Here is a 103925-nt window from a genome sequence, read left to right on the forward strand (position 1 = left end):
TGGGGCAATGTTTTCTGATTCTTCAATCCCTGGAAATTGATGCACTTAGGTTTAACTTCTTGCCTGAATTGATATAAATGTCGTCCATTCTCACTGATATCCCATCTTCTTTGCCATTTAATACGTATCAGTTCTCTAGCAGATAACAGATATCTGCTTGATTTGTAACTATCTCATCATCTGTCATGCTTTCTGCCTCTGTAGCTGCCTCTTTGGCCAGTCTGTCTGCTGTCTCATTCCCACTGATACCAGCATGTCCTGGGGTCCAATCAAGGCGGGTGTCTACTCCAGCCATTTCTAGATCTTTCCACAGTTGGAGTATTTCTGATGACAAGAATTTGTGTGTTTTATTCTCCCATCCAAGATTAACAATGCCTTTAGCAGACTGACTGTCACTTAATACTTTTAACTTGTTGATTTGTAATCTCTTACAATCTTCTAGGATTGTTTTAAGTGTTATCTTGATAGCCACCATTTCACCTACAAGGATGGATGATAGTTTTGATACCGGTTGTTTCAGTCCAACTAACTCTGTGTTTGGAAGAAGAATGCAAGTTCCAGCACCACATGGGCCTGGATTTCCTCTGCAGGAACCATCTGTAAAAGCCACTGCTGTTCTGTTGTCTACATCTGATAGTATATTTGTGAAAATTTGCTTTGCATCCTCCACTTGTTTATTGGTTCTTGATTTGGAACAACCAAGATTATTCCAGTAATCAGGTCTGGTTCGGGATGGCTGTAGATATTCAAGGTAGGAAAAATCTGGTTCTATACTATTCATTGTCAAGTTGGTCAGTAACTTCATATCTTCTATCTGTGTTAACATGCAGCCAAAAAGAGATCTGAATTTTTCAATTAAATTTGTGTGTTTTCCCAAGTAACTTTCTAGGCATTTCGCAATGTTTTCCTTTTTGTTTTTTTTTGCAAATATTTTCCCACACTCTGTAATGCTCAGTTCCTCCCTTCTAAAGTCAAGTGGACCCCAGTACTTCAGCAGCATCTTTACTGGAAGAAGTAGGTAATCCTGAGCAGACAGCTAATCCTTTCCTCTGAATTTTTTTCAAGGGGTTGGCAGTTAGCAATTTGCCAAACTGGCGCTGCCTATTCAAGCTGTGGTAGCACTAAGCTAGTGTAAAGGTTAACCGTGTTTTTAACACTTATTTTCTCTGTTTTTGCTACTGTTATCAATGTAGACAATGTCCTTAATCCTTCCCTCTCCACATATTCAATGTGATCTTTGAAAGAAAGTTCCTTGTCAAGTATAACTCCTAATATTTTTCGTTTATCTGTTTTTAGTAGTGTTTTCTTGTTCATTGTAATCTGTATTTGGTCTATGTCATCCTTTATTCGGGTAAATATTGAGTATTCAGTTTTCTCTGTATTGAGCTTTATTCGCCATTTCTGGGTCCATGAATGCACTGCCTCTAAATCAGTATTTAATGATGTTTCTAATTGGTGTATATCATTTCCAGTTTTCCAAATAATACCATCGTCTGTAAATGTTACTTTGTTACTTTTTACATGTGTGAATATGTCTGTCAGGTAGAGATTAAACAGTAAAGGGGACAGCACAGATCCTTGCGGTAACCCCATATTTAATGAAAAAACTTCTCCCATTTCATCTCCTACACTACATCTTGCTTTCCTGCCTGTTAAAAAATTTGATAGCCAATTCTATATCTTCCCTCTGATTCCAAATCTGTACATTTTGACTAACAAACCGTCCCTCCACACTGTATCAAAGGCCTTTTCCATGTCTAGAAATACAGCTAGTGTGTAGTTGTTTTAATTGAAACCATCAAATATATTTTGCACCAATCGTAACAGTGCTTGTGTGGTACTATGATTTTTCCTGAAGCCTTCTTGTTGTGCATCTATGATGTCTTTGTGTTCTGAGTATGCATATATTCTAGAGTAGACTATCTTTTCCATACATTTACCAAGGGCGCTGGTTAAACTTATTGGTCGGTAGGACCTGGTTTGTGGTAAGAATATTTCCCGTGTTTCTTTAGAAACTTTTCCAAGTATCTGGAAGTACACCCTTCTTCCAGGACTGTTGAAATATGTAGGTTATCACCTCAATGAGTTGTTGATTTGACTGTAAAAGTAGATCAGTGTATATATCATCAGGACCTGGTGCTTTGTTCTTTTTTAAGGTTTGTAGTACTGCCTCAACCTCTTCATATGTAATATGTCTATTTAGGAAATCTTCACCCCATTTGTCATTCTTTCCAGTTTGATATGTGCCAACTCATCTTCAACCTCTGCTCTTAACTTCTCATCATCTAAGTGTTTCCCACCAAAGGAATTTTGTTCAAGAACTTTGGCTTTTTGTTTTTTGTTGAAAATCACTTCATCATTGCTGTCTACAAGAGGAAGAATGCTGGATAAATCCTAAACCTGATATGATGTTAATTATTTGAATGATCTCCTTCTCTCCTTGGGATTAGAACATAGATCAATATTACTGCACATATTGTTCACCCATTCATCCTTAGCATTTTTTACTTCTTCTTCATATCTTTCTTCTTTTATTCTTTGAAGATTCTTTGGAGTTTTCCTCTGTTTGAATACTTTCTTTGACTTGTTTAGTTCTGTTTTTATTGTTTTGACTTTGTCATTTATCCAAGGTTGGTGTATTCTTCCGTTGCCTGATTTTACCTTTTTTCTTGGTACAGCTTCTGACATGCATTTATGAAATTTTTCTAGAAAACATGAACTTCAATTTTGTACTTTTTGTCTTGTAGGACTGACAAATATTTCTTGATGGTTAGAATATTTTCAATCATTTGAGTAGGGACCTCTTTACAAAAAAAAAAACAACAAAAAAACTGAGATTATTGTAGCCTGACAGTCTGTGAAGATGTGAAAATTTTTGATATAGATGTTTTTACCTCAGTAAGAAATTCCTGTTCAATTTCAATACCTACGATTTCTAAATTTGCTTACTGGCTTCTTCAAGAGGACTGCAGATGATTCATATCCATTTAGATCAACTGCTGCTCCAGCTCCTCTCAATCAAGGGTTCCCTTATTGCCGATTCATCTGTGAAAACTAAGATACAATTGTACTTCTTTTATATTGGCCACCTGCATTTCCTTTGAGTCATGATATGTTTCTGTGTGTATATATTCTTTGGTTCTGGACAGTCCAAAATGTTCTCTACTGTATTCAATATGCTCTAATCTCACATCCTCTCTAACCTCATTAAATCTACTGACTAGTAACTGGAATGTTTTTGGTCTTCTTCTGTGGTTCTGACATTCTGCCATCCATGCATTAAATTCTTCCTTCAAAGGATCTGTCTCTCGTTTCTCAGCTATTCTAATCAACTCTTGACACTGCTTAAATTTCATATGGAGTTCAATAGGGGTGCAATTAGTCAGGATTTCTAGTATGTCTGTACTGGTACTTGATACACATCCAGTTGCTTTCAGCATTGCGCTTCTCTGGATTCCATTAAACAGTCTGTAATAACTGTCAGTTGCTGTAACAAGTAAAGGTGCTCGATAGTCTATTACTGGCAATACCAAAGATTTGCACAATCTTATATAGTTAGACTGTGAACAACCTGTATTTTGATTAACAAAGATGTCAATATTTCTCAGTGCTGCATATCCTGATTTTGTTTTTTCATCTATATGTTCTTGGAAATTCAGTTTATCATCTAAGGTAACTCCAAGTAGTTTGCTGCTGCGTTTAATACCTATTTTTGTTGTTGTCTAGTTTGATGTTAATTTCTGTACATGTATCCTGTAATTCATCTCTATTTTTGCAAAAGATCATTGCATGCGTTTTTCTGGAGCGACTTTCATATTCCATTTACTACATCATTTAGAAATTCTGTCTAGATCCTCATTTGTTTCCTGTATAACATCTTTTATCTCTGAGGCTTGATTCAGTAAGCTTGCATCATCAGCATATTCCACATGTTTTCCTTCCATAGCATTAAGAGAGTCATTTGTATATAAGTTGCATAATGTGGACTTAAAACAGATCCCTGTGGTATTCCAACCTTTGATGTCAGCTCTTCAGAAATGTAACTGTTAGCCTTTAGGTAGTATTGTCTGTCTGTTAAACCAAATGTAGTCTGTCCTTAATTCCTAAAGCTGCAGCTTTCTTCATGAGACCTGCCCCCACACTCTTTCAAAGCACGACTCGTGGTCATCATTACTAATGCTGACTTTTCATTTTTGCTGTACGCATCTTCTACAAGGTTGATGACTCTAAGCACTGCTTGTGTACAGGACTTGTTTTTTCTGTATGGATATTGTGTCTTTGCTATTCCTCCCTCCACTTCTAGTCTCCAGATAAGTCTATTCTTTATATATCCTCTCCATCATTTTACCAATTACACTAGAAAGTGTAATTGGACGATATGCTCGGGTCACACTGTAGTTCTCTTTACCTGGTTTCGGAAGTATCACCTTGTGGTCTGTCTTAAATACTTTTGGTATTGTTCCTGTACTCCAGCATTTTTGGAAGATATTGTAATGGAATTCTCCCTTACAAAATGAACGTCATGAAATTATGTGACAAATAAACATTTAGCATACAAGTAACTGCTGAACTAGAGTAATTTAACTTAATACAAGGACTGTTTTCAATATTTAAAGTGTTTATATACGTCATACCTAAGTAACTTTCCTTCAAATGGACTGTTTCCTACAAAGATTCTTCATAAAAATTAGAATGTCATCATTGTTGACATTTCTCCTTGTGAGAGAGTACTCTACATTAGGATACGTAACTCTTGTCATAATTAGTACAGGAGGCAGATGGTTCTTCTAACGAATAAATTAATTACTCCCCGACACGTACAGGAAGAGATTTTTACCACATCAGACTATCTACAGACGTATTGGAACATTTCTGACGATGCTGCCTTGTGCCATTTACGGTATTTAAAAATGGCGGACACGGAACTTTGGACTACTTCTACCTTTTTAGGGTCCGGCTTTTCGTGAATGTATCTTTGTTATGAATGAAACTTTTAGGGATTCATATTTATGCTTAAATAACTCAAAGCCTGATGTAAGCCAGATATTTCACATCAATTCTAACATTTTACTATGTATGTACTATATATTGTTAGCGTAACAAATTTCGTCTACATGTATCACTACGCTCAGCGTATAATGCTCCGGCTTTTTGTCGATATGTTATTTCATAATGTATATCATGTATAATTATGTGGCTTTTCTTTTAAGCCGTGCTTGTAGTACTCGAGCCTGAAATGTAATGAACTTTTATTGTTCTCATTGTTAATTGTTGCTTTGGGCGTATCACATTACCTAGTCTTAAGCCGGGATTTTCATTGGTCAAAGCCGTTGCCATTGGCACTCCAAAGGCTATAAATACGGGTGTCTGCGTTCAGTCGGTATCTTCTTCTCAACCGTAAAACCTTGAGAAGTAAAACTCACAGACGAGACATTTCTATTCAGAAATACATTTTCTATTAAGAAATACATAAAAAGCTCTTTAGCAAGGTAAAAGAAACACTTATTAGGCAGTCTTAACTTTATTTTAAAGAGCAGAAAGTCAAATTCATAGAATAGGCACTTTTAGCCTTACAGAACAACAACAACAACAACAATATTATGAAGTAAATACAAAACCATGTAAAACCGAACCTTGCAGTATGCCTAGTCTGAACTACCACGTTATGGCAGAACCAAAGAGATGCATTGGTCTCCGTAATTCTACTTATATTCACACATTATAATGCTTTGTACTGATGTAGATTCTATATATAACTGCTTTGACTGAAGAAGATCCCATTGCATAGGCCTAGGTCCTTCATTGTTAATCTATGACGATGTATTTATTTCTCCGGTGTAATATCATTTCTACGATGCCATATTGTCAACTTCTGGAACGTACTTTTGTGTTATGTTTACAAGCGTTACACGATTATTATGATGTCGCAATATTAAAGAGCTATTTTTAACCGTTCATCCGAGTTCCTGTGGTAATTTGAAGGTATTGATGTAAACCAGAAAGGAGTACCTGTATATATGCACTTCATCTAAACTGATGGTGATGTATGTATACTGGTTATCATTATGGTCCGATATCCTGACTAGATAGGACCTAAAAGGTATTCCCAAGGTATATGATATATATATTGACGCATCTACAGAGATTGTCCAATATCGACGCATCCAAAGAGGTTGTCCCAGGTATATATTTCAACGCATCTGGTGTTAATCGCAACATACACTTGTATTTGCATGCTTTATCAAGGGTAGATGTTGATGTGCAAATACCAGTTATTACTAAATAGATCGGTATCCTGATTAATAAGGATGTGCAACTACCCAGGGGGTAGGTCCTTACAATATAATGCAATCCTTGTTCTAATAAGATACCTCATTTTTAAACATGATCGTTTCCCTTGATTTCGAAGGCTTCCGGCCGCAATAACTCATCGCTGTCGTCCCCGGTAAATATGTCTTACAATGTAAATGTCTCTCAGGTAGTGTTTTGAAAGTTATAACTTTTACATTTAAGCATTTATGTGGAGTCCGGTTGTGTTATCGACCAGAACTGACTTAACAAATCTCTTTGACCTATCAATATATTGACGCACACTCATAGCTCACCAAGAATGAGCTGATTATAACGGGTCTTATGTCTTTCTATGAGTCATTTTCTCCTGAACTAAGTAACATTTTCAGATCCAGGCCACGTATACCAGTTCTGAGATGCAAATTTGTTCTCATTATCTTTCTGTGATTCTCGATAATTGGGCATTCCAGCAAATAATGTTCTATGATTCTGGGTCACCACATTCACAGTGAGGATTACTGTCAAGTCCAACCTTGTGTCTGTGCTCTTTTAAATTGCAATGGCCACTCTGTAATTGTATGAGAATTCTTTGGTTTGTGCTGTAATTCAGTTGTTTCAGTTTTATTCACCTCATACAATGGCTTTCCCTTTCCCCTTGAGTGATTGGTTCTTGTGACTCTCCTTTCATTTCTTCAGCCTGTAGCGCAGCTTCCTTAGCTAGTCGGTCTGCATTTTCATTTCCAGCAATTGCGGCATGACCTGGTGACCAATTAATTTGTGTAGTGGTTCCACCCTTTTCAATATTGCTTTCCAGATACTTTTAACTTCTTGAACAGCTCTGATATGTAACTTGTTGTCCCATCCTAAAGTCAAAATCCCAATTACTGACTGGCTGTCTGAAAATATTTGTAGGAGAGGTATTTTGTATTTGTTTGTTCCTTTACGATGAATTCTAATGTAATCTTTATAGCTATAAGCTCACCAAGGAGAATTGAAGCCATTTTAGAAACTGACTGCTTTAACTCCATCCGTTCACCACTTGGTAAAAAAAACACAAGATCCTGCACCACATGGACCAGAATTTCCTCTGCATGATCCGTCAGTAAATGCTATAGTAGCATTTGGGTATATGTCTTGTAATAGCTGGTTGATAACTTATCTAGCTTAGACCTGTTATTCAGCTGTTCTGTTTTTTTTTATTAACTTAGTTTGTTCCAGTAGGCTGGACGGCGTCTACTTGGTTGGAGGAATTCTAAGTAGGATAGCTCTGGCTCTATGCATCTCGTATCAGTTTCTGTGAGTGATTCCATTTCAGCTACTTGTTGTAACATTCTTCCTACAGGTGTTGCCGAAATGTCGGTGATCTTTTTCTCTTCTCTACATTTATCCAAACATTGTTTCAAAGGCTTGTTTATGCCCATTAGTTTAGTGCACTCTCTTATTGCTCATTCTGTTCCTCGCAGTTCTAATGGTGGTACTCCGGACTGTATTTCTAGGCTTTCATAGCTGCTTGTACCCATTGCTCACTTATATAGTATCAGACCCTTTCGCTGGACTTTTTCTAATGTTTGCACTGAATTACTTGTTTGCCAGACCGAAGACGCATACTCTAGGTAAGGAACAATTAGACTTTGATAAAGTTTAATCATATTCTGTGGATATACTTTTTCTGATTTTGCTACACATGGCAGTAATCCAAATGATCTTAGTGCTTTTCGTTTCATCAAATGGCCGTGTTGTCTCTCCGGTATATACCGTACGTTGTAGGGAGACAATAGTAATCTATTTCAAGTGTCCCCTCATGTTATAGTATTGGATATAAGAAAACTGTGAGCTTTCTTAAAATGTTAGAGGGAAAGGAGAAAGATACAATAACAATGTGTTATCAACACATGCACTGACATATTTCTATTTCTTTCTTTCTTTTTTTTAAAGAAAAAAAATATATATATATCCAAAACTTCAACATAGGCTGGATAGCTACTTTACATCTAGGCTACGCTCATGAACATCTGACTTCATCATGCATGTCCAGTAAACCACTGACCAAGTGGCTTATCATAATCGGGGCACATAGAGGGCACTTGAAATAGTCTGTTCCACTGATCTGTCTTAGAAATACAGGCGCGTGGAAGAGTCTAAGGTTACAACACACTAAATAGCTGTTCTTCTGTATTCTATATAAAGTTGAAATATTTCTGGACCAATGGCTGCAGCACACATTAGGACCCATTTTAAATGACCGTTAAACATTTACTTGAAGAATATTGTCAGTGCTGAATAAAAATCAAAAGAAAAGTGGGGGTCATGTTTGATGCAAGAAAACTATTTTCAGTCAAACATACGAACTGTATAATCAGCTAAAACAAATGAGACCCCAAATTGTAGCGGTGGTGTATGATCCAAGTATCCATGACAAATTCTGTCATGTTACTATTTCATTATGAAAATGCTGCCTACATGTCAAGCATATATAGCTGTCGTGTGATTTCAGCAAAAAATTAAATGCAAAGAAAATGAGGAAAATAGCTCTCTAATATTCATTAAGGCAAAAAAAAAAAAAAAAAAAAAAAACACTCTGCAGCTTGAGCAATGTCTTCTGAATTTTCCCTAGAAATTGATGTGTTTAGGTTTAACTTCTTGCCTGAACTGATATATTTTTCTTGATTTTGATTTCGAAATAACTCAACGTCTTACTTATAAGGAAGTGTTTTGAAACATATGTGGAGTCCGGTCATATCATCGGCCAGAACTGACTTAAAAAATATTTTTGACCTATCCGTATATTGGCTAAGTTCGTCTGGTATAACTGGTCTTATGTCTTTCCATGGGTCATTTTCTCCAGAAGCTAGCAACGTTTTCAGATCAAGGTCTCGTACATCATTTCTGAGTTGCCTTTGTTCTCATTTTTTTTTCTCTGTGGTTCCCGGTAATTTGGTATTCCAGTAGCTAACGCTCTACTGATTCTGCGTCACCACACCCACAGTGGGGGTTACTGTCAAGTCAAACCTTGTATCTGTGCTCTTTTAAATTGTATGTGATTTGCCGGTTAGTACTTGTGCTGTGATCCAGTTGTTTAAGATTTACTCTTTGTTTCATCTCATACAACGTATTTCCCTTCCTGATGTGTCCCATCATTTCTGCCACAAAATTGTAACTGTTTCATTGACTGCATTCTTTATATCCGCTTTAGTGATGGGTTCTTGTGACTCCCATTTCATTTCTTCAGCCTGTAGTGCAGCTTCTTTAGCTAATCGGTCTGCAATTTCATTCCGAGTAATTGCGGCTTGGCCTGGTGACCATTCAAGTTTTATCGCGGTTCCAACCTTTTCAACAGCATTCCACTGATTATGTAACTTGTTGTCCCATCCTAAAGTCAGAATCCTAATTACTAATTGGCTGTCTGAAAATATGTGTTGTCCAGTGTTCTTTCTATAGCTATAAGCTCACCAAGGAGAATTGAAGCCAGTTTAGAAACTGGCTGCTTTTAGATTTAATTCCATCTGTTCTCCACTTGGTAAAATTACACAAGATCCTGCACCATACGGACCGGGATATCCTCTGCATGACTCGTCAATAAAAGCTATAGCAGTATCTATGCCCATGTCTTGTAATAACTGGTTGATAGTCTGTCTAGCTTAGGCTTGTTGTTCAGGAGTTCTGTTCTTTTATGAACCTTGGTTGTTCCAGTTGGTTGGATGGCGACTACTTGGTTGGATGAATTCAAGGACGTTTTTATGCCCTTTACACAAATGAATCAAAGGACGTCCTTGCTATAAATAGTAACAAGAAGGAAGCAAGACATTTCGACCCAATTAAACCACTTAATTCAGGCACGTCATTGTCATATATGAAGTGTTTAATGACTTAATCATGTAACGATTTAATCATATATTAAAATGAGTGTGTAATAATAAACAACTCATTAAAAAACTATGAGTGGCTCGGTTTCCGTGGTTATTGTGACTTCAACGCTTACATTTATTAGTGCTTTGGCTACGGTCTCGTGCAATATAGGTTTAGCCGTGCTAGTAACCACTTCATGCACGCCTTTGCCGTTTAATAAGTGTTAAATTTATTATTTTTATTCTTTATTTACGTTCATTATTGTACACCAAACAAAATATATATATTATAAGTTAATTATATAAACCAAACATTTATACAAATTGTTTATGGTAAAGTGAAAAACAAATTGAAATTATACTATTTCCTTGAAGACACACTATCTTTCAAATCGGAAACAGTAATTGTGTAAGTGGCTAATTCACAAGAGTTTATACTTAGTCAAATCGGGAGTTCCTCAAGGGTTTATTCGATGGCCTTTTCCTGGTTTAAATATATACCAGTGTCATATCAGTGTTTGTTTGTATTTCTCGTACATTTATCTATAGCTGCCAACGGAAACCTATATGGACGACTCGTACAGAAAAAGTAATATGAGGGAGTTGGGAGTAGGTAGATTAGTGAAAGATACAGAAGAAGCTCCGCTTCTATTTCTAAAATATCCATACACGGCACTTGTCTTCAAGTATTGTAGCATCAGGGTATCGAGCTTCAGATCCCTGGGTTCGTGCTTCTTAGTCAGACAAGTTTACCAATGGACCGCTGCGTATGCTCTGACATAGCAGTGCCACATCATTACCTTGATATAGACCGACGGCTCTTGGTTTTCAATTACGGAAGCCTCAAAGGGCCATATTAGTTGCGAGAAAACGGAAAATCAAGGCAAGTTGCCTAATTTGTTTATGGTTTTGTCCCATTTGAAATTTTCGCTTTGGTTTGAACTTTCCAAACAACTTGGTTCAAAGTCTTGGCAGAAAGATAGAAACAGTTTACATTTCGTATTATCATCGCCGAGAAGTTGATTATTTTGTGTGTAACATATTTCTGGAGGTAGTCTGGAAAAAATGATGGCCCTTAAATGCATTCAAGCAGGAGCATTTTTTTAAATAGAGAGGTCAATGGAAGGAACCACCTAGCCAAACTCGGTGAAGATTTACCAAAATTCGTGAGAAGAAAACATTTGAAGTAAAATGTTGACGACGGTCATTAGATGCCGAACCAGCCAGATACGCACACTCATAGCTCACCAAGGATGAGCTGATAAAAACAATATAGAGACTGGTAAATGGGGAAAGTTTATCATTAAAATGATTGTCAAGCTGATGAAGACAATGAAGTACGCCAACATAATCATCGTCTACTTCAGTATCGTCATCATCATCTGTTTTATTATCATCATCACCATGAGTTAAATTGTCTAAACATAGGTTTCGTCACTATCATCAAAGTCATTATCATCAACATCACCATCCTAATGTACATATTTTGAAGCGATGTCAAGTTAAAAAACATGAAATAGTGGTGATTAAGGGGAGGGAGGATTCAGGTGATCACTGCGATTGTGACAAAAATGATGAAGAAACTGAAAGTAAGGGTGATGACAAAGGTGGTGATGACGCTGATATGATGAATGATTGTTGTCCATAGTTATGATGATGTCGACAATAGTACCAAAGTGCGTTCCATTCCATGATCCATTGCAAAGCAATTTCCTTTACCAAAATTTGGCATAACAGCCGATTTGTTTCTTAAATTTCACATACCTATTAAGGAATCTAGCCCGTTAAGTCCTTTAATGGTGCTAAAGACTTATAGTTTGAAAGCGTTTAGCTGAGACTGTGATACTAATAAATGCGAAGGTAACTAATGACAAAGAAGTCACGAATAAATTTATAAACATATATTGTACTGCATACATATGAAACAAAAAGGCAATGAAATTTTCTTCCATACAATGGTAATGTATATATATATATATATATATATATATATATATATATATATATATATATATATATATATATATAAAATCATTCCAATTTCATTTTTCAAAGATTTATTTAAACTAGCAAACAACAAAAATAAATGTTTATGTCATTATTCAACGTACAAGTCGAGTTGCACGCGTTGGAAAGAATCCATATTGTTTGATTCTTCCAAATTGTCTGGTCCACCCGAATGCTAGATTTCCGTCGGCTGAACAAAACTTCTGTTTGATTTTTGTGTCTGAAAGAAAGTTCAAGTTGTCACATATATCAACTTGTTAAAGGGTAATATGGTTTAAAGCAAATTTCACACTTGGGGTCAGGACCTCCCGCACTCCCCCCCTCCCCCCGCCTCCCTGTCCCCATCTCCTCCGCCTCTGGTTAAATTAAGCGAATATGTTTTAGCATTTTAGCATTTTAACATGTATTGAGCATAGGTGACAATCATTATGCATTTTGCAACAATTGTAGTGTTTTTCAAAAATGCATTTTTACCATCAATGCTCTTAATATCAGAAAATGTGAAACAGTGAAACTGACACTAGAAAACAATAGTGGATTTAGCTTTTGAAATAGCACATACCTATGAATCCCTGGTATCAATCGACGATTCTATAACCATTCTGTCAAATGACACTAATCCTGACAACTGACGAGAAATCAATAATTATCATAAAGTAATCTTACTTATATGGCACACTTCCATGCGAACTGATCCCTGCTTTGCACTGCGCATGTTGTACGCAGGTACCAAACCCGGTATAATATAGTCATAAGCGTATTAATTTTTGTACCCGGTTTATGATACGCACAGTACAAAGCGGGGCTTCAAGGGCAAGCAAGTTTTCCAAGTGTCAGTTTTACTGTTTCAAATCTTCTAATATTAAGAGCATTGATGGCAAAAAAATGCATTTTTGAAAAACGCTTAAATTGTTACAAATGCGTTTTATGATCGTCACCTATGCTCAATACATTTGTACATGTTAAAATGCAAAAAATATTCGCGAAACTTAACCAGGGGCGAAGGAGAGTGGTGTATGTGTGTGTGTTGGGGGGGGGGGGGGGGGGTCCTGACCCCAAGTGTCTGTGCAGAAAGCACGTCAATGCAGATTACTTGCAATTTAAGAAACAATAATGAACTTGTAGAAGATGTGTTGCAGCATTCCATGTGGTTTTCACACAATTTTCAAAATACACGTGTTAAGATATTAAGTTACTTGTTTTCCTTTATTTTCAGCAATTATACTCAAGCAAAGTTACCCATTTTGAATTTGAGCTGAGATTGTTCGTCTGTCTCATGTAAACCTGTATTTGCCCATACATACAGCTCCTCTTGTCTGCTTTCTATAACGAAAAATCAGGGTCAGCTATTATAAAACCGGGTTTGGAGAACAGTCTAAAATCTACAGCATCTGAATGGTTAGTTCTGAGCACAAATTTGAAATTAACCAATGGTATGGGTGCAGACTGGTCTCCAAACACGTTTCTTGGTCAAACAGTATTTTAGGAGTATACTACGGTCAGTTCAGTTCCTGGACACGTAAGCAGTATTAACTTTAAGCAAAGGATAATATTCCGACAAGAATAAGGGACGAGAAGAATGACCTTAGATTTAATTAATTGTTGTCAAGTGATAGTCTGTTATAACTGACAAAATATCTCGCCCAGTATTCGTACCTACGACCTCCCATTCGGTGTCACTTGTACTCAATCTATTAAGCTAATCGGGCAATTCCTAAAATCTAGAGACACGATGAAACAAGATTAACTTTGTTTTATATCATATGACTAACTTTGATATTTCAATCAACTATAGAAGCTATTACACTTAAATGCCAACTATGTTTTCTAACCATATTCAAACATTTTGCGTTTAGTAGAAAGCAAAAGTATGATCAATAATTGAGACAAGTGTTTAGTTTATGCTAGTTTATTTTAGCTCGATTGTGATGAAAGCTTTAAGTTTATTTGAACCACTCTCGAGTCCGCTTCCTGGAAAACCCAGTACTGATGTCATATAAGAAATCATGGTCGTGACCCCAATGGACCTCGAGCCCACGACCACTGGGTTGAGCAGACGACAACTTAACCACTAGACCACCGCTCCCCTTTGAAGGCACTAAAAGGAGTTATGTACAGAGGTAACAAATATCTTAAGTCGTAATTGCAAACTAGATTGTGGGTCTCAAATTGCTTTGAAACTCTCATGTTAATACTGATTTCATCTATACTTAAAATTAAAAAAAATCTTTGAGTTGGGATAGACTTATAGTTAGTTTAAAGCAAAATCTTATCCCTGTTAAATCAAATTTCCATATTTACCATGTACTGCTCCCTCCAGTACAGAAATGTAGCTTCCATCTGACCGAAACCTCTGCTCTTCCTTGTCCATAACATAAACGTCATCATATGTGAACGATGCTCTTCCAAGCAGCATATCCGGACGGGACTGTTGAAACAAAGAAATATTCAAGGTATGCTGAAATTGTGCCAGTGTTTATAATGATCATACATCGTGCAATTGTGTATGGCAATTCTAACGTAAAATACTGTTGGATCTTAAAAGATATACATCGTTTGAAATACATTTTTTATAATTATCGTTAGCAAGCGAAAAGTTTGAAAAATGTCCCTTCAAAATAAATATACATCAAGTAAAATTCTAAGGTTGAATTATGCGCACATATGCACATGTTGCCAATAACTGTTGCATATTGAAAAGCGAATATCTAAACAATGTTACTATGAAGAAGTGAGAGATACACTGAAATAGTCCCTATTAAAGTGATGCAATAAGTATATTGGTTAAAAGTTAGTGACAGTATTTCCACGGAAGACCTACCTGATCAACGACAGGGTGGATGTAATTTACTGATAAGTCTTTATAAAGTTTGGCTGCTGCTTTATTACAATCAAAGCTCTCTAACATCTCCGTGAGTTTCCTGAAAACAGATTGTTTTAAACCTACAGAAGAAATTAAGGCTTTGAAACGCATGTTTTAAGTTCACTTGAATATTCAAAAATGTGTTTTTGTCCAATGGAAATTCAATGTGTATTTAAATTTAGGGAATTACCGCGGTATGCGTTTCCAAAGATATTCCAGGTTTAAACCGGTGAAAGTTCATACTTGTGGCCAGCGGTGTGGATTTTGACAAGCCTTTATCAAAATCAAGGTGTCCGCATTTTTATCACAAACATACGAATTTCTGACAAACTGGATGTCCCACAGTTGTTATAATGCTAATGATGACTTACTTAGGGAATCGTGCAGCATTGGCAACTTTCCTTAAGATTTTCAGTCCTTCCGAAAGTGTATCTTTCATTTTTGTTTGAATCACTGAGCGAAGTTCCTCTTCTAACTGAAAAAGCATACAAAAGAAATGCACACTGTCAATGACAACGAATTCCTAAGAAATCAGCTCCTTTTTATATTCAAGTATTAGGATTATACGGATCACAACTTTGCGCATGCTCTAAATAACAAAAACTACACTTCCGGAATGTGAGGATCGGTGACAAAATTAATAGTCACGTGATAAATGGTGGCTATATTTGTAGAATAGCAGCAATGTTTTGTTTCCTATGCTGTTTAATGGTAATATGAGTCTGTCGATAATAACAAAAATATGTTTTACGTCTCTGCATGCATTGAAGAAAAAAGCCCACAGTCTTAACTACTACAAGCGACTTCTTACCTTATTTAGTTTTTCTTCTCTGATCTTTTTCTCGGTTTTGTAAAGTGATTCAAGTTTCTCTTGTGCCTTTTTAGTTTTTTCTTTGCACTTTATATATTCCTTTGAAAGCTGAGCGCATTTCTGGTGGACATGTAAGCTTTCCTGTCCCAAAGCTGTCGGGTGCTCTGTGTTGTTAGTATAGGCGTAGAATTCGTTCGTCGAACTTTGTAGATTTCTACAGGCCTCAATGCACTTTCTTTTAAGATCTTCGTAGGTCTGAAAAATGTTGAGAATACAAATAGTCATTAAAGTTCTTAAACAGATATAAAAATTATGGAACGAAAGTATTAATATTATTATTTTATGTGGCATCAGCCTAAATATTATTCCTATATATTCTATATAACACTGACAGTTTTTAAAGGCCTGCCAGACATAGCCAATCCCATTTCAGAGAACAAATCCTTGCCTCATTTTAAAGACTTATGATAAATCTGATATAAAATAAAGAGCAGGGTAGGGTTTATGTATCTGCTAAGAGAGATTTCTCTTGTCACATTTACTTACTGTAAATCCGTACTTAAACTGACTTTCACTTCGATAAATACAACCTCTTCTCCCATTTTTGCTCCCAGAATGTCAAAAGTACACACGCAATGCAATTTAAACAAAAACAAGCTCTAATTTAAACCTGTGTAGCCATACCAAGTGAAAAATTAGTGTTCAATAACCTGAACCCCATTATGCAACTCCCACGTTGGATCCCATATTACACCACACTTCGAGCACAACTCATACTTTTGATCGCCGAGGCACATAAAACAAAATCAAAAAGTTGGAAATACGCAGAGACGAGATGTACAAATGGTACGAAACTTGCAAGAATTGTCCTACCGTCAACGATAATCGACTATGCCTGATTTCGAGTTCCGGAAACGGTCGGATATGGCACAAAGTTGAAACTATGGACCGACAATTTATATAAGGAGTCATGTAAAAATGTTTTTTATCCTCAAACGAGTTCAAAAAAATCACGCATTAAAATTATCATGCAAAATGGTGGCATTTACCTTGACAGCGCCCTGTAAGCGTTGTACTGCGGCTTTGTGGTCGTAACACGTCTGTTTCAATTCCCAAAATGTTTTTCTGCAGACAGCTAATGTCTTCTTCGGCAAGAACCTGTCAAAACAAGTAAAATAAAACTGCACCTTGAAACAGCAACCGATAAAACTGTATCATTGGTATCTTTCATGAAAAAGTGTACTAAGATACGTCGCCTTAGTTCTAGCTATAGAGTGTATTGCAACAATGATTGTATAAAAATGTACTGATTAAGAAACAGCAATATTAATACCAAAAATAAAGAAAAGAAAACAACATTGGATAAACTAATATGTCTAGTACATGTAATATTAATTCCACTCACAAGTCATATTTTTTCCTTTCTCCACTGACGTCACAAGGCACGAAATTTTGGCCGACATAGTCACCTGACTGGTGAACTTTTATTCCAAGTTCAAAGTAGTCTCTCACACTCGCCATATGATATGCAAATGCTGAGTCTTTCAATAGATCGAATGCTCTGTTCATTTCAGGTACATCTGTAGAAGTTTCAAAATAAATTGTGATTAAAGACACTTAACGGAATTGATTGAAAAAATATTGCTAAATAATTCTTTCTCTAAATTCGTTTTCAACCCCCGGCTCCGAAATCATGGCCAAATGATGTAGTTATTGTATACCAATTAACTTTCTGTAAAAACATGGCTTGTATCACAAATAAGTATGTACGAACTGCCGGTTGTTCTTTTTGTAGCACTATTCTTTATTTGAAATAATAAATATTATAAGTAGTTATTTAATAAAAATTACCTAGTTGGAATGTTCAAAATTGATAAATGTGATTTAAAAATACAGTAATTCTATTATCAATACAACATGTACATTTAATTCAGCAACAAGGAATTGCGATGATTTCATGCACTGCAGCAGGCATTTTATTCCAAACGAGTTAAGCGGATAAAACAGATAAATACCTCTAAGGGGAGGGAATTTGGTGAGTTTAGTCAGTATCTTTGCAGAAGGATCTCGTCCTTCAATGATCTCATCGGCGAAAAATGTACAATATTTCCCGAATTCCACAAACCGGCTGGTTCTGAAGAAAAACAAAGTTTGCAAAATAAGTTTTATTTTAAGTTGGCAAGAGCTAACAAACGCAACATATTCGCTCTAAATGAGCTTTTATCCGTCTATGAACAGATAAAACAAATGTAAAAGAGATACTAATAAAATAAATGATAAACATAAACGAAAGTTTACTGCATAAAGCAATCTGTATAATTCTATACATAAAGTATTATTCTTATTTTAAAGCAACCGGATACCATGGCAATGCAACAACAAAATATATTAAGCCTGGTGATCCTGACATATATAACTGACTTAGTAAATAGTGAAGTAACACATTCCGGTTAGTCAGAAAATGGCGGGAAAAAAAGAGAAAAGAGAAAAGAGAGAAGTGTTAAAATGGCACTTTTCATGTTTTATAGAAGCTTCTGAGTTTTTTTTTTTTTCGTTTCATTGTCGTCTTTTTGTCGATCTATGCTTGACTTTTTGATAGCAGTTTCAAAGGAGATTTTTAATTTTGAAGGTAACAATTGCTAATACAAAATGTCTCAAACATTTTTAGCTTGGAGAGTGTTCCATGGCGATGACAAGTCAAAAAGTTTTCTTTGCAGTATATGACCCGCTACCTTCTTGTGTTGTGTATAAGATTTATATGTGTGACAGCTCTCAAAGATTTCATGTTGTCTTTAACGGAAACATATATGCAAATTTATTCAACTAAATGTAAATGTTAGTATACATTCGATCTCCTCCATTTTTATTTTATTACAAAGGTTGTAAAATTATGACAAATTTTTTGACACCAACAATATTTCGTTCTATGCAAAGAAAAGCCGCAACAAACAGCCTTCACTCAGTGGATTATGAATATGTTTATTTTGCTTTAAAATGGTTTGGGCGATCTTACATTACACTCCTACTCCACGCGCCATTGCGGACAAAAACACGCTTTCACCACAACCCTACTCCCTGCGACACTCCAAACGCATCATGAAAACAAACTTTCTTACGCTAATGATAATATTACGACTGATTGACAAATGAATGTATGAATGATTAAGACTTACATCATCGATCCATTGCTCGACAGAAAAAAAGCTGGGATAAATGTCGTATCCATTTGTTTTCTATTAATATTTTTTCTTCAACAAAGTATGTTCTAACTTGACGGTAGTCTATCGTAACTGTTTGCAGTGAGCCAATCTAAACGATACTACACTCAATACGTATTTTAAAGCTCAATTTACGTAACGCGTAAATACCGATTCGTAAGCTCTGTTACAACCATTTGTAATAAAACAGATTGTAATATTACAAATTCTCGTTTTTATTACAAAAGTGGTTGCAAAGGTTCAACCACATTTGTAATAGCCAGATTTGTAATAAAAAATCGCAAACTTTTTTTTCGGGAGATGTGTTTCCCACGTGATATTCAAGCTTATGCATGCGTTATTAAGCACGTGCAGGTCGATTAACTGTCATGGGCCATTTAAGACTCCAAATGTTTCACCCGAAATCCTTGTTCATGGACATATTTTAATTTAGAAAATTATTACATTTCTCGTTCTTATTACAAAAATGGTTGCAAAGGTTCAACCACATTTGTAATATAACCAGATTTATAATAAAAATCGCAAACACTTTTTTTCGGGAGATTGTTTTCCCACGTGATATTCAACTTAGGCATGTGTTATTAGGCCGTGCAGGCGAATTAAACTGTCCTGGGTCATTTAAGACTCCAATTGTTTTACCGAAATCCTTGTTCATGGATATATTTTACTTTAAAAATTATTACATTTCTCGTTTTTATTACAAAGTAGGTTGCAAAGGTTCAACCACATTTGTAATAACTAGATTTGTAATAAAAATCGCAAACACTTTTTTTCGGGAGATCTGTTTTCCCACGTAATATTCAAACTTAGGCATGCGTTATTAAGCACGGGCAGGACGAATTAAACTGTCATGGGTCATTTAAGACTCCAAATGTTTTACTCGAAATCCTTGTTCACGGACATATTTTACTTTAGAAAATTACATTTCTCGTTTTTATTACAAAAGTGGTTGCAAAGGTTCAACCACATTTGTAATAACCAGAATTGTAATAAAAATCGCAAACATTTTTTTTCGGGAGATGTGTTTTCCCACGTGATATTCAAGTTTAGGCATGCGTTATTAGGCACGTGCAGGTCGAATTAAACTGTCCTGGGTCATTTAAGACTCCAGTTGTTTTACCCGAAATCCTTGTTCATGGACATATTTTACTTTAAAAAGTTATGACATTTCTCGTTTTTATTACAAAAGTGGTTGCAAAGGTTTAACCACATTTGTAATAACCAGATTTGTAATAAAAATAGCAAACACTTTTTTTCGGGAGATGTGTTTTCCCACGTGATATTCAAGCTTAGGCATGCGTTATTAGGCACGTGCAGGTCGAATTCAGCTGTCCTGGGTCATTTTAGACTCCAGTTGTTTTACCCGAAATCCTTGTTCATGGATATATTTACTTTAAAAAGTTATTACATTTCTCGTCTTATTACAAAAGTAGGTTCAAAGTTTAACCACATTTGTAATAACCAGAATTGTAATAAAAAAATTCGCAAAAACTTCTATTTTTCGTTGGTAATGGTATTATTCCCACTGTCATATGTTCAAGCTTAGGCATGCGTTAATTAGGCACGTGCAGGCCGAATTAAATTTTCCTGGGTCATTAAACTCCAAATGTTTACCCGAAATCACTTGTTAGGATATAATTACTTTAAAAGTTATACATTTCTGTTTTATTACAAAAGTTGGTTGCAAAGGTTAACCACATTTGAATAACAGATTTGTAATAAAAATCAAAAACAAACTATTTTCAGGAGATGTGTTTCCCAGTGATATTCAAGTAGCAAGCGTTATTAGGCTCGTGCAGGTCGACTCTGATTTAACTGTCCTGGGTCATTTAAGACTCCAAATATTTTACCCGAAATCCTTGTTCAGAGAGCCTGCATTTAAACAGTATACCTACCTCATGAGCCCGCCATATGAGTTAACAGGCTTTCTTTATATAATCCCGCCGTGAAAACGGAGTTTGTGGTTCGTGCAGTTATATATACAGAAAGTTTTGTCCTGTTAACTTGCCCATGCATAGTCAGAAATTTCAAATTATTTGGTACAAATAACCAGCATGGATAGAAGGTGTGTTGCGATCATGATCCTTGTTGCTATCTCCAAGATCATGGTCACGGCTTTGAACATAGATTTGTTTTGTTATTTTGTGTAATACATAATGTTTGTGCCCGAATCATAACTCGCTTTAGTCAGATTTCCAAATACTTTGGTACAAATAACCACCATTTATTGTCAATCTGTAGTGGTCATATTACACCTATTGCTGCAAACGTCTCGAATTTTGGCAATCTGTATAATGGTTTTGATGAATAATATATTTGTTTGTTGGATTCAGAGAGCCTGCTTTCAACAGTATTTAGGTAATACAGTTTAGGGCAATTAATCTTACCATTGATCCTAGAACGGACCAGCCCAAGATGATGAAGATTATTATTATTACTATTATTATTATGATAATGTTTATAATGATGATAAAAATGTCAATGATATTAAAATCAGTACAACAGTATCTTTATGTTAGTAACCGACGAGAAATGTAATACCTTTTTAAAGTACAATATGTCCATGAACAAGGATTTCAGGTAAAACATTTGGAGTCTTAAATGACCCAGGACAGTTTAATTCGACCTGCACGTGCTTAATATCGCATGCATTAGCTTGAATATCACGTGGGAAAACACATCTCTCAGATAAACAATTTGCGATTTTTATTACAAATCTGGTTATTACAAATGTGGTTGAACCTTTGCAACCACTTTTGTAATAAAAACGAGAAATGTAATAATTTTCTAAAGTAAAATATGTCCGTGATCAAGGATTTCGGGTAAAACATTTGGAGTCTTAAATGACCCAGGACAGTTCAATTCGACCTGCACGTGCTTAATAACGCATGCATAAGCTTGAATATCACGTGGGAAAACACATCTACCGAAAAAAAAGTGTTTGCGATTTTTATTACAAATCTAATTATTACAAATGTGGTTGAACCTTTGCAACCAATTTTGTAATAAAAACGAGAAATGTAATAATTTTCTAAAGTAAAATATGTCCATGAATAAGGATTTCGGATAAAAAATTTGGAGTCCTAAATGACCCATGACAGTTTAATTCGACCTGCACGTGCTTAATAACGCATGCATAAGCTTGAATATCACGTGGGAAAACACATCTACCGAAAAAAGTGTTTGCGATTTTTATTACAAATTTGGTTATTACAAATGTGGTTGAACCTTTGCAACCACTTTTGTAATAAAAACGAGAAATGTAATAACTTTTTAAAGTAAATTATATCCATGAACAAGGATTTCGGGTAAAACATTGGGAGTCTTAAATGACCCAGGAAAATTTAATTCGGCCTGCACGTGCCTAATAACGCATGCCTAAGCTTGAATATCACGTGGGAAAACACATCTCCCGAAAAAAAAGTGTTTGCGATTTTTATTACAAATCTGGTTATTACAAATGTGGTTGAACCTTTGCAACCACTTTTGTAATAAAAACGAGAAATGTAATAATTTTCTGAAGTAAAATATATCCATGAACAAGGATTTCGGGAAAAACATTTGGAGTCTTAAATGACCCATGACAGTTTAATTCGACCTGCACGTGCTTTATAACGCATGCATAAGCTTGAATAACACGTGGGAAAACACATCTCCCGAAAAAAGTGTTTGCGAATTTTATTACAAATCTGGTTATTACAAATGTGGTTGAACCTTTGCAACCACTTTTGTAATAAAAACGAGAAATGTAATAATTTTCTAAAGTATAATATGTCCATGAACAAGGATTTCAGGTAAAACATTTGGAGTCTTAAATGACCCAGGACAGTTCAATTCGACCTGCACGTGCTTAATAACGCATGCATAAGCTTGAATATCACGTGGGAAAACACATCTCCCGAAAAAAAAGTGTTTGCGATTTTTATTACAAATCTGGTTATTACAAATGTGGTTGAACCTTTGCAACCACTTTTGTAATAAAAACGAGAATTGTTATGATTATTACAAATCTGGTTTTTATTACAAATGTGGTTGTAACAAAGCTCCGTCATGTCATGTTTCACTCATATTATTTAATACATGACTTATCAAAATACATTTTTTTATTTAGAAAACAAATCTATGAAATGTGAAGACGCCGTGTCATGAAATTACAATCTCAGGAGTGAGATTTCGCTAACACAACTGTTGTTTATTTCCTTGCAAACGTGGCTCATAACAAAGTCCACCATATATTTATTTTAACCCATATTTTCATAAAATAGCCTTCTCTAAACACATTTTGACATCAGAATTTTTGCAAAGTAATGTCGTAATTGTTATTGTATCATATTTCGAAATAAGTAAAAAAAAAAAAAACGTCTAACACGCTTTTAAGGACGTATGCTAGAATTTGGTGCGAAAATTTTCCCAATGACAGAATTCCTTCAAACTTTGGATATTGAAGGACAATCATCTAAGAAACAAAAAAAAAAAATGCAATAAAAATCATAGGTCACCGGTATCGAAAAAGAGTTATCTGCCCTTGAAAACAGCATTTCCCCCCAAAATGACGTTTTCAAGGGCAGATAACCCTTTTTCGAATCCGGTGACCTATGATTTTTATTGCATTTTTTTTGTTTCTTAGATGATTGTCCTTTAATATCCAAAGTTTAAAGAAATTCTGTTATTGGGAAAATTTTCGCCCATCTCATATACAGGGAATTCTAGCGTACGCCTTGAAAGTGAATATTCTACTTTGCGTTTTGAAAGAATAATTATACTGTTACTGTTTTACTTTTTTTTCCTGAGATTTAAATATGGATTTGAACAATCAACCGCTAGAGCATTGGCACGGCCTGCATAACTATCATTCAGTATAAATGGTCTACCTCCTTGTTCGGAGTATTATCTTTAGACCCATTCACCAACACGCCATGTACCCGGATAATCCTAACTCTGTTCAGCGACCCTAACTCAGTGCCAACATGGCTGACAGAAAGACGATGTATGTAGTTAATTTCCTTGTCTTTTTTCGTGTTTTTATGTGAGTATGCAATGTTGGCGTAAAACTTTTGATAGTCATAATATCCTGTATTGATAGCATGTTTTGTGTACTAAATATTTCAATCGAAATGTCACATTATGTGGCTGGAATTCATTAAAATGTACTCAAAAAGTCTTCAAAATGAACATGTTTTATGTTTCTAACTGTTTTAAAGTACCAGAAATTGCAGTAAGACCTTACTTATTAAATGTATTAGTTCCATAAATATCTCTTTGACAATGTTTAACAGTATAAAAGTTTGAAATCGATTTTTATAGCTTAAAAAGTGTATTGATTATGAGGTGGGTTTAAATTTGCGGATAATTCCTAACTAGTATAGGAAACAGTGCTGGATAAATACGAACTTAGAATGGATAAACACCTAACCAAACGAAAACTGCTTTTCGTCTGTGCTTTTTTATGGACTGCTGATGCTCGAAGTTCTTTGATCTACCCACCCCTGCAGGGATGTGGGATTCCTATGTCCAACTTATCCGACTCGTGATTTTTTGCCGGCGGACAAGTGCATTTTTCATTCTGTGTGTCCACGGACAAGCATACTTTTTCAGGTATAAAATGAGAAAACATAAAATATCATTTAGATTGTGTGTTGCTTCAAGTGTATGGAGGTGAGAAATGGGTTCTTTGACTAGGTCTCGCGCACACTATGACAAAATATCAGAGAAGATTTAGATACAAGAAGATTAATTTAACGTCGGAAAAGTATAAGCATATAACACTAGCTTAAAGCTATTTTCCGACAAACACATGTAAGTAAGCTCGACATAAGTAAAACAGCTGTAATAAAATGCAAATGTGTTAAAGCACATTAAAGCAAATAAAGCATCTGGCTCTAAGTAGATAAGAAAAAAATCACAAATTATCACATACATGTTACAGCACATTAAAACAAAATAGCACATATGTACTAGCAAATAAAACGAAATAGTAATTTACCACATACAGATTTAGCACATTTAAAGCAACATAAAAAAATAGCTGACACTACACAAAAATAAGAAGAGTCACATTTTACAACATACATTAAAAAAAAACCATAAAAGAAGAAACCATATACATGCTAAAGGGAACATAAGAACTACTTAAAGTAGCTAAAGAAAAATATTTGCATCATCAGCATATAGCATTCTGTAACTAAAACTAAAAAAGGAAAACAAGGGTTACACACAGAGAACTAAAAGGACATTTAAATACATCAGAAACGTAAACAACTTTAAAAAAGTATTATGACAAGTTTGTAAGTACAATTCCAACTGCTGAGACAATAAGTCACTGTCAAAGGAAATATTTGACCCAGTAGTCAGCCAAATTAAAATCACAGAGATCGCAAGCATGACTAAAACAAGTCGGAACGTTTTAAGAGTCTTTCTCTGAATTCATCTGGCTTTGCACCATTGCGTTGGCAGTGTTTCGGGCATGACCTCAAAAGATCCCGAACACTGCTTACGCGATTTCAGACTTTTATAAACGTTAAAAGGCAAATATTTCAACAGCTTATATTTTACCACAGTTACTGTGATATGCTTTTCTTTTCATTGTCCTAAAAAAAGAACTCGATCTCCAGTCTATTTGCGCTTTCATGAAGGTTTAATATTATAAATCAGAGCAAGTGAAATTTGACTATGGACAAGTGGATTTTAAGTGTCCGTGGACAAGTGAAAAATGTAAGGATACCCACACCCCTGTCCCGTCAGTCCATGCATCACTCCCCTACCCCACCACACCACACACACACACACACACATTTTTCTTCCCTATTTACCGTCTGAAAAACTGAAAAATATCATATTTAATAATTAATCATAAATCTAATCCCATTTAAACAATATCAAAAATATTCCATTAACACCTCTATAAAAATCTCTTACACTATACGATATACAAGATTTGAAACAAACACAATTCTTCTGAAACAGTGTGTGTGTGTGTGTGTGTGCGTGCGTGCGTGCGTGCGTGCGTGCGTGCGTGCGTGTACGTGTATGTGTATGAGAGAGAGAGGGAGAGAGGGTTGGGGACTACAGAACTTCGAACATCGGTTGTATTAAATAATTTCTTATGTAAATATAATAATTTTGACTTTTATACTGAGTTATTTTTTAGGATTTATCCAGATTTTTACAAACATTGCTATTTGCATAATATTAAAATTATGAAAAATTATTTGACTGTAGTGGGCATACATATAACATCTTAAAATTAATGACAAAGTTTGAAGACAATACTGCTTATAAAGTAATGTTTACAATAATCAGACCATGTACATGTCAACTCATTCATTTCTATAGAATACTAATCAGTTAGGTGTTTATCCGTCACACAATTTCGTGTAAGTTAGGTTTTTATCCATTCCTCATGTAAACTGAGTTCGGTTTTTATCAAATCAAAGTTACGTTTTTATCCCCTTTCTCGCTGTCAGTACATTTGAACATGCATTGTGTCAACATGTAGTGGGTTAACAACATAGTGTAAAGGGGCCTATAAAGCAGTATATCTTTGCTTTCAAACAACAAAATAGTCGAGGCATCAAAAGCATAGAAGTATTTTTAAAGATTTTTTGTAAAAGTTTCATTGAAAAAGTTGCCTTGTTCGTCGTTTTTCCGCCTGAATATACAAAGGGTGGTATATTTAACATAATACATTTTGAAATAAATATACACTTCACTTGATCAATGGAGATAGATATAACAACAGAAACATTCCTTTATACATCGTAATTACACACAAAGTTGTATCGGCTTTACATCCGCCATGTTGGCACTGAGTTAGGGTCGCTGAACAGAGTTAAGATTATCCGGGTACATGGCGTGACCAAGGTTGGGTACAGCAGTGTATGTATACCGTGGTACATACCGCAATACTAGTATATATTTCAGATAAAATTCTGCTGGACTATAGCTTACTATAAAAGAAAAATAGTCATCAGGTGTTTTTGCTTGATGTTTGCAGCAAAGTATTACAAGGGCATATTTCTGCCACCGGATATGTAGTAAGCTATCTATCGACAAAACTATTGTATTTCGAAAACTTTGAAATAAACGCGATGAAGCTCGTACATACGGTCCGGGAGTACGGTCATTTCCCGGCATGTTTAATTTAGTATACTAAATTCTAAAGCAACATTTTCAGTTTTGATAAATGTACCTAAACTACACTATATTTGTTTGGCCTAAACTGCACCATGTATTTTCCCGGAGATGCGCGTTTTCACAATCACTGCAATTACTGACAAATGGATTTATCATTGTGTGTTCTAATAATGAAGTGCATGGTTTTAACTAGGCCAGTTTTTATAACAAGGTATCGAGTATCATTTCTATGTACGTAAGTGCATGGCAGTTTATAGTTTAAAATCTTATATATAGTGTCAAGGTTAGAAAACATAAACACACGTATGCATTTATCTTGAGGAATTATAAAAGACATTAAAGTGAGCACGCTTAAGGGTGAGTTAAAACTTCTGTATAATACTGTGAGATATAAGTCTAGATTAAACTTTTTAAGATTTCAAAATTTCAAGATTCTTATTTTCGCCATTTGAGGTGCGATCGCACTTTTCTTTTGTCGCTTTTCTTCAAGTGTTCTTAACTCACTTTACATAGGTAAAGTAAGTAAATGGTGTAGTTTAGATACAAGTTGTTATCGACCATTCTGAAATACAAAGTAAACCAAAACAAGACAAGTAATCGTATTATCTCAAGTGCATCGACATTCTTTTGTTGCGTATATTAAATTGATATTTATCAGTAAGTGTATCGAAGGACGAGAAAGAAGAACTGTTTCTTTATTTACATGCTCTCTAACCCGTTATCTCTTATAAGTGTTCTTTTATTTACATGCTTTCTGACCTCTTATAACTGTATTTTATTTACATGCTCTCTGACCTCGTTATCTCTTGGAAGTGTTTCTTTATTTACATGCTATCTGACCTCGTTATCTCTTATAAATGTATTTTTATTTACATGATCTCTGACCTCGTTATCTCTTATAAATGTATTTTCATTTAAATGATCTATGACCTCGTTATCTCTGTAGCGGTTCTCGTATCGGGTGGCCTCGGTAGCTCAATGGTAGAGCGTTGGCACGGTAAGCCAAAGGTCCGAGGTTCGAGTCCTGGTCGAGGCTGCACATTTTTCCTGAGACTGTTACATTTGGGGGCTCGTCCGGGATGCTTACCTTTGGAGCCCATGCGGGCGAAGCAGTTTAGCTGGGGTGTGCATCTGAATTCGGTTAACAGTCTACGGCAGACATTGGCCAAGAGTTCCAATGTCTCGCAATAAGAGGGAAGGTGTGTAGCGGTTCTCGTATCGGGTGGCCTCGGTAGCTCAGTTGGTAGAGCGTTGGCACGGTAAGCCAAAGGTCCGAGGTTCGAGTCCTGGTCGAGGCTGCACATTTTTCCTGAGACTGTTACATCACTTTTGAGCGTATTTTTATTTACATGCTCTCTCATTTCATTATCCCTCAAAAGTGTTTCTTTATTTACATGCTCTCTGATCTCTTTATCTCTCATCCACCGATATGCATGTACCTTACATGGATCAAGATGTGCTAAGTGCTTATCAGATCTCTCTCGTTCTAACAATAATTGTTTTCAGACAATAAACTTATTTTTTCTTCTGTTTTTTCCTTTATCAGTTAAATTGAATCATATCTTATTTACTCTTTACCTTTTTACAATATATCATCAATTACGAAACAGAAGCAAAAAGAGTTGTGCAGTAAGTTCTTTCTACACTAACCCTAAGCCCTCCGCTAAAGGAAAACGCATCAATTTTAATTGGCTGACAAATAATATAAATGGAGGATATTACATGAGTGTCTTTTCATTTTGAATTTGTTGAACGAGTTGAATAAGAATGATAATAATTCAGAATGTAATATTCTTTTGAAATTTAAATGAGAATAATTGCGTTTTGGTTGTTTCAAGACATTTTAAGGAAAGACAATATAGCTTGAAGAGGTTGAAGAAGTTGATGCCAGTGTCCAGAAGGATGAAGAACAAAATAAGAATCACGGGGAATGTAATTGATGATTATTGATGATAGACTTGTAAATTACTGTTCAAAACGATTACTGTGTTTTATATAATTTTAAATTTCAATAAATCGTTCTTATGGTAAAACTCATTATTTTGGAATTAATAAACTGTCCAAGTTTAAATGACAAAAATGCAAAGTCAATCTAAATACATTTATGCGTTGTTCGTTAGAAGTCGGACATTGGAGAAATAAAGGACAGCATCTTCGCATACGGCTCCATACATAGTGTACGTAGATGATTTAGTAAAAGCTCAATGTTTATGTTACTGCAAATAGACCTTTCTAACGTAAACGTAAATCGGAAACGGAATACTGAATTCGTAAATATTATTTTCAAATAATGGTGTAAGGGAGATACTATTGCATTACTATTGAATGAAATTGTCTCCCCTAGACCACAAATTAGCCTAAAATTTTACAAATTCAGTATTCCGTTTCGTAATTACGTTTACGTTAGAAAGGTCTATTATTTCCTGTTCTTGAATGATATAATGAATAACGTCTTTCAACAACAATATAAGATAAAAAGAAGGAACTAGCTGTGGTTGAATTCTTTTCTTTAACCTACTTTTGAAAATACTTAAGTTAGTGATGGCGGAATCCGAATATCAAGTTTAAGATTGTCCCATATGGAAATTGAAGGTGAGAAAAATGAATTTTAACACTGAGTTCTCCAAGCAATGGCAATAAAGCAATGACAATATTACGTAGATTGTACATTACATTTTCTGTGACAATGTTTTTAAAAATTCTATTCAATTAATATGGTAATAGACCAGTGTGCCCTTTGAATTGTGACTCGTTTTGGATTTTTCTCCACCAACCCTATTTCAATAAGAAACTGATTTGGTTTAACCTGTAATTCAGTCTCGCAGTTTTTTTAATGACAGTTTTTCACATTCTGTAATGCCATGTTTAACGACAGATGCATAATTTAAAATAGACAGGTAGATTTTGGTTTTACTTTAAAATGTCTTCATCGAACTAAGTACCTTCAAAATTGATGCAGAAATATCATTTATATGTTACTTATGTTTTTTCTCTCAAAGGTTGCTACTACTCATAAGTAATACTCTTTCTTGGAGGACGTTATCGCATAAATGTCTGTCTTTGTGCTTTACTAAACCATGATAAACAATTATTCACTTAAGCAGGTATGAAGTAAAAAAATTTCTATACCATGCCAGTAGTTTTAATTTATGTCAAACCTCATTGATATTCAGTTATTATTCATTATTAATCTAATATCCTTTTGCTTTGGAAAGCTGCCAAGTCTTGTTCACCACTGGTAGCTGTCTGGTGGGTCTTATCTTGTTATTTGAAACACATTTTAAACATGATCTGTTCAGTACAATAATTTAGTTTAAATTTTACTAAAATCCCCAGATTTCAACCGAACAATAAAGGCGAAACGAAACGTGATATTTTATCTTTTCTATTTTTCGCAGCAGACAATTTTGAATTCAGTTGTGTTTGATTTGTTTGTGGAGTTGTAAATCAGGTGCTTATGGCAATATCATAGCTTCATTATCGAGGGAAGTCCCCATGTTTCATTCTAGATATTATTTTAGGCAAGGGCGGACACCCGATTCCTTCCGTAATCCAGATAGATGACTCTTTCACATAAAACTCTACACCCAAAGGTGGGGAACATGTGATTCAAAGTCAGCTACCATAACCATTTAATAAAGGAGGCCTGTATCATATTAGTTGTTAATTTGCATACCTGCACTTTCCTTGCAGCCATGTTCATTTCAAACTGAAGAATATGCCCCGTTAAAGCGATTAAGTAAATTTAACTTAAGATACCCTGAACTATGGTGGCTGATTCTGGCGTTTGAAGAGTGCTAACATGGCAACACGCCAAAATGACAAGTTAGTTCACCAATACGACAAATACGGCTTTTGTCGTTCTGGTGCGCTAGTTTGTCGTTTAGCGTGTTTTCAAGTTGGCGCTCTTCAAAAGCGCTTCCACACCAGACGCCACCTTACTGAACAAATGCTCAGTATTGACTCAAGGAAAAAGTTCACTGATAGGGATTTCGTTTTAAAAACAACGATAACATTATTTTAACCACCATCAGTGTCCATATTGATTAATGTTACAAAACCGAAATTTTTAATTTGCCATTAAAATTTTAAAATATTAAAATTAAAGTCTCGTCTAAATTCTAAAAATTTAAAAGTGGTGATGAATATGGTCAGCATAAGAAAAACATATTTCGGCAACTAGTTTCGTTTTATTCTGTTAGAATCCTAATTAAAATATCAGTAAATAGTAGTAAAACACTACATTACGATTAATTATTTCAGCCGGCAGCATCAAACTGAAACTAAAAATTACAAAATGTCTTTTTTTTTTCGCTTATATACATATTGTATTGTCTACTTGTAAGTGATTATGATTCTGTTTCAGACAGAAGCCAACCCTCGTTCTGATATATACACAACTATGTAAGTTGTCACTTTCTTCAAAGGAGTCATGCCAAAATCTAAGCTGAAAAGTAATACTAATATAGAGCAAGATCAAGATGACGAATCCAGTGCTGTTAAAAGGGCAAGGGTAGAGGGGACGGACACGCTACAAATGGGAGTGCCAACAGGTACTCAATCATATGGAAATGAAGCCTCAGGTACGCAAGTACTAGTAAATAACGACGTTGTGCATTAATAACTACTGCTGTTTATCTACTTAATCCTTACCAGTGTTGTTTTGGAAGATACAGACAGAAACTATAAATTATTCAAAGTTCTCCGAGGATGGTAGTAGGATATTTTTAAAATAGTATTTTAAACAAAGTTGATTGTATGGTAAAAATGTTTTCCCCATTGTAAATGTCGACTAGAATCACAATTTCTATCTATCTATTCAGCTGAGCAAGCGGGTTTTAATATGTTGCATTGTAATAATATAAGAAATCTCTGCCAAGTAACCGCTGAAATAGTTATCCGGGAGCCGAATATTCCCAGCAACTACAGAATGATATATTCTTTTTCTTACATACTGTATTATACAAATAATACGAGTGTTAAACCAAAGGAAATGACTTTCCTTTTGACTTAAAAGATTATTTTCTCACAGTAGCGTAAGAATTTACACATTAATTCGTAAAATGCAGCAAGAAGGTCAGCCTCATCCAGAGTATAAGACGAGCTTCGCAAACACCAGTAAAATACCGCAGACTCCCGTCCGGCATGCACGAAAATTATTCGAAGTGACACATGTTTTTTACCTATTTATATACAAATTCTTAGCATTCTTTCATAATATTTTTTTTTAACATTTACAGACATCAAAAGCCAAACAAGTCGGCTCTTCCATGAAGAACTTGCCATTGGCAGCTGTGTACGTCCAATTAATACCAAATATTGTGGAACTGTTGGTCCATTTCTGAAGATAAAAGAAACAGGCGAGTTGTGTTTCTTGACTGTCCGGCACATTTTTGGACCCTTCCGATCACCAAAAATATTCTTTGGGACGAAAGTTTTTCAAATAATTTCATTGAAAGAGGAGAAGAAAGAATGGGAATGTGGATGTGTGGTAGCGGCAGAATACAGTGAAAGTCTAGATGTTGCTCTTGTAAAAGTTTCTGAAACCTGTGTCTCCCCTAGGATCAAATTTGTGCACGTTACTGATGAACATCTCAGAGATTCCGGTATGTATACTATTGTTATAGCTTGAAAACAAATCAATTTGCGATTTAATTTATTTCTATTTGTCTGTTTCTTTACATTGCCCTATTTCAAAGCTAAAATACACTAATACATAACCGGGTTTTATTGCCAAAGATATTAGATAACCTAAAAACTTGTAAAATGATATGCTAGACATTTTTCGGTATATAGTGTCATGTTTATGCAAAGAATTGCACCTATCTTTGTACTATCTTTCGATCATTGTTGTCCGTCAAGGAGTTTACGTATCAATGTAATATATTTATACTAATTTTTGATGAAAGATAAGATAACGAAATTTAATTGTTTCCAATTTAGAAACACTGATATCAATTATAATTTTGGTCAAAGTTGTCGTTAAAACAGAACAGTTCTAAATGTAAACGAATGGGCTGTATCAATTATATGTTTAGTTTAATAGTTTCACAAGTAAGGTGAATGGTGATTCTTGTAGGTTCCAAACGCCGACAGCTAACGCAGCTAGTGTTAAAAAGTCATGATCTGCCTTATTTCGAGTTCGATTTTAAAATGGCTTAAATGTTATTAGAACGCTTGGCCTATCAAAAGCCAGTCAGAAGGTTTCACATACAACATATTTCACACTCGACAAGCTAGAACAAACTGCATTGATATGCAAATGACTAATAACACAGCACTTCTTTATTCTACTGATGAGGGGTAAAGCAATTACCAGAGCCGTCGTATTTTACTATTTCTTATTCTTACCAAGTCATAGAAATCATAAAGATGCCTGTAATACTTGCTGTAAATGAATTATATACATGCTCCTTTAAATAAGTTAATATCTTTATCTGAATTCTTTCATTGTAGGGTTATATTCGGCAAACTTTCCGCCATATAATAATACTCATACAACAGTTGATGCAAGGAAGCTAACTCCGAACGAGATAGAAACACACCAATTGATTAAATTTAGCAAAGTTACAGGATTAACAGTTGGAAAGTTTCATTTGTGTGATGGACGAGTGAAAACTGATACATACACAGTTCGGAGGGATGAGCCAAACTATACACTGACTGAAATTTTGACATACAAAAATCAGTTTCGAGTTATTTCCGTTGGAAATGGAACCTTTGCTAAAGACACTGACGTCGGAGCAGCGGTTTATCTAGTTGGTGAGACAAAATGCTTACGCTGTGTTGGCATTGTATCTAGAATCATGGAAGACAAAAGAGAAGTTCTTGTGACTCCCATAGACGATATATTAACGGGGCTACAACAACAGTTAGGACAGACACTGGAAGTTGTAACGAGTCATTCGAACAACCAAAAGGTGAAACACATTCATTTGATTGTTTGTTTGTTTTGGGTTTAACGCCGTTTTTCAACAGTATTTCAGTCAGTTAACGGCGGACAGTTAACCTTACCAATGTTCCTGGATTCTATACCAGTACTAACCTGTTCTCCGCAAGTAACTGCCAACTTCCCCACATGAATTATCAGAGGTGGAGGACTAATGATTTCAGACACAATGTCGTTTATCAAATAGTCACGGAGAACATACGCCCCGCCCGAGGATGGAACTCACGACCCCGCGATCCGTAGACCGACGCTCTACCTACTGAGCTAAGCGGGCAGGCTTACACACCTTGGTACAAATAATCATCTTAAACAAACAACTTCACCAGAACTATTCGATATAGTTAAACCACATTACGCAGCAGTATCATCTTATGATAAAAGTGTTGTTCATGTCCCCTTAGGCCCTTTAATTCCATCCAGTAAATGCCATAGTTAAAACTCAGTTGATAAATTTGCTTCAATGGGATATGCTTCAAGATTTATGTACGTTTATCAAACTTAAATGCTATTGTAAATAAATATAACTTCGAAACAGTTTTAATAGTTTTTATAAAATGCTCGTGTGTTTTGTAAATTATTTATATATATATGAATTATATATAAATAAAAAATTGTACAGTATTTTGCAGTGTCGCACAAGAGTCGGGCCTCATACACCACTTAATTTTGATAATTGATATACGTACTTATTTCAGATCTCTAGTGATAATGAAGACCATTTCCTGTATTCTCGTGCTTTGAGTGAAGGTCAGGAGCATGACAGACACTTACGTGTAAATATTATTGGGTTTTATGCGCAGGGTAAAACCACTCTGACGCGAAGACTGCTGAATGAACCGGTAAAAGAAGTTGAAAGCACTGATGGGATAGACGTTCATATACGGCGATGTAAGATAAAAGAAAAGAATTGGGAGAGATTTGATACAAAGCAAGAGTTTGACGAACTCTCATGTCGTCTTGTTTCTATAGCAAAGTCCGTTGCAGAGAATTCAGACAGTATACAAGATACTGAAGATAATGAAGAATTAGATTTAACAACGGGATTTAAAGAGCAAGTCTTGATAGAAGATGGCGAAAGAAGACTTCGAACAACGACTAGTTACAACAGAAAAACTGTACAAACAGACGCACCAGCTGAGCCCAGTACATCTGTGAAATGTGTTCCGCTTTTCAGACATTTTTCAGATGATTTATCTGAAAATAAAACAATATCAGACAATGAGCTTATTGCAACTATTTGGGACTTTGGGGGACAATTTGTGTATTATGCTACTCATCAGATATTTCACTCAAGAGACGCTGTGTACCTTTTGGTTTTTGACTTAAGGAAAGGGCTTGACAATGTATTAGAAGACTACGATTTCCCGGATAGACAAGAAAAGATGAAAACAAGCTTGATGTTTTGGGTGAACTCCATTAATGCATTTGTTGGGTCGGATGATGGAACCAAGCCTAAAATCATTCTAGTTGGAACACACAAAGACAAGTTTACAGGGGATATTGAGGCAAAGTTCAAAGAAGTGAAGGAATTATTTGCAGGGACAGATGTCAGAAACCACATTTTTGACCATACATTTGCCGTCGCTAATACGGATATGTCCGATGACGTGATCGATGAACTCCGTGAAACGATCTATCAGATTGGGGTGGAAACTGCATCTTGTAGATTGATACCTGCAAAGTGGATACCGCTAGAACTATCTTTGCTTGAGGTGAGACACAAAAATATCATAACGTTTAATGAAGTGATAGAGATGGATGCAGAGAATGATCATCCTATCAGAGACGAAAACCAGATAAAGGAATTTCTTAAATACCATCACGAAAAAGGCACACTCGTATTCTTTGACGAAGAAGAATTGAACAAGCACGTGATCTTAAACCCCCAGTTTCTAATAGATGCATTTAGATGCATCATTACATCAAAAACCATTTGTGACGGAAGCTCAAAACTCTTTCTGCTTTGGAAAAAGATGACAAACATGGCGGTTTTAGAAAACGAAATTCTAGATGCGGTCTGGAGCAAAGAAAGAAACATTGACTTCTTTAGGTGTTCAAGCATTTTGTTGAACTTCTTGAAAAGGCACAGAATTCTAGCAGAACTTCAAACGGATGACAGCTCGGACAAATTAGTCGGTATGGGTAAATATATGATACCAAGTTTTCTCAAAAGCAATTGTAGCAACGAAACTTCCGACGAATTTCTTTGCAAGAAAACCTATTCCAGTGTTTTACTGGGAATTTGCCTTGAAAACATCACAGTGCTGGCTACTGTTTACGAGCGGATTACTGCGGCTGCCCTTGGACGATGGCCACCGATCAAATTTGAAGATCAGTACCTAGTTTTTCAAAACGTTGGTTACTACAGACTTGACCGGCAACACGCAGGAAGAATCACACAGAAGGAGGGTAAAGGTATAGAATTAATGGTCATCGTCTTGTGCCCGTCTGGAGAGGACATAAACGTTGTGTCCGATCGTTTCCGTAGATACGTTGAGATGGTGATATCGCAAGAGTTTAAGAAACTTCACAACAATACCAGAGAGAAAGTGTACAGTCATTACATAAAATGCAATCATGCAGATCATTGTGGCAGAGGGAGTAAGGAATCCCATAGTCTGGATAATATTAAGAAAGAAATCAAAGTGTGTTGTCCTGATTACAGGGATCACCCTATCGATGTCCGGAGAACAATTGAAGAATGGTTTCAAGAAAAGAAAATACCTGATGAACAGGCAAGTTCAGTTCGACCTGTAACAGAAATGGACTTGAACAAGATTGCACAAGCCATTGGCACAAATTGGGAACTTTTGGGCATTGCGCTGGGTTTAAGCGCTGATAAAGTAGATCGCATCAAACAAAGAAGTCGTGACTGTGGCATAGCAACAATAATATTTTATATGTTGAAGGAGTGGAAAAATCAGAATCAACACAATGCAGACATGAACGTCCTCATACAAACGATGAAAGACACAGATGTATTATCCGTAAACTGGGATAAAATCAGGAACTTTCTTGATAATTTTTGATCCCGAACTTGTTTGGAGTTTACCCGGGCCGTTTATGCTCTCAGTCTGTTACTTAGTATAAAAGTGCATGCCAGTATATAACATCATTGTCGGTAAGACTGATTTTTGTCGGATAATATTGTAGGATATCTGATATATGGACCATTCGCATATCACGCCAACAGAGGGACTACAGCGGTAACCCGACAGTATCAGTGTATTTGAGTTATTCCTAAACTCCGGAAAGTCTTTACAACTGAGGTAATTGAACTGTCATACAGGTTAATGTAGCAGAGAGGGTTAGAGTCATGTTATGCCTCAAATATCAGGGAGGTTTTGAATAATTAAACATTTTGTGAGAAAGATATATCAATAAAAGTAACACGTTTTTGTAAATTATTTTGTTATTCTCTCATGATCACGCAGTGTAATGAAGCTAGCTTCATGAAAAGTTTAGTTGACAAACAAAACCTTTTAAGTGACTGAATCGAAATAATATTTCCTACGAATAAATAACTAGTATATAGAATTCCACTTTGCTTTTATGGGATATCAGCGGTAGCTTTGATATATTTCACGACCTTGCGAAAAAATTAGTACTATGATTTAGACGGACACGGCTTAAATTTTGCAGAAACCTATTGTAAATTCTACATGTCCCATGGATTTCAATTGCATCTATCATGTCAGGAAATAGAATGAACGAAATAGTAAGTATACAATAACAGAATAATAACGACTCGATTAATTTTTGCTATTAGATACACTGTGATTTGGTCTAATAAATCGTTTGAGACACAACTAGTATAACAGAGTGCGTTTACGAGTAAAATTAAGGTTCTGAGACTGTGGCCAGCAGATTGCAGTTCTTTTCTATTGAATGAAAACGGACCAATCGTCGCAAATTGATTTATTGTTCTTGCGGTTTTCTGACAGAAAATAAGAAATACGGATGATATCTACCGAGGCACTCGAACTGCTACTGCTACTGCTACTGCTACTGCTCTCTGCTACTGCTATTTTCCTATATATAACTGTGCTTACAATCGCCATTCGTGTGTGGTAACCGGAGGTTGACATTAAATTTTTTTTTTCAAAAGTAAGCAAATAATGCCATGCACTTCATTCGATCATGTGACATGTAAAAGCTGTTAGCAGTTACAACTGACACACACAGCTGAATTTTAATTTTTCAACACGCGAAATAAAATCGAAGTTGCGATCTTCCATTTCATTGTGAATTATGTTGCATGTTCAGATCATTAGTTCTTTACTGATAGAAAACCAGTTTCGCTGATTTTCGCTGACAGAACGTTTACGTATCGACCGTTATTTCGTCAGACCTTCCCATTTGTTACCGGACCATATACCTGCTCCACCCATAAAGCAATAATACCACGTGGTAAAATGTTTCCCAAATCGATATGGCGTTTCGCATGCAAGAACAATACCTGTACATCAAAAGTGAACGTCACACTTGCAGGTATCTATTTCGTGTCCGGCCAATTACTTGTCACCCATCAAGAGATTTTGATAGTACGTGGCATAAATGCTCCCCAAAACACGAATGCATGCAAGTACATATGGTCAGTTTGTGTTTCAAACACACATATATTTTAATATCCCCTTTGATTGGAGACGGGCATAGAAAGCAGGTTGTTCGTCTGTCTGCTACATTGTTTTTGTCCGTACGACGTTTTTAATACTATCGAAAGGAATGCAATGACACTTGATTAGTGATTAGTGATAGGAGATCATGAGACAAATGCCGTGCTTAAGGTCCGTAATTCTATCTTGAATGGTTTTTAAGTTCTCTCTAGTTTTGGTTACTTTCTCGAGTCCTTTTGGAATTTTCTCCCTTCCTGAACTTAAGTTTTCAAAATTGTGAAATAATTTTGACACTAATGAAGGGATATAAAAGTTAATTACGTACTAATAGATGGTAGAAAGAGGAAGTGTAAATACCGTTATCAGTATAACTTTTTTTACATTTTTTAAAAAAGTAAGTAAGTAATAATACAAAACAGTTTCCTTTTATTAGCTCACCTTAGCACAAAATGCTCGGGGTGAGCTATTGTGATCGGTCACCGTCCGGCGTCCGGTGTCTGTCCGTCCACACTTTCATTTAAACAACATCTCCTCTGAAACCATTTGGTGGAAGTTAATAAAACTTGGCCTGGATGTTCTTTTGGTGGTCCCCTTTCAAAGTTGTTCAAAGATTTGAATTCCACACAGAACTCTGGTTGCCATGGCAACCGAAAGGGGGAGGGGGGAAGGGGGCTTAACGTCGCACCGACACAATTGTAGGTCATATGGCGTCTTTCCAGCTTTTGAGGTGGAGGAAGACCCCAGGTGCCCCTCCGTGCATTATTTCATCACGGGCGGGCACCTGGGTAGAACCACCGACCTTCCGTAAGCCAGCTCACATGAAGAGTTGAACGCCTCAAGTGAGGCTAGAACCCACATCGATGAGGGCAAGTGGCATAGAGCCTCGATATTTGGCATGTGACATCATCTAATGGTCCTCTATGAAGGTTGTTCAAATTATGCCTCTGTGTTGAAGAGGCCTAGCCCCGGGGTTCCCAAGTTTCACATGGACTTATATAGGAAAAAACTTTAAAAATATTCTTGTCTAAAGCCTTTGATATTTGGTATGTAGCAATACCTTTTGGTCCTCAACCAAGATTATTCAAATTATTACCCTGGGATGAAAAGAGGCCCCGCCCCGGGTCTCTCAAGTTTTACATATACTTGTATAGGATTTTTTTTAAATCTTCTTGTCTGAAACTGCAAGGCCTAGGCTTTTGATATTCGGTATGTTTAAATGCCTAGTGGTCCTCTACCAAGAATATTCTAATTATGCCCCTGAGGTGAAAAGAGGCCCCACCCAGGGGGTCCCAAGTTTACATAGACTTATATATAAAAAAACATTTAAAATCTTCTTGCCTGAAACTGCAAGGCCTAGGCTTTTGATATTTGGTATGTTGCATTTCCTGGTGGTCCTCTACCACAGTTGTTCAAATTATGCCCCTGGGGTGAAAAGAGGCCCTGCCCTGGGAGTCCCAAATTTTACATAGACTAATATAGGAAAAAAACTTTTAAAATCTTCTTGCCAGAAACTGCAAGGCCTAGGCTTTTGATATTTAGTATGTTGCATTGCCTGGTGGTCCTCTACAAAAATTGTTTAAATTATACCCCTGGAGTGAAGAGGCCTTGCCCTGGGGGTCCCAAATTTTACATAAACTTATATAGGAAAAAATATTTTAAAATCTTCTTGTCTAAAATTTCAATTTGTCTAAAATCGTCACGAAAAATATTTTCCATGCCTGAGGACCTTCCGATGATTCTTAGTCTTGTGTTCTACTTGAGCTGACAGGACGGGCTAATGCAGTCCTACAAGCACTCATCAATACCCGCGTGGCGGCAATAAAAAGTCACCTCGTACTTTGACTCTGTGTTGTTATTATTTTGGCGTTTCTGGATCATAGACAATACTTAATGTACTTTTACGATACAGTTCCTCAAGACAGTGCTAGGGGATATTATTAACTCTCATGAACACAAATAGTCAAACCAAATCTGCTTGGTTGCGTTCTATGCTTCCTTCCTAAGGGTATTCTTATATGAGCCGCACCATGGGAAAACCAACATAGTGACTTTGTGACCAGCATGAATCCAGACCAGCCTGCGCATCCGCGCAGTCTGGTTAGGATCCATGCTTTTCACTAACGGTTTCTCTAATTGCAGTAGGCTTTTAAAGCGAACAGCATGGATCCTGACCAGACTGCGCGGGTGCGCAGGCTTGTCTGGATCCATGCTGGTTGCAAACCCATGTTGGTTTTCTCATGGCACGGCTCATTTAAATTTTTAATATTGCCTTAAGGGGCCGTAAAACGTTATTTCTGGTCCTTTGTAACCATGGAGTCTATTCATTTAATGTTTCAGTATTACAGAGTGCTATGGGCGTGAGATGTGTTGCATTTTTCATTACCTCTCATGAACAGACCCAGTTAAAATCAAGACGGCTATTATATTTCTTGGAAACGCTCTATGCTTCCAAAGGACATTCTTATAGAATTTATTTATTTACCATCCCGATAATTTAGACAATTAAGTAATTCCGCTATGTAATTGAAAGTATGTTGCACCACTAAACGTCATAAACTCCTTAAATGAAAGCATGTTATTGCCGCTATACATATCAGAAGCGCCAATAAACTTTGAAAACGTATGAATATATAATGTAGGGATAATACACGTTTTTTTGTGTATAAACGTCTGCAGAAGCCCGCGGGATTGTTTGTGACCGAGACCGAAGGTCGAGGTCACAAACATATCCCAAGGGTTTCTGCAGACGTTAATACACAAAACAAACGTGTATTGTCGCTATTCTTGCATAAAAAAATATTTCACGACGATTTATGTATTGTTTTCATATGTGATGACTTGACGATTCCGGTACATTTTTTATTTACCATTCCTGTTGTTCTTGGAAACGGTAAACATGTTTTAAATATCCGTATCCAGGGCCCGGAAATAAACAACACAATCAAAAGCACATCCTGAAGGTTTTTAAGCGATCTTTTTATCTCTCATTATTACAAACATAAAATTACCAATAATTGTTCATATCATTTCACAATTTGGTGGACTCGATCACAATTTCAAGAACAGTAACTTTGCATTCGAGTTATATTGAGTACGGACACGCAGTTGGAGTACGGATGAGTACGAACGTAGTGTCAAGTTTCCAAGCTGTTAATATAAATTCTTCGAGAAATTAGATAAAAACATACCGACTGATACTTATCAAAATCATAAATATAATACCTAAAAAGGAACAATAGCACAAGTTACACGCGATACTTATTTATTCACAGTTATTTACAATAACTGAACAGACGCTTTTTAAAGGGAGTGAACTCTAAGAGAAGCTAGTGCGTACATTGATGGGGGCAGTACGTTTGGGGTTGGAAACAGATACAGCTAAACATACTATGGATTACATTGTATCTATAATGCTACAAGAAGAGGTTGATAAGGAAGAAACAAGACGCAGATGCCAAATATCAGTGTGCGCAAAAATACATACATATAGCCCTGGCAAAGCATTTCAAAAATAAAAATCATGTATTAACAGCACGTGAATTGCCTTGTTTGCACACGATTTTTCTCCCGCTTATACATGGGCGGATCCAGTGAAAAAAGTAGTTTTTATGCAAGAATATATATTTTTTGTGCAGAAACGTTTACAAAAAATAAATTGCAGAGACCATTTTTCATTTCCATGGATTCTGTTTGGTTTATTACTTATTTAGTTATTTTTATAACAAAATCACCATCGTGGTATTTGAAGAATTGTAAAGGTGTACACATCGTGAAATACTTCGAATCTAGTTATTTTCTTTTTGGTAAATGAAGATTTTCGGTTTATATATTTTTTTTATTTGACCACTATCAACAGTACCTGTAAGGATCGTTCGTTTGTTTGTCCAGTTATCATACGTTATTCTGCTTTTTTGTCGTAAGTTCGTTGATATAATTTGCTATGTATACGATATCGTTGCCAGTTGTAGAGGCGGAGGAAGACCCAGACTGGATAAAACCAAATAGGTAGTACCACACTTCCGTAAGCAACTGGTAATTTCATTGGCCCTATCCTAGTGAAAATTGAACCAACAGTGGTTTAGGACAAATGATTAGAACTGATATTCGCTTTAATCACACAGCCACGAACACCTCCTCCAACTGCAATATGTTTCCAAGTTCAACAACGGTTTTATCATTATTATTGCGAAGTAAGTTCGCGTTAGAAGCTCACACTTTGAAGTGGACTCTTCAGAAAAATGTAAGCACCCGTGCCAGTACACGCCTTCACGACAAAGGATGAGACAACCCTTACAGAAAAGAGTGATAAAGTTGTTTATCTACACGGCTCACTGTATCAAACTATTAGCTAGTGACTATTTCGAAACACACCTTATGTTTGGTGTCCATCCTTTTTACAGTCTGACGCTGCACTTTTCTGACGAAACATGTGGTAGTCTCCATGATGAGCAGTTCTCAAAGTCTACTGAAGTCTACTGGAACTGAGCTGCTTTAATAATATATGTTTTTGTCTTGTCTCGTGAGACCCTAAATGGTGTTTATCTTGTTGTTATGCCTTCTGCAAAGTCAGTGAGTACATGCGTAAATAGTTTTCTTATATATAATTATGTGCGCATTTCTTTTTTGAATGTAAACAATGTCTTTCTAAAATTTGACCTAGTGACATAGATTTTGACCTAGATAATCAAATTTGAAAGTTATACTAGATTGAATAGGGACGAAAATTTTGACAATTTTTTATGAAAATCAAGTAGAAAATGTAACCTCTAAAGTGTCAACAATGTTTTTCTATGATTTTATCAAGTGAAAAGGTAACCTGGTTTGAACTTGATTTCATGAGGCTAACCTGTTATAACAACAAATGGAAAACAAGGTTTTTATTCTATGATTTGATATTGTGATCTTATTTTAATTTGATCGGAGTTCCATAACTCTAGTTCTTATGCGTATGAAGATAAGGCCTTCGTGATATATTTCTACGCATAATAACTACAAACGAGGGTTATTCTACGATAAACCTTATTTAGATACTTATTATTGTAACGTGCACCGAGGAATAGATATGATATTATAGAATTTTCCTTCAGACTTCTTTGTCTTATGATTATTTGATTATGGACAAATGATTTTTAAATGATTATGTTGTTGAAATAATTATGTTTAATTAATGTAAATGAAGCATGCATCCCTCGCAAATGTATAAATAATTTTTCTCCAAGCTTTCTAGCTTTTGATTAGACCCTATATAGTATAAAGGATCAATGTAGGTTTCTGTCCTCTATGACTTATATCACAGGTTTCGGTCCCTATATAACACTAACAGACTATCTAAACTTCTACCTGTACCTTAACTATTTGTCTGCAAACCTCGTTTTCTGTCTACTATTATTGACACAACCTTCCTACGGCACAATGCACCAATAGAAAACACGGTTGAGCCAATGTATAGTAGGTATAACGTTATGAGAATGCAGCCGAAACGTCCTCTTCGAAATTCAACACAACAATGAATTAATATTCAGTGATACTCACTTTATAACGACTATCCGTAGCGCCTCTGGTGGTTACAACGACTGTCTGTAGCGCCCTCTAGTGTTTTATTCTGATAGGCTAATATCTTACCATTTCAAGTAATGAGCGTCTGTTATTCTTACGTTATATAGCGTCTAGCTATTTGAACCTGTATCACCAGAAATACAATGTATATACAAATTCTAACCTGACTTAAGTTACATGTTGTCATTTCTGATATAAATAAAACCAATATTTATAGGAATGATTATATATTTTGGCCACAAAACGTGAAACTACCCACCTGAATTGGATTGTCGTAATTTAGTACAAATGGCGTTGCAGAATTAAAGGGAAACAACTATGCAACTACCTAAGCTAATTATTATACTACTCCTGGACTGAACTACCGTAATATATTCGTTACATTACCCATGCCTCCGAAGGTCATGCGTCCCGCATGGATAAAACAAAACACCTTTCAAAAACAAAATATTTTTATTACGTTTCTCGTAATAAAATATGCAAGCTTATTGCTTGTCGAAAGCACACAAAGAAATGTAAACACTTATTAAGACTGTCTTATACAGTATCAATACACACAGTTCTCTTATATTCTAGATGCTAAGTCTGTTATCTTATCTAAAAGGCTCTTCTTGTACTCGAACTTTGCTATTTCTAGATCTAGTTTACGTTTCTCAATCTCGAGTTTCTCTTTTTCTAAGTCATATTTTACACTGCAGCCTTCTTCGACTTTGTTACTATGTTGTACGGTTACACTATCATCTTGACCCCCATCCTTTTCTTTCTTTACTGAACTATCTTCTGTACCCTGGTTTTCTGGAAGTTCATTTCTATCTTCTCTGTCAGACAGCTCTATGTTGTCATTATCTGACAAGTCTCCGGACATTTCGTTCTGATCTACACTTTGTGTATTTACTACAGCTTTTTCTTCTGTCACTTTCATTACTTTTACAGGAGCAATAACTGGATTTGGATTCGTCCTCTTTCTGTATATCCTACCAACTCTTATGTCATTTACAAGTCTAGAATCTTTATTCTCGCCGGCCTTATCATTCTTTGCAGTGTTTTGACTTTGTTCCTGTTTCTCGCATGTTTCAACGTCTATTTCAATATCTGGGTCTTGATCCCAGTCGGAATTACTACTGCTGTCATCGTCTTGTTTATCCTCTGGCACAATGTTTCTGGAAACATTACATCTCTTATCCCCACTCTCTTGTTCAAGACCACTTTTATTGTCTTGCATATTCTTTGGCACAGTGTCTGTGAGAATATCACAACTCTTACCTCCACTTTCTTGTTCAATATTGCTACCTCCAGGAAAAGCATCACTGGTTGACCCATGTACTCTTTTCTTGTGTTTGTTCAGATAGGTTTCTTTCTTGAAGAACAATTTACACAGCACACAGCAGAAGCTTTTCTTCTTGCACAACAATAGGTGTTCTACAAACTTATCTTCATCTATCATGTGCTTGCATAAGGGACAAAGGGTTTCAATTTTCTTTCTTTTTGTCTGTTTTGTGTTTGCCATTCTGAAAGTAGAAAATACATATTCGTTTAAATAAGATGGTTTCTTAATTTTTCTACCAAATCTTGTTCTTGTGTCTACTTCTTCAATATCTGGCCCTGAAACAAATTCAGTGTTCAAGTTTTCAGTATTTTCGTTTCGGGCATTCGTCCCTTGAACTTCGTTTTCAATGTCTGGACCTGAAACAAATTCAAAATTCACATTTTCAGCATTTTGGCCATGCGTATTGGTCTCTTGAGCTTCTTTTTCGACCTCTGTCCCTTGCCCAGAAAGAATCTGATCTTTAATCTTTCGTATTCGGTTTACATGAATTACCTGTAATGAATTTTTGAAACCACAGTTTATTTTATACAAGACATCTGAAATTTTCTCTTTTACTAGAAAGGGACCTTTCCAATATGATGTAAATTTGGAAGAACATCCTACCTTTTTTACCGGAAAATACACTAGTACCTTGTCTCCAGGATTAAACCTATTGAAAGAGAGCTTAACATCATGAAACATTTTCTGTCTTCTGATTGAATTACCTGTATACTGTCGTACCAAATTATGAGCCATTTCTAGTTTTTCTTGAAGCTCCCAAACCCAGTGTGACCTAGGAATTGATTTCATAAAAGATGGCATTTCGAAAGCCAAATCTAGTGGTGTAGAAGTTTCTCTACCCAGCATAAGAAAGTTTGGAGACATACCTGTTGTTTCATTGTCTGTTGCTCGATAAGCCATCATCACATAAGGTAAATACTCATCCCAATCTCTGTGGTTATCTTTTACAAACATACTAAGCATAGTAGTTAAGGTTTTATTAAAAACTTCTACCATTCCATCTGACTGTGGGTGATAAGGTGTTGTTCTTGTCTTTTGAACTTGCAATAGTTCACACATTTCTTGAAAAAGCATACTTTCAAATTGCCTACCTTGATCAGAATGAATAATATTCGGTACTCCAAACCTAGCTACAATTTCTTCTACCATAATCTTAGCTACTGTTTTAGCCTCCATATTAGGCATTGCAAAAGCTTCTGTCCACTTTGTAAAATAGTCTGCTACTACTAAAATATACTTATTACAATTTTCTGTCTGAGGTAATTCACCTAAAATATCTACTGCTATTCTTTCCATCGGATAACCTCTTCTTACTACTTTCATTGGGGCTTTATTATTTGGTATCGGACCTTTGCGTTTTAAACACTGTTCACAGCTTGAAACATAATTTCTTACATCGTTTTGCAGACCTGGCCAATAGTAGCGCTGTCTAATTTTACTTAATGTTTTTCTTATGCCAAGATGCCCCGAAGCCTTTATATTATGTGAGAATCTCAATACTTCAAGTCTATAGTTAATTGGTACTATAGCTTGCAACCTGATGATATCAGTACCCAATACTTCCCACTTCCTTACTAATAACCCTTCATGTATACTTAATCTTGTCCATTGTGCCCATAATGATTTAAATAGAAACTCTCAGAGCTTATATCTTTGTAATCTGGTTTGACATTTTCTGTTAGCCATTTTACTACAGTCTGTATATCTTTATCTTCCGTCTGTGCCTTTTGTAAGGTCATATCAGTATCTTCATCATCTTTATCCTTCGTGGTACGGAGTGCCAATACTTGGTGTTCTTTTCTTTCATTTATTGGATGTCCTGTTATTCCACACTGTTTGCATGGTATCCTACTCAAAGCATCGGCATTTCTATGCATTTTTCCGGGTCTGTGTTCTATTTTCATGTCATATGTGGCAAGAATTTCAAGCCATCTAGCAACTTGTCCTTCAGGATTTTTAAACTGCATAAGCCAACGAAGGGATCCATGATCTGTTCTTAACGTAAAAGGTTTACCATAAAGATAATGTCTGAAATATTTAACAAAATGGACAAGAGCTAACAACTCTTTCCTTGTCACACAGTATTTACGCTCAGACTTTGTAAGTGACCGACTTGCGTATGCAATTACTCGTTCATTTCCATCTATTTTCTGTGATAAGACTGCTCCTATCGCTATATTACTGCCGTCTGTGTCCAATATGAATGGCTGAGTAAAATCTGGATGTGCAAGTATAGGAGTTTCTGTCAATTTTTGTTTAAGGCAATTGAAGGCTTCTGTGCATTCCTCACTCCAGTTAAATTTCTGAGACTTCTCTGTTAACTTATGAAGTGGTTTTGCGATATCAGCGTGACCTGGAATAAACTTTCTGTAATAGCTACAGAGCCCTAGAAATGAACGAAGGTCATGTACATTTCTTGGTATAGGCCATGACTGTATACAACTAATCTTTTTCGGATCAGTCTTAATTCCTTCAGCAGAGACTATGTGCCCTAAAAATTCTACTTCTTTTGAAAATAAGGAGCACTTTCTGGCTTTCAATTTAAGGTCTGCTTCCTCTAACCTTTTGAATACAGATTCTAAATTATCAAGCATATTCTGAAAGGTTTTGCCAACTACAATTATGTCATCGAGATAAATCAAGCATATATCCCATTGTAATCCAGCCAATATTGTTTCCATGAGCCTCTGAAACGTCGCAGGGGCATTACATAGCCCAAAAGGCATTACATGAAACTCAAATAAACCTTGTCTTGTCATGAATGCTGTTTTCCTTTTATCCTCTGGATCAAGTTCAACCTGCCAATAGCCTGAACTCAAATCAAGGCAAGAAAACCATTTTGCTCCAGACAACTGATCTAACGATTCGTCAATCCTTGGAATCGGGTATGCATCCTTCATTGTGACGTCATTTAGTTTTCGGTAATCGATACAAAATCGACGTGTCCCATCCTTCTTTTGCACTAATACAACTCCACTAGCCCATGGACTTGAAGATCTTTGTATAATTCCTTTTTCTAACATGTCAGTTATATGAGTTTTTACTTCTGTATTCATGTGCTCAGGAAGTCTTCGTAGCGACTGCTTGATTGGACGGGCATCTCCTGTTGGAATTTTATGGCGCACTATACCTGTGCGTCCTAGATCTGAATCTGTTTCGGAGAATATATGGGAATATTTAGTAAGTAACTTTAAAATTTCTTTGCTTTGCTTTTTATCAAGGCCATTTGAGGCTCTTTCATAGAGATCATGCATGTGGGCTGGCAACTTTATACAACCTTTAGCTTTAGAAGGTTTTATAGTATTTATATTCACAACTGGACTCATCGAAGCTACGTGAGTACCTGCATACATTACACGAGGTTCCTCAGACAAGTTCATAACTCTAATAGGTATTTTATTTTCTGCTTTGACAAGTGATCTAGCTATCAGACCATTGTTCTCCAAAATGGGCGTTTCAAAGGTTCTATTAAATATAAATCTTTATCAGGTTTTAATGTTCCATGAACTTTCCCCTCAATAAGTATTTCTGAATTGCCAGGAATTTCGGTTCGTTCTACAACAACAACTCTATAACAACCAATTGGTCCTGAACAATTCAACTGATATCGCTCACCATTCAATATCAAAACCTCTCCTTTTATATCGATGCTAGCATTTTGTGATTTCAGAAAATCAAGCCCTAAAATTGCTTCTCCTTCTATCTCAGAAACAATAACATCAATCGAATATGTATGGCCTTTAATATCAATGTTAACTTTCGTGCGTCCCCTAATATCGAGAGAAGTGCCTGCAGCCGTAATAATATCAGATTTGTATGACTCTAAATTTGTTGGAGCACCTATCCTATCCATAAATTTACTTGAAACAATACTCAAGGTAGCCCTGTATCTATCAAGCATGTAGCATCAAAACCATTGATTTTAACTTCAATAAACAAACCAGATCCATTATTACTAGTATTATTTGCATAATGTTTACCTTGACTATTTCGAGAAGGGGTCTGGGTCTGTCTTTTTGGGCACTGATATTTAAAGTGACCTATTTCTCCACACTCATGACATTTGTAACCTACACCAGTTTTATTTGATGTCTTATCATTATGAATATTTGAATTAGGATAACCTGAATTTGTATATGTTTTACTTGCATTATTTTTTTGTTGTGACCTAAAATTTTGACCTGTATGCGGGAGGTTAGATCCTTTGTTTTGTTGCAATATTTTTTTTAATTCATACATTGATTTCTGTAATTGTTCAACATCATGTTTTAACTTGGCATGTGAACTGTCTGTTTGACCGACAGCACGCATGAAGTTTTGTCCATCAACTATTTTCCTTTCAGCCCTGTTAAAAGCTTCCAACTCTACCGCATGTCTAACGGCATCATTGAGACTTACTGGTCGAGCCTGTTTTATTCTAAGTCTCATATCTGAATTGTTTAGGGAATCGATAAACTGTTCTTTGGCTAATGTCTCCTTAACATCGTTTGGAGCTGATGGATAAGCTAAGTTTGTTAACCTTCTAATATCCTGACCCATCTCTGATAAAGATTCTGTAGCCCTTTGTCTTCTGTCTCTGAGCTGTGTCCTGTATAATTCAGTTTGATTAGGCGGTGCGAAACGCTCTTCCAAAGCTATAATAAGGTCCTTGTAGCTACGTCTACATCCGCCGAGGTTTCCAAACACGCCCTGGGCTTGTCCACGTAACAAAACAGCCAAATAAAGCCCTTTCTGTTCCTCTGTCCATTTATTAATCTCACAGCATGCTTCGAAATGAGCTTTATAATCGAGCCATGAACCTGTTCCATCAAAAGTTGCAGGTTTCATGTAAAACTTTGGTTCAATAACCCTGTTTGAACTTTGTTGTTTTTCAACGGTTGGCTCTTGACTGGGTTTCTGTAACTGGTCTTTTGAATTTTGTAAGTCTCCGTCCTCCTTATGCTGGATGCCTAAATTTAAGCCTTGAGACTTTGTTCTTTTTGTTACGAATTTATCCCAAGAATTATTTTGGTCATCATTATTTTCTGTATCTGCATGGGTAACCAAAGGTTCAGTACTTCGTCCCATACTTTTTATGCCAAGTAATGGTGTCTGTGTCCCTTGAGTTACAGATGGCCTTTCAGTCTTGACAGAATTTATATCCGTTACCGTGGCCCTGTTTTGGTCATTAGATACCACAGGCTTCCTTTCATAGAGCACTGTGTTAGTTATGTTCGGGGTACTATGCTCCTGACTAAATGTCTCGTAACCATCAGGTTTGTCAAAAAATTCTGTTGAATTCAGAGGGGTCTTGGAGATATGTAACTTATTTTCTAGTATCTGTTTTCCTAGAGTTTGTATCTCTAACTGTACCCGCAAGCTTTCATTTTCCATTTCAAGTAGCCTAAGCTTACTCATTATAGTCTCGTGTCCCTCGTCACTTTGATTATCCATGTTTAAAACTCAAAATATTCAAATGTCTATTGCAGGGATGCGTCCTTAATTATATGTCTATGCGACTATGGTTTGTGTGCCTTGATCTAAACTAAGTACCTATCTATTCCTATCTAGATATCATCCCACCGCTGCCACCAATTTTCTGTAACGTGCACCGAGGAATAGATATGATATTATAGAATTTCCTTCAGACTTCTTTGTCTTATGATTATTTGATTATGGACAAATGATTTTTAAATGATTATGTTGTTGAAATAATTATGTTTAATTAATGTAAATGAAGCATGCATCCCTCGCAAATGTATAAATAATTTTTCTCCAAGCTTTCTAGCTTTTGATTAGACCCTATATAGTATAAAGGATCAATGTAGGTTTCTGTCCTCTATGACTTATATCACAGGTTTCGGTCCCTATATAACACTAACAGACTATCTAAACTTCTACCTGTACCTTAACTATTTGTCTGCAAACCTCGTTTTCTGTCTACTATTATTGACACAACCTTCCTACGGCACAATGCACCAATAGAAAACACGGTTGAGCCAATGTATAGTAGGTATAACGTTATGAGAATGCAGCCGAAACGTCCTCTTCGAAATTCAACACAACAATGAATTAATATTCAGTGATACTCACTTTATAACGACTATCCGTAGCGCCCTCTGGTGGTTACAACGACTGTCTGTAGCGCCCTCTAGTGTTTTATTCTGATAGGCTAATATCTTACCATTTCAAGTAATGAGCGTCTGTTATTCTTACGTTATATAGCGTCTAGCTATTTGAACCTGTATCACCAGAAATACAATGTATATACAAATTCTAACCTGACTTAAGTTACATGTTGTCATTTCTGATATAAATAAAACCAATATTTATAGGAATGATTATATATTTTGGCCACAAAACGTGAAACTACCCACCTGAATTGGATTGTCGTAATTTAGTACAAATGGCGTTGCAGAATTAAAGGGAAACAACTATGCAACTACCTAAGCTAATTATTATACTACTCCTGGACTGAACTACCGTAATATATTCGTTACATTATTGTTATTCTAACACGACTTACTTCAAATATAACAACTGCGTGCTACGTCGCAGCATAGCCAAAACACGGTGCGCGCGCAGTATAGTTCAAGGTCGGTTTATTGCAGAATAACCCGAGACAGATTTTGCTTTACAAGAAGTATCAACAAATTATTACACATCTTAACTTTAGTTTAATGCGTAATTTAGCTACACGGAAGTAAATGTCGCTTTTGGAAGAAAACCGCAACAAATAGAGGGGATCTTTTCTTTACTGAATATCGATTAAACAATTAAAAGAAAATAAAATTACAATAGTTTTACCCAAACTTGCTAACCGTTTATTTTTTCAAAAACAAATTGTACATGTACGCATGTAGAAAGTAAAAAGGAGTCTGGCAATATCGTTTGATAAATAAATAAACGAAATAACAAGTAAATACTTAAGAAAAAAAAGTAAATATATAAGCAACAGAGACATACGAAATAATAATAAATATCGTTAAAACCATTCACAAAAATAAAATGATGTATAGTAATCTACATATGAGCCGCGCCATGAGAAAATCAACATAGTGGCTTTGCGACCAGCATGGATCCAGACCAGCCTGCGCATCCGCGCAGTCTGGTCAGGATCCATGCTGTTCGCTAACAGTTTCTCTAATTCCAATAGGCTTTGAAAGCGAACAGCATGGATCCTGACCAGACTGCGCATCCGCGCAGTCTGGTCTGGATCCATGCTGGTCGCAAACCCACTATGTTGGTTTTCTCATGGCACGGCTCATGTGTTTTCTTATTCAAAATCAAACTTCAGAAGAACTCTTCAAAGGCAACGGTAAAATGATATTGAAATCATATACGTACGGCGTGGCTTAAATTCGATAATGATATTTCTAGACCTTTTGTAGTGCAGGCCAAATGCTTATAGCGTATTTATTGTTTTATTTGAACATTGATTATCGAACCGTTTTTTGTATTCCGAACGGGTTGTTTTATACAGACATTGATTTATCGAACCAACTGCTGTATTGTTTCTGTCCTGTATCCGTCTCTGGATAGTGAGATATGAAACATTTAAGAAATGAAATATTTTTTTTCGGAGATCATGCGAAAAATTAACGACAGAAAAAGATCGGCAAATCAGTCAATCGCGCTAGCGATTCGTGTTTAATTTGAACGACTGAATAGGATCGGCAAATTAAACACGAATATGGATTTGCCGATCCTTTTCTGTCGTTAATTTCGCATGAACTCCGAAAAAAAAATTCTTTTCTTATATTTGCATTATATTTCTTTTGCATTTGTAAACAATGTTGTTTTGTTTTGTTGCATTCAACATTAAAATCAGCTTCCCGGCCATTCTCTTCGCTAGACGGAACAACTTCGACGTCATCTAAAGAACGTTCTCCTTGGCTATACGCGGACGTCGGCTAAACAGCAGCCCATTATCACTAAGCAGCGATGACATAACTTTCGCGCATTTTCTTTTGCTGTTCATACAAAATGAATGTCATGATTTTCAATGTAAAAGAATAGGGCGAATGTAAATATTAAAATATTGCTGGTTCGTTTTGAACTAATATGCATTGTTTGAATGTCAGTAGTATTCAAACTTATTTAGAAAGCACCTCATTAAAAAGTCATACTTTTTCAAATACGGAAGAGGTAAATATGGGTTTCCCTCGCGAAAAAAATTTACAGTTTGGGAAAATAAATACTTACCATTTCTAAAGTTACGTAGTTAACCCGAGCGCTGTCGGCTTTTAATAAGGCCCTTTTCAAAGGTAGCATAAAATCAAAACAATAATGGCGAATACTTTGCTTTTATAGTACTAAATAAACGTACCGTTACGATATGGGTAATTGAAAATGTACTGTTTTTCGTAGACTCCTCGCTGCATTCAAGCCAGATGTGTATCTCTTATAATATAATATACATAACAATATATTTAATTTACAGGGTAACTGCAGTAAGAGATGTGAGTATATATAGTGAATTATATAGAGTTACATATCTGGCTGGAATACAGTTATGGAACTAAGTATACATATTGTATTACAGAGTTTCACAACTGGGACTAAGTATATAAATTGTATTACAGAGTAACTCATCTGGTTCGAATACAGTTATGGGACTAAGTATACATATTGTATTACAGAGTTACACAACTGGAACTAAGTACATGTATATATATTGTATTACAGAGTAACTCATCTGGTTCGAATGCAGCTATGTGACTAAGTATACATATTTTATTACAGAGATACACAACTGGAACTAAGTATTATTATATTGTATTACAGAGTAACACAACTGGCTCAAATGCAGTTATGGGACTATGTATACATACTGTATTACAGAGTTACACAACTGGAACTAAGTACATGTATATATATTGTATTACAGAGTAACTCATCTGGTTCGAATGCAGCTATGGGACTAAGTATACATATTTTATTACAGAGTAATACAACTAGGACTTAGTATGTATATTGTACTACAGAGTAACACAACTGGCTCAAATGCAGCTATGGGCCTAAGTATACATATTGTATTACAGAGTTACACAACTGGGACTAAGTACATATATATTGTATTACTGAGTAACACATTTGGTTCGAATGCAGCTAGGGGACTAAGTATACATATTTTATTACATAGTAATACAAATGGGACTTAGTATATATATTGTATTACAGAGTAACACAACTGGGACTTAGAATATATATATTGTATTACAGAGTAACACAACTGGCTCAAATGCAGTTATGGGACTAAGTTGTTGAGGCATTTCAAGTAACAGATAGGCATATATAATATTCCTGTAAAAATGACGTACCAATATGTTTACACTCTCATGTATATGTAAATGTATATGAATTAATATTTTTCATTCATTTTCTTCTGCATGCCTTTTGTAAATATGTTATGGAGGCAGATGATAAGCTGTTATGTTTAAATCTAAATAAGTAACACAATTAGCACGAATGCATTGACTAAGTATTTACAATCATGTATATTGAATTATAGAGTAACACAATTGACTAAAATGCAGTGAATGGCCTATGAAAAATGGTTTGTGCTTTAATTACTGCAACTGATAACTACATTACCATGTAGATGCCAATGTGTCCTACTAACAACAGTCGTGCAAAGTGAATGAAAGTTAAATTAGTTTCATTATTATCACCATCACTTATTTCATCATTTGTGTAGTTCTGTTACGTATTTGGATTTTTTTTTAAATCTAGCATTTGAACAAGTCACATTATTTCATAAACATCAATGTCATACTCGACACTAATTCTGACAATAAGTGTAGTATCCCTGTCAGTTTGCTTGTATTTTTTCGCCTGCAACTTTAGATGACAGTGCGTATCTTTTGACCATCTGTGGCCATAGCTCTTCTGGTTCTCCTTTCGCGCCTGCCCCAGCAACTAAAAACGGACAAGTCTCCGTTGCATTTCTGTAACATCTTAAAGCATCTTGCCCACCCAACTGGTGCCAATTTCCAGTCAAACCAATGTATTTCAAACCAGGAACGTTGCCGGGAACCAGACCATACAAGTAAACATCATCTACCCAGAAAAATGGAGTTACTCTAGATGACTGATATAAAGCTGGTATTAAATCGTTAGTAAATATTACAAGAAAACCTGAGCAGTAATCTGTAGGATATGCATCAAGTCCTTTAAAGTGATTATTGCTCACATACCACTTGCTGTCATTCTGTCTTAATATACCCATTGTTTGTGCTAAGATATGGTTACAAATAATTGACATTTTTTCTGAACGATATTTTGGATAATACTCGGTAAAGAGCTTAAACATGTCTACTGATATATCATCGTCAACTTTAAGAATAAGTTCCGCATTCCTACACCGTTCTGTAAGCCACTTATACGCCATTACCCCTTTCAATGTGAGATTATGGTAATCATCTATAAAATCCCCTTGAAGAAGATCTCCATAACGTTTAAATTCTTTTTCAATGTTACTCTGCAAATATTGGAATTTCGTTTTCCCTAATAAGAAAATAGTTCTCACATTTCCAAGATGGAGATAAAATGCGTCATTTGCCCAAGTATTGCGGATGGATAATCGCCTGTCAATATGATCGGGTGATGTATGAACTATAACAACAATAGACAAGTTACGGACAGACGAACATAAAGTTGGATTTTCAAGAGTGTACGTGGCATTTACTGTAGTAACAATTTGTGAAGCATTTATCAGACGAGTAAAATTCGGCTTTAGTGTAATACGTTGCAAATCATCAGGAATTTTTAAAGTTCTTTGAGATAAACTAATTTCAGAATCTTTTTTCTTCGTGTCAAGTGTTTGAAGTTCCTCCTTCGGATTTATAACAGTATTCTGCTTATTAATGTCACTTTTTTGTTTGAATGAGTCAACGCTTTCTAGATGATATGGTTGGCTTATTTCCTGCTTCATATTGTCTCGTCGCTGCAAAGTCGGTCCGGATTCTGAAAGTTTTTTACTTTTGTCTTCGCCTTCCAAGTCCTGCGTTTTCTTAGGGACTGCAACAGTAACTAAGCAGTGACATTCGTGCACGTGACGTATCTCTGAAGCGACTGTGTTTGCATGATTTATTTGTTTTGTATACCTTTTGTTCGTAAATCCAACACTCATGAATAGAATTGAAAATACAAAAAGAATACAAAACATAGGAAGAATATGTTGCTTCCTTCTAAACACAAGCGTTAAACAGTCAGACATTCTTCCCAATGATAATGATTTTTGGCCCGAGTGCATGGTTAAGTTGACCAGTACATGTCACCTTTATAATGCAATTGCATAATTCATTTGTTCGAAAATATTCTTTACTTAACACGTAGGCCCTTGATTTCCTATGGTTCAACATCTGTTAGTTTTGTGTTTTCATAGTTAAGATATCATCAAGCAATAAACCATAGTAAAAGCGTTTGCAGATCCCAAACAAATATACGCTTAATCATAAATAGATCATAGAATCTTTCTGAACAGCGTAATATCAAACTGAAGACTTTTTCTATAAAGAAGTCATTCTGTTTATATCGTTATGTGGTCAAATGAAATCGTTGCAAGTCACAAGTTGTCAACTTGTCGCAAAATATGGCGCAACAATGAGACGTTTTAAGTTCGTTATATATTATACAGTATTAGAAATGACGTCGCACGAGTTCCTTATTGCTTTCAGCAAATTTTGAAGAAAGAACGTCACAGAAAGTCGCTATAAGTAAACGACGTATCATCAAAAATGAAGTAGACATAACATCATACAGGTCTTATAAAATGTTATGTAAAACGTTGTCATATTTCGTTTCTAAGAACTTGCAGAGAAATGGTTCGTGAAGCTTTTCATGTTGTATAGAAATACCATCACATAAAGTTAACGTCTCTGGTCGACATTCTTCTACTGCTTGTAAAAATTGCAGATCTCTTCATGCTTTTCTGAAATAAAAGAAAAAAAATAGATATTTCAGCTGGTTATTCTTGCATAAAACCTTTGCTTTTTGCCAATTTCTGGCAAACAGGGAAAAAACGTGTACAAACAAGGAGATTCTACTCTTGAGCACACGCTGTTGGTGAACGTTTTGGATATGTTGTTAGTTTTCAGTCGAAGACGAAAGGTGTTTATCTGCTTTTTCATTAAAATAAAAATCACTTTTTCAATTACTTTACTTTCATCATGCAATAAATGCTTCCTTTCTTGATACGCGACTGCACTGACGTTCCATATTATTGTATTATTGTGCGCGTTTGTCTCAAAGTCGCGATGTAATCCCTGAAAATGATAGACAAAAACATTTAGAAAAAAAAAATCACTTTTTGAAATTTATCTGAATCGAGAAAGTTGACATGCTTTCTTTATATCTTACACTAAACATTTATAAATGTTTCTGTCTACTTTACACATCTATGCAGCCTACTGATGATATAAAATGTAAAGCATAAACATGACGAAGCTGTAAAGGTATGAGCTGCAAACTTTTGAAGGAATTTTTCATAATTATTGAACAATTAAGGAATACGTGTAGAAGATATTTATTTTTTCACTTTTTAAATTTTTATCCACTTTTTAAATTTTTATCTGTATATGTCACCAATATGTTTAGGTTTATAAATCCAATCTGAGCTGAAATAAAAAAAACAGTCACAGGGACACAGGTCAGGTGAATAAGGTGGGTGGATTACAACTTCCACCTTATCAGAAGCAAAAAAAGACTTAACAATCTCGCACTTGTGAGAGGAGGCGTTGTCGTGTATAAGATGAACTCTTGACCATCATTTGCTTGAACGTTTCTTATTGTAAAACTTTTCCAGTTTCTTCAGTACAGAGTTCTTGTTGAATCGTCCAGTGACTGTATGACCAGACGGACAAGGCACTTGAACGACAGGCCCACTAGAATTGAAGAAAATTGCGTACAACATCTCTTCCGAACTTACAGTTCTCTTGGCAATAGAGGGGCGTTTTTGATCTTTTCGCTTCCATTGCCTATTATCAACCCTTCTCTGTGGCAAAAACATGTGCATCCAGGTTTGTATCTTTTCAAAAGTTCCTTGACACATTTCCTTGGCATTGTTTCTTTTGCTCCTCAGTGAGCAAATGAGGTACCCACTTAGCGCAAACCTTTCTCAGGTCCAAACGCTTTTTCAGAATGGTTTGCACATTGCCTTCTGTTACGCCATACAACTGAGACAATCGCGCATCCTGTTCGACCAGCGATGTTAGCCTCGGTCATTTGAAAGGCAATTTGCACGAAATAAACGGATATCGTTCGCTTTTGGACACACCTTTCAAGTTCAATGAAGTGTTTTAAAAATATCTTGGATAAAACCATGGAAGCCCATTAGTGACAGAACTTTTGCAGGTCCCTCGTACGATGTACAAAAACAAAGGTCATTGAACCTTTCAAATACATGGCTTATCATTCTTATTTTTAATTGATTGATTTACAATGTATCTGGAAGCAATGGAACGTGCTCAATAATGATTAATGGCTACTTGCCCAACTGATCGCGTTAAATCAAGAATGTAGCACCAAAACTGACTTTTGCTTTGGACTCCAAACATGCCAAAAATCAGTGAGAGAGCACAGAAGTGCACACATTATAGATTTTAGTATCTTAAAGAGCCTCATCAATGTAATGTTGGCTCATCCAAATAAAATCACTGACAATGGGCGTAAAAGTCTCGTGTGTGCTTTACATCTTGGACGCTAAGGAACCAGGGAAGCTTCGGGTATTGGAGCGTCTTCTGTAACGTGAACTATCCTCTTTCTAACTCTACTAACAATCCCAATATCATATGGGTTACCGATCGCGACTATAAACACTACTAACAATCTACTGTACAAGTTGCCAATATCATAATTATGGGTTTCCAATCTCGACTATAAATAAACGTAACCAATATTAAATCATTATAAATGCGATTATATGCTATGCACCTTTTCTTTTAATTAAGAATGCGAACAAAAAGCTGTTATAGTAACATCCACGACTGTGACTACATTTATATAGTTATACAAATAATACAAATTTGAATAATTAATGTTTATAACAATTAATAGCGAATTTTTCTTTCGTGTAAGCAATCTTCTTATCTCACTTATGTTCGAAAAGTTTAGAATTATGTAATTTTTGAAAGGAATTGTTGATAAGCATGTGATAAAACATCGTACATTGAAGTTGAACATACTATATTGTACATACATGCATTAGAAAATTGATAGAATGTAATAGTTTCTCTTACTATCAAAGTGTAAATAGCTATGTAAAATATTATATATGATATTCCATTTATATTGTGCATGGATTAGATCTACATATCAAATACTTCTTAAACATTTCTTCGAGATAGCCGGCATTTTGAGATAAGCGAGATTCAAATGTATAATATTTCACTGCAAAGAGGCCTGTCAGTAAAAGAGAATGTCTGTAACGCCCGTGCTTGTAATGTGTCTGCTCTTCTTTATTCCAAGATTGTAAACGATTGTCACGGTAAAAGCAGTTGATGGAAAAAGTAAGTTTTATCTATTATAACAACTATTTCGTTTTATAACCTAGCATTTCAAGAACAACACTTCCTGAAACGACCGGGGAACTTCAACTATTCTTCATGCAAGTTTCCTCATGTAATATATGTAAACGTCCTTAAGGTCGTGCTCACGTCTGAATTTATTTTATACGTCTGTTTAGAGAAAACGGACGTTTTATGTGATGGGCGTTCGTCTGTCCGTCTGGCCGTCATAATTCGTGTCCGAAGAATAACCTCATAACCATTAAAGGTATTGACTTTATACTTGGCATATAGGTGGATGGTGATGTATTTTTGTTTCTTTTTTGTAGTGGAAAACATAAAAGTTGAAACGCACGAGCACTCACTTAAACCGGCTCTGTATTTCAAAGGTCAAGGTCACAGATTGAGCCGGAACATAACTTAGTAACCATTGAAGGTATTGGCTTCAAACTTGGCATGTAGGTAGGTAGTGGTGAGACAGTATGTACTGAACATGAATCTGGTGTTAGGTTTAAGGTCAAGGTCATAATATGAGCTCAAAGGGCAAATCTGTCTGTCATATTTAGTGTCCTGAGCATAACTTGTTTAACCATTCAAGGTATTGACTTCAAACTTGGGTAGTAGGTAAGTGGTGATGTGATTATGTGCAGTGGAGAGTGCATAGACCAGGTGGTAGGTCAAAGGTCAAGGTCAAATCTGCCCATAATAATTTGTGTCCAGAGCATAACCTAAAAATGTTAAAGGTATTGACTTGAAATTTGGAAAATAGGCAGGTGGTGATGAGACGATTGCAGACTGCAACAATTTACATTACATTCCCCATTACCCCCACCCACTAGGACCGAAATAAAATCATTTATTTTCTTCCCTATCTTGCCTTTTAGTATCCTGTCACTGCCACCGCACACACATCCTGCTTTTCCCCAACGTCCACCCCTGCACACTTTTTCTTTACATTTTGCTTCCGTCCTCCTCTGATACAACCCTTCGGGCGTATATTGCCCCGCTTGGCGGAACTTATGTTAATCATAGAATAACACCGATACAATTTATATTACTAGTATTTGGCGACCTTATAACATCGGCTAGACACTAGATTCCCCTTCCTCTTCGTGCATTGTTTAAAACATTGGCAGTATCCAGGTAAAACCACCGACCTTTCATATGTCGTCTGAATGGATTCCTTACATGAAGAATTCTACACACTAAGCGGGTTTTCGAGCCCACATCGATGAGGTGCACGTAATCTGAGGTCAATGACCTTAACCACTCGGCCGCGGCGTAAGCCTAAGGGTCCGTTTTGATGTATATACTAGACAACAGGGCCAAGATGACCCTAGATCGCTCACCTGAGAAACACACAATAACAGTATAAGCATGTTTGACCTAGTGATTTCATGGACACAAATATTCTGACCAGTCTTCCTTAAGATTGGACAAAAAATCTGGAGGGTAAACAAGTATTTTCTTTGATTTGACTTAGTGACCTAGCTTTTCAGCCAAGATAACCTACATTCCAACTTTACCTTGACTTGATCAAGGCAATCATTCTGACCAATTTTCATGAACCTCAATTGAAAATTACAGCCTCTATCGCATACAAAACGTTATTCTTTAATTTGTCCTAGCGACCTAGTGTTTGACCCCAGATGACCCATATTCAAACTTGACCTTAATTTCATCAATACTATCATTCTGACCAAATTTCATGAAGGTCAATTGAAAAATACAGTCTCTATCGCATACACAAGGTTTTTCTTTAATTTGACCTAGTGACCTAGTTTTTGACCATAGATAACCCATATTCTAACTTGACCTAGATTTCATCAAGGCAATTATTCTGACTAAATTTTATGAATATCCAGTGTAAAATGTAGCCCCTATTGCGTACACAAGTTTTTTTTTAATTTGACCGGATGACCTAGGTTTTAACCATTGATGATGCATATTCAAACCCGACCAAGATTTTATACAGACAAACATTCTGATCAAATTTCATGAAGATCCGATGTAAAATGCAGCCCCTATTGCATACACAAGGTTTATCTTTGATTTAACCTAGTGACCTAGTTTTTGACCCTAGATAACCTATATTCAAACTTGACCTAGATTTTATCAAGACAATTATTCTGACTAAATAAATAGATCAATTAAAAAATACAGCCTCTATTGCATACACAAGGTTTTTTTCTTTTATTTGACCTAGTGACCTAGTTTTTGACCCCAGATAATCCATTTTAAAACTTGGCCTAGACTTTATCAAGGTTATCATTCTGATATAATTTCATGAAGAACAGTTGAAAAATACAGCCTCTATCGTATACACAAGATTTTTCTTTGATTTAACCTAACCTAGTTTTTGACCCCAGATAACCCATATTCAAACTTGGCCTAGACTTTATCAAGGTTATTTTTCTGACCAAAATTCATAAAGAGCATTGCTCAGGTGAGCTAAAAAACGAGAGCAAGGGCAATGACCTGACAGAAATATCCGCGCTCAGGAGTGAATGTATAGATGAGTAGTTGATTGCCATTTACACAAAAATACATTGAAAAAAAAAGAAAGAAAAAAACAACAACAAAAATTAAAGGGGACATTGGGTTCCGTTTCGAAACGGTCAGTGGAAAAGCATGACTTTAAAGTTTATTTCTGTGATACCAAATTTCACAGTCAACTGTTCATCTGTTAGCACAGGCCCCATATCTTATTCTCTGATCCAAGAATGTTTCATACATCTGCCAAATCCGGTTTTCTTTTACTAAGGAACATATAAAGGTTTTTAAATGGCAATTTGGACAGTATAAAGATTTTTTTATTAAGGAAGAAAAATAATAGAGTTTTGCGTTAGTCTTATACTCTTACTCTAATGTTATAACATCGTTTTAAAGCAACTTTTAACCATAAATTGTGTGCCATTATTAACACTGGCGGCTGGATGCGCTTTGTTAATTTCGAATCATAAAATACAACAAAGGGCCGCTTTAAACGGTGATATCTATTTTGATAAACAGATAAAAAAATGAAAGTATTCAAATGTAATACTATGGGTTGAATTACAAAGAAAATATTTGTTCTGTTTAAATAAAAAAATATTTACGTAAAAAACACCAAATTGTTCCACAGTAAGTAATACTGACAATTTTGACGTTTTTATGGAACTTGAAACTGCCTTTGAAAAGTATCATAACATAACATAACATAACATAACATCGCTTTATTTAACTCTGGTTACATGTTACAGTAACATAAGAGTATACATATACAAAGTTCAAATGAATATAATAGTATCAGTTGTATGGAAATGTTTTGGTTTTGGTGATCTAAACGGTCAAACCTCGAACCTATAAGATATTGTAAAGGGTGTGACAATTATATTGATAAGTAATAGTTATAGTATGTGTGAGAGTGTGTTACCAGGATATATCAGAGCTAGGGGTACATCGAGGGTATTTTTCTCTGCACATATCGTCGAGGCCGGTAGGCCGAGACAGATATGTGAAGAGAAAAATAACGAGAAATCATTATAAATGCGATTATATGCTATGCACCTTTTCTTTTAATTAAGAATGCGAACAAAAAGCTGTTATAGTAACATCCACGACTGTGACTACATTTATATAGTTATACAAATAATACAAATTTGAATAATTAATGTTTATAACAATTAATAGCGAATTTTTCTTTCGTGTAAGCAATCTTCTTATCTCACTTATGTTCGAAAAGTTTAGAATTATGTAATTTTTGAAAGGAATTGTTGATAAGCATGTGATAAAACATCGTACATTGAAGTTGAACATACTATATTGTACATACATGCATTAGAAAATTGATAGAATGTAATAGTTTCTCTTACTATCAAAGTGTAAATAGCTATGTAAAATATTATATATGATATTCCATTTATATTGTGCATGGATTAGATCTACATATCAAATACTTCTTAAACATTTCTTCGAGATAGCCGGCATTTTGAGATAAGCGAGATTCAAATGTATAATATTTCACTGCAAAGAGGCCTGTCAGTAAAAGAGAATGTCTGTAACGCCCGTGCTTGTAATGTGTCTGCTCTTCTTTATTCCAAGATTGTAAACGATTGTCACGGTAAAAGCAGTTGATGGAAAAAGTAAGTTTTATCTATTATAACAACTATTTCGTTTTATAACCTAGCATTTCAAGAACAACACTTCCTGAAACGACCGGGAACTTCAACTATTCTTCATGCAAGTTTCCTCATGTAATATATGTAAACGTCCTTAAGGTCGTGCTCACGTCTGAATTTATTTTATACGTCTGTTTAGAGAAAACGGACGTTTTATGTGATGGGCGTTCGTCTGTCCGTCTGGCCGTCATAATTCGTGTCCGAAGAATAACCTCATAACCATTAAAGGTATTGACTTTATACTTGGCATATAGGTGGATGGTGATGTATTTTTGTTTCTTTTTTGTAGTGGAAAACATAAAAGTTGAAACGCACGAGCACTCACTTAAACCGGCTCTGTATTTCAAAGGTCAAGGTCACAGATTGAGCCGGAACATAACTTAGTAACCATTGAAGGTATTGGCTTCAAACTTGGCATGTAGGTAGGTAGTGGTGAGACAGTATGTACTGAACATGAATCTGGTGTTAGGTTTAAGGTCAAGGTCATAATATGAGCTCAAAGGGCAAATCTGTCTGTCATATTTAGTGTCCTGAGCATAACTTGTTTAACCATTCAAGGTATTGACTTCAAACTTGGGTAGTAGGTAAGTGGTGATGTGATTATGTGCAGTGGAGAGTGCATAGACCAGGTGGTAGGTCAAAGGTCAAGGTCAAATCTGCCCATAATAATTTGTGTCCAGAGCATAACCTAAAAATGTTAAAGGTATTGACTTGAAATTTGGAAATAGGCAGGTGGTGATGAGACGATTGCAGACTGCAACAATTTACATTACATTCCCCATTACCCCCACCCACTAGGACCGAAATAAAATCATTTATTTTCTTCCCTATCTTGCCTTTTAGTATCCTGTCACTGCCACCGCACACACATCCTGCTTTTCCCCAACGTCCACCCCTGCACACTTTTTCTTTACATTTTGCTTCCGTCCTCCTCTGATACAACCCTTCGGCGTATATTGCCCCGCTTGGCGGAACTTATGTTAATCATAGAATAACACCGATACAATTTATATTACTAGTATTTGGCGACCTTATAACATCGGCTAGACACTAGATTCCCCTTCCTCTTCGTGCATTGTTTAAAACATTGGCAGTATCCAGGTAAAACCACCGACCTTTCATATGTCGTCTGAATGGATTCCTTACATGAAGAATTCTACACACTAAGCGGGTTTTCGAGCCCACATCGATGAGGTGCACGTAATCTGAGGTCAATGACCTTAACCACTCGGCCGCGGCGTAAGCCTAAGGGTCCGTTTTGATGTATATACTAGACAACAGGGCCAAGATGACCCTAGATCGCTCACCTGAGAAACACACAATAACAGTATAAGCATGTTTGACCTAGTGATTTCATGGACACAAATATTCTGACCAGTCTTCCTTAAGATTGGACAAAAAATCTGGAGGGTAAACAAGTATTTTCTTTGATTTGACTTAGTGACCTAGCTTTTCAGCCAAGATAACCTACATTCCAACTTTACCTTGACTTGATCAAGGCAATCATTCTGACCAATTTTCATGAACCTCAATTGAAAATTACAGCCTCTATCGCATACAAAACGTTATTCTTTAATTTGTCCTAGCGACCTAGTGTTTGACCCCAGATGACCCATATTCAAACTTGACCTTAATTTCATCAATACTATCATTCTGACCAAATTTCATGAAGGTCAATTGAAAAATACAGTCTCTATCGCATACACAAGGTTTTTCTTTAATTTGACCTAGTGACCTAGTTTTTTGACCATAGATAACCCATATTCTAACTTGACCTAGATTTCATCAAGGCAATTATTCTGACTAAATTTTATGAATATCCAGTGTAAAATGTAGCCCTATTGCGTACACAAGTTTTTTTTTAATTTGACCGGATGACCTAGGTTTTAACCATTGATGATGCATATTCAAACCCGACCAAGATTTTATACAGACAAACATTCTGATCAAATTTCATGAAGATCCGATGTAAAATGCAGCCCCTATTGCATACACAAGGTTTATCTTGATTTAACCTAGTGACCTAGTTTTTGACCCTAGATAACCTATATTCAAACTTGACCTAGATTTTATCAAGACAATTATTCTGACTAAATAAATAGATCAATTAAAAAATACAGCCTCTATTGCATACACAAGGTTTTTTTCTTTATTTGACCTAGTGACCTAGTTTTGACCCCAGATAATCCATTTTAAAACTTGGCCTAGACTTTATCAAGGTTATCATTCTGATATAATTTCATGAAGAACAGTTGAAAAATACAGCCTCTATCGTATACACAAGATTTTTCTTTGATTTAACCTAACCTAGTTTTTGACCCCAGATAACCCATATTCAAACTTGGCCTAGACTTTATCAAGGTTATTTTTCTGACCAAAATTCATAAAGAGCATTGCTCAGGTGAGCTAAAAAACGAGAGCAAGGGCAATGACCTGACAGAAATATCCGCGCTCAGGAGTGAATGTATAGATGAGTAGTTGATTGCCATTTACACAAAAATACATTGAAAAAAAAAGAAAGAAAAAAACAACAACAAAAATTAAAGGGGACATTGGGTTCCGTTTCGAAACGGTCAGTGGAAAAGCATGATTTTAAAGTTTATTTCTGTGATCCCAAATTTCACAGTCAACTGTTCATCTGTTAGCACAGGCCCCATATCTTATTCTCTGATCCAAGAATGTTTCATACATCTGCCAAATCCGGTTTTCTTTTACTAAGGAACATATAAAGGTTTTTAAATGGCAATTTGGACAGTATAAAGATTTTTTTATTAAGGAAGAAAAATAATAGAGTTTTGCGTTAGTCTTATACTCTTACTCTAATGTTATAACATCGTTTTAAAGCAACTTTTAACCATAAATTGTGTGCCATTATTAACACTGGCGGCTGGATGCGCTTTGTTAATTTCGAATCATAAAATACAACAAAGGGCCGCTTTAAACGGTGATATCTATTTTGATAAACAGATAAAAAAATGAAAGTATTCAAATGTAATACTATGGGTTGAATTACAAAGAAAATATTTGTTCTGTTTAAATAAAAAAATATTTACGTAAAAAACACCAAATTGTTCCACAGTAAGTAATACTGACAATTTTGACGTTTTTATGGAACTTGAAACTGCCTTTGAAAAGTATCATAACATAACATAACATAACATAACATCGCTTTATTTAACTCTGGTTACATGTTACAGTAACATAAGAGTATACATATACAAAGTTCAAATGAATATAATAGTATCAGTTGTATGGAAATGTTTTGGTTTTGGTGATCTAAACGGTCAAACCTCGAACCTATAAGATATTGTAAAGGGTGTGACAATTATATTGATAAGTAATAGTTATAGTATGTGTGAGAGTGTGTTACCAGGATATATCAGAGCTAGGGGTACATCGAGGGTATTTTTCTCTGCACATATCGTCGAGGCCGGTAGGCCGAGACAGATATGTGAAGAGAAAAATAACGAGATGTACCCCTAGCTCTGATATATCCTGGTAACACACGAGCATTACATATTATAACTGTTTTATCGCATAGTTTATCATTAAAATTTATATATTATTTTCATTTAAATTTGTTTATTATTATTTTTACCTATTTTGATTCCCTTTCTGCGCCTCGCTGACTGAAACACTAAAACTTCTGTTTTAGAAAATGTGTTCCCCAGATAAAAGTACCCAACAAATTTCTGCATTGGTTTTAAATCTTTGCATTTCATTGGCCAGACATATTATAAAACTTGTTGTTTTGTTTGTAAAAAAAAATCAAAGAAAAAGAAACATTTGAGAAATCTCAGAATTTCATATATTTCATGTAGTTCTGAATTTGGCAATAACTATCAAGTTTTTGAAATATTCTAGTTTATTTATTCTTTTACTTTATAAATGTAGGTGTTTGTGACAATTCTTTCTCTGTGAACTGTAAATTGGAGCTAAAATCATCTTTTCTTTGAAAGGAAAAAATTATACTCCCTTGATAAGACCTCAAAAGAGAAAAAGTGTTCCGATATATATCGGAACAGTTTTACTGTGCTGATATATATCGGAACACTTTTTTTCTTATGAAACTCCATAGAGATTTCCGTGTTGATATATATCGCAACAGTTTTGTAAGATATCAGCACAGTTTTGTAGTAATAATGTGTGTTACTATGTATAACATGCTGCAAAGATCAAAGGAAAATTGCCGCACTATGCGATAATGACAATGAAACAGCAAGTAATGTTCACATTCCTACATGTACATCTAAAAATACAATAATTGATAGACAAGGCAGACTCTTGATTGAAATCTGTCAATCAACGTCTTATATTGTATGTAATGGCTAGGTCAATTCCAAAAAGATGCAAATGTTAGTGCAAGTACGGACCATTCACCAAACGGTTCCAGCGTCCTATGATTATTTACGTATAAACATTTATGATTTTAGTTGTATATCTAACTTTGTTATCGATGATCCGAACGAATTGATTAGGTTTTAAAATACCTTGTAAAAACGTAATGTTAATTCTTGTCATCTTAAACATTTAAATGAAGTGAAAAGAGTAAAGATTTTTGCAACTTTCTTTTTCGAAAAGAAACGTATTAAATGATAAAAATGAGCAAATACGGTAAATACCTGATAAACAATGTTGATTTAAGTGCAGAAAACTTTAAAAAAAGTGATACATTATTCATATTCAAGTATTGAAGAAATGACTTTATATAGGCGGCGGGTTAGAAATGGCCCCAAGTGGGCCAAGGGGATAATTATAAAAGTGAGCAATGATTACGTACTAATTGATTATTATGTAAGGTTTGGTCATTCTACTTAAAATACTTTTTTGAATTTACTTAAAATACTTTTTTTTAATTATAAACACTTTCATTTTCTTCACCAAATTAAAGGGAAAACTGCCTTTACTGGGTCAAGGGAGATAATACTGTATGTGAGCAAAATTCATGTGCTTATTGATAATTATGTGAGGTTTGGTCATTCTAGCTAAGATACACTTTTTGAATTATAAGTATTTTCGATATCGGACGAACGGACGGACGGACCGACGAATAGCCGGACTGACAATGCCAATACAATATCCCTGCGACACATTTGGCGGGGGACCAAAACAACAAAAGCTGGACATAATTAACGTGCAAAGAAACAGAAAAAAATGTTTCCCCCGACGAAAAGTCACAACACCTAATTTGTATATTAAAACACGATTACTACCGTCGTAAAATTGTGAAGCTTATACCAAAAGGGTATTCTGCAAGATGCCATAAGAAAAACTTAATGATATACCCCAAGCTACAAAAGCATAACAAGATATTTAATACCACGTGAATAAATTATCCATCTGTATAGTGTCCAACACCCTATGTATCCTTTCAACAAACTGCTTCAGACATGAATAATTCACGTGAATTTGTTTTAAACTCCTCAAATATTCCGCAACGATGCACAACGCTAATCATTAATGTAGTATATTTTCAATTTATTGATATTTTTACATTAACATTTGAACATTAATAAAAGTTCGTTCATATGATAAAGGTAATAAACCGTGCATCCGCGTCTTGATATCTAACGTGTAAAAAAAGTGCAACTTTTTTGTAGGTTTATATGTTTATTATGGTGGATTAATTTTGAAACTTTAGGTGCGTTCTAAACATTGCGATTTTTTATAATTTTCACATAACTAGGAAGTTGAAAAGCTTTGAAGCGCGGAAGCATAAAATGGATATGATATACATGATTTCTGTTTGGGTGTACGTCATTATACCCTGAACAGTGATCTGGATCATTATACAATGGTCCTAAAAATGTAGAAAATCGAAAACAATATAAACCTTCAAAAATATATGCCGTATCAAAATACAAATATTTAATCTCTGACCGGCACTCAAACTCAGGACATCTTTCATCTAAGACAGAGACACTTTACCACTTCGCTATAACAGCGGAATTTTATAATTGCTATGCAGTGTAATTGCGCCTTTATTCTGTACCCGACTGCATAACGTAAACTGGAACATTTGTGACAAAGACATATTCGGTGTATATTCTGGATTATCGTCGTTTTTGACTTTGTCAGTTAACGACAGTTTTCGTATTTAGAAAAAAAAACCCACATAGTCTAAGTTTTCGAACACTTTTTTAATCGGTCAAAACTGCCCATATTTCCTCGACATGTTTTGTCGAGTATAGAACCTGGTAGTACCAGTGAAATATAGCTTACAAATGGCCCTTTTAGCAGCAAACGAACGGCGAAAACTAGATTTCAGCAATAACTTTACAAGTTTCGAGAGAACTTCATTCGTTATAAACTAAATACCTTATTATACGAAAGACCCGTGGTGACATTTCAACTTCATTATTTCACGATTTCTGTTTCCTGATTTCACGATTTCCACTTCATGAATTCACGAATTCACGATTTCTGCTTCCTGATTTCACGATTTCCACTTCATGAATTCACGATTTCACGATTTCCACTTCACGATTTCACGATTTCCACTTCACGAATTCTCGATTTCACAATTTCCACTTCATGAATTCACGATTTCACGATTTCCACTTCACGAATTCACGATTTCACAATGTGAAGAAAGAAGTGGAAATCGTGAAATCGTGAATTCATGAAGTGGAAATCGTGAAATCAAGAAATCGTGAAGTTTTTTTCGCGAAATCGTGAATTCGTGAAATCGTGAATTCATGAAGTGGAAATCGTGAAATCGTGAATTCATGAAGTGGAAATCGTGAATTCAGGAAGTAGAAATCGTGAAATCAGGAAGCAGAAATCGTGAATTCGTGAATTCATGAAGTGGAAATCGTGAAATCAGGAAGCAGAAATCGTGAAATAATGAAGTTGAAATGTCACCACGGGTCTTTCGTAATAGGAAGGCACCTAATTTTCTCTACTGCAGTATAACATGAACTGATATCTGTCAATGATGTATAAACAATATTGTACTATATATACAATTTGTTATAACAACACACTTGGATTAAAATGTGCATATATAAAAACCCACAGTTGTTTTCATATTGATTTTTTTTGGCTGATTATAAAAAAGTTATTTATAGTAAGAACAAAGGGAAATTAATTTTAAAAAAATCTATATAAGTCCACAAGAAACTCTTTACCAGGTAGAGATAGGTCAAAATACACCTAAGAATTGGATGCAACATGCATGCTGTACCATAGAAAAGTGGTCTCGATTTTTCTCTACCGCCAGTAATAAAAAAGTTACAATAAAATCTATTTATAATAACAAAGGGATGTAATCTAAAAACAAGGTTGCCTCATGGTGGTGAACATTTGGTCCAAGTTACATCAAAATCCCTCCATGCATGAAGAAGAAATGTTCCGTACAAAGTCATACTTGAATTTGACCTTTGGCCTCTAAATATGACCTTGACCTTAGACCTAGGGAATGGTTCTTGAGCACGACATGCTATCTCATCCAGGGGAATATTTGTGCCAACTGATATCTAAATCCTGCTTTGCATGACAAAGTTATAGACCGGACAGGAACAAAATCCTCTTGACCTTTGATCTCAAAGTGTGACCTTGACCTTTAGCTAGGGTACTAGGTGTTGCGCATGACACGTCGTCTCATCATGGGGAACATTTATGCCAAGTAACATTGTAATCCCTTGATGGATGACAGAGTTCTGGATCGGACAGGAAAAAAACCTTCTTCATCTGTCTTGTACTGCACATACCACGAATAACACTTTCAAATCCATACTTGTACTGATCTTTGACCTCCAACTGTGACGTTGACCTTTGAGCTAAGGGTCTGGGCTTTACGCATGACATGTTGTCTCATCATGGGGAACATTTGTGCCAAGTAATATTAAAATCCCTTCATGGATGGCAGAGTTATGGACGGGACAGGAAAAAAAACTATGTTGACCTTTGACCCCCAATTGTGACCTTGACCTTTGAGCTAGGGGTCCGGGATTTCCGCATGACACGTCGTCTTATCATGGGAAACACTTGTGCTAAGTGATATTAAAATCCATTAATGAATGTCAGAGTTATGGACCGGACGCGAAACAGACCCTGTTCATGCTATGTTAACATTTGACTGCTAAGTGTGACCTTGACCTTTGAGCTAGGGGTCTGAAAGTTGCGAATAACACATCGTCTTATTATGAGGTACATTTGTGCCAAGTAATATTAAAATCCCTTCATGGATGGGAGAGTTATGGACCGGACAGGAAAAAAGCCTTGTTGACCTTTGACCTCCAATTGTGACCTTGACCTTTAAGCTAGGGGTCCAGGTTTTGCGCAAGACACGTCGTCTCCTCATGGGGAACATTTATGCCAAGTAATATTAAAATCCCTTCATGGATGAGAGAGTTGTGGACCGGACAGGAAAAAAGCCCTGTTGACCTTTGACCTCTAATTGTGACCTTGACCTTTGAGCCAGGGGTCCGGGTTTTGCGCATGACACGTCGTCTCATCATGGGGAACATTTGTGTCAATTAATATTAAAATCCCTTCATGGATGACAGAGTTATGGACCGGACACGAAATTGCGGACGGACGGACAGACGGACGGACGGACGGACGGACATTCTAACGAAACGGTATTTATGTGACATCCTCATTGTTCTCTCTATTGTTCTAACAGTCACATAAAAAGAAAAAGGTCACATAAACAGAACGGAATGAATGACATCAAAGATAAAGTACCGTTATGCAGTCACTTAACCATCATTTCGCGGGCACGGACGGACAGACGGACGGAATGACGGAAAAGCGCATTCCTATAGTCCCCGAAACTGGTTTTCAACCAGGAGGGGACTGATAAAACTAGCGTGTACTTTTTAGAAGGTTAAGCCGAAAGATGTACCTCTATCGCTCTTCAGTTGACTTTAAATTTATTGTGCAAAAAGTTCAATATCTGAATCATTTCACCATAACATCTCATCCAAGCTATTTCATTGATTTATTATGGAAAATTTATGAGAAGCCCGCGCGTATGTGCATATATGAGCCGCACCATGAGAAAACCAACATAGTGCGTTTGCGACCAGCATCCGCGCAGTCTGGTCAGGATCCATCTTTTCTCTCATTCTAACTTTTCTAAAATATTAACTTATAACATTTGAAAAACAACGATTCAAGTCATACAGTAAATGTTAGAAAAAAACCTTCAGCGCATGCTTGACAAAATGCATGAGTGGTGCAAGAAATGGCGAGTTTTGATTAACACCAATAAATCCAAATGTATTCATTTTAGAAAGCATAGAATACCCCAAAGTCAACATGTCTTCAAAATTGGAAATAATTCTCTTGAAACTGTGGAGTGTTATAAATATCTGGGTGTCACTTTTCACTGTAAAGGTGACTTCACTGTAAACTGTGAAATTCTTGCAAAATCAGCCGGTCGAGCTTAAGGACAAATTATTTCAAAGTTACATGGTGTAAAAGAATTTGGTTAAAACTTACGATAAGCTGTTCCAAACTTGCGTTCTCCCGGTAATGGATTACGGAGCGGGCATATTGGGTTACAAGCAGTATAACAGTATTGACAATGTGCAGCACCGAGCTATACGTTATTTTCTGGGCGTCCATAGGTTTGCCCCAGTGTTAGCTATTACGGGCGATATCGGATGGATACCAAGCGTCTACAGACGATGGATATGTATGCTATGCTATTGGAACAAACTTTTGCAGTTAGATGCGAATAGGTTAACGCACGCAGTATTTGAAAGGGACTACAATCAGTGTCTTAATAACTGGTCGAGTGAAGGCAGAGATATTATGACCAAACTACAATTAACTGAGTACTTTTAATAATAAAGAAATTGTTGACATTAATATGGCAAAATCGTTTGTAATAAATTATTTTTCCCAGTTATGGTCTCAGAGAACGAGCACTACTTCAAAATTAAGAACATACCGGGTATATAACAGTGAAAGGCTCATTCAGTACGGAGCAATATGTAAAACTGGATCTTAACAGAAATGAACGATCCCTTATAGCGCAACTAATGTGCGGTGTATTGCCTCTTCGCATCGAGACTGGACGCTATGTTGGTGAAACGCCGGAACAAGACTTTGTAAATTTTGTAATTCTCAACAGATAGAAGACGAAAGACATATGGTTTTAAATTGTTCCTTGTTTAATAATGTGCGATTGAAAAGCTTTAGCGAGATACTAAGAAACCAAGAATACATTTCAATGAGTGACAATATCAAATTTAAACATCTGTTAACCTTATATCCTCGTAAATGTGCAAAATTCCTTGTAAAAAAAATTGGACAATAAAAAGGAACGCTATGTGTTGATGAACTATAGTTCTATAATTTTCTATACGAAGGCCATTCATTTTATTTTATTTGTATCTATGTATGTGGTTGATATCCGATAATTCGACTTCGATTTCATGATATTTAGTCGGTATTTACGCATCCTCTAAAGCTAACTACTACATAACAGTAGATTTTTAAGCACGCATTTTCCCTTTAAGTGTGTCCATACTTAAACTTGAAACAAATCGCTATTGAAAAAATATTCATGTATGACATTGTTGGTTAGGCCATGCGAATCAATCAACCGCAACGATTTAGACTTTTCGGATATCACCAGCACATTAAATCACGTGATGATAATAATTGTTCACAATAGGTGTTAGAATATGTATTATGATGTTAATGTATTTTGATTATGCAAAACACAATGTCACTTTAATAAACTAAATTCTATTCTGTTAGTATATACGGCGAGTCCGTCGCTCATGTACAATTACTCAGTTCAACTATAATGCCTGCACAACCCTTAAAGACTTATAGCTGTTAATTTGTTTGTAAATATTAAATTTTATTATTTCAACATGCATACAAATCAAAGCAAAAACAATTTACTATCCTTGATACATGTATAAGTTATTTGAGGAAAATTTATCTATGTGTTATATGACACTTCATAACCTGTAAATTATTTACGACGTATGATTATAATGATATCATACCGCGCAGGTATCATATAGCAACAATTTGTTAAACGTGTGATTTTCTGTTCTCTACTCACAAAATATGATTGTATACTATATGTACATGTACAAGTTAGTGAAATAAAATTATGTTTGCTCTACTTCTGATATTGTACTTTTTAATGAATAATTCATGTGTCTTTTTATCCAAGTGTATTCCATAAAATAAACAAACTTAACTAATACATCCTGGTCAATTAAATGACAAATGGTTAATACACCACGGACCAATCGATACTATCAATAACAGCTCGTTAATTAAGCCGGCGGCGAGGGAAATTGAGTTTAACAGTTTAACAGTTTAACATACACAACTCATAAAGCGAAACTACCTAGGTCATCCATCCAACCTTTAGATCAACTAAGATATTCTTTTCAGAAACAGACCTTCTTTTCGATATTCTTTATTATCTACTTTTCTTCCTTTTATTAAAAAACAAAGCTGTATTTTTGTTGTTGTTGTTGTTGTTGTCGTTGTTTTTATTTGTGTCAAAATTAATACTGCTCTCATTGCTTTATACTTACTAGGTGTCTGATTGGTCAATAGTCAAAACTATTGCCCGAGGTCCCAAGGGTCGAGGGCCAGTGATTCGGGCTATCGACTGGCAAGACAGTCAATAAGTGTTTTATTACACGACATCAGATGTTCATTTTCAATTGTTTTCTTTTTTCAGTTTAGAAGAAGGTAAATTTTATTCTCTCCGATCCAAACAATGATTATGCATTTTCTAATACTAAAAACAATAAAAGTTTTGAATACGAGCCGGATAAATCCCTCCTGGACAACACTATTCCCATTTTGAACTTATAGTATTTATATCTCCGACGCCAAGGAAAAGCTTTACTGGACGCAATATTAAGTAAACAATTTTCTTTCGAAGATGAATTAAATTTTTTAATTGAATTATGTCTTGCAATAATCTTTATATCACTTTAGTTATTTACAAACAAACAAAACTGGTGTCACAATAAAAACAGTTGACCGAAAATTAATGCAAAATTTTATTCAACAAAGCTTAAAACTAACGTTATAGTTTCTTTTGATAATATACGCCGCCATTCTTCCGCCTTTCACCACACAAATAATCTAGAGAAACATATTCATATTCATTGCGGCACATACAGATTGTGGTAGTAGATATTTGTAAACTGAGTAACATAAATATCCGAAATGAATGTCAAAACAAAATTAGCTTTTTGTAAAACCTATTCAGCGCCCCGTTTGTTATGTTTAACATAAATGAGAATGTAAGATCCATGAAGTTCATAATATATATAGAAGACATGTTATACTTACTGGCTAATATATGGTTTTCATATCATTTAAATCTTCTAAAGTACTGAAAATGAGGTCTAATTTAATTATTTGTAAAGAAGTAACTGAATTATTGTAATGGATTCTACATGCAGAAAGATTTACGTTCAAATATAGTTCACTGAAATCATATAGAAACTAGAGCTGCTTTGGAGAAAAGCGCATGTCTCCCACAACTGCCTAATCATCTAAATAGTAAGTCGGTCTTCATATACTGTTTACTCACTACAAATATACCTTTGAAGAGTAAAAAGGCTGATTTTGGGTAATTCAAAGGCCATAATTCTTAAGTGCCTGTGGCGATTTGGCTAGTTAACAAACTTGGCCGAGGAGTTATGGTCAAAAACATTTGGTTCAAGTTTGGTAAAGATCGGATGACAACTGTTTGTCTTAGAGCGCGGACAAGAGTAAAAAAGCCGATTTTCGGTAATTCAAGGACCATAATTCCGAAGTGCCTGGGCCGCTTTGGCTATAGTTATCGAACTGGGCCGAGGACTTATGGTCAAACACATTTTGTTAAAGTTTGGTGAAGATCGGATGAGAACTGTTTGACTTAGAGCGCAGACAAGAGTAAAAAGGCCGATTTTCGGTTATTCAAGGGCCATAATAACGAAGTACCTGGGCCGAGTTGACTAGTTATCGAACTTGGCCGAGGACTTATAGTTTGGTGAAGATCGGATGAGAAATGTTCGACTTAGAGCGAGGACAAGATTTGTGACAGACACACAGATGGACAACACACAGACAGGAGTAAATCAATATGTGGTGGGAGACATAATTAGAGATGATTTTCTGAAACATACTGTACGTTTTCATTTACTTTAAAATTCATGCTATTGCACGAATTTCATGATACAAAATTGCCGTTTCGACAGACTGTTAATCTTAATTATAACCAAGTCAACGACGAAGGATTTGAAATTCGTAAAGATTAAATTTCTTTCGGCAGCTCAAAACGACACTGGTTCTCAGCTTGCAAAAGCAATCACAATTGCTCGCACAGGAAGCAAAGTAAAAACTGCCTCAATGGGATTCGATAGCTTCGATCATTTTTGTTGTTGTTAAACAAAAATCCTATCATAATACCGTCCTGTTGAGACGGGCCAGCATAAAGCTACGGTAAACTCCGGTTATAGCGAACATCTCAAAACCAAAAGACTGTGTTTGTTATATCGTGAATTTGCTATAAACGTACAGAAACCAAATTCCTTTAAAACAGTACTAGAATAGCGAAATAATTTATATAACGAACGAAATATATAACGTGCACTGAATCTGAAAGCGTAAGAAAAAAAGGAGATAATATGTTTAATTTATGATGTGTTCGTTCATTCTGTAATAAAGCTGAACAAGCAGAACTAGAGAAATGTTGAAATCTTATGCTATCTTTACTGACAGATGTTAACCCTTATCATGCTGGACGATTGATTCTGCCTTTGTAACCAGCGCAGATCATGATCAGCCTGCACATTCGTACAGTCTGATCATGACCTGCATTGTTCACCATTCAGTTAATATATTTTCGGTATGCACCCTTTTTAACAGTAAATGGTACTGTCCAAATTGAAAAATGGACAAGTTCATTATAGAAATTTAGCAGGGTAGGCCAACTTTTGAATTTCTGTACATGTTTTATACATTTCACGTTTCTTTGCGAGCGTCATTTGTCTCCGATATTGATGATTTTAGACATCGCTGCTATATTTTATGATTGTATGAAACCTATATCAATGATATGCTCGAACTAATGCTGTCTGTACTTGGATTTTAACACGGTCGCAAGATAGCAATTTCGGCAAAAATCAAAATCACTATCGAAACTAGAGAGAGTATGACAGAAAAAAAGATTTCGATCATACGGTTTGGTTTAACAGATAATATGTCTGTTTATTTTTCACATTGGGGCATGAAAACGTGTCCCTTATATCCGACAATGCATTATAACCACTTCCGCTTTAACCATTTTATTTGTTTATTTTAAAGCATAAAGAATGGCTAAAATCAGGACAATTGATATTGTTCTGTATAAAAACCGCATTCGTTGTATGTAGAATATACTGCATATTTATATCATAATACATATAGCGCGAGGATTTCCATAAAAATAGTAGTACCTTGGAAATTGTTTGCCACTATACTTCTATACAAATACTTTCTTGACATATTCGAATCCCTTTTGATACCACTTAAACTGTATAACCGATAAACTTACGGGATTTTTAAATATCTACTAGTATCCTATCGTACTAAAATCATGGAGCTAAGATTTTACCATCTACAATACTCACTTGGATTTATCTGAACCTTCTAATCCAAAACACAATGAAAAATAGAGCTTTATATGGATAAGTTATATCCAGCGATGGTGTGTCAAATACACTTTATTGTTTACATATAATATATTAAATCTATAAACGCCCTGATGCATGAGCAGTTTGAAAGTCATCAAAACAAACTATGAAGCGTTAACTTTGTTACATTTTTTATGTACGTTTTATTCATATATAAACCTAAATATGGGTGCAGTTTAAAGAAGTCCGTTTCATTCATAATGTTGATGGTTGAAAAAGTTTCAACTTTTACGCAAGGTTCAGCGGCAAGATTGAAGATATCTGAATTGTACATCGAATAAATTTTTCAAACTGTGTAGTTTCGGGTTTCACAATCTACAAAGGCATTAAAATGAGAATTTGAAACAATGTCAAGTTAGAAAATAAATTAAAGTTAGGTTCTAGTATTTGTTATAGTTTGTAATTTGGGAAACTACAAGTAACTGGACAATATCAACTGACCAACAGGATGCATTTTTATCTTAATTTTTATAACAGCTCTTGTCGTATCCAATATCCTTCATTTAAATACTTTACAGCAGAGAAACTCAACCAAAAGGAAGGAAGTGACAAGAAAACAAACATTTAATTTGTCCGCCTTAATTTTTAACGTAAGAAACCATTTGCGGATAAAACAAAATAATCAGTGAACCTTTTCAGTACACGCACATTAACCGCTCATCTGCCGAATTTCTAAAATGGTTGGTCCATAATTCAATTTGGACAGTACCATTTATTATTTGAAGGGATAATTATCATTGAACATTTACTGACTTAATAGCGAACAGTGCAGACCATGATCAGCCTGCACGAATGTACGCGCTGATCTTGGTCTGCACTGGTCGCAAAGGCAGAAACACTTGCCACCTGCAGGCTAAAGGTTAAGTAAATCACTGGGGGTTCACTCCGCATATGCATAAGGTGTGCCTAGCCGACATTACGGATGCGTGTCTACCCGAAATTTCTTAAGTTCCTAGCCAAAATGTATAGGTGCCTCCCCATGTTATCCAATATGGCTGCTTTCATTTATTCTCGTAATTATTCATTTCTTCGGACTATAAGTTAAACCACCTTTATTACACCTTTTGTAATTAGATTTCAGTAAGTATTTATAACTATATAACTAGACATGTTTCTCTCGGAAACAACATTAAGGCGTTACAATATAATTTTAGTTAAAACTTCTAATTCAAGTTCACTGGTGGCTGACGAAGTCAAACCGCGAGCCGGTTCGTACGAAAGACCCGTGGTGACATTTCAACTTCATTATTTCACGATTTCTGCTTCCTGATTTCACGATCGTGAAATCGTGAAATCAAGAAATCGTGAAGTTTTTTCGTGAAATCGTGAATTCATGAAGTGGAAATCGTGAAATCGTGAATTCATGAAGTTGAAATCGTGAAATCAGGAAGCAGAAATCGTGAAATAATGAAGTTGAAATGTCACCACGGGTCTTTCGTAGTTTCGTTACGAAGACAGGTAATGGTTTCGTTGTGAGTATTTGTTTACATCTAGCGTGGCATGCATATGCGGTTTACAAATTTTAATATATTTTGCTTTTTTTCGGTGTGGATCTTTGGATAGTTAAAGAGAAATGGTGAGTTAATGTGTATGTTATGTTTGTGTATGCGTATATTCGACATTTTGTTTTTTCTTAAATATTTTTGTGTTTATTAGTGTTCAATTACTATGTGTTACATAAAAATCCTTGTTTATTTGCAAAACGGTATAAAAGTAAGATAAAATAATCAAAGAAAGAGTCACTTGTCGAGATATCAGTGAATATTTGTTCCTGCTACAATAAGATGTCTCTGTTATTATGAAAACATTATTAGAATCGGCAATATACACCACTTTTTTGTGTCTGTGTTTCGCACAGAGTGTGTCTAGGTTTTCATACGAAGTACAACAAAATAGATGTGTTTCGTTACAAAGTCGATTTTCTTTTTCTTCAGAATCTTATGTGCAGCTATTGTGACTCTACATTTGAGAACATAAAAGGCACAGTGTGTCATTGTGTTGAGGATCACCCGGCAGAAAAGGTGTCCTACATGTGGAAGTCGATTGACGGGAGGAGTAATCGCCAAAGGACATACAATGTATTGGGGTCTAATGTTACCGGCAAAGAAATCAGTTTTGATCTGGGAAAATGATAGTACCTACCAAATCTTCAGCCAGCGAAAACTACACAAAATCAACACACCATCAAAATCAGTTCATCGTCAGTAATAATCACAATTAGAAGTCGACCAAGAACATGTCGAAAACTTATCTTCAACTGAGGCACCCGATTCAGTTGCTGAGTTATCGGAACTGTTGGACACCACAGTGTTATATTCGGATTCAGAGCCCGACATTGAGGAGTATGAACTAATGGAAAATGCAAATGACATCCCTGATGACGTAATGGCGGACACACAAACTGTACAAATGGTAGTTCAGCAACTTAAAACGTTATTGTCGTCTGTTACCGCTCATTTAGCTGATTGTGGTCGTTTACATGAATGGATGAATATCTTTCATTTGACTGACTCTGGAGATTTTAGTGTAAAGCACATTGCAGCCCAGTTGTTTCTAGATGTCATAGAGTTTTCAAGCCTAGAAGATGTGCGGCTAATGAGATACACTCCTGAAGTGAGACAGTTTTGCACAGTCGGACAGGCGCTGTTTAAATCTAAGTTTCTGCGATTCATGGGAGGATACAATGTGTTTTCAGGAGCAATTGCGCATGGAGACAGTGACAATAAATCAATGACAAAGTCTGATATTAACATGATAAATTTTGTTTGTCCAAACAAGGATGTATTAAAGGAAGAGATGATTTCGGATAAAAAATAGAGTGGCATATCAACAAGATTTAAACACGTGAAATGGATGAAGTAACTACATATTTGTATTCAAATCAATGCAAAAAGTTACCAAGACGAATGCTTTTAAGTGAAACTTAAACAGACGAGAATGAATCATCTTTCCCTAATGTTAAACACAACAAATTAAACAAATTATATTAAAGGTCTGCACACATGCATAATTATTATCTAATGGCTTCAGAAGAAAACCTAGACATATTCTGTTAATGTCTTCAATAGAAAACCCATACCTAATGCAGTGACTTGGAGAGAAAACTCTTCTCATTTCTTATAAACACGACCGAATATTAAAGGCAATTTTTGTAGGAATAGAGGCATAAAATCAAATGAAAAACATGTACAGTCGAAAAGTATGTTGAACTCGTTTTCAAACGCTGAAAGTATAAGCACAATAATTACATTTAATAACGGATGCTTGTGTTTATCATGAATTTGCTGTATAAAACCACACATTCAAAAAGAAACTGTCTGCTTTTATTCAACACACGATCAAACAACTGCAACTTAGTCATATGTTTGCTTTGCTAACAAATGGTAAAGATTTACAGCTTACGTTTCACACAAATACTAATACCTTTATATTCACAGTTATGAATTCCAGTAACACAGGGGTGTGTGAGGCGTGTATGTAAACAAATACTCACAACGAAACCATTACCTGTCTTCGTAACGAAACGGCTTGCGGTTTGACATCGTCAGCCACCAGTGAAGTTTGATATCTTATGACAAGTATGTGTGTAGAAAAAGAATACTTGTATGTACCAAAATAAGACAAGAAATACAATGATTTTATGAATTACACCACATATTTTAGTAAATAAGAAAATGAGCCGTGCCATGAGAAAACCAACATAGTGGGTTTGCGACCAGCATGGATCCAGACCAGCCTGCGCATCCGCGCAGTCTGGTCAGGCTCCATGCTGTTCGCTTTTAAAGCCTATTGGAATTGGAGAAACTGTTAGCGAACAGCATGGAGCCTGACCAGACTGCGCGGATGCGCAGGCTGGTCTGGATCCATGCTGGTCGCAAAGCAAAGGCTCAAATAAATGCACATATAATGCACAGTGAACAAGTCATTGAATAAATTTTAAACTTGTCTGATGACAAATCTATAACGTCGGGTATACATTTGTCACGGTGATTTAAATTCAACCAAAATTTATCTTACTTGGCTGTTTCAATAGGATTGATCGAAGACCTGTGCGCCTTGTGCAAAGTTTCAATCCAATAAATAGACTTGTTAATGAGATAAAGCTTGATAGTTAGTAACATGCAAAAGTTTCGCCAAATATTCTAAGCTATGAAATGGTATCTTACTATGTGTTTATCAGTTGATATAATGACTAATAAGCCTTATGTGAAGTTTCAAACCGATGTATGCAATGGCTGTGATTTGATTTGGCACACATGTTTTTCAACAAAGATGTGTCGTCGACGGCGCCGACGACGGTGATGCATTGGCGAGTAGAATAGCTCACACCCTTCTTCGAACAGATGAGCTAAAATATGGAGTAAATTTCCTTTATAGAGAACAAAGCGATTTAGGGTATAAACTTTACAAGTGCCGTATATACACGGCCAGGCACACCCACAGACGCGGCCAGACACACCCACAGATACGGCCAGGTACACCCACAGACGCTAAAATGTTAAAGTGTACTAAAACGAACAATTATTGCAGACGGGCGGGGGAGTCGTCACATATTTTGAGAAATTAATAATTAATGTAACACTTAAAAGTTTAACAGAAAGTCAGTACAATCCTTACCTTAAATGTGTTCAATATTATGAAACAGAACATGCATGCACATTCAGTCATAGATACGTATTCGTACATCCTTAAACACTTTCCAGCATATCCGAATATAATAGCACACAATTAATCCTATGTCACATTAATTACTACATTTGCATACTTTAATCGGAAACTCATTCAAAGTGAATATTGTTATACTAGAAACACTTAAGAAAGGATCGTTTTTGTAGGATCATGAGACACAAACCTATATACATGTATGTACGTGTAGTGTCTATAACATGTGTGCCATGTGATATTATCAAAGGATGTTTATTTTCTTCTGTTTTTGACAATCATACCAATAGGCATTCTTGGTTTTTGGTAATTAGATTATGGAAACAGAAATTAACAAATTTATAGTTGTACTATACATTACGTTTTCAAAAAGTACACATTTAATACATGTAAAGCTAAACTTGGTACAAATGTGTACTACTATACTACTACTAAAAATACTGAATTGAGTTGATTTTAATGCATAACGTTTGATTATGAATTACCTCCCGTAGATACATAATTATTTGGTTCAAAATTTAAAATAATGTTTAAACCCTCACCCCCCCCCCCCCCCCCCCCCCCCCCCCCACAAAAAAAAACCAACATTTCATGAGGATTTTGAAGAAAATTTCAAATGCTAAACTATCTTACTGAAATTTGGGCATTATTTAAATTATTCAGCGACTATTCATTACAGCCTAATAAATATTTTGAATTTTGAGAAACGCGAATAGCAACACAATGATGTTAATATCCTGAAACTGTGCTATAGTACATGTAGTTACCTCCGTTATCTACGGTGGCTGATTTCTGCCAACGTCGTCTTTTCGTTCTGTCGTCTTTTCGCCCGCAGAAAGACGACGTTTCCGTCGTCATTTTTTTTTTTCGTGTTTTTAATTGTTGTTTTTTTTGTCCGTAAATACACGAACAGAAGACGATTTAGGGCGACATAACAAAATAACGACAGATACTACACGCAGATAAAGGCTCCTTAAATTTGTCTTATGTTCGTTGTTTCGACCATAAAACTACAAAAAGACGATAGACAAAACGTCGTCCTTTCATAGTTTCGCCTTACGGTACACATGCGCAAAACATGAACAGTTATTGCTTGGCTTACGTCCACACTTTTCTTCTCCCTCTGAAACTACTCGGTGGAAGTTTATAAAACTTGGCCCGGCTGTTCCTTAGATGGTCGCTCACCAAGTTGTTTAAGGAATTCCATTTCATGCAGAAATCTGGTCGTCACCGTAACCATGAAGAAAAACTACAATATCTTCTTTTCAAAGACTGCAATGCCCGGAGCTTAGATATTTCGCATGTAGCATTGTCAAATGGTCCTTTAACAAGATTGTTCAAATAACGCCCATAAATTTGACATGTAGCTTTGTGTAGAGGGGAGATATCTTCTAAAAGTGGCCAGCTTGTACATGCTGCCCAAAATATTACCTTATCACATTGAAACCTGAGAAAGATGATTACAGAAGTAGATCCAGTGTATTGTGGTTTCATTTGCTCCATTATCATTTTGAATGAAATAAAGTCATAAATGGAAACAGCTTGTTCAATTGCGTTCTGTTTGTTGTAGATCACTGCAGCCAATTTTCCATTCTTTGATACTCTGTTTTGGATTCTGAAATATATAGGCATCATAGCACTGCATGTAAATGGCCATCCAACGCATTTATGTTATGTAACTTTATCACTCGGATTGCTAGTACCATATCGCACATAGTACAGCATAGGTCATCAGTCCCCAACCAGTTGGGGATGGCACTGTAACTTCATGTCAGCTATGTAAGGCAATGACCGACTTTCAAACTACCTGGACAAAATGTAGACCACAGCAAGAGGATTTGCCGTTTGCAAGACACAGATCAATATCTCAAAGGTCATATGAACACTTTTAGATAAAAGGTTATCATCACGATCGTGACCACTGCATAACTCTGCCATCCGTCAAAGGATTTTGATATTTATAGTTAACTTCCAACAAATATTAACCATTTTGAGACAATGTGTCATACGCAAAACCCAGACAGGTTGCTCAAAGGTGAAGGTCGAATAAATTAGTTAAAGAATTTGTAATTTTTCGTCTCCTGTAAATAACCTTGTCATGCATCGGTCTATATTCAATCAGCTTTGCACAAACATTCACCATGTGAAAACAATGGTTTTACGTGCAAGATTCAAACCTCCTTGGAGGTCAAAGGCAAACCGTGCCTGTTACGTTCTGCTACCCATAAAATAAAAAATACATACCAAAGTGTCTCTATGGGTCAGTCTTCATGTGCTCTGTTCTCGTGCTAATCCATTGGGGATGGAGGGTCTGTGTGCAAGTATTTCGTGTTGGTTTTACAGACGTTTACTCTCATAAAATACAGAATTAGAAACCGAAAGTATACACAGGGTCCCTAGTATGTCACGCAAGAAATTACCTTCTGTCGATTCCCTATGGAAGAAGTCACGCGAAGAAATGTGTCTTTGGGAGTATAGAACGATACAAGCAGATTTGGTTTGATTGTGTCAAAACACATGGAATGGCTGACAAAGCAGGAAAGCAGACAAGTGCCCCAACACATTAGTTCTAGTGGGCTTAAAGAACTGCCTATCAAGGATTCTCCCGCCAGTTCCGTAACAAACAATCTAAAAGAAAATTGTAGCGTCCAACTATAAAACGGCTCAATATCATTAGGCAGTGTGTCTCAAAAAAGTATATCAAAATTTAATAAAAACATTTTATAATTTTACCAAATTGCAAATGGAAAATAAATAGTCGTGACCAATAATAGTACGGAGTTTGCAAAAAACCGTAAAAGTCAGGTTTTGCAATACCTTTTCAAGGAAGTGTTCTTAAATTACTATGAACTTCAGAAGTAAATTTACATTATTTAGATTTTTCTACAGTGTATGAAAACGGTAGCGCTGCTGGAGAATACAGTTGGTAATAAAGGGCTGGTCACGTTCGTTGAACATTCAACAAGACTTCCCTTTTTAGTAGATCGTGTTATCTGAGGAAGGCATATCATAAAATATTGCACAAGGTACATCCCTACACTAAAAATGAAATCATCTCTCTTATTATAATTCTTTGATACTCTCATTATACATTAAAGCAAAGAGCTATAAAAATAAATAGATTGGCAACTTGAGAGGCATACAGAGCAAATCTCGCCAACCTCCCGTGACAAAAAAACGAGATCTCGTTTACTGGAAGTGGCGCTTTCTCCACGCGCCATTTTGTATGCGAAAGCAATTATGCATCGGTAAAATAATTATCACCGTATGACCACGCTTCTTTCGATGGCAAAAAAAAAAATGTGTACTTCGTGTTTTAAGACCATTTCAAATTAAACTAATTTTGTTTTAGAAGCTAAAATGTATTTTAAATGTAGTTTTAAAGGTACAAATTGTAACTCCATGCTCGCCGATGTTTGTTTTTAGTAAGATAACGCCGAATCACGCTCTGACACGAGCTCCCGCGAGATTACAGCCAGTTGCCATTCTGTGTATTTTATACTTCTGTGATTAAAGAGATGCAAATCAAAAAAAGCAAAGATTGAGTCATTATTTATATTACAGGTGGCGTTCCCCACTACATGATACATATCAAAAATATGGATCACCCGATTTGCTTTGATGTTCAGAGTGTTGATGGGGAGGTCCATAACCTCATCACCGATCCTAGAAACAGTAAGTTATATCAAATTATAGGTCCACAGTCAGGAGCCTGTGGGAACAGTTATGACCATTATATAGCTAATACGAAAATAACTGAATGTGATAACTCAATGTGGTGTTTTATTACCTCATTACCTCATTAAGTAGGTCAAGACAAAAAGGTATATTTATACGTAGCTTCAGAAATAGTAAGCCATGGCGGTGTTTCATAAAATAATTACAGATCCAGCAAATAATATACAAGATTCACTATAAAAGATGCCAAAGGAAAGCTTTATATTTTTTACAGATACGGGAGGTAGTAAAAACAAGGTTAAAAATATTATTTATGATTTACAAATACTGAAAAATAAGTCTGTTGCCTAAAGTTAATACAAATCCGTCGTTAATCATATGAAAGCTTAGTTTAGACTGATTTTATTATATATGCTCATTGTAAACCAATAAACAAGACTACCGTGGGAAAAGGTACATTTCAAAATACGTATAGTATTTCAAACACAGACTAACACAAAATTATCTCAGATAATCAGAATAATACACAGTCAAACTTACTAGAGAGACCACGTCTATTAAGAGACCACTTGCATAAAGGGACCATTTTTTCAGTTCCTTTTTTGTGTTGCTAAAGAACCAATTTTGTTGTATTAAGAGATCATTTTTGTCAAAGGTGGTTTCTTGCTGTATATATTTGGAATTATTGGAAATTTAGGTTTTGCATTTAATATTCACATTTCAAGTACATAAAACACCGTTCGTATTTGTATATTTTTCTAGAAATCACAGTAAACACGCAAATTATCAGCGGAGAGATGGGTAGATAAGGTGAACCAACGACATACATTGGCGAAGTAGCAATACAGACATCAAATCATATTATAGTCACAACACCAATGCCATCATTTTCGATCCGAAGGTATTTCGCAGACTTTTTTCTGTCATTTTACTTTCATTAATTAAAAGAGTATGAGAGAAGAAAGAAGTGACATAGGATTTTCTAAACTGAGAAATTCATTATTTGCTGTAAATATACGAAACATTAGCCAGACCCCTTGAGTTTCTGAAGTAAAATTTCGTAGAGATTTGTTTGACCATGTGGACTCTATACCATAAGTACGTAACTTAGATATTTCTCAAAAGAAAAAAGAAAAATGAATGGCGACTCATTTCGGTCTCTTATTTGATACAATTAATTTCGGATGCCAGTGCCAGCAGTTTAGAGATCTAAGACTGCGAGTAAAGTGGGCTAATCATATTCAATAGCTTCAGCCCAGTCTTAAATCTTAGTGTTGTTCTAGGTTTGCCCGTTGACAGAAGAAAAGTTGAAACGTTTTGGAGGACATGAATTTATGCTGTCAGATAAGGGTCATCTGTTAACAGTTCGATTCAAGTTCGGAGCGGAAATTCTTATTAGGCGCCATATGCACAAAGCAACAGATACCAGAGCGAATTATCTGAACATTTATGTAAAGAATGAAGATGGATTCAGCAAACAGACTACTGGTTTAATTAGTGAGTTAAATATACCATCATGATTGTTTAAGGAAATAAAAAGCTGTAACGGAATGGGATTTTAGTTTTAAAGTCTGTCATACCCTTGGACAAGTCTGTTTTTAAAGGTCAGTGTATGTTTTACACGTCGGTTGGTATTTTTTCAGGTCAGTTCGTCAACGGATATAAACATGTTTATTTACGCAAGCAATTCCAAATAAAAGCGGACATACAGTGGCTAAACTGCAAATAAAAGAAGGGGCAAAGTTTCCAACAGGAAATCATGTCATTGATGAAGACGACGGACAAACACGTTACAGAATTGTTGCCAAGCTGGCCCAAAGGACGGATGTTTGTCACAAATTGACATACGGGCCTTATTTTATCTGTAGTGTAAATGCAGGTATTGCATCATCTTTTTGTAAATTTTTGAGTTATTGAGGTAAATGTCAGATTTCACGCATGAAATACCTCTCATATTTTTCTGTATTTCATAACTTAAATTTCCATGTAAATTTCATTAAATTCTGTTCAGTAATAAGAAAGTTGATATTTTATAAACTTCAGTAATTTATGTTTTTATCCCCAAAACCACTATAATGGGTCTCAAATTGTCAATTTCAATTCGCGCAAAATTAGTCAGATTTCCCGGCTATATCGTGAATCCCGTGAAAATGACAATAGTCATAGCACACGGATTATCCGTGAATCCCATGAAATTTAGTATTTGGCGGGACATTACCCTTTAAATAGACTGAACTAAATATGCCTTGCGCACACCTCCTTCCGACATTATAGACGAATCTATGTCTGAATTATTTTCTTGCTAGAAATTTATGCTCGATCGAGGTAAGAAATTTATTTGTTAGATTTTTGTATGATTTTTGCATAACGATTTTTATTTGGTAAATTTTTGTTCATTCTACAGAATTCTGTAACATTTACTTTTCTGCATGTGATTTTAGCTAGTTTTGGTATGTTAGGTAATTTATTAAATTTTTCAGACTTTTGTAAATTATTTCGAAAGAGGAATCTAAAATGTTTCGTTTATATAAAATGTTAGATTTATACTGAAATTTGTATCGTGATAATTGTAAAGCACTGTTTCAAAACTTATGTCAAACATTTTGTTAATTATGGAACGCCATTACTACATTGTATTGTTATGTATAAATCTATATGGCAAGTCTAGTACCATGTATGTAATATATTATTGTAATTTGTAATTGTGTGCCAGTTTATAGCACATCTAATTAATGTCCGTTGTAGTGTATGGCATTAGACATTATATCGATACCAACTATGATATAATGTTTGATTTACATTGAATTTTGTTAATTTGTAGTTGTAAATAATGGCTGCAGTTTATCATTTCCATTACTATAATGTTTCATCATATACTTTTCATATCATTTCATACTTTAACTTTAGTCTTTTAAGTAAGTAATTTTTGTAATAATGGAAGTAATTAGTGACGTATTTTAATAACGTGACGTATGAACTTAGTGGCACATATATTTTGTATAAGTAGCACGTATTATTTATGGGAGCCTACGGAGGTATGGGGTACCCAAAGGAGCAGTTTTATGCCCTGACTTAATTGTTTTGCTATGGTACTTACCATATGTTATATATTTTAGCTTCTTCCGCCAGACGATTTTCTTGGTGATGTCATAACCCGGAAGTACAATGCCCGAGGTTCACTTGTCTTCTTCGCCTGGATGTGATATTCCCAGCGCAGAGCTTACGTCCCATGGTTGTGCCGTAAACCGCAAAGACGCTGATTTTTGTTATCCTCTGAAGTCAGCTCAGGGATGCAATCACCTACCACCATAGGGAGCCAATACGGAATCAACGTATTCACGGTTTAAAGGGACTTTATTTCAAGATACGTTTTGATATTGTTTGTGCTACTTAAAGTTCGCAATTAAATTAAAGAACTGTACCACGTCACATTAGAAATGGAACTATATGAACTTTGTATCTGGTGATACTGAACTTTTATTTTTTTTTCTTATAATCAGTTTCTTTCTTCATATCATCTATTCATTGTAAATAATCATCTTATGTAAATAAATTTGTAAATATTGTAAAGGGTGTTGATTTGTTCTGATGGTTACTCTCGCCGGTACGGCCATTCCTGTCACAATGTTATAGAACAAGGAAATGAAATGTGTTGGATGGTTCACAAGAAGTTTAAAAAATCACTCTACGGTAGTCGGGAATCCTTTCTAAGAAGCGACTTCATTGACATTCAATAATGACAGAAATGTTTGTGTTTTGTGTATATATAATGTTTTTCATGTTACGAAATTTACATACATGAGGCTAATTTCTCATATATTGTACAAAGAATAGTTTTGAGTACTATACAGTGCACACGCGTTATAGTGTTTGAATTGCATGTCACATGTGTACATAATATGCTACAATGTCCTAAGTGTTTATCGAAGAATTAGGGTATATTACACACGTAGCACTGCATCGACGTTTTTATTTTGCTTATCATGATCCAGTTTTACTAGATGTAAAACTTTCATTCAAAGTGTTGTATAAATTCATTTCACAAGAAACACTTTACATGGACATACACATTAATAAGTTTAAATTTATGATAAATAACTTGACCAGCTAAAGTATACAATGAATACAACTTGTTTGATCAACATGAAAAATATTTCAATAAAAAATCATTGAAAAATATCCGTAATTAACTTTATCGGTTAACGAAGAGCATATCGTATAGTATAGTATATTAGTATATTATACCGTGTAATTCAATTAATCCAAATACTCTACAGCTGGAACTTTTAAGGCAGTCCAATCATCTAAGATATTTTACATTCTATACACATTCCTACAGTTAACGAGCGTGTTTTCATTGACATTGTATAAATGGTCGGCTTATGAAGAGTGGCAATTTTGTATTTCACATTCTGGTGAATTTTAAGAGAAAGAAATCTACGCTTTAAACTCCAGATGTTTCATTATAGAGAGTTATAAAGTCATCGTTATTTACATTTGCTTCTTTTGTCTATGTTTTAAAAAAATGGACAAGATTGTTTCCATGGGAAAGTGTCGGGAGAAAGGTAAGGACTCCTCCGCCGAGAATTTTTGAAATTTGTAAATGCATATTCTGCATTCTAGAGGAATATAATTATGGTCGTCGGTTACTGTACGTTTAAATTATGACGAATTAGCATAGCGGGGAAACATTTTATGATTATGTGGGAACCTAATAGGAGGTGGAACCATACATAATTTTGAATATTTCAAATGCAAAATGCTTACTTCCAGTAAGATCTTAGTATAGAATTATCAGCATAATCATATCGATAGGAAACACATGTCACATTTATTATTTCTTTATTTGCCGTGTCCGTGGTATTTCCGGACGCGTGCGGAAACGCACGAACCCGCTCGAAGTTTAGCTGCCGATGATACAGAAAATATTATTGTTACAACATAGTATTAAGTGATAATAATAGTGCGGGAATAATTTTCAGTTATATTAAGGCGAACCATAGTTTTTGGGAATTACAAGCTTACCGCAAAATAAATGTTACAGAGAAAGATGCTGACGTATCATGTTAATAAATAAATAAAAAAAAAGACATGATGCACGTTGCAACTATATATATTTCTTTCTAAACCACTGTCTCGTATTTTAAAGATTCGTTTAATTATACTTATATATACCCCTTAGTTTAAGTTTTAACCCTAAATATGTTATAAAGAATTTATATAAGGCAACATTTGAGTAAATTGTTTACGGAGCCCCTGAAACAGCCATATTAAAGCGCTTTTCGATAGTTGTTTATTACCAATTAACAGCTTTTTGCAAGTTTATTGCTTATCAACACCTTTTTATTAGGGGATTAGCGACGATCAGGTCTTTTTATTACACAGATAATAATCTTCTCGGTGACTGCGTAAGAGCATTTTGAAAATTGTAACATGTTTAATGAACGAGACTTAAATACACAATAAATATATTGTTTCATTTTCAAGTACAAATGTAGTTAGATACATAAGATAATGGGACAGTGATTGAAGTATAAAATACATTTTTAATTTGTTTATAGCTCTTTGGTTTATTGTCTCTCCTGAAAATTATTATGTGCTTTCTCTGCTCCATATTATATAATGCTTTCATTTGCTGTAGGCATTGTATTTATGCAATAAATCGAAATTGAATTGAACTGAATGTACGCACAGCTAATCTCAAGAAGGTATAGCACGCGTTAAAAGATATGAAAAATCTGTAATCCCCTGTTCATATAGTAAAAATATTCGTTATAGTTATTATGAATAACCTTTACACTACATTAGTGTCACTTTATTCTAAATCTTTTCTAAAAGACTTTTTTCTATGGTGTGCTTGTTTTATTCTTAGGCTTTCCACTTTTTATTTTAAAAATCTGACATTTATTAAATCAGTCAGTCAGTCCCTTTTGAGAAACCTTGAGAAGTCATAATTCGCACATATTTATTACACAATGACTGGCTCGGGGGCAAATAGGTTACACTTCCAATTTACAGGCTCTGGTGTCATAAAAAGATACCTTTTACATTGTCAAGTATGTTTGCTAGTTTGTTTTTCTGTTCATTTTTCGTCAGTGTGTGACAATATGTTTTTCAAATGTTCATTACATAGCAAAATTAATTTTAACAAGTTAAATATGATTAATAAAAATAATAAAAAACGCATTTCACATCTATTTATAATAACTGAAAATGAAATTGTCAAGTTTGTAAGCACTTTTAAAAAATATTCTTTTTTCCCTGCTTTCTATTTTTTAAGATAATAGTAGTTTCATGTACATGTATGTTATGCTCGCCTAATATACATGATTTTGTGTATTTATATTTGTTTTTATGTCTCAGTTTCTTTATTGTAAAATATAAAGAAGATAATATAGTGTTGATCATATTTTAATATACTATGCCAAAGAAGTATAAAACACTTTTTTATAGCTCTTTGACTATGCAAAATAAAAGAATAAATAACGTAGTGTCTTCTTTTTTCCGTTCCGTATTTTACATTATTGAAAAACAGAATTAAACCAAGTTGATGACTATATTTACTGTTGTTGTTTTAACGGTACTTAAAATTGGTGTAAAATAATCACCCTTCCCACAACGTTTTTACAGTAGATCTATAATCTATAATCCTTGTTTTTTATGATCGGCACCTCCCGTGATACGATAAGCGGAGATAGCCGAACCATAACGATCTAAAAATATCCGATAGTGATCGATATTTAGCTTGACGGTCGAAGGGAGACAACAAGGTATAGCGTTGATCTCAATAAACAAGGAAAGATAATAGAATCGATTTTTGCCCAATTCTTCAGTATGATATGCTTAATCTTTGTCTTTAAAAAAATGGTGACACCCTCTTTTGTTTCTACCCTTTTTAAACTGTGGAGTTCATATATACAATGTAGAAATTATTTTGTATAACATAGTACTCTCAAATTTAAATTACACCATATGTAGCTATCTTTTAGTGAAATCAATCTAATACTCTTCTTCAGTATAAACGTCAATGGAAATAGTGTTCTTCCTTAAGAAGGAACAAAGCATGTTATGTCAAGACGTACCTGTGAAATACTGACTTTACATAACTACCAGCGTAATAGAAATATTTTGTGTATGAGCTCTGGTCAGAAAAATACTTCAGTGATTTTGGAGCAAGATTAATTGTTTCAATGAAAAACCCAGAACTCCCTCCATCCACCCAACCCCATCCCATTCCCGATGTCGACCTTTAATGTGTGTTACATTATTTTTAAGGCTACACAGACATATTTTTTTCAACGGGCAGACATCCATGTTTTCTCAAAGTCTAGAAAGTATTTTTCATTTATCAGTTACTGTAAATAAAAAATAAATACTTAGTGATTCAATCTATTCTAGGTAGCATTTATTTATAGATACATAAGTGTAGTGACAAGCTCACTTCTGTGTTAATTACGCATTTAAAATTTATATTTGATAGAATGAATTCAGCAAATAAAACTATAAAACTATAAGCTGCACTTTTTTCATGATTTGTCTAACAAATATGTAAACATGATGATTCGGATATTTGAAATAACCTGTGAACAAGCAATCAATTCTATAAGATCTGTTGGAAGTACAGAGCGGAAGAAGCAGACTCGGTTTTATCGAGTCTGTTCGCAAGAGGTAGTGAAATGTGCAAGACTGCCAACAAGAAGTAAGGAATATAAATAACAACACCGAGTCAAAAATATGATGTTGGCTTGAAGTGTGTCAGTATTTGAAATGTGATTTGAAAACCTTTTTACCCTACAATATGTAGTAAATAGCATGTGTGTATTGAAAAATATGTTTTCTGCTAAGCATACGTTTCAAGGTTGACAAGATATACTCTCAAATAAAACTAAATATATACATCAAATATGAGTCTTCTGTTTTCATATGATTTACCCACGTCATCAACACGTCATCAAATATAAATTGTTTATATGATTTTCTGTCTGCTGAACTGAATGACCTGGATGCTGATGCTTATGTCAGATACATACAAAATATGTGCGATAAATAAAAAATCCTTGTTCTTTGAGAGGAAATACAATCTAAAAATAACAAATATTTTTTGGAGGTCATGCGACCACTAAATCTTGAAACGCAGGCGCAGTTTATGGATCTGGAAAAAATCATTTCTTAAACCCAAAACAGTTCTAGATCTATTAATTAATTTGGCAAATAATGTATTCATCCAACAGAATGGAGATTTATACAGCCAAATCATGTTAAGGACATTGTCCATTGCAAACCGAAAACATTTTTGTCGTTTGAAGTACGATATAGCGTGCACCATAATTGATCTAAAATTTCATAGACTTTCATTATAATTCAGGGATGGGTGAGACATACCGCATGTTTAGTGTTCAACCCGTTTACAGTTGGACACTACGCTTCCCTCTTGATTGTGTCTGACGGAAGAGGGGGGGGGGGGGGGGGGACTCTATGATAAGCAGTTTTTAAATCCTACCAGGACTGAACTGTTTTGATATCTGTCTTCTGGCCTGTTTCGTCGGGCCCTTAAGGATGTTTCTCTTGTTACTCTGTCTTCTGAAAAGGCATTGAGTACATACGTTTTTGGTTCTAAAGGTTTGCTTTTTATATATTTATACACGAGCATTTTTGTGTTGTACATGCCATGCCTTTTTGTTTCCATTACGTGTGTTAGAGATTCACCTGGAGGGGATTACTTTTATTTACACTGTCCCGTGTCTTTGGAACATGGTGGGGGTAAGAGTGAGGTTGGGTGCGCACCATAAACCGGTTTAAGCTCCCCAGTGGTGTTTTTGCCACTGACCGTTCCAAGGCGCTCCCCCACTGTGTTCCTTTGTTTGTTCGTTTTGTCCTAATGTGTTGGCTTTTGTGTGTGTGCGCGTTTATGTGTGTGTTTGTGGTGTGCGCAACTGTGTGCTGTGGGTTTCGTTTTGGGGAGGTTGCGTTTTTGGTACGTTGCATTCCCTGTTTGATATTTGTCTTTGTTTTTTAAGATATTTAAACGAAAACTTCATTTCTAAAATAAACAAATTGAATGATTATCTTGTCTTTTTGGTAGAATGCTTAATATGGAAATGCTTTGTAGGTAAGCATCGGAAGCTCGGGCCAACGTCCTACTTAGTTATGTTTCAATTTCATTTCTCTTGCTACTAATATATTATTTTAAATCAACATCAGACTCTTGTGATCGTTATTTCAAGAGAAATGCGGGTACTAACTTTGCCCAGTCGGATTCTGATTTCATTATTTTTGAAAATGATGAACTGCTTTTCAAATTGTAAAAAGAGTGACTCTAGGCATTCAATTCAGTTTATGTGTCATATCTTATGTGTCATTTAAGAATTAAACTAGAACTTTGTGATTATAATTCATCGTAATATCTAGCGATTGTGAAAATTTGGCATCGATAATCACCGATAAAGTATCTAGCTTTAAACAAGGCAATAATATCCTGTAGTTTTTTTAATACATTCCTATTATGCAAGTTTATACAAACATATGACAACGTTATCAACGTAGTCTATTAGTAAGACGTTCAGCAGGCTAACTGCAATAATGTAGCTCAGTGGGTATTTAATATAATCCTTGCATTTGAATTTTATAGATATATTTTGACTTATCCCGCTGCAACGTTTGTCTGGGTTTTTGTGATGATCAGAGAAGGGAAATTTGAAATTCTGGAAAGTAGCAGATAAATAATGTATGAAAGTCTTCGCTGTCCACTTTAAATGAACAAACTAATCAATTTTAGATAAGGTACATGATATCTCCGCGTTCCTTATTTGCAGTAAAGGTATATTTTGTACCAGTCCTGCAAGTATAAAAGTGTACATGCAAGTACAATGTTATTAATACTTGCTGTATCTGTTTACCTTTGAACTAAGTAGTCCGTAAAATATTAATGGTCCCTGCCGCTGTATCAACGGCAATCTGCAAATATTTTATCTTATATCCTAAATGTAAAAATGTATATCCCACATCAAAGGCCGAGCACTCAAATAAAATAATAGAAAGGAACGTTTTATATAAGCAGAGCGATAATACATGTTTGTTTCGTGAAATAACATGTGCAAGAAAACCTCGTGTTATGCAGACGCACTCGCCCCCACGGACTCGTGCACCAACCAGTCCCTCGTGATTCTGCAGATGTTGTTACAAGAAAAAAAAAAAAAAGACGCTACAGCCGTTGGCATAATATGTAAATACTTCAGATGAAATTCAAAATATTAACCAAATGTGCTGCTTTATACTTGAAGCAAAGTATTACAATTAATTAAGGTTTCGATGGAGGCCTTGAGAAACAAAAATCAAACATCACCAAATCATAGAAAGAAAGAGATGTTTGACATGAAAATTGAACAGCATGTAAAACATGTATATTACTTTACGAAACAAGTGTCAGTATACTGATATAAACATTGAATTCCGGAAAAGGGCTGCCTAAAGGGGCTCCACTTCCGGACAGTTAAACGGCTTTAAAAACTCACCATTTTCAAAGAACACTTGTACCACTTCTGCTGTCTTAAAGCTTCATTTTAACAGGACACCCATAAAAGATGGTCTTCGGTATCGTGCATCGGCAGACAAGCTGCTTGGGGAGTAGGTACATTTCAGAAACACCGTTTCAAAAGCTTCTGTCATGAAAAGTGCGCTTGTAGAACCGCAGATACTACCACTGTCCTCGTACTGTGTGCTTATTGCAACCGGTGATGTTTCATGAAAGATGGCAAAAACCATGTATTTCCCAATTGCATTACACATGTGTGCCGTAAAATGGTACAGACCTTTAACTGGTGCAGTAAAGACTCCAGTGTTTTTGTTGTAGCAAGCTCCTTCGTTCAGAATAACATTAGACATTTTGATAACTTGACCAGCTTCGAATCTCTCAGCGGTTGTTGTGTATACGCTGAAGGCGATATGCTTAAGAAACAGTTCTGAAAAAGAATTGATACGAGTTTTATCACTTTTTTTATTTGCTTTTGTTATTGTTCGTCAAACAGAACAGAACAAAATGAGTTTTCACGAATGTTGTAATAACAACATTAAATAAGCTCATCTTCGATATGGGGCCTCCGTGGCCGAGTGGTTAGAGTCGTTGACTTCAAACCACTTTCCCCTCATCGATGTGGGTTCGAAACCTCATTTGAGGCGTAGAATTCTTCACGTGAGGAAGCCATCCAGCTGGCTTACGGAAGGTCGGTGGTTCTACCCAGGTGCCCTCTCGTGATGAAATTATGTACGGAGGGGCACCTGGGGTCTTCCTCCACCATTAAAGCTGGAAAGTCGCCATATGACCTAAAATTGTGTCGGTGCGACGTTAAACCCAACAAAATAAATAAATAAACATCTTCGATATAGAATGAATCACAATATTTAATGTGCCTTACTGACAGTTTATTTCAACTGAACTGTAAGTTTGAAATCTAACAGAATTAACAAATTATCTTTTTCTTCTTCTTCTAGATGTATAAACCTGGTGGTATTCTGCATGTATTGCATGTTAATTTCAGATAATAATTTACTTCAAAGGGGGTGAAAAATATTTGTAACATTACTTTATTCTGTCTTTTTAAACTAGAATTTTAATATGTGAATTAAAACATATTTCTCCGCAGGATATACTTTGTAACCTGCTCGATACATCATTTGTATGCAGTACCGCCAAATCCACACTTATGCAGTTACCATGATCTTCACTCGCCGATACACGCACTCAGATCAGTCAAATCAAAATGCAGTATAACAATGGCAACATACCTGTCTTCGCTGGGTCTATGCCTGTTTCAATCACATGTTGTAACCTCTTGTCGTAGTGCTCGGCAAATTGTTGTAGAGAAGCATTTTGTTGTTCCAGATTCTTTGTTACACTATCATAAAATATCTGAGTTTCTTCTTTTCTATATGACAAGACAAATGACACGCGTTCTTCTAACAGTCGGAGGTCTTTTTTCAAATTGCTCGACCTTTGATTCTGTTCTAATCATTTTTTCCAAAAGCTTTTCCTCGCAAGAAAACTTGGAACAAACACCATCATCTTCATAGTAAGCCGCGGCCAAATAGTCCATACACAATCCCAAAATCAGCATATAATGTAACGTTCTATTCTTCTCCATTTTGATATGTAGTGCATTGGCTTGGCTTATGCACTTTTAATTTATATTTACATGTACCATTAAAAAACTACTGTTTGACTTTCATTTTCCGTAACAATGGTTTTCCTTGATTTCTCATATGACAAGTGATATCATAAGTCGGAAAGCAATGAATATGAAGTTTGTAAATTTTACAAATATCTCCATATGTTTTGAATTTATCGTCAAATATGATTCTGATGGGGCGTTTTCCATTGTTTACAGTCATTCGGACACCAAGTTATTTTAAAGAAATAGTTTTTGGCTTTAATTGAGAATAGATTGTTATTAAACTTAAGTTAAAGCTAGGAGACAAAACAACACTTTCGTGTAAAAATATGAAAATTTTCAATGCAGATATTTTTTTCTCAAAACTGTGATTTTGTCCGATTTTTACATTTGGGAAAATAAATTCAGGTCATAAAATTAACAATTTGTAGTTCAATCGTGAACACCATAATTTACACCACGCGTGAAAATATTGCATTATAGTCGGTGAAATATATTTCGATCTTACACTAAAACAAACAAATATCCTCTATCCTCTATTAATAGATAACTAAAAAATAAAAGAAAAACCAGCAGAGACCTTTAGAATAATATGTCGTTTAGATCCTTATGTTGCAAAATAAAACCGCAATTCACGGGAAACACCTGATACAGATTATACGGATCTAACAGTAAGTTTAAAATCTTTGGCATTTGATAAAAATGCCACAAACTGCCTATGAATTATTTGTTTCAAGCTGTTTCCAATCTAATGTGTATTATATATAATTGTGTTGCTTTTGATTCATGAATCACGCTGCGAATTCCTTTCAGTGGCAACATACATGCATAACTACTAGACGATCGGCGTTATTATCAGCCGTAAAATTAAAGTATTTATAGGTTATTAGATTTGTATCGAGAAATATGCACGAGTAATGCAGCGGAAATGTTGCGCGACTTTAGGATCGCAATATTATTCCGTGAAAGAATGCGTTCATATTTCTCGATGCAAATCTAATAATCTTTTTATTACATACGCATGTACACTTAAAATTATTATTCAAATGATTCAAAGTTGTCATTTAGCCCGTGTAAAATTGAAAATATCATCGGTAAAGAACACATGAAACTGACGTTACAAACTACGTCACACACCCGATATGAAATCTGAACGTCAATATGGAAAAATATTGACGTTTCAGGTTCCACTGAAACTTAATGGAGTTTTTAAATAAGTATGTAATAATAACTTACATATTCAGTAACATCAAATTTGGTAAAGCAAAAGACAAAACTTTAAAGAAGTGATTTCGGCTATGTCTCATTTAACTGTTTTACATACTATTTTGAAAATAGTCTTTTCTTGCATTTGCAAGGTTTTTAGTTTTCAAAAAATGTAAGTTAATAAAATATAATGCACATTTATTGATATCTTTATTGCTTCAGTTAAAATAAACAGCACACTTGGAATGACGATATGGAGCTTCAAAATTTGATTTTTGTTTATTAGTTTTGCAATGAACATGCTTCCATTAATTCGAATTGCATTCCACCTGCACACTTTCTGAAGACAGAAATCATTTGTCAGTCTTATCTTAAATCTTCAAAAGACAATAAACAATTGCTTCGAACTAGTCACACACTACGGGTGTTTGAGAAGTTATTAAGAATAAAGAGCAGCCTTTGGTGGCAATTACGCCTCTAGTGCATGATGTTTAAGACCAACATACATCAAATGTCAAGAAACATGTTGTATGCTTACAAGGAAATGGAAAGCTACTTTTATCGTAATTTCATTGATTAAATATCAAGTCCTCTGCAGTTTAAATTTAAAAAAAAACATGTTTGTTTTCATAAAAAAATGCAATACTGACGTTACGTCTAGATTTTATTGAGAACCCTAAAAGACAGTAATATGTAGCATTACCATCTTTGACAAGTATCAATTTGCTTGTTTCTCATTATATTTGCATTCAAAAATGCCTTTGAAATGGTGTATATGTCGCAGGGTCAGATACCCACTTTATTTTTGTATCTGTCTATTGTATGATTTATGTATTGTCCTTTTGTGTTGTCACTGTTAAATGTCTTATCATCCCATATTTCCAATATTCCTATACATTTCCAATACATTCATTCATCTGTCATTTTCATTTTCATATTAATTAACCATGGTGACGGGCCTCAAACACATTTGACTTTCCCGCACTCCTATGTCACGCATGCGCACTTCAGTAAATAGAAATACATGGTAGTAGAAGCCATTTTTCTGCTCTTGTCTTACGACAAATTCTTAGTGCCGCTTTGCGTGCCTTTACAGGTAATTGTTGATTTCATTCATTGTATTATCCATTTGTCTTTCATTTCATATCATATTTGTATTGCATTCGCTTGGAAATATGGAATTATGCACTTCAGTAAATAGAAATACATGGTAGTAGAAGCCATTTTTCTTCTCTTGTCTTACGACAAATTCTTAGTGCCGCTTTGCGTGCCTTTACAGGCAGATGACCCACAAGTACTCTCCAACCCAGGACGTAAGAACCCAGACTACGACATATAATTTGTAGAGATCATCTTAACGTTGAAGCCGATATTTACGTTAAAGTGACGTCAGAGCGACAAATATGACGTTTAGTTTTGAATAAAAAGTTTGCGTTAATCTTGTCTCATGTAAAACCCAAACGATAGACTTTGACAAAAAACTAACATGATCATAAAAACTTTATTTTCTGTCGATTGAAGGGAAAAAAATGTGGGGTCACCGAATTCATTTTCGCGTAAAATTACGTTACGCTACCCCTACCCCCAAATAACAACATAGCTTAGTTTGGCTTTCTTTCCGATATATCTCTTTTCAAAACTTAGTATTTTACATTCTCATTCATCAGTTAATCACTACAGGCGTAAAACGAATCATGGAACGTAAGAAAGAGAGTTTTCCTTTCAAAAGAGGCCATTATAACTGTAAAATTGGCGACATCATTGAGAAATGGTTTGAATGCAGAATGTATTACGACAACTTAGCGTAAAATACTGATCATGTTAATTTTGAAAGTCGCTTTAAATATACTTTCTATATGATAAAGCTTATTTTTTTCAAATATTTCTTATTCAAAGCACCTTTTCCGTTGTAAAACACTGCTAACATGAAGAATATTTGCATATGCAATTGTGTATATTGTTCGGAGTTTTCACACTTGAAACACAAACAGAAAGCATCATTATTGTACAATATCATTGATCAATATTATACAACAGATTCAAATATTCTAAAGGTTGTGATTTCAGACGTATGACCCTTGACTCAACCACCCCTCCAAGGGAGTAAAGGTTGTTTGTATCTTGTTTTTCTTAATATTATCCCTAACCCTCCCTAAGTACGCACACACGCACGCACACACGCACGCACGCAGGCACATTCCGGGGTCTTACATTTTTACTATTTCTATTTACTATTTATGGCATATATTTATAATGTAGGCCTATATTTGTTTGCCTCAGTTCTATTAGATGCATAAAATTCTTTATGTAACAATTTTTTACGCAAAGATAATACGTCACGGGAAATAGCGGCATGTGATGGAATTCTGTACTGGTACTTGTTAACATTAAAATATTGAGATAATTCAAATAAAGGATTTTCACTATATTCTGTTGTGTTTTTTTAAATTTATTTTTGTAAATGTTAACAATTTAATGTGCATCCATACATGAGTTTTCATGTATTATCATTAACTTGCGAGATAAATAATTTCAATTTTGACGTTGCATGAAATCATTAATAGTTGTAAAGGCCTCTTTTGATTAAATTCTACTTAAATAGGTTAAAGATGAGTTTGTATTGATCACGAGAATCAGAAAATCCATTTAATTACGCATTTTATATCTTGGGTAGGAGTAGAGTAATGTAATTCAGCGTAAAGGGTAGCGGGGTGTTGATTTTGTCGCATTCTCATATATCAAATATAATATAAACATTAAAATCTGAGTTCTACACAGAAATTATTTCGCTAATGTAACAGAGTTTTAAAGGCTATTTTGATTTAATTTTACTAGGAGAAAAAATAGTAGAGTTTATCCTAAAAGGAGGAGATACATGAAAAAGTACTCAACTGCGCTATCTTGTTATTTGGGGGGTAGGGGTAGCGTAACGTAATATTACGCGAAAATGAATTCGGTGACCCCATTATTTTATTCCTTCAATCGACAGAAAATAAAATTTTCATGATCATGTTAGTTTTTTTGTCAAAGTCTATCGTTTGGGTTTTACATGAGACAAGATTAACGCAAACTTTTTATTCAAAACTAAACGTCATATTTGTCGCTCTGACGTCACTTTAAGGCGTAAATATCGACTTCAACGTTAAAATGATCTCCACAAATTATACACCGTTTCAAAGACTATTTTTAAATGAAATTATGATGAGAAAAAAGCAAATCGATACTTGTTGACTGAACAGAACGATTTAAGAAAACAGTCTGACGGACGTCAAATCATGGTACATCAAAAA

The 103925-nt window shown here is 35.2% G+C and overlaps 4 protein-coding genes, 1 long non-coding RNA gene and 1 other non-coding gene across 15 annotated transcripts; 3 read left to right on the forward strand and 3 right to left on the reverse strand.

The window, feature by feature from the left end:
- Positions 1–12155: 12155 nt before the first annotated feature.
- LOC123529298 (uncharacterized) lies at positions 12156–19112 on the reverse strand. The gene is made up of 10 exons (XM_045309568.2): positions 18991–19112; positions 17833–17951; positions 17223–17397; positions 16867–16975; positions 15818–16072; positions 15378–15481; positions 14965–15064; positions 14445–14571; positions 13383–13466; positions 12156–12363 (listed from the first exon to the last, which is right to left on the reverse strand). The coding sequence occupies exons 1-10, from the start codon at positions 19041–19043 to the stop codon at positions 12239–12241; spliced, it is 1251 nt and encodes a 416-aa protein (XP_045165503.2). The 5' UTR covers positions 19044–19112; the 3' UTR covers positions 12156–12238.
- An 8119-nt stretch (positions 19113–27231) lies between these two features.
- LOC123529896 (uncharacterized) lies at positions 27232–37513 on the forward strand. Of its 6 annotated transcripts, none has more exons than XM_045310471.2 (5): positions 27232–27379; positions 31535–31751; positions 32409–32774; positions 33625–34088; positions 34813–37513. In XM_045310471.2, exons 2-5 carry the CDS (start codon positions 31601–31603, stop codon positions 37144–37146), a joined length of 3315 nt encoding a protein of 1104 aa, XP_045166406.2. In that variant the 5' UTR covers positions 27232–27379; positions 31535–31600; the 3' UTR covers positions 37147–37513. The 6 variants fall into 6 exon arrangements, with proteins under 6 accessions (XP_045166406.2, XP_045166415.2, XP_045166411.2 ...); XM_045310480.2 differs by having other exon boundaries at positions 31535–31721; XM_045310476.2 differs by having other exon boundaries at positions 27259–27379; positions 31539–31751.
- On the forward strand, positions 28394–28466 carry Trnat-ggu (transfer RNA threonine (anticodon GGU)). The gene has a single exon. It is a non-coding gene; the product is annotated as a tRNA-Thr (tRNA).
- A 6796-nt stretch (positions 37514–44309) lies between the features above and the next one.
- Positions 44310–51991, reverse strand: LOC128547821 (general transcription factor IIF subunit 1-like). Its single transcript, XM_053521152.1, has 2 exons — positions 51973–51991; positions 44310–45797 (listed from the first exon to the last, which is right to left on the reverse strand). Exon 2 carries the CDS (start codon positions 45794–45796, stop codon positions 44855–44857), a length of 942 nt encoding a protein of 313 aa, XP_053377127.1. The 5' UTR covers position 45797; positions 51973–51991; the 3' UTR covers positions 44310–44854.
- Positions 51992–53887: 1896 nt separating this feature from the next.
- LOC123529893 (uncharacterized) lies at positions 53888–83709 on the reverse strand. Of its 5 annotated transcripts, none has more exons than XM_045310468.2 (2): positions 83543–83709; positions 53888–57530 (listed from the first exon to the last, which is right to left on the reverse strand). In XM_045310468.2, exon 2 carries the CDS (start codon positions 56850–56852, stop codon positions 55410–55412), a length of 1443 nt encoding a protein of 480 aa, XP_045166403.1. In that variant the 5' UTR covers positions 56853–57530; positions 83543–83709; the 3' UTR covers positions 53888–55409. The 5 variants fall into 5 exon arrangements, with proteins under 5 accessions (XP_045166403.1, XP_045166405.1, XP_045166402.1 ...); XM_045310470.2 differs by lacking the exon at positions 83543–83709 and adding an exon at positions 83092–83111; XM_045310467.2 differs by lacking the exon at positions 83543–83709 and adding an exon at positions 78863–79030.
- On the forward strand, positions 80363–82319 carry LOC123529895 (uncharacterized). Its single transcript, XR_006682233.2, has 2 exons — positions 80363–80501; positions 80860–82319. It is a non-coding gene; the product is annotated as an uncharacterized LOC123529895 (long non-coding RNA).
- Positions 83710–103925: the final 20216 nt, after the last annotated feature.

This window comes from Mercenaria mercenaria, chromosome 13 (assembly GCF_021730395.1).
Source record: "Mercenaria mercenaria strain notata chromosome 13, MADL_Memer_1, whole genome shotgun sequence".
NCBI classification, from domain to species: Eukaryota; Metazoa; Mollusca; class Bivalvia; order Venerida; family Veneridae; genus Mercenaria; species Mercenaria mercenaria.

Excerpts from the sequence above, each read along its gene's own strand:
- LOC123529298 (XM_045309568.2), bottom strand. The coding sequence starts at position 19,043 with ATGGATACGACATTTATCCCAGCTTTTTTTCTGTCGAGCAATGGATCG. Across the intron at positions 14,572-14,964 it reads TCCACCCTGTCGTTGATCAG|TCCCGTCCGGATATGCTGCT; the intron begins GTAGGTCTTCCG and ends TTGTTTCAACAG. Across the intron at positions 12,364-13,382 it reads TCAGCTCAAATTCAAAATGG|ACACAAAAATCAAACAGAAG; the intron begins GTAACTTTGCTT and ends ACTTTCTTTCAG.
- LOC123529893 (XM_045310468.2), bottom strand. The coding sequence starts at position 56,852 with ATGCACTCGGGCCAAAAATCATTATCATTGGGAAGAATGTCTGACTGT.
- LOC128547821 (XM_053521152.1), bottom strand. The coding sequence starts at position 45,796 with ATGGCAAACACAAAACAGACAAAAAGAAAGAAAATTGAAACCCTTTGT.
- LOC123529896 (XM_045310471.2), top strand. The coding sequence starts at position 31,601 with ATGCCAAAATCTAAGCTGAAAAGTAATACTAATATAGAGCAAGATCAA. Across the intron at positions 31,752-32,408 it reads ATATGGAAATGAAGCCTCAG|ACATCAAAAGCCAAACAAGT; the intron begins GTACGCAAGTAC and ends TAACATTTACAG. Across the intron at positions 32,775-33,624 it reads TGAACATCTCAGAGATTCCG|GGTTATATTCGGCAAACTTT; the intron begins GTATGTATACTA and ends CTTTCATTGTAG.